At 40.0% G+C, this 110,959-nt stretch overlaps 3 protein-coding genes across 10 annotated transcripts; all 3 read left to right on the forward strand.

The window, feature by feature from the left end:
* The first annotated feature begins 1,026 nt into the window (after positions 1-1,026).
* On the forward strand, positions 1,027-87,564 carry EXOC6 (exocyst complex component 6). Of its 6 annotated transcripts, none has more exons than XM_032115595.1 (24): positions 1,029-1,224; positions 21,434-21,605; positions 22,882-22,929; positions 23,043-23,133; positions 24,045-24,090; positions 31,249-31,453; positions 32,541-32,696; positions 33,360-33,428; positions 35,418-35,501; positions 35,595-35,641; positions 36,024-36,144; positions 38,032-38,103; positions 38,695-38,792; positions 39,732-39,837; positions 41,712-41,818; positions 42,850-42,961; positions 43,709-43,843; positions 47,028-47,207; positions 50,249-50,278; positions 55,855-55,996; positions 63,228-63,301; positions 85,427-85,539; positions 85,962-85,973; positions 86,426-87,564. In XM_032115595.1, the coding sequence occupies exons 1-24, from the start codon at positions 1,103-1,105 to the stop codon at positions 86,556-86,558; spliced, it is 2,475 nt and encodes an 824-aa protein (XP_031971486.1). In that variant the 5' UTR covers positions 1,029-1,102; the 3' UTR covers positions 86,559-87,564. The 6 variants fall into 6 exon arrangements, with proteins under 6 accessions (XP_031971490.1, XP_031971486.1, XP_031971485.1 ...); XM_032115594.1 differs by having other exon boundaries at positions 1,030-1,224; positions 41,709-41,818; XM_032115597.1 differs by lacking the exon at positions 1,029-1,224 and adding an exon at positions 3,303-3,421 and having other exon boundaries at positions 41,709-41,818.
* A 733-nt stretch (positions 87,565-88,297) lies between these two features.
* Positions 88,298-97,859, forward strand: LOC116447620 (cytochrome P450 26C1). 2 transcript variants are annotated; one of them, XM_032116992.1, is made up of 7 exons: positions 88,298-88,491; positions 88,567-88,791; positions 88,921-88,980; positions 89,072-89,196; positions 90,823-90,997; positions 94,574-95,080; positions 95,357-97,859. In XM_032116992.1, the coding sequence occupies exons 1-7, from the start codon at positions 88,300-88,302 to the stop codon at positions 95,717-95,719; spliced, it is 1,647 nt and encodes a 548-aa protein (XP_031972883.1). In that variant the 5' UTR covers positions 88,298-88,299; the 3' UTR covers positions 95,720-97,859. The 2 variants fall into 2 exon arrangements, with proteins under 2 accessions (XP_031972883.1, XP_031972882.1); XM_032116991.1 differs by having other exon boundaries at positions 88,921-89,196; positions 90,842-90,997.
* A 1,386-nt stretch (positions 97,860-99,245) lies between these two features.
* LOC116447618 (cytochrome P450 26A1) lies at positions 99,246-102,611 on the forward strand. 2 transcript variants are annotated; one of them, XM_032116989.1, is made up of 7 exons: positions 99,249-99,720; positions 99,908-100,132; positions 100,224-100,511; positions 100,633-100,782; positions 101,114-101,248; positions 101,462-101,614; positions 101,805-102,611. In XM_032116989.1, the coding sequence occupies exons 1-7, from the start codon at positions 99,532-99,534 to the stop codon at positions 102,144-102,146; spliced, it is 1,482 nt and encodes a 493-aa protein (XP_031972880.1). In that variant the 5' UTR covers positions 99,249-99,531; the 3' UTR covers positions 102,147-102,611. The 2 variants fall into 2 exon arrangements, with proteins under 2 accessions (XP_031972881.1, XP_031972880.1); XM_032116990.1 differs by lacking the exon at positions 101,114-101,248 and having other exon boundaries at positions 99,246-99,720.
* Positions 102,612-110,959: the final 8,348 nt, after the last annotated feature.

The raw sequence follows: 110,959 nt of genomic DNA on the forward strand, positions 1-110,959 counted from the left end.
GTGTTCTTTCCCACTGCTACTGACGTGGACTCATCTCCTCAGTGTTCCCACTGGGCACAGAAAAGTGAATAAACTATATATCACCCTGCTCAAAAATGAGTAATCTCTGTTTCCCTGCATTTAACTGTTGAGTGCACAGCGAGTGTCTGGACTCATCAATTTTGTCAGGAGCAGTACTGAGATTCAGAGCCAAATTTTGATTAAAACTTGTGAAATATTTAAAAACCCAAAATATATTAGGTTTGATTATCCAAATAATATTGAATTAGGCTTCTAAAAAGTTGTTTAAACTGAAAGATCTAAAGTCCAATCTCATGTTTGAAATAACTGTCTGAAATTAAAGTAATTCATGGCAGTTGTGTAAAGTGTTTTCTTTGCCATCGTCATGACAATGATGTGACAGCAGCACTGCTCTCAACATTTGTTTATCCATTTTCTTCCATGCAGATAATAAATTAGTAACATCTTTTTTATTGCTCACACACATAAAACCCACAGTTATCATAGAGAATTTTTTGCAATTTGTTATAACTAGCAACTACTAATGCTGAAAACGACAAGAACATGTTTCTGTTTTTCTAATCTGCTTTACAAGATCCATAAACCTTTCATAAATCCAGCTAAGTCCTTGTGTGCAAGCTTTTTATATAGCAAAAGGAAAATAGAATTTTTTTAAAGAATAGTTTTAATCTCATAAAACTTAACAGAGAAATTAAGCATTGATGTCTAGCGTCTGAAATTCCTTTAAAGTTATGTTTTCAAAATTACTAAATTTCAGGTTTACTATTTATTAATGACAAGCTATTTCAAGGATGTAAAAATATTATTTTGGCAGTAAATTTGTTGTTAGATAAATATATTGGACACACACACAAAAAAGACTGTGCAGGCCTGGGTACTGCATACGAGGCACATGTTACCAGTAGACAGGAAAACAGCAGCTGTGCACCATTCTTGGACACAAAGTCCTCAGGAGTCACGAGGTTAGCACAGGATCTTTTTTTTTTTATGCCTGGTTTTGCTGACTACAGAGTCACTTAGTCAACTATAATAATCAGAATAAAAGTCCTCTCCTAATGTTAGATTAGTTTTATGCTACTCTATGGAAAGGAAAAGCAAGTCAAATCTGTCAGAATTGTATCTAGAAGAAAATAAAGATCAAATATACGAAAATGCCCTTGCTGAGATCCAGTCCTTTGAGCTGCCTCTTGGAACCACCCTAAGGTATGCTTCTTTTTGATAATACTATACTCTTCATGATGGATGTGTTCCATTCTATAGCTGTTCTTTCAGCTAGCACAATATATTAGAAACTTTGTTTTCCTGACCCTGAAGCCTACAGGAAAGTTGAGTTTAATTTCAACGTGATTGGCCCTAAGTGAAAAAATACAAACCAAGGTCACCTACTCTGCTCTTTCTTTTCACCAGGACAAAGCGATCTGTTACTGATGGCTGGCTGTAGATTTATGAAAAAAGAAAGTGCTCTTAAAAGTGAAAACAAAGGGAAATTTTGTCTTTTTTGTAGCAGTGTTTTTAGTTTGAAGTTTACAGCTATAATTTTAAAGAATTAACTGCTTATTATTCTTAAATTTTTAATAAAGGTAACTTTTATTTTAATCACCAAAGACACAACTACTTAAGGTTTTACCGTTGATATTCGAAAATATCTGAACATTTAATTTTTTTTTAATTTGCAGCTTATGGAAACTATCTAATGGTAAAAGTGTAACTGAGAAAGTTCCTCTGCATATTCATCCTTAAAAAAAGTAATACATAAAAGATTATTTTGTAATCTGTCTAGGTATATTGTCAGTATTTGCAGAAGAGTTTTAAAAATAGCCTGCCTGGCACTGTAGGCGTCAGGTTGCAGTAACGATCAGGCTAAAAAAAGAAAATTAAATTTACCCTGAAAAATGTGTCAATCTATAACTTCAGTATTTTGGTGGTGGGAAAAAAAGGAATGTGGGAAGATCGTTACTGCATTTGAGTGATTTCTTGAAGGAAATACAAGTGGTAGGATTTTTACTTTTTTTTTTTTTGCATCATGCACTTTGTAAGCACTCATCTACATTTAGAGTAGTCCTTGTTGATTTAGTAGGCATCATTAATAAATTTATCTGAATCAGTGCTGAATATAATAAAGGCACAAGCACAGACAAGATGTGCACCGTCTTCGGTGCCATTTATTAACTCGTGTACAGGTGTAGTTGCACCAGAGCAGGAGAGATGATGAGCTTGATAACAGTAACTGGAAGGGTGTCAGATGCAATTGTAGACCTTGATGCATTCACACTTGTCAAATGCTGTCAGTTCCTTATGGAAAAAAGTAGCTACACATCACCCTGAAGTTTTACATATCTAGCCTATTTCTTTACACGAGCTTCCCACTTGTGTGCAGAGAACTTTGCCCAGAAAGCAGGTGCATCCTGTCTCCTGAGCATGCAAAACCCAAGGATTAGTTAATCCCTGGCCACAGGCCACAAAGTGTAAAATTTAAATAGAAAATAGGTTATTCCTCCTTCATTGACACATGAAGCTTTGCTGTACAAAGCACTAGGAAACAGTATGTCAGTTTCTACTGAAACACAGCAAGCCACTGCACGTAAAGGTGCACTTTTTTTTTGTTTTGGCTTGGTTTTGTTCGTTTTTTAATCCGATCCCCAAGTTTCTATCACGTAAAGAATGGAAGGACCGAAGTCAGTGACATAACCTGAATTCAGAAACCCCCGCGGCGCCGCCGCCTCAGGGGTCGGTGCCTTCCTGCCTGGACGGGCACGGGCCGCGTGTGCGGGAGTGGTCAAATCAAAACAAACCAAATAAATTATAATAATAATGATAAAGCAAAAGCACGCCATGAAACAAACCAGAACTAGCTCAGTGGAAAAGGCCGTGTTGAAGCCTATAAACCTTCAAGGCGTCTGTGTAGCGCGTCTGTGCACTGGGGAGGGCAGCCGGTCCGTCCGGGAGCGGGGCCGCATTTTGCGCGCCCCTCGTTTGTCACAGTGCGCTGAGCGGGTCGCAGCGGCTGGCGCCGGGCAGACGCAGCTGCCCGCGGTCTCTATCAGACACCAGTGCCCGGAGATGCCATGGGGACGGAGGGGCTTTGCTGGGCGCCCCTGGCGTCCCCGGCGCAGCCCTTCCCCTGACAAGGGCCGCGGGGCACTGGCGAACTGGTGCGAACCTGCGCCCCTTCACCTGCCCCGCTCCCTCCTCCCCGCCGCCCCGCGCGCACGGGAAGCCCTCCCCGGCCGCTCCCGCCGGCCCCCGCCCGGCTCCGTGGCCGCTCCTCCCTCGGCGCCTCCCGCAGCGCCGCGGCCGCGGGATCCCTCCCATCCAAGATGGCGGAGAGTCTCCCCGAGCATGATCGCATCCTGCAGGAGATCGAGAGCACCGACACGGCCTGCGTGGGACCCACCCTGAGGTGCGGGGCGTGGGGGCCGCTGCGCCGACAGCGGGCGAAGCTCCCGCGCCCTGCCCGCCCGCCGGCCCGGGGAGCCGCGGCCCAGCCCGGCCGCGCTTTCTGACAGCTGCTCCCCAGGGACGGCGCGGGGCCGCCCGCAGCGCCGCCGGCGGGAGCGGCCGCGCCGGGCGCGGAGGGGACGAGCAGCCCCCGGTGCCGCTCCGCGGGGGCCCGACCGCCGCCCCCCGCCCCGGGCGCTGCGGGGCGGAGGGAAGGGGCCGGTGCGGCGCGGGCAGGGAGCGGGGCTGTCACGCCGTGCCGGGGCGCTGACAGGCAATGGGGGCCGAGCGGAGACGGCGGCCGTGCCCCGGCTCCAGGCTGGCCGCTCCCTGGTGTTGTCTACCGGGGAAGCAGCCGGGCACGGCCCGGCTCCGGCGGGCTGGAGTGCGGCCTCGGGACGTGCCCGGCCCTGGGCCCGATGCGGGTGGCCGGGCTTGGGGCACCCGCCGTAACCCAGTGCCGGCCTTTGCTGCCCCGCACTTGGACAAGAGTCAGCTCCCTGGGTGTGCCGGTAGCCCCGGTTCTGTGCTGAGAACGGGGCCGAAACCGTATCATGGGTGGGTGTTGCAGCGCTCCACTATGCAACCCCTAATGATGAGGTCTGAAATCTACTACCCTGGTCAGTTTCCTTGGAAATGTGGCTGTGTATAGAGCATTTCTGCTGTGCCATGACTTCAGTGGTTTGGTTTTCTGTCTTTTTCCTCCAATTCCACATACTGCCAAATGGCCTAGCCTGCTTGTTGAAGAAAAGGTTTTGCATAACCTCTCCTGTTAGAGGCGAACGTCGAAGTGCCTTTCACTTAGAGCTGGGGAGATAAGGGCAGGGCCTGTGGTGAGTGAACTGGGTTATAGAGGAAACAGGGGGAAAGGGGGCCTTCATCATGGAGCTTTGCTGATGCTTCCCTGATTAAAGATGCTTCCCTGATTAAAGATGTCTGAAAGGAATAAAAAAGCATAGGCACTAGCCAAACAGGGGAGAGACAACTGTGAATTTGAATGTTATCTCTTTGAGAGGATACAGTGAGCCTGTGTGCAGAAAACTGGGAAAGGCAGTTTGTGTGGCAGCATGCTGCAAAGCAGTGAGCATGGTGCTGCTGGCTTTTCCTGGAGTGGGAATGATGCCTCCTAGAGAGTGTGGACAGGGCTGGGAAAGGGTGAACGTGGGGTACATGGGTGAGGAACCCAGTGCTGAGAACTGGTAGAAGAGAAGTTTCTGTTGCATGCCAAATGGGCCATTCTGCACATCATAGCAACTGATTTTGAGGTTGGCTATGTGTGGATCCTCCAAAGCTGTGTGGGAGGTGGCAGTCTGGACATTTGTGTGAGGCTGGGGCTAATCAATCCTCTGAGAACCCCCATGGGGAGTGTGGTGGGGTCGTCCAGACATCACACAGGGACTGCTTGCTGCGTCAGTCTGGTCTTGGAGGTCAGCTTGGAGCAAACTGCACTCTGATCTCCCCTCATGTTCCTTAAACACAGCTGCTGTTGGGAATACAGTGTGGAGATGCTGAAGTTTAGCATCACAAGGAGCCTCGCATGTGACAAGTCTGTGGGCTTAGGCTGAGAGAAAGTAGCTGGGATGCTTTCAGACTTGAGTTGTCCCTGGAGGCAGTTTAACAGTGTTTCACTTTACAAGCCCAGGCAGGTTGAAGCTGATGCCTGCAAAAAACCACACCAAAATATTAGATATAATTGCAGTTTCGCTGCCATTTCCTGTACAGAGCTTATATCAGAGTATTCTGTGGAAAGGACAGAGAATTAGGCTACACAGCAGAAGGTGGCAGGTTTGGGAACCACAGGCGTGGATGGGGAAGGGACTATATGAATCTCTCATTCATATTAAGCATTTAAAATTTGCTAATGTTTTTATAAATACTAAAACTTAATTTCTTATTTTTTTTGCGTGTTCCTGTCCTATCACTGACTTTCCAGTAAGGGAATTTTGCATTGCTGACTTTCAGGATTTTTAGGAAAAAAGTGCATGTTGGTCTGATTTAACCTCTGGTGTTCAATTACAAATAAAAAAAATTGAGGTTAAAGAGTGGTTACTCTTTAGTGTTTTGAAAGAAGTCCAGCAAACACCGCAGAAATATGCTTCTACTCCCTAAGAACACCAGTGTTTAAAACCAAAACTTGAGCTGTCTGCTCAGCTCTGTCTGTTGCAATTTGTGAATTGCTGTGTGAAACTGAAAAGTCTAAAGTCCCACATCTAATTACAAGATCTATTTCAATGAACAGAAGCATGAATGTAAAATGGAGCATTATTTTCTGCCTGAGATCTAGGTTTTACTTGCTAAACAATATAAATCAAAGAAATGAGTTGAGTAATTCTATGTGCAATTGCATAAGGCTACAACATGAAGTGATCCATTGATTTCCAGTCACAGAAGCTATTGAAGCCAGTTGTCTCACCTAATGACTGAAATTATGTTAATTTCATTATGTGAAATGGAATATTTTTGTAATCTCTGGTTTGTAATGCTGGGAGAATATTTATAGCATTGCCACATGAAATAAAGTACCAACATACCTACCTAAATAGCAGAACAAAAGAAGGGACTTGAGGTGAGTAGTTCGGATAAGTAGCGTGAGGTAATATTAAATGCTGAAGATTGTAGGATATGCAGGATCTGACTTATCCTTAATTGTTAATATCAAGACATAAATGTCTTCCTAGTGCATCCATGCTTCACGAAGGATGTGTACTTTTTTCTTGTGGGCCGTATGTAGATTCCATGGAAACACATTTTTGCTCCTGTTTTTCTTCAGTGTTTTGCTTGCTGGTTTGGTATAGCTGTCCCTGCCAGGTGCTGCTTCTTACCTTGCTACAAGAGTGGCAGCACTTGTTCTTATTATAGAAAAAATAATAGCATTTATTGATATATAATGGTTTTGTGTATAATTTACAGGTAAGGAACAACATACAGACTGATCTTGCAGGTGATTTTCTAGTGCTGAGATCTACCCATAAGGAGGAATGTGAAATGCAGGTCCTTTATAGGAGGAATCAACATACAGCTAGTGCAGTTGGGATTATTTACTGTTCAGGAGAGTTAGCTCCTAAAGATGGCTCTGCATCTCAAGAGATGAAGAGATTGTATTGGATGAAATTAATTTTCTTTTTAGATTTTAACTGGGTGAATTTAGTGATTTAAATTTGCTGCTATTTTACTTTCATCTCTAAATTCAGTAACACATGCTGAATCACTATAAATGAGACTTAAGCCAGCATGCCTTTCATTAAATAGGCACACTGTGTATATAGCAAGGCAGGATTAATTTTTTTTTCATCAGACTCTATGAAACTTCTATCAACATCTTTTTGGTTTTAATGGCTAACAAAATGAAATTAATGACAAAACTTGTTAAAGGCTCATCACTCTCACCTTTTTATATAACATGTTAATATAGTATAATTCATGTTTCATACATACTTCTGCACTTCTCTCAGGGAGAGCTATCTCATTTCTAATCTTTAGAAAGGAAATGGAAGACGACAGAAAGAAAGACAATTCCCATAATCCTCCCAACAACAACAAAAAAACCCAAAAGTTATTAACAAAAAACTTAAGACCCTCACTGAAGCCTGTATCTTAACACTTCTTGAATAGTCAGTTGGACATGCTGTGGTAGCTAGTAAGATAAATTCTCTTCAGAAGAAAGTAATTGACCTTATCTGATGGTTAGTTTATGGTTGGTTGAAATAGGTCAAAGTGGAACTCAACAGAGTAGGAGTTGTTCTGCCAGCGCTCTGTATACTATAGATAAGAGGTTTTTTGAGTCTGTAGTAATGTGTAGTATTTCAAAGCTTTTTTAAAAAATAAATGAATTAACTCTTAAACTCTAGCTTGGCAATATATTTCATAAGCATATGGTAGACTTTCTCTAAACACTTCATCTTGTGAGCTTTGCATAACTAAGTTTGCAGTGTTCTGTGATTCCCATGCACAGCCGTCAGTGGAGTACCTCCGTGCCCACAATTCATTGACTGAACAAAAATACAGAAGTAAAATTAAATATAAAAACTGTGGGGGATTTGGTAATGGAAATTTTGTAGCTAAGGTGAAGTTGATAAGGAGGTGCTATGTCTATTGATGTATCTATAAGTGGAATGTACTCTGTAGCTTTAACCCACAGTCACAGCTTGGAAAGTGCTCCTCAAAAGTCAGTGTAAAAATGCTTTTAATCAAATTCCCTCTTCCTGAAATCTGTCATCACCAAGTTGTTGCCTGGTAGATGTTAGAGCATCTTCCAGGTTGCTCTAAGTTGTGCTGGCTGTGAAACTTCCTTGCAGAGTTCTTAGAGAGCCTCCTGTGAAGACATTTCACTAGCCTGTTGTCTCTGGCTGCAGCAATCACACCCACAAGCACTGTTCAGTCGATGCATTTCTGTCTGATGCTGCAGTATGCTGCAGTCACCTCCACTGATCTAGGACTGCATTGCACTGGTAAAAGCAGCACTGAGCTGAGACTGCAAAGCAAAATCATTTCTGTATGGTGCTGGGTTTTTCTCATTTAGGTTAAACAGAGTTTGGAGGTTGGATGTCATAAATGAGTTTGGCTGAAGTGTTAGAACCAATTGGTAGCTGTTCATCCTGTACTTCTGTCCTTGAGTTACAGAGAAGCCAAAGGTAAATGCTACACTTTAGTAAGGCATCATTTGAAAAATAAGCAAGACTATTTTGTCCTTTACTGATCAACGTCTCTAAGAAAATTCAGAGTTAGAAATATGGAATGAGAGTCTAATTCTGCTGCTTTTACTGTATTGCGGTACACTTTGCAACTGCAGGTGCTTTGCCCGGACTGGGGTCTGTAATTTGTATTTTGGAGATATTCTTGTATGCATTGAGGGGGGCTGTCCAAAGCAAAATGAGCAAAGTGCCTAAATGTTATGTAGCTTCAGTTTTACTGAAAGTCTACATTACAGTTACTAGCAGGCATGATTTAGCTATGTGATTCTGTGTTTTCAGCACAACAGTTAGTGAGCAGTAACATAGGCAGTATGAATGAAATCTCAAAACGTGGGAAGATGGTACAGCATTAACACAATTGTAGGCAGGGAAATACTTTTTCTGAGTACTTGCCTATGGTCTATTGGAATTTGTGATGTGGTTATCCAATAACAAAATGTGGTTGCCCTCATTTTTGCCCTGTGGTCCTACTTGTCTGGTAGGATTGTCTAAAGTAATTTTTCTGTGTCTTCATTATTTTGGAGTATGACCCAGCAATTCGCATTTTTGTCTATAGCTTAGTCTTGTTTTAAATATAGAGTAAGAGTACTCTGAGATCATCAGCCAGTGCTATAAATCAGAATTTTAGTGGTTTGATCACATATTTTGATTTCAAATTGTATTTTTTTCTTTTACAGAATTGTAAGTTACTGCTTTGAAAATTTGTAGTCTCTATTAATGGTCTGTCTTCAAGCCCTTCTCAATTTTCAAGTTAACATGTTTCATTCCTGGTTCCCTTTCAAGAAACGTTACAAAGTAGCCCAAAAGAAGTGGAAATTCCGTGTGTGATAGCTGTGGTCTCTTTTGGATCAGGTGACAGACAGTACTTTCATGTATATTGTTGTGGTTTAACCCCAGCCAGCAGCCAGACCCACCCAGCTGCTCATTCACTCCCCCACCTGCAGCATGGGGGAGAGAATCAGAAGGGTAAAAGCTGGGAAACTTGTCGGTTGAGATAAAGACAGTTTAATAGGGGAAGCAAAGGCTGCGCACACAAGCAAAGCAAGGAATGAATTCACTGCATCCCATGGGCAGACAGGTGATCAGCCATGTCCAGGACAGCAGGACCTCATCACAAGTAGTGGTTACTTTGGAAGACAAATGGCATCAATCCAAATGTCTCCTCCCTTCCTCCTTGTTCCCCCACTTTATGTACTGAGCATGATGCCATCTGCTCTGGAATATCCCTTTGGTCAGTTGGGATCACCTGTCCTGGCTGTGTCTCCCCCCAGCCTCCTGACCAGTGTGGCAGGACTAAAAGGCCTTGGCTCTGTGTAAGCCCTGCTCAGCAATGACAACACATCTCTGTATTATCAGCCCTGTGTGCAACACAAGTCCAAAACACAGCCCCATACCAGCCACTGTGAAGAAAATTAACTCCAACCCAGCCCAAACCAGCACATATATTTATATATCAGTTTACCTGTATTATAATAGCTAACTTCTGTTTTATATCTGGGTTGTTATGGAGTAAGGGGAATGGCCTGCTCACTGTGAGCCAGTGTAGCCTAAAAAAACAGAGGCTTGCTTGTAGTGTCAGTTGCAGATTTTGTTACTTGGTGCAGGATTTGATGGTATTCCAAGTATTTAAGTTGAAAGACAACAGTCAGATAACGCTACTGTCTATGTGATGTATATTGCTATGAAGGAGCAATTTTTTTTTTATTGCTAGTCCATTATATAGAGACAAAAGGTCATAAGAAGAGTCTGTGCTGTAGACTGATTAATCTGGCATTCAGCAGCAGAACTGCAGTTCTGATTTTTCTGTAGCCTGATCACTCAGATTTGCCATTGGTAGCAAAAGTATTTTAGAAAGATTCACTTGCATTGCTGCAAGTTTCAACATATTCTCAAGTTTTTATAAAGCCTGAAACTGCTTGTGGGTAATCATACCTGTACTGCATTTTTTTGTTGTGAAAAAATTTTTAGGTTACATGCTGATTAAGTTTGTCATGAAATACGTGTCTGGAAATCAGGTTATCTTGATCTTTTAAGTGTTCATGCATCAGCTTCTGACTCAATTCTTGCAGTGATTTCCAAATGGGCAACTGCCAAGTGAATCTTTAACCTACCTAGTAACCTGTGTGAATTGTTCTGAAACAGCTCTCTCCAATTTCCCAAGCATTACCAAAGAGCTTGAAATTGTCCCAGTGTTTAGGAAACAAGTTTCAAAATACATTAAAGCTTTTAAAATAGGGAAATCATCTGCTGCATCATCATCAGAATAGTGTACTTAATAGATGTTTAATGCAGTTTGTGACATTGTTTCTCATTTAAATTTAGCCTTCTCTTCATATGAACAGCTTATCCTTGTGCACTCTTACATCAGTTAAATTCAGAAAAGCCAGTTCTTATTCCTGTCATCTCTTCATTGCCTTATTCCTCAAGCTGATTTTATTCAGTGTCTGGTGACCCAGATTTTGGACCTGCCCATGTGCATAGGAAGTGCATAATTTTACATCCTTCACGGGTCACACGGGTGCTTACTTCCTTGCAGATTTTTTTGGAAAGCCAACAGCATAGCCTGTGCTCCAGCTTGCTTTGTGTCTGGCTGAACTATTGGTCCGAGACTTTGCAATTTCCTCAATACAGATATCTACCTGAGGAACCTTAGAAAAATTCAGTTAAATATAGATCTGGTTTTGATCAGTAAGTGCTGGTGTGTTTTTAAGTTTTGTCATGTTGCATTTTATGTATTGTACTACTAATATGAGCTCATTCAACTTGATGAGGGAGGATTAATATGTCTTAAATAATTCTTTTAAGATAATGCCAGAAAAGGATTTGAAAATAAGAAGCTATTTTTATGGGTTGTAGTAAGCTATTAAGTACTAACTCATTCAAAAATATAGACATAGCTTTGCATCAGCATCAAGTCATCACATGAGATTTTGTCTTGCTGAAGGGCTTTCTATGGCTAGTTATAAAATCTAGCTGGCTATTTTTAGATATTATATATCTTTCTGGCTATTTTCTGATGATGGTTGAAATGACCAAACCTAATCCCTGTCACCACAGACCTTGGTATAACAATGACAGAATGTTCAATTTGGTGTTCAGCTTGATGAAGTATTTTCAACAGTGCATCTCTTCCTCATCTTGTACATGTCTACTATGGAACTATCTGTACTCCTGACAGACTGGGTCCTGTGCAGGAAGGAGTTAATGATCTCTCCTGGAGCCTGGCTGAAACCCTTCCTTTACCTCAACCTTTGCCAGTAATAGCAAACTAGTAGGGAACTTAATCACTGACGGAGGTATTCAAAAGGAAGGAAACAGATTTTAGAGTGCATCAGCCTTGATGGAAAGACGTGGGATTGGATAGAGAGGACCTAAAAGATGCTGGGGATTTTTTTTTTTATATATACAGCATGAGAAAAATGTTCAGTTCTAATACCGTCAGTGGGATTTTCACTGTTTCTCAGGGAAAGTAATTTGCTTGCAAAATTGCAGTGAGTGTAACTTGCAATTCTCCTGTGAATCAGAGTAATACAAAATTAATAATGCATATACTGTCGTATATGTACCTGGGGGATACTTTTGAGACATTTCAGCTTCAAAGGGAAGTGTTTAAACTTTCAAGTTTTGGGACTTTCACAGTTTGCACACTTCCTTAGGCATAGAGTGACTTTGAAGGATTTTTACCCCATTTTGTTCATGGAAAGAATGTTTCCTTAGAAGCTTTGTTTTGAGTTAATTTTAGCAGAAAAGTAACGTAGTAGATACTGTTTTATACTGTATATTTGTTCTGGTTTGTTTCATACACGAAGGAAGCTGTAAGCAGTTAGCCAGTGTGTGCTACCTTCTCTTGAAATGTGGAGCTCCTGTGCTGTGCTGGAGTGTCACCTTTCCCTAAGAAATGAACAGATTTTCTTGGTTTGTTTATCGAGCAGGACGAGAACTGGAGTAAGTCAGTTGCTTCAACACTTAATTGCTTCCTAACTGAGAGAAACACTGTGAGTTTCAGTTCAACTTCTAAATTGAAAACAGACTTTTTTTTAGAAGTCATGTTTTATTTTCTTCAGTGATCCTGGGAGATATGCAAAGAATATATAGCACAGACTGTTGTTTTACATGAATTAAATACATTATGATTTTTTATGTGTAGGCTGTGTGAGCTCATAGAGTTAACAAAAATGAATTATATAAAATCACTGTAAAATGCATGATTTGGTTATAGGTTTGCAGAGGCATGTGATGCACCAAAGAATTAAATGGTTTGATCTGTATTGAATAGAATACATTCTTAATCCAATTGGTTTTGAAACTTTTAAATTACTGGATATTTTATTTAATCTGGAGCTTCTTAAATTTGTGAAATAATATATTTACATCTGTGTAGCACTGATATTCAAAGCCTATTGAAATAACTTAAACATTTCTGACATAAAATATTCTGTTTTATTTCATATGTCTTGTGAAGAGACATATGAGATTGTTGAAATATGAAATTTATTTTGTCTACCAAAACAACTGGTCTGTTTTTATCTCAAAGATTATGTCTCAAGTGCTCTAGATAAAGTTGACAGATTAGCTAGAGGTTGTAATAGATGCCTAATTATTTCTGGTACATGTGTAATAGAAATCTGATCAAATTTTTTAAAAAAACTTAGAAGCTCACAATTTGGTTTACGGATGAATCCATTTCTCCTAAAATATAACAATTTATGTAACAAACAGTCTATGGAAATATTAAGGGAAGATAAAAATACTGTTACATGGACTTCAATTTTCTACTTTATATTCTATGAAATAACATAGGTTCCAGCTACATCCACTTGTATCCATGTGGGTATATGAAACAGATGGCCAAACTTGGCACTTCATTCTGTGGCAATAGCCAGTACCAAAGCGAGCGAAGCTGCCATTTCCTTTGCTGCCTTTTTATCTACTATTACAACACAAAATTGGGAAAAAAAGTGGTAGTGCAGCACTTGTTTTTCAGTTTCTTGCTTCATACATCAGTAAGTCGCACAAAGGCTTAGCAGGAAGAGGCATCTCCTTGGTCAGCAGTGTAAAAACAGGAAGGAGGAAGTCTATTGCAAATCTGGGTATACTGATTATCAGTTCGTGTTTTGCTGCAGAGGATGTCCATTAACAGCCATCAGTGTGATCCATTGCTTATCCAGCATGAACAATGACTGCTCTAGTGCTGCTACTACAGAATAAGGACCCTGCTTATAGGAAGTAATGTTAACTAACAAACTGTACTCGGCCCTTTCCTGCTCATAGAAACAGGATACTATTAGTGAGAACAATTCACAGAAATTGCACATCCAGGAAAACCAGGCAAGCAAAGCATAATAGCTAAACTAAGATTAATAAAATCTTTTCTCTGAATAGGCCATAGCTGAGTTTTATGTTGTTCTGGCATGTAATGTGAGCTTTTAAATAGAGTGGTGAGATGTAATTATGAGTAAGAATGGCAGAACTGGAATGTAGGTAGTGTCTGGCATTGAAAGGCTGCTTAGGTTTTAAGAAATGTGCTTATTACCATAACTGCAATTGAATGACCGGAAACACCTGGACATTATTTTATAAAGCTTTTTAGGGTGTATGCAGCCACCTATATGAAATTACTCTGTGGAAAAATCCCTACAAAGTTTGTAGCTTGTGTAAACAGAAAATATCTTTGTGTATTGTAGGACAAAGGAAGTTTCTGCAGTGTTTCCTGTGAAATTGCAGCTCAGATGGAGTGTGTGATACAGTATCGTGGTTAGGGATGCCATGGTTATAGTCACAGTGACAGGTCTGTTTTAAGGGCAGAATCTTAATTTGCATTGTCAGTGTTTTGTGCTTGCACTGTTCCCACTGAACTCATCATGCAAATTTGAATTGTGAATATTACTTAATTTTATAATTTTATTTAGTATATCTCTGTGTTGCTGTTTCATTTGGGATGTTTTTTCAATGAAAGGAGAAATAGGAAGAGCATCTAGTGGGCCACTTCTTGCAATGTGTGTGTGGGAGCTAGTTGAGGGCATCTCCAGCATCAGGACAAAATTGGCATTGGTAGCAAGATATTAGTAGTAAAAACATTATTTTCCATAAGCACAGTCTCTTCATTTGGGAGTTGGTTTATTTGTGTGTGTGTTTTGTTTTAAATATTACTTTGAAACATTAAATAAAAAGTGTATGGTTGGAAGGGGTTTCTTTTGTGCCTGCATTTAATTGATCAAAGTAATTAGTAGTTTTTCTCCCCTGCACAGTGCTTAATTTGAAGCTCTACAAATGAATCTTTTTCTCTTGCTTCCATTGCAGATCAGAAGTTGCATGGTCAGACTTACATTCCATGTCAAACTTGTACAACTGTTGTACAGACACATGTAATTCCTGTCATTGTCACAGCATTCATGGAGTTGTAACTGATCGGCACTTACTGAGTGGTTATCAGTATCCCTAAAGGAATGTGTACATACAGTTCTTAATTGCTTCATATGTCTTGTGTAATCAGGAGATGAAAGACTCTATGGCAATATAGGCACGGCTGGGGAAACCTGCAATTCATCCTAGAAATGGGACAGAACAGGATGGGTTGGCGGAGGTGTGAAAATGGTGAAAGGTGGCAAGTCATTAATAAGGAGTTTCTTTGTCCTGTAAAAAGATTGCTGTTTTTTTCTCTATTTTCTGACATGTTTTTTTGGCTATTTTAAAATACATGATCTGTTTTAAAAGTTTCTGCTGCTGCTAGAGCCTATTATTATAAATGATTACTAGGAGAATTGTTCTCTCAAAAAATTTACAGTAATGCTTCATGAGCTCGGATTTGTCTTTCCTGAATATGGATTGCAATTAAAAAGAGAGTCATTGCCTATTTAAAAGAACACACAAAACAATCCCCAAAACCTTCAAGAAACAATATTTTTTTAAAAACTCCAATGGGATTTGTTAAATATTTTTTTTTTCTTTATTTAATAGACTGTCCTAGTAATGATTTTTAAGTGACAGAGTTATCACCAACCAGGAATTCATATTATCTTCCGAATCATTATTGTTGTATGAAAGTATGGAGATTTTATTTTTAATAAAATAAACTCTTCAAGTTCATTTTTTTTGCCTGAAGTGTGAGTTCCTGAGCAGTTCTGCTTTTCTCCTTTGAAAAGTTACAACTATTGCTATATATATGAGATCAAATTACTTTAGTTCCCATTCTGATTATTCTTGCAATTATTTTTCCATGCTAAACCAAGAAGATTACAGTAAAAGTTGTATTTAGGTGTCTGGTTATTGTCATTTTCTAGTCTAGAGGCCATAGATGCAGAGATAAACTGGAGATGAGGAGGGGAAAAAGCAAATTTGGGATATTTGTTGAACTTACAAAAAATAGTTTTGGGCTCCTCTCCTTTTACACTTAATAGTCTGTATGCACGTCAATTGTCTGCCCTTCCAGTAGTCCAGTCAATGTATTAAATTAATTTTTGGGCTTATACAATTTTTTTTTTTTTTTTTTTTTTTGCTTCTAACTTTTTATTTCCCTCCTCCTTAGTGAAAGGCTCATCCTCTTTCAATCCCGCCTACACTCAGGCATTTAAGGACATCTATCCTTAATTGCATGCACAGAAATATTTGTATGAAATGATAGCAGAAATGTATTTTTGAAGTGAGACTGTAACCATTTGTGAAGACATTTATGATGCTTGCTTGGAGTGATAATGTATATGTGCGGACTTATCATTATGGAATAGATCAGATGATTTCAGGATAATTGATTTTTAGTATTATTTTTGAAGGGTCGTGTGGAATTCTTGGCATGTTAAGTTTTACAATTTTTGACTGAATTTTAGTTCTCTGGAGATGAGCCTTTTTGCTTACTTAACAGTTGGTGGTTTTGTGCATAGGATGGTGCCCTCTGGTGCTTCAATATATTTTTACATTTAAACACAAAAAGTCATCAATAAGAGCTATTAAATACACGTTTTTCATATTGTGGTTTAGTTTTGAAAGTAAAAGTTTTAGGGAAGTTTTTTTACGGTATAAAGTAAACTTATTTTATTGTTTTAAATTGGAAAATGGTTGCGTATCTGAAAATTCTATTTCATTTTTTCTTGAGACCTGAATTCAAATCTGTTTATGCTTGTCTTTCTCCCTTCAGCTTACCTGGTTAAAAAGATCAAGGTAAAAATATCCCTATTGCAATAAAATGTATCCAGTGAACTGAGACATCTTTTTTCTTTAGGTTAGTCTCTGACTACTCCTAGTTTATTTTTTTTTCCTTTTTCAATTACTTTCTACACTATCTTCTTTTTACCTAGACTGACTTTAATATGACTCATCCAATTGTTGGGATGAGTAAAAAAGAAATGTGTCTCAGTTTATATACAGAGTTCTGGGAATATAGACAAAGAACCTGCTACACATTACCAGGAAAGTTGTTCAGCTCTGCTTGTGCTCTTCATGGGTTCCCTGCTTGCCCTGTCGATTAGGGAGGAACATTCAAGTTAATGTTCTCTCATTCCAGATTGAAAATTAAGGTGATAACGTTGTGCAGTTTTGGGGTTTTTTGGGAGCCAAAATCAAATATAAGCTTCAGTCTCCAACAACAGTGATTTTCTCCTGTTTTGATCCAGTTTGAAGACTCCTACCAAGGAAAAAACTTTGTCAAAGTTTCATGGTATGAATCAAGCACTAGTAGTCTATAGGTTCCTATAGCTGTGCAGATCAGAGGTTGAAAGCAGTTGTAATAAAAACTGATCATGTCTTTCAGTTTGACACAGTTCAAATTTGTGCTATGTTTCAGACCGTCAGCATCTACTTCAGGGGTCCATAAAGCTGAGGAAGATCCTTGGGGCTCTTCATTCAGAGGTGTATAAATGTAAACAGAACCTGAAAGAACTATATTACACATGTAAAACTTCTTTTGGTATCCTAGGCATATTTTCCCCTTTTTATGACACTTCCTCCTGCTGAATGTGAAGCAATTTACAGTGAGAGAGAGATTTTTAGGGTAGACATAATTGCATGTAATTGTCATCTCCTGAAGAAATGGAGCTAGAAGGGTTGCTACTTCCTCACTTGCTTTCCAACAGAAAACACTCTGTGTTGTAAATTCAGTTAATTTTGTCTCGTAATTAAAAAAATTATCTCAAGGATGCTTTTAGGATTCCATGTCTCTTCAAGGTACTGCAATATTGGTCTCTTGCCTGCCTGATAATTTAGTTCTCAAAAGTGGAGAATTGTTATCCGCATCTCTTGCAGTGTCATTATCTGTTGAAATGTACACTTTCAGATAATTATTCAGAGGTAGCAATTACTTTATTTAGATAGGTGTAGATAATCTTTGAAATAAATATATGTATGGAAAATAAACTTCAGTATCAGAAATAAACTATGATGTTCCGTAATGGGTAAATCAGATGTGTATTGTCTCAGTTGTGTTTGCAGATTTGAGAAAAAGCCTGATTTCTGTCCATGGCCAGAGATGGCCTGGCTCTCCAGTGTACACTTACTTTTTCACAAAGGCCAGTGCTTTAGGCCAGACTTTGTTCTGAAGCCCCTGAAACAGCATGTGTAAAGTGTCTTCAGAGGACAGTGTCCTAAGGGAGTCAGTAAACCCGTTTAATTCATCTTCTTCTCACCTAGATGGGAAAGTTGTGATACAAAGTGTGAATTTCTTCTAAATACTCTGATTTATTTCTGTAAAGGCAAGCAGTTCTTTCTCAGGGTTTTATTCACTTGTGTGCTGGCGAGCGTTGATTTGTTGTTCCCACAAGATGGAGCTGTCTACATATGTAATTAACATGGAATTTATACTACTGGTGCATCTTGGGGAGCTCTGTCAAAATACTGGTTTAAATCATAGGTCACAATTTTATTAGTATCTTTGCAGAAAAGGGTACAATGTATGACACAAAACAGTAACTATTATTTTAAGGAGGTAGGGTAATCTTGTGATTAAGGCATTGGGAGGTACACAGTATTTCTTTCTTCCCCCCCCCCATTTCGAACATTTATTCCCTGTATTATTTTCAATTAAATATTGTGATAATACCCCTGAGATTAAAAACCAGTACTTTCTTATCATTAAATTTAGGCATAAGCAGCCTTAATATTGAGGAAAACCTAATCAATGCTGATTTTTATAACAGTGAAAACTGTATTACCTATGCTATGTTGTATGTACTTCCAGAACTTCTGGCTGTGTTTTCTGGAATTTTTTGATATCATTTTAAGGAGCAATCTTCTGATTGCAAAGGATTCCCTTTTTTCAGTATTTTAACAGCATGTGTGAAAGCGTTGGCACGGATGTGAAATGGATAAAAAGTTATCAAGGCAGCTATTGGATACCTTCAAATCATCAGGCAATAACTAAGTCCAAAAAGACAGTGCATTGCTACTGTCAAAGAAAGTTTAGTGTTACAAACTCAAGTATGCAGTTCCTCTTGCACCATCTTTTTGCAGTCTCATTCTCCTTTTAGATATATTTTCTTTACTGAGTTTTACTGCTGTTTTCATTTATACTTACATTACACAATTTACAGTTTGAGCACATGGTGATAGAAGTCTCCTGTCTTTGTGATAATGCCTCCTTTCTCACTTCTCTTTGAGAACACTGGAAGGAGACCTAAACTTGAAGGCTTCTTCCACCCTTAAACAGAAAGGCTAAAGAAAGCAGTAATAAAATGAACTTTCGTTTTTGTGTATGGTGTTTTTGTTGGTTTGGTTTTGTTGGGTTTTTTTGGGGGGGTTTTTTTTTGTTTGTTTGTGTGGGTTGGGTTTTTTTGGGTTGGTTGGTTGGTTGGTTTGTTTTTGGGGTTTTGTTGTTGTTTTGGTTTGGTTTTTGGTTTTTTTTCTGTCTTTTTGCTTTAGCATGCAGTGCAGTATAGGTGGTGAGTCCAGCGCGTTTAGAGGAGGCTCATGCTTTCCAGTTATCTGTGAAGGCACTTTGATACATCTGGTCCTCCTAATCTTTTTTTCTTCTCCAAGGACTCTGAAGACAGTTGGATGTCCCTCTGTGTCCACCCTCTAGTTTCCAGCCTCTCTGACCCTTTTCTTAATGGCGCAATATTCATGTAACCAACCTTTGTATTTTGGAGTGCTGCAACATCAGTCATTGAACCTTTTTCTCATCTTTTCCCCATTTCTTTACAGGTGGCAGTGCTAGGCTCCACATGCTTGCCCCTGTGTCTTCTCACACAGAACATTAGGTTGCCTAATGAGGCCTCACTCAGTGCCCACTGTGTCTTGTGCCTTTCCTTCCTCCCAGGCCAGGATGCTGCTTCTCCCGCCAGCCCGCACTGGGTTCTGGGTGTGGGTATTTCCCCCTGGCAGATGCAGGTCACTTGTGACCATTCACCACAGCCCTTTAAAGCTCAGTCATCCTGGGCAGCCTTGAGGGAGCCCTTTCAGGTAGTCTGACAGGAACCTCAAGAGGAGAGACTTACGGGCACACTTTTGCTTCTTCCAGCTGTCATTTCAAACTGTGGCAGTGGAAATGGTGAGGGGTGAACCACTTTATGGGTAAACAACCTTATTTTTCCCCTGGTGCACTTTGGAGGAAAGAACCTGCTTTCAGTACCATAGCCTTATTTTTCTGTCCCCAACAACAAAAGGGGTTGTTCTTGGAATATTTTGTTCAATAGTTTTGCCCTGAGAAAATACCTATAACAAGCAGAACGTAAGGAATTGGCTTTCTTCCTTCAGAATGTAGGAGAGCATATTGCCTTTCTTATGTCTCTTAAGTTCAGTTGCTTCTCTGAATATATTGTATGAGGTTAAAAGAAACTCAAAAAGCATAAGGAATCTTGTTACAAGTCTTTTCAATCTCTTCTGCATCCTTTTCTTCACTGAAAGGTCACGTTCCTGTCAGACACTCAGCTATAGGTTTGTTGTGCTGATGATGAGCCCAGATCTCATCAAAGCCCAGGGGTCTGGTTAGAAAAGGGAATCTTGAAGAATACAGGAAATGACACTTCTCCAAGAAGATTGGGAGGGAAGTACTTTCTGTCTACTCAAGAGTTTTAGAGGCTTTGACTCATGGTTACCTGGTTCTTGAACTTAAGACTGTACTTCTGCAAGTAACACTGAAACCCTTGGAACTTCAGCCTTTTCTTTTCCTCATCTTAACTTTTTAAAATTTTTATTTTTTTACAAACCAGCTTCTCCTTATAAATGTCCGGAGAAAACTTTGTAATTGTGAAAGGAAATTAGAGGCTAAAAAAGCAATTTAAAGATTTTTGATCACTTCTATTTTCTAACACTTGTAGTTTGCAGTGCAAACATGTTTGTATGTGTATGACTAAATCATCCTCGTATTGCTGCTCTCATTCTGTGTGAGAAGCTACTTTAAAACTGCCTGTCTTTGCTGTTGTTGATGTATGAAATTATTAATCAACTTTTTGAACTGTCTGTGCCTTGTCTTTGTTGGGGGACTCCATACCTTTGGTTTTGGTACTGTTCTATGTAAAACCTCCTGCTTCCTCTGACAAAGTCTAAAGGTTTAAATTGCCCTCTGCCTCTTTCACTCATTCTTATGCTGGAGCCTTTTTGCACACAGATTTCTGTTTCTGATGCTGCTTAGCAAACGGCGTCAGTAATTTCTCCCAAGTCATGTTTCCTCCTGGAGGTTTCAAAGTGAGCTATTAAAGAATTAGTAAAATAAGCCAAAAGACCTGATTCTAGCCCTTCCTGACAGTTAGATCCCATGGAGGAAGCAGCCTTAGGCGTGTGCATGCCACGGTTTTGCCCTGGGAGCCAGTGGGCGTGGGCAGGTGGGGACGGAGCTTTGGGGATTGCCAGGGGTCCGGCTGCTGCCGCACAATGCTCCGGTCATTCCGGCTGGAGTCATCCGACTCTGATTTAGTTGGATAACTCTGCTGGTAGGAATACCGGGAAAGCAAATGTGTATGTTTGCACTTCTTTATATTTAGCAAGGAGTGGAATTTGATGGAAAAGCGATCCATGCTATTTGAGGTGGTTGGAGAAACTGATTCTTTTGTACCCATATTTGAGCATTAGGGCATAAATAACAGACCAGTGAGGCTCAGGTCAACCATGATGTAACTGGTTAAGCACCTGGATTAATGCCATAAGGGCTGGGTTTTGTGCCATCAGTTCTCGGTTTTGTGCCATCTTTTTTTTAATGCTGATTTTGGTGGAGTGGTCCACCAAAGGATACCACTGACATCAAGTTTGCTCACTTTTATTTTCTTTTTAAGAGAGATAGGTTTCAATAAAGATCGTTGCATACATACTATTTTCAACTGGGGATAAAAGTAAACTCTGATTTTCTTATTTGTATTTAATAGGTCTGTATATGATGACCAACCAAATGCACATCAGAAGTTTATGGAAAAACTTGATGCCTGCATACGTAACCATGACAGGGAGATAGAAAAAATGTGCAATTTTCACCATCAGGGCTTTGTGGATGCTATTACAGAACTTCTTAAAGTTAGGGCTGATGCAGAAAAACTAAAGGTAAGGAACAAGTTTTTCAGAGTTTCATATATCATCTTTGAATCTAAAAGAAGGAACTGGACTCTTCTACTGAAGATTAATTTAGTATTTATCACATGCATTCTGATGTTTGCAGCAATTTTTAGAAGTGAATTGGATTTATGATTAAAGCTGTGTTACCTGATACAGTAATTTACATTTACAAAGCTGAATATTTGATTAGATCTCATTCTGATTTTTTTTAATGTATGTTTTCAGAAAATGCTACCAAATTATTTTGCCTTTTTTAAAGACTTTCTCAGAAGGTAAAGGACAACAAATGATAAACACAGTATTTCTGAAATAGGTCTTTTCCTAATCATGCATTTATATGTCAGACCTTAGAAGAATTTAAAGTCCTTATTAGAAAACTAAAAATACCACAATTATACATGAAAAAAATTGTTCTTTACTTTGTAATGAGCAGAAGAGTAGGTGATGTTAGTAGTTTTCATGAGATATGAGAACCAAGATTTACTCACAGATCAGAATGCAGAATAGTGAATTATGAGATCCGTCCCTTTTAGCTCTCCTTACACTTTTGAGAGCAAAATATGCACACCAGACGGAATGAACATAGTTCATCAGAGGTTATGATTAGAGGACCATTATATAAAGGATATTCAGATAACAAGAGACCAAATACAGCATCAATGAGGTCATTGAGCATCTTTGTTCAGAAATTAATGAGATTTTTAATAAACTAGAATGTGCTTCCTTATTATGATGACCTAATGAGTCACTTACTATGTGGGAAAATCTGAGGTTGAGCTTTGCCTGCACCTGCAGCATTAAAATGTTGCTGTGGTTTGGAGATTTCCACGTTTGATGTTAATCAACCACCCAGTGTTTGCATTCAGCAAAGTATGAATGTTTAATTACCATAAAATGCAATCACCATTTCTTACAGACAATGAATGGCCCATAGAGCTCATTGAGGTTATCAAAAAGGGACCAGTGGTCAATTGGGTCAATGATTTGAATTGTTTGACAGACCTACAGAAACAAGGAAAGTTCAAAAATCCCAAGTAGATTTGAGAAGTTTGCCACAGAATCTGTTAGAAAGAACTGTCATAAGTAATTGAAGTTAACAAAAGCCCTTTGCGATCAAAAGTTCAAGTTCAAGCTGTAGAGTTAATTTGAATTTGCATTTCTTTGTTCTAAGCTTCTCAGGAAGCATGATCTGATTACAAGGGTGAGCAGTCACATCAGGGCAATATATGCATATTTGTCTAACAAAGGTGAAATTATTTTTAAGGTCCAAGTTACTGATACCAACCGAAGGCTTCAGGATGCTGGGAAAGAGGTGAGAGAATGGTGCTTCCTATATGGGCATTATGAATTTTTGTAGCAAAATAAATTTATTTGCATAATTTAAGTGTGATTTTCTTTCCTTTTTTAAAAAAATAAACCTTTAAGGTGATAGCTCAAACAGAGGAAATCATCCGATGTAGAGTTCAACAGCGGAATATTACAACAGTTGTGGAAAAACTACAGTTGTGTCTTCCAGGTGAGTGACCTATAGCTAAGTAAGATGGCAAATTAAATAAAGTAAGTCACAATAGCCAAAAGGAAAAGACTTTTATTTTTTCTAAGTTGTGGTCTTGTAACATCCAGTTTAACGAAAAATTAATAGGTTTTTAAAAAATGTCAAAACGTAGGTTCCATGTCTTTTGTAGTATTTGACATAGAGCAATTGCGACACTGTCAGAAGACAGTGAGACATTTAAATGATCCAAACAATGTGGCCACATACAGCTTTGAATGAACTAATATTTTTGATATGTTAAACAATTCATTTTTTTGCTTGAGAGGGTGGGTTTTAGTGTTTGAATACTGGGGAAAATACTAATGATACTCTTTCAACGTTGTACTTTTAGCTCTGTGTCACTACAGGTGTTTTAAAATAAAACGTAAGGACTCTAAATGTTGTTTCAGGAAGGTAATATTGTAGGATTGCACATAAGCTCCCTAAGGGTTTTATCCTGTTTGTCATATTGGTGTAAAGTAGATTTGAGAATTTTTCTTTGTGAAGTCTTCTTGTTGACATGTTCTAAGTACAGTAGGTGGTACTGTTGCCTTTTTATGGAGACAGACCATGGACTGGTAATGCAGATAAGGTTGTGGCATGTAGTAAGTGAATGAATATGCTTGATATGTATAGTGCTGACTGTTTTGTTAATATTAATTATTTTTAATTTAAAAGCTGTTAAGAGTTCAGTTATTTTTTTCTTTTTTAGCTGCATTCTAGAATCTTTTTTTGCTAGGTTTATCACATTTATGCTATAGTAGTAATTAAATAAGGTAAATATAGCACATCCTTTTCTGTTTCTAATTTTGTCCTTTACAGTACATATTTTCCTTTTTTATTAACTAAAGCCATAATAAGACTAACAAATTAATCTGCTTGTTTTTATGCAGCGCTGGAAATGTACAGCAAACTAAAAGAACAGATGAGTGTAAAAAGGTGAGTAAACTTATTTCTATGAGAAAAAATGTAACATTTGTAAGTAAGTCGATAGAATAGCACTTACATAGACAAGTAAGTGTTCTAAGTCTGTAGCTTGGCATATGTGTAGTCTTTGTTTCCTACTGGCCTGTATTTCAAGAATATTTGAAAATGTTGTATTAAAGAGCTTCTAGGACATTAGTGATTGCCATGAAAAATAATGCTTACTTAAATGGGCATGACATGTAATGACGTTATGATTATAAAATATGAAATAAAATTTGCTCTTCTTTATTACTTAAAGCAGTTTAAGAAGCAAGAAAAGTAAGATCCTTAGGGACTAAAGATCTTTCAGAGTACATTAATAGCTGATTAATATATCATCATATATTTAAATCAAACTCATAATGCAAGAAAAAAGGACATTTTACTCCTTGTACCTTTCTTTAGACCTATCTGGTTTCTCTATACTTTTGTGTAAATGCGAATATGGGAACGAAGTGCAGATAATGTATTGTGGTTTGGGGTTTTTCCCTCTGTGACAAGTTGACTTGTTAAAAAGAATAAAAAATATAATTAAAAATTAATTTCTAGAATAACAGTTTATAACTAGTACATGACTAGCTGCTCCTTCCTATTGTGTCTCCACTTTTCATCCTCTCAGGGAGCCACTCACTGCTGCTGTAGTCCCAGTATCCCCAGTTCTACCTCCCTCCATGGCAGCTTGACTGCCCCTGCCCCATGCTTTAGCTGCATCCTGCCCCACTGGGGCTACTGCCTGCACCTCGCACACCCACCCCAGCAATACCACTGCAGCTATTTTCTTCTTCATGATTTCCATATCATCACTGCCACTGTGATCCCTGCCTGGTTTGCTCAGTCACTGGTGCTCTGTGCCTGCCCTTTCGGGATTCCTGGCTGCTGACGGTGCCTCTTTGTGCACTTGGCACCACCGCAGGGAGCTCCTGCTGACAAGTCTGTCTGGACAGGACTGGTTCCATTTGGAACTAGCTGTGCATGGTCAGTTGTCTGCAGGGCTGCTATGTAATCCAGATTTTGTCTGGATTTCAGTTTCTGAGTAGCCAGCACCTCCTACCATACTGTTGGACATCTGAAAAACCTCAACAGCAGCCACTGTGTATGAACAATCAGCTCTGAAGCCTGTGTGCAGACATGTCCAAAATGCTTCAGATTAACTGTACACATCAGCTCTATGAACATTGCAGCAAATCTGATGCATCTTTGACAGTGATATACGTGCTACACGATGCCTAGGTATGTTTGCTCTCTGGGAGGTCTTTGCAGAAATACAAAAGCTTTAAGAATGACCTTACAGCTATGGTACTGGGGTGTTTCTTATTACAATTAAAACATGCTGTATGTGAAGCAGTGTGGTAGATCTCATCAGCTTGGCTACTATGCAATATTAGCTTTGAACAGGGCACTAGTTGGGCATCTGCTTAGAGCAGCTGGCATGTAGTAGTGGTAGTAGCATGTTATTGCAGCGTTCTTGGAGCGGCTCTGCATAAAGATGTAAATAGTCCCCTTGCTACTTCAGTCAGAGATCAGACTGAAGAGTGTGCTGTCTGAATCACACCACTTCCCTCTGCAAGGTCTTTTGTGGACTATGCTATGTTTAGTGTGCTGAAAATACTGGAAACACTGGGTTCAAGTGTGTATTCTGCCATACTTTTGCTCTGTCAGGCAAGGCAAGCAGTGTTCTAGTTTTTGAATTGCAGGGGAAGTTATAGTTCCTAATGTCATCGTGTAAAGAGCATTTAGGCGAGATAAAATTGCTGATGGTTTTTAGCATTTTGACTCCATATTTGCTAGTGGTTTTGTAGAGTCCACTGATGGTTGATGCGCTTTCTGAGAAACCATCAGCACTCTTCAAATCTTAAACTTATATCTGATAATTTTCCTGTGGAAGTTGTTGCCAGACAGGAAGTCTTGAAAGTCAAAGGACTCCTGAATTGAGGGGTTTGGACATGTTATTGTCATACCATAAAAAGATCTAAAGGAAAGGGGAGATGCTTTGATGTACCATGCCTTGAAATCACATGGAGTGCAGAAGGCTTAGACTCTGCTGCAGGCTACTGCTTCAGCTCAGATAACTCTTTCATTAGCTACGCTACAGTTACTATTTTGCCTGTGACTTACAATTCCCTATAATACAGCCTACAGGTGGCTATCCTATGGAACTTGCAGGTAATTCAAGTGGTAATTTCCTTGTGGCTCAGCAGAGTGCATTTATTCTGGCCTTTATCACTACTAAAAGATTGAGCAACAGCAAGGACATCCATAGTGTCAGTGCAAAGACTTGACAGCTGATGTGTACACATACAAGGGATTTCAAAATTGGTCTTCCTAAGTTTTGCTGTGAAGCTTTTTCCTGGAAGAGTCAGAGAGAGTAGCAGTCACAATCCCAGACATAACAAAGCAATGAGGAATGTTTGATTTAGGCAAAGATAATTTCTCATAAACCTTCATTGAGATTTGTTAATGCAGCAAAGCTTTCACTGCTCTTTTTTAATAAAAAGACACCTTGACTTTCCCTGCTAGTGGCCTTTTAGAATGTATTTTTGTTATTCCATTGTCTTACAGTCTTGCACCATCAATAAAACTCTCAATTCTAATGTTTAAAGGAAGGGAAAACAAAAATATGGATACTCTACATGTTTGGGGGATAGTTGTTACAGAGAAAGATTGGAATTTCATTTCCTTTTTTCCCTGGTAGATCTCTTTTGAGATAATGCAGGATTTTGGGTCCAGAATACATACTGGTTTGTGCAGATGGAATAGAGGTTTATGGAGAAGTCCAAAAAGCCATCTGTTGATAGCAACTTTTGGTCCTTACCAACATGGGTAACATTTGAACTGATGACCTATAGGTGAAAGGCTCTGTATCCTATTTATCTGTCTCCTGAGCCATGGATAACACAAGTTGACAAGAACTGTAGTAGTGAGAGGAAGTAACTGCAGAATCTGCTCTAAACAGACACAGTTGGCTGGAAAGAGTTACAGAGGGTTTAAAGTCTTAACTGGGGAAGCACAAAGGAGAAGTGTGGTTTTCTTGCTGCTCTCCCAACTGCCTAGTGGGGGCTATGCACTTAGACAATTCGAGCTTCAATTTTAAGTCTGAGATAAGGTCATCACACATTTCATACAGCTCTGTTACCATGGCCTTAGTGTTTGGATTTTGATATGTGTCTTGGGAGAAAGGTCCCAGCTGCTTCAAGTGATTGTGGTCTAACTGGAAACAGAGCTGGTGTTCTTGCAAGTCTTTTTCCACAATAAATATTACAAAAAACCCAAACCCATCATAAAATGAAAATAATTAAATAAGTCAATCTGCTAAGGTTGTTGCTGAATCTTCTCAAATCTTCTGTGAGATGGACTGAAGAATGAGTATAGTGTTTCAGAGGTGAGCTTTTTGCCCTGAAAGACTTGGATTTGTTTTTTGACCTTGGTATAAGCTTTTTTCCAAACTGTGGGAAGGACAGAGTTGGTTAGATATTTAGGTTACTAAAACTCACTGAGACAGCCATGCAGCCTTTCTCTGTATAAACCTTCCAACCATCCAAATAAACCGTAAGACATAAGGGATGCAATTATGAAAAGTTCATAATTTGTATAATTTGGTTTTACCCACGTGTGTGTGGAAATAGAACAGATGAAACCATGGTGATTTGATTTTGTTTTTCTGCATTGTTTTGGAACCACATCAGAATGCAGCACTGGCTTTTACCAGCTGCAAATCAATGCTTCCCAGAGGTACCATGGATATGGCAAAAAAACCCATCAAAATTTATATTTGATACTGAACTGTCAGCTGCTTTCTTTATCACCATTCTCAAGTCTTACTATTTCAATGATTTCACTTTTAAAAAAAATTTCCTACCACATCATTATTGACAAAAAAGGTATTCCACAGATCTTGTTTTTTTCCACACAGCAGCTCTTTAATCTGAATTTTGGAAATACTGAGCTTTTGATTGAGTTTATACAAGTTATAGAGTTATTAGTGCCTCTGTCTCAGTTCATGGTCCTTTGGGCAACTGAAAAAATTGGTATACTGGGGAAGTTTAAAAATTAGGTTTAAAGTTGGTAAGGCAACTAGATTAGAAAACAAAGACTTGTGGTAAAAGGATTTCAGTTGCAATTTCAACATGTCACCTTCAGGATCTCTCTGAATATGACTTTTCTGGAGCATTATTGAAAAATTCCAAGGAACTCCCTTTAATATGTTTGGTAGCAAAGTTTTATGTATTTATTCAGTGGAAATGTAGTAAGCAGGAATATACAGTATTTCCTTTAAGGGAAGCACTAAAGTTGGGGAATACTACTATTTTTTCTTTGTAAACTAAGTTTATTTCCTTAATTAAAATAAAAATGAGGATTCTGTCTCTCTTTTTTTTCAGCAGGAAATTTTGGGCTATAACTACATGTTTTTTTACTTAGTAAGCTTGTGTGCAAATAACTTATTCTCAGTAAAATTCAGTCTTTGTGTTCATCTTGCTCCTGATCTGTGTAATTTCTTTACTGCTGTAGTTTAACTTGGTGCGGCTTTTTTTAGTAAGTTATGGTATTTCTCTTTACTGACTCCAAACAACACTCTGCTGATGAAAATCTTAAAAGCTCTCTTTGACATTTAAAGCATAAATGCATACTTCATGTACACTAAATTAATGGTCATTTTCTTTTAGTTTTGGGTTTTTTGTGTGTTGATGTTTCATATTCTCTACAGACCTGACTCTCCTGTGCCCGGGGCATTTGGCAAAGAATAAGATGATGCAAAACACTAATACTAATCTTTGAAAGGGGGGGGGGGTTGGCTGTTTGTTGTGAGGGGGTTTTTTGTTTACTTTTGTGTTGTATTTTGGTTTCTTCTGTCCTGGTTCTTGATAGTATTAGAAGGTTCCATTTTTATAGTTTGGGTATGTTGGTAAAATCCATCATGCAATTTTCTTGTTCTGGTGTTGAAATGGATCATTTCTGCACAGTTATATCATATGACCCATGTTGGTGTTTCAAACTTGTGTCTTTAGTTTCAAAAAATTACGAATTTTGCATTGAGGAGCATATTCTCAGAAGATTAGCTCAGAAGAATAGACAGAAGAATACTGTATGTATATGAAAAAATAACTTTGAAGATACTTCTTTAACTCATTTGTAGTCACATGGGCAATCTTCACCTTACGTGATTGATGATATATGATGGGAACGAATAATATTGTCAAAATCTTCAGCATTGAGTTAAATCTATGGAAAGTTTTAAAATCTGAATACATAAATACATCATTCTAACTAATGATATGCAAAACTTTTAGTTTAAATCCTGACCTGCAGATGACCTTCAAATTAATAAGACTTCAGTGCTTTATCAGAACAGATGTTAAAAGGGCAAGGTCCTGAGCTCCATATATGTATAATTAGTAAGGGACTCTAGAATGGATTTAAAATGGATTATGTTAATTCTGATCTTAGAGCCAGCAGTCAAAAACCTTCCAGATGAACTAACAGTGTTCTGATAAGCTGATCTGTATAATTTAAATAAAAACCTTTTATACCATTTTGATGCTATTATGGTTTTATTCCCCAGAAGTCTCACCATGTGGCGCACTCTTGGCCATTTTCTGTTTAGAAAAACAAAACCCACACACATAAACCCCCCAGACCTTTTCTTATGTGCAACATTCCCGTCACCTTATGTATATTTTATATAAACCAAGTGTATAATAAACAAAAGCTCCTAATTTACACTTGAAACCTCTTTATTTGCAGTCTTCTGAAAGCGGCTCTGTTCTGGAATAAAAGAGAAGATTTTTCCCATCCTCCAGCTATGCTGAGTTGTTAACTTAGAAATGTCTTGATTAAGAAGATTCAAAACACTGTCTTAATTTCAGAATTGAACAAGAAGTCATGACTGTAGTTGTTAGTAATTTGTTATTGCTTGTGTACTGAAGGAAGCCAGAAACTTGAATTACATTTTTTGAAAGTGTTTACTCACTATATTTACAAAGTAATGTCTGGAAACTAAAGAACCATTAAGGACAATTTTCCAGGTTTTCTCATTTGAAGGGATTTTCCTCATATTCAGCTTTTTCCTTCAAAATAATTTCGTAATTTTCCAAAACAGATTATTTGGGACTTTCAGGAGGAAAAAGGAACTAAGATTATGGAAGAAAAGCTGAAAATGGGTTAAGGATATTACTCCATATTTGTGGAAAGAAAGGGTTGGAACTAGCAGCAAATTAACTCCATCTGATCTGAGTGTTTTTGCTTTTCCCATTTAAGACCAAGCCAGAAGGCTTCGGTTTACCTTACTCTGTTCTAACAATCAGACAAACTAAATTCATTTTCCCAAATGCCTCCAGGGCTGAGTAGCTGGTAAGAGTACTACATAAAGGAAAATTATTGTCACATCTACAATTGACTGCTGTCCTGCTCATGTTTAACCTGGTTCCTATACCTCTCTTTAAAATGTGGTTGAGATCACAGGTTTGTTGATTATAGTACTTTGTTGATTCAATGTAGTTGTTTTCTGGGTGGGATAGACTGTATTTTATCAGAAGAGTTAATAGGTTTGTGGTTTACAGCAAAATATGATATACTGCTGGAAAAAAACATTGTTCAGGATAGGTGTATACATGTCTTTTCTGACTAAGGATGGTGGAAAGAAGGTGGGCGTAGATGTGTGTCTGTGTTCACATATACCTGAAGAAGGCAGATACCTGCAGGCATGCTTTTTCAAGATTTTTTTCACTGTTTGGTGCATATACTGCAGTGTTGGGTGATTGGCAGTTTGTGTTTCAGAAAAAAACTCCAACTTGTAAAAAGCCTAATCAGTTCAATATAGAAGGGAAGATAATGGTTATGACTTTAGTGTCTCCATTCTGCACAGTGCACCATGTGGTCCTGGGACTGTTGATCAGAACAGTTAATACTCTAGGAGCCTACTTAAAATTTTGACTTGGCTGAGCTACTCTGGCACTTCACAGGGGTTTTTTTTTCAAACTTTATATGGATGACCTTTTGATTGTTAATTTTTCTAAAAACAGAGCAAACTAATTAGATGTGTATTGGTTGCATGTGTGATATTGATGTCTATATTTGATAAATAAATTATTAAGTTTTTATGAGAAGATACATAATTTTATTTTAATATCTTTGTAGATACTATTCTGCTTTGAAAACAATGGAGCAGCTAGAAAATCTATATCTTCCTAGAGTTAGCCAATACCGCTTCTGCCAGATAATGATAGAAAATCTTCCAAAACTGCGTGAAGAAATAAAAGAAATATCCATGTCAGATCTGAAGGATTTCTTAGAGAGTATTCGAAAACATTCTGACAGAATTGGGGAAACTGCCATGAAGCAGGTAAGCCAGCCTAACAGGATGACTTTGGTCCTGTTGTTTACTGAAAATTTGTTTCATTAGTCTCAAATTATCCCAGAAGGTTTGTTCAAAGATTACAGTCATCCCACAGACCTCTGAGTAAAGAAGGAGAGCTGTGAAATGCTAACATGTTGTGTAGTTTTTATCAGTGTCCTAGACAAGAAGTAGTTTCCTCCCTGAGAAAGGAAGGAGAGATGCTGTGTATCTCAGGTTTCAAGAAATTACGAAATACTAGGAGTAGTCAACTCCTGAATAGTCTGTTTCTCAGCAGCTACTGCACCAAAACAAAGAGCAGCCTATCTGGCCAGCTGGCCAGGATGAATTAGACAAAAGAAGTGTTGAGATAACTGCCTAGTTCTCTCTAAAGTGCTACTCGTACAGAAGACAGAGGTAAGAGCCAGGAGGACACTGAGACAGCTGGGGTCCTTGCCTGCTCCATCACAAAATAATCTGCCACTTCAGAGCACAGGTACTGGGCAAGGTTTAAAGCAGTTAATGCTTTTAGAATTTATTCAGAGAGCAAATGAAGTTTTCTTTTGACTTCTTGTTGACAGAATTCAGGTTGGGTTGCCATTTTGTCATCTAAGGTTCTTGTAAAATGCAGCATCGATTATTATAAATAAAACTTAATTGCAAAGTTGTGGTGTGCTGCCCTCAATAGTAAGGACAATATAGTGCCCTTGACTTCTGCAGCTGACTGCTCACTTAGACGTAACTGAAGACAGCAAAAAAATAGCTGGGAACTCAGATACCTGTACTTCATTTAAATATTGATTCTCTGTTTGCGATTTATGGTCAGGAAAATTACGGATTTTTTTTTTATTTTTTTCTGCCTTTAAAATTTTATTCTGGTAATTAGGGAAAAATTATGCAGGATTCACTATTGGATTCATTTATCATCCCAAATTGATGTAAGGCAAAATCACTGGTGTAGACTGAGGGTGCACACATCTTGCAGTTATACTGATGCATATTCAATTGTACCACCTGTTTTTCATGTCATAGCATATACTCATCAGTGATGAAATTTGAATTACATGCCTCTTAATTGGTTCTACTCTTAAAACAGGCACAGCAGCAGAAAACCTTTAGTACTGCTCTTCAGAAGCAGAATAATGTAAACTATGGTCGGAATATGCATTTAGGTAGAAACAGAATTTTGGAATCCAAGAATGAAATCACATTGAAGCGAACATTTGAAGATGAGGATGAACATGAAGAAGAGGTAACTTTGTACTAAATCAGTTCAACTTATTTAAAGTGAACTTTGTAGGTTTATTGAACAAAGCTCACAGTACATGGTCTTTAGATGGTTAACGTTAATTAGTAAAACATACAGAACACCTCCAAGGGGTACCAGTCCAGATCAGCATTTTAGGGTGAAAAATTAATGCTAATATTTTAGTTGTATTAATGCTAGCTTTAGCATTATGTTTGAGGACATTCATTCAGACAGGACCTGAAGTTACTCTGGAATTCAGTTGCAACTTACATCATCCATTACCTGTCCACTGTTACATGGCCCGCTGGAATATTCTGGTGTTGCTAAATCCAGCACTTTGGTGTTGAGGACCTCAACTTGGGTTAGAACTCTTTCATCTGTCAAATACTCGGTATTCCTAAATTGAATAAAACAGCGAGTATTTAGACCTTTAAATCTGATGCTCAAAACACAGAGAAACGAGTGTGGTATTGTAACACAAATAAAATATATTACTGTAATACAAAGGGAGGAGAGATTGGAGCAGTTGTTTTATTGTTTTTGGATAGAAGCCATCCATTTTTGAGTCCTTATTATGTAGACAAGTTCTGTTGGTAATATATCCCATTTTGCAGATTATATGTTTATTATATTTTATCTACTCTTCTTTTTCCTTTACTTCTTCAGGTTTTAACTGCCCAAGATCTTGTAGACTTTTCTCCAGTCTACAGGTGTTTGCACATCTACTCAGTTTTGGTATGTATTAAGGTGACCTCAAGAAGAGATTTAAATTTTTGAAATTGCATGCTCATTTTCACATTGTTCATACTCTTAATAGTTCCCAAACAGGCAAGTGTGTTGCTTCTAGTGCTAGTAGTTCTGGATGAACCAGCTGAGATGGGTAGACTGTGGATACTCAGGGCATGAGCCCACCTGTTCTTTTGTATGCATAATAAAGGACACTCCACAAGGCATTAACTACCTAGGTGTTTTTAAGTATATATGTAAAATATGCATGTTTGCCTTAATACTGGTATTAGCACTTCTGCAGTTCCCACAAGTATTCCATGTTACCCAAATATTTGGATGAATATTACAAAACATAGGAATATTCAGACTGAATCTTGTGGAAGTCAGAGTAGTAGTGAAAAATAGGAAGCAAAACCTGGAGATTCTGACAGGGTGTGCCCAAGCAGATTAGGCTGGATTCAATGGCAGAGACACAGTAGCCCATTTTAGCTTCTGTGAAAGAGATTCAGTGCACAATCTTAAAAGGATGAACACTTTTTTTGGGAAACACGGTATCAAATTATTTGTTGTTTTCTGATTTTTCTTATGTCTCAGTTACTTTTGAAGTCAGGTTACTTATAGAATATAAGTATTAGTGACACTTTGATGATGTAGATGTAAGTATTGCTAATCCTACAGTCTCAGCTGGACCTGGCTTCAAGCATTCAGGCTGGGTTATCATCTTTTTATGGAATCCTTGCAGCAGTGTTACATGAAAGTTTGCATATTGAAATACTGTTTAAAATGTTATTTCACTGTCAGGACTGGGTAGAGATTTGATGCTGGGCGTAGAAGTCAACAATCTGAAAACTGCACTGAATATTTGGGCTGGAGGTGAATGGTTGATATCTGATCAGTATGTGTTTGTATGAATTGGAGCATACTGTGTATAGTTCTTCTGCAACTTGGTTTCAAGGGGATTTTTTTTTGTTTTTAAGCAAAGTCTCTTTTACTTTTAGGCTTTCTTAGGTTAGCAGTATTTCTAAATATGACTAAGTATTCGTTATGAACTAAATATTCATTGTGAACTAAATACTCATTATGAACTAAATTTATATCTTATAAAGGAATTAGGTAAGTAGTGCTGTCTTAGTAGTATAAAATGTCTGTAATAATTTGATTTGGAGATTTTTTGGAAGACCAAGTAATGGAATTCTAAATAGCACTGGCCTAATCATGGGCTCATAAAGTGAAAACAAACCTTAAAAATGCTAAGATGCTTTATTATTCTTGCATACAAGTTACATGTGGTTTAGCAGATAGATGAGTCAATGCAGCACTGATTTCAAATGGACAGATGGTATCTACTGAATGGTCATTTTAATGAGATGAGTAGGATGTCACTTGAATTCCTCGTAATATAACCTTTAGGCACAGAAGGTATTGTGTCTTTGAGGATCATGATAGGAAAAAAATCCAAATCCAGACTCATTATAAATCTGAAGAGAATAAGCAAATATTCAATAAATCTCATGTGTGTCTTTCCTGAGGCAAAGGTAATGCAGGAAGTGTTCAGATGTGTCATATATTCACAGAAGCTTTTTTGTAACAACTTTATAATGCAGTTACTTTCTTGATTAACCTAGACAAATGTTTTAGGAGACAGTGAGTTTCAATTATACAGTAATAGGCAATATGCCTTGTCTATGAATATTAATACACTCTGAAAGTTGTAGTTTAAAAATGGACATACTGTTTAAAATGAATAATATTACTTGACAAAATGTACGCACACGAGCAAAATTTTTGTTTACAGTACAGGCTGCAAGCTTCTCTACAGAAAGAGGTAATTTCTGCGTATTTCACGCAAAATTTTGCGGGTGTCAGTTGGAGGTTTACATGTGGAATAAATGCAAAATATGTGCTTAGTTTAAGAGAATTCTACCCTTAAATTAAGAAGAGCCTTTTTCATACGGAGACAATATTCTTTTTTTGACTACTTACATCTTTTTTTAGGGTGACGGAGAAATATTTGAAAATTACTACAGAAAACAAAGGAGGAAACAAGCAAGATTAGTTTTGCAACCACAGTCAAGCATGGTAATCAGTACTTTTGGTTTTGCCTTGATTTGAGTTGAAGCTAATGCTTAGTGGTATTTTTGTTCCTAAACTTGTTTTCTTTTTCACTGAAAGCATGAAACAGTAGAAGGCTACAGAAGATACTTCAGTCAAATTGTAGGGTAAGTTTTCTTAATGAAAACTTATTTCAGTTTTACTGTGTTGATTCTTAATTCAACCTATCTCCCATTGTCCAAAAACTTTCTTCTGCAAGATTCAGTTTCTGCACAAATTGTGTGGGTGGTTATTGTTGGATCTGAGCAGGAAAGAGCATCCAGATCCTACCAGCACAGTGCCCTACAAGGACCCTCCAGCATCCTGGGCTCCAGATGGCATGAAACAAACTTTTCACATTTTTACTTCATTCTGGGTGAAGCACAACAGCAAACCTACTGAAGTGTCACTGCTCCCATGGGGAAGGTTTTGGCTATACTTGGGTGTGAAGGGTAGTATTTGCTCTAATATTAGAAACAACTTAATAATTTAAGTATTATTTTGTTTTAGTTTTTTTGTAGTAGAAGACCACATTTTACATGTAACGCAAGGATTGGTAACTAGAACATACACTGATGAACTCTGGAACATGGCCCTTTCCAAGATCATTGCTGTTCTTAGAACACATTCAGTAAGTGAGAAGTCTTACCAGTATTGCAGTTTAAATCCTTTTACTTCAGAGCTCTGTGTATTTAAAGCTGGGATAGCAACAAAGTGAAAAATTACACCTCTCTCATGTTTTCTTTTTCTCGTGATTAAAAATTGCTCAGATTTGGGAGGGAGCCTGCCAAGCTTTTGTTTTGCCCAACAGTGTCAGGCTGTGATCCACAGCCATGGGCTATTTGCATAATCCTCCACTGATTTACAACTCACAGGGTCTTCCAAACCTTCTCTTAGTCCAGCAGTTTAGAATATGCAGAGTTAATCTGCTGTTATTATTGCAATCCTTCCTCATTAGTCTCAACTGACCTCTTCATTAGATCAGATTGAATAGTTCAGTGCTGAAAGCACCACCAGGAAATAGTTCCTAATTATCATTCCAAATGCTGTGTTTCCAAAATAAACTCCACCAGCAAAACCCTTGGAGCTCTCTCTTCAATGCTATAGCAGTGTTATGTTTATGTTGAAATAAAGGTATTAGAAAAATTCTGTATCACTCGGGTATTTCGGTGTGTTCAAGTGTGTCTCCTAAAGTTATATTCCTCCCTTAGCTGCAGTGATGCTGCATGCTATTTCTTATTCCTCTATGAAAAACCAATGGAATACACATTGTTCACTCAGACTGACTGATAATAAATTGCTCCAGAGTTTACTATTGGTGTAACTTTTACTATCAGAAAAAATAGAAGAATTTTATCTTTCCCTTTTTAATGTTTGCTAGCAGCATTTCCTTTATGCAGTGTTAATTTTTATTTTTACTAAAATTGATCTTTAATTCAAGGAATATTTTCTATTGCATATATACTCAGCAAAAATGGGGAAAAAGTTGAGATTGCAACCATAGTTAGCATAGGACCTTTATTATCAGTGGTACATGAGATGTTCTCATACGTTTTTACTTCTTTTGAGAGGATTGTGATTAACTAAGAAATATCCATCCAGAATTCTTTAAAGCTAAATACTTTGCTAGTTAATTGTCTCCGTGTAGATATATACACCTATATAAGAATATGATAATTTAAGGGTTGAAGGTAATGTAATCTCTAAAGAACTTTTCCAAGTCTTGTTGTCTACTTGGTCACTATTTCTTCCCAATCTGCATAACTCACATCAAACCCAGTTCTTTCAGAATCTCTCTAACATCATCCTACTGTAGACTAATGTTTAGATAAATAAACCAAACCCTTACTTTTAATAAAATACGCTAAAACCAAAACTTCAAGAAAGGTGAAACAGGTGTATATGGTCTTCAATCAATACTGTATTCTTGTGAAGCTCTAAATTATTTTAATATTAATTTTTTTTTTTTACTTTATCTGGTATTGCAAATAGTGAAGCTGAGTTGTATGACTCTACACCTCTGAAAACCAAATTTCAGTCATCTAGTAAATAACTTAATGTCTTGACCTTTTTATCATCCAATTTAAATTTGAACTTTTTTAGAAAATATTTTATTAAGTTTTACCCGTACAGCTGGGAAAAACTGTCTGAGGTGGTACAGCATTAGTTAGACCCAGGCTTGGTGGTCAAAAGAATGTCCTGTGGAACCTCTCTGATACTGATTTAGCCAAGTGTGCTTATGTTCCACTAAAATAAATGTAATTTGCTGATTTTCAGTCTCAGTACACCATGCTGGTATTTATTGAATCTCTTTAGTTTACTTTTTCTGAACTTCTACACCACTGATAGTTGTATAAAAATTTAACAAATACTTTTGTGTAGCTGGACTAAGTAAAGACAATTGAGTTTAAGTTGTTTTTCACTAGGGCTGGAGAGTTTAACCTGTGATAGTATTCTTTGAAAATATATGTTCCATATTTTAAATCCTTTTAACAAAACCAGAATTTCTCACTTTCAGTCATATTGCAGTGATCCTGACCTTGTTCTGGAACTGAAGAATCTCATTGTAGTATTTGCTGATACTTTGCAGGTACATTCTGTATTATTAATTTAACTGAAATTCTTGTAGTCAGATTTTAACTTTAGATGAGTGCGATGTTTGTGTTTTCATGAATCATATATACAAATCAAACCCAAAATTACACAGTAATATTTTAAAAATGTATTTCTTGCCTTGGGTCTTCATTTTCATTATTATGAACTGAACATATGTGTTCTGGGCTATCCAGCAAGCCTTAGTTATTCATATCTGTGCCAAATTAGTTTTGTAATCTGTGTATGCTCTTGTTTTTTAAAAATGCTTCACTTCTCATCTTAAAAAAGAATAGCATTCCAGTTATCCTTAACTCTTTAGCTGAAAGACCAAGTGAACATCATTGGGAAATATTCTTGCAATTTTTAACAAACAAGGACAAATGGGGTAAATTTCTGAGTGCATAGGATAAATACTTTGGTAAAAATTTAATAAATCAACATGTAGTGGTGGGCTGAAAGTACTATGATCTGTGTTATAGAGGTGACAAGATTGAATAATAAATCTCACCTCAGATTTCTGAAGTGTTGTGATAGGAATTGAGTGTATTGGTTCTTGAACTATCCCCTTTTCATTTTTATCCTTTAGGGCTATGGTTTTCCTGTGAACCGACTCTTTGATCTTTTATTTGAGATAAGAGACCAATACAATGAAACACTTCTTAAAAAGTGGTCTGTATTGTTCAGGTACAGTACATCAAAATAGTTGTGCCTTTTATATTGCATCTATTGTTTTTGTCTGAGTTCAAGTTTTTATGATGTAATTCTGAAAGAATTTGTTAACTCAAGTGTTGTGTATGAATTTCAGGTTGGTTAGGACTAAGATATTCATCACATGTAACTACAATTAGAAGAGGAGACATCAAGTACTGCTTCTATAGTTAATGGAAAGAAGGAAGGTGTCCAAAGGAACATTAGCAGAGAAACATGTAGGAAAGAGACATCTGTTTCTCTTCTTTAGGAACCTAATAATTCTAGGTTATTGCAATAGGGCTTTAGGTTCCTAATTTAGGTTGTCTTAATGTTTACTGTTAGTTGATACACATATCTCATGACAAACTACTGACATTGCCAGTATGTCTTCATGGTTTTTTTAATGAAGGTTGGTTTCCACCAATTCCTTGGGATCATTTAATTGAATAAAATTTAAACCCAGGAATATGTCAGCCTGAGACTGTACTCCAAAGCCTATTTACAGATGGGGTGTGATGTCTCAATGTGCAGAAATCGTTTGCCATAAAATGTTTCATTACAGAAAAACTTAATATTACATTGACCACTTAAGGTTGTCCAGCTCTCTGGAAAAGTGTAGGTGTCCATAATCAGTAGGTATATTATGGTTTACTCTGGAGTGGATTAGTTGCTCTGAGGTTCCTTTGCTGTATTATGTACATATTAAAACGCTTCTGGGTTCTTGCTCTGTGATTCAACACACTGTAAAAAGTTAATATATATGAAGTATTTCCAAAGTAATTAAAAATACTTGGGATGTGTAAAATTCTTAAAACTTTTTGAAAGTGCACACCTAAGTGTGATAGTAAAATTTATATTTATTTACACATGTTAACACCAGAAAATACTGTAAGTTACATGTCTAAATTTTTTTTCACTTCACTTATTCACCAGGGATATTTTTGAAGCAGACAACTACAGCCCTATCCCTGTAGCAAATGAAGAGGAATACAGAATTGTTATAAGCAAATTTCCTTTTCAAGATGCAGAACTTGATAAGGTAAGGGAATCTTTTATGTTATGAAAGTTTGTGGAAATCCAGTTGAAGACACTAGGGACAGTAATGATTTTTATAATTAAAAAACAATTAAAATTTGAAAAGCTAGGTCGATTAAGAGGCTAAATCACCTTCTTTGTGTGTAATTATCTAGTCATAAGTAAATACGAAAATGAAAGGTTGACTCATTTGTCCAGATGTTGGAGTGAATAATGAAACCCATTGTTTTGTAAACAAATTAATAATAGAGTTTAATTGAAAAAGTCTTTATGTAATTATAATGCAATCTGTCTTCAGTTAATTTTTGTTGCAACTCACTGGGTTTAATTACTCAGTATATGCTGTTATATTGCAAAAATACATGTAAAATAGAGATTGGTTAGAGACGATGACTTTTGTATTTCACTTTTAAATTTTAATATTTGTGTTTGCATATGTGGGGCAAAATAAACATGAAGGGACTGTGAATAATTCTGCTATACTAGCACAGCAGTAGGATGTCCTTTTGTAGCTTCAGCCATTCTTTCACTACAGACTCTTTTCGCAGAAAGGTGATTAACCTGTTCTGCTATTCAAGTATGGTTTTAGAAATACCATGAAGAAGTAAGAGGCTCATGATGGAGTCTGTAGAGGGGCACTAAGTCTAAGAACCTCATGACAGTGGGAGTAACTGCTCTAGGGGGAAGCTGTTCTGTACACAATCCACCACTACAGATACCTGCCAAAGTGAAAAGCTATTTTAATTCTATGGTTCAGCAGGGATTTGCCAGGCAAATGTAACAGCTGCATGTCATTAATACAGTGTTGCAATGAAGATGAAAAATTAAAGTTTTTATGCTGATTTTTGAATGAGATTCCAGAGTGCTTTCTGGATGCTTTCTGCCATCAAATTAATTTACTTAGCCTTTATAATACTAAAATAAGTTGAACAGAATGGAAATTCCTTATAGTGTTGGAAGTATACCATACCCTGGATACTATTTAGCATGGCATATTTTGCTAATAAATGGCAAAAGTTTTCATTTTGTACTGAATAGTTTTATCTGCTATACATATATGTATGGTTACTACAAAGATTTGGCTGTTGTTGATGGATGCTTTTTTTTTTAAAGAGAAAATGAATTATTCATGGATGATACCAGTTGTTGATTATTTTTCTCATGCATTAGTCATAAAGAGAAAAAGATTTTTTTTGTAAACGTCAAAAATTATGTGTTCAATGCAGAAATACCTATTTGGTCTGTGTAGATTAAATTGAATTTATTCACTATTGTTCTCCCAAATACAGTATCAGCTTTAAAATCAAAGTGTAAGAAGCATCTTATTATTACAAACTTACTACTATTTCCCACATGTTAATCCAAATTCCTGAAAATAATTCAAACTGCTTTGGTTTTGTGAACCATTAAAAAAATAGTCTGAGCATTCTCTAGATACTTTGGGAATCCCAGAAGAGTTGAACTTCTCAAACTTTTTTTTTGGCACTGCTTTCTTTGGGAAAAAAAAGTTTGTGTTTTTGAACCTCTTATCCCAATTACTTCTATCTTGTTCATTCAGATTAAAAGCAGTTTGAGACCTGTTTTTTAATGTATGTTTGTAAATTGCATTCTGCAGGGGCATCGTGAATTACATAACATCTCCAAACTTTATTGTAATTTAAAGAAGTGATAAAATTCTATTTTGCTTATAAGCTATTTAAACAGACATGGAAGTCAGCTCAACACATACAGCTTTGTATTTGATGAAAACCAGAAAAGGTTAAGATAGATTAAAACATTGATAATGTTAAGTGGCTTTCTAATTGTTGTGTTTAGTACCAAGCTCTGTTGGAATCAGTTTCAAGTGTAAGACAGTATTATCTCTTATTTTCACAGCAATCCTTTCCAAAGAAGCTTCCAATGTCTCAGTCAGTGCCTCAAATTTATATGCAGGTGAAGGAATTTATTTATGCAAGCCTTAAGTTTTCAGAGTCACTTCACCGCAGGTAAGCTCGAACTATCAGGAATGTGGCTGTAAAGTAGCTTGTAACTTTCAGGTCACCTAAAAATATATACTAAAATGAAAATAAACTTTCTTGTGTACTTGCTTGCTATGCTTGTTTCATAATTTACATATGTAATTCTTTATATATGTTTAATCTATGATTCCCAGTGCTGTAGCATATATTTGTATGTATGTGGATATATATATACACTATACAATATGTGTATCGGTGAGTGTAGCTTGGTGTGGTAAGCAGTTTAAAACACTGCTGGGGTTTTTTAAACAGTATTGACTGGTTTGAATAATCTAGAGAACCTATTTAACAAGGCATGTAAAGATTGAAAAGTATACTTTGATACTGACCATTTCAGAAGTAATTGTTTAGCATCCCTGATTACTTCCTAGTCTTTCCCTACTCAGTGCTTTGAGTTTCCTTAGCAATGATTTCTCCTGCAAGAAAATGAGCTGTCTGCATGTTCACTCCCTCTCCTATCCCACGGTATACTGATGGAAAACATCACACTTCACCCATTTTCTTTCCTCTTCTGGCCTTCAAAAGCTTAGTATTAATTCCATAAAATAAAATTCAGAGATCTGAAATCTGGAAGGCATTTGTGGTCCTTGTCACCCACTTCTGCACTGTTAAAGATGTAAATTACTCCCTTTCACACATTCTTAATTGATACTGTTTATAATTTACACGTACTAATGAGCACATGTTGACCTCCTTAGTAACTCATTAAAACCCACAAATTACCCTTTACAAACTGCAGTGTCAATAAACATGTCTGAAATTTAAAAATAACAGATTTTGCTTCAGTGTTGAACTTCAGTTAATGGATAATTTGGTAAGTGAAAAAGGTGTTCTATCTGCTAGATCACAGAAAGCTTGGAGCAACTGGAATTTAAATGTACATAGAGAATTCTTAGCATCAAAGGTTCCCTTTGCAGGGAAGAAATTAAAATTATTAAATATCACTGTCAAAGTATTGTCATGTACAGCATAATTATAAAAATAAACTTTTTTTTCAGTTCAACAGAAATAGATGATATGCTCAGAAAATCTACAAATTTGCTGCTTACAAGAACTCTAAGTAGTTGTTTACAGAACCTAATTAAAAAACCTCATATAGGTTTAACAGAGGTAAGTTTTAAAACATATTCAAAACGATGGGTTTTAAAACAATCCATGCTAAAACTATTTTTCTAAATGTAGATACACAGATATTGACACCACAGTATGAGAAAATCAAGTAATGTTTACTTTAAAATGAAAAATTAAGAGAAGTATAAAAAAGCATCAATATCTGTTACATAAATAAGAGCAATACAGTGTTGGGTCTAGTTGGGCCCAGAGAGGCCTCATGAGAGAGACGTGACAATGAAAGAGTTTTGTGTTTTGTGTGATGAACAGAGAGTTGCAAGAAATAAGCCAAAGACTCTTACATTTTTGTTTATATGCAGAGTATGATTTGTGTGTTCTGTCTAGCAGTTAGTAGCACTAATGTTGAGTTTCTCTTTCTTCCTATAAAAAATAGAGTGGAGTAGGATATAATATATACTTGAATGCATCATTCTGTAGACAATGTTGTGGCTTTTTTAATAGCAGTAAATTAAAAAAATTCAAATGGCACAAATTAGTGATTTTATTTTAGCAATATATTTTCCTTTTTTTAATTCTAAACTATCCGTTGGATTTATTTCTCTGGGTAGGTGTCTGCAATCTTTATTTTTGAAAGCAAACTTGAAAATTAACAGGAAATAGGTGGTAACCTGAAATACTGAAATGAATTTCTAGTACCATTGTTCCTGGAAGAAGTAACCATTTACAAAATCAGATGGCAATGAGTGATATAAAAAGGTTTTTACAAGAATTTTTTGTCCCTTGTAGCTTGTTCAAATCATCATAAACACAACACACTTGGAGCAAGCCTGTAAATACCTTGAGGATTTTATATCTAACATTACAAATATTTCACAATTGACTGTTCACACTGCAAGACTTTATGGGCTTTCTACATTTAAGGTATCGTATATCTCATCCATTATATGACTTTGTCTGAAAAGTTATGTAAATGATGAAGCATTTTAAAACAAAAGGGGTGAGAGCAAAGCTGCATGTCTTCTCTTTTTTGTCTCTCAAATTATTCTGAACTCTAAAGCTTGTAAAGTTGTAACACTGAGCAGATAAGCAGTGGGTTTTTATTTTATTAGTATGACCTGGAATATGTCAGGATGTGAGAAGCCTCAGTATTGTCTTTCAAATGCATTTTTTAGTAAGTTGTGAAATGACAATCTAAGCTTAACTTCACCAGAAGCTTTTAATAGATTAAGCTCCAGTTTGTGTAACATCTCCCTTTTTTCTGAATGGAATCAAGCAAAACAGCTAGCTTAATCTAAAATGTTTGTATCTATTTGTTTTTATTCTACGGTAGAAATGTTTTGTGATGTATTTTCAAAGGGTGTAAGTATTAGTATAAAAGAAGTATTAACAACTAGTGCTTCAACTAAAAGTATTCTGTGATATTTTTAGAATTTAAAAAGTAAAACAAAAATAAAAGTCATCAAGGATTCTACAGCAGCTGCAACTTGAAGTTTAGGTGTTTGGTGTTTTTTTCCGTGCACACTGAAACAAAGGAGAGTGATTTCTTGTATTTATGGGATAAAGAGGATTAATCCTATTGAGAGAGTTCTGTTTTCTGCAATTCATTTTCTCTCTTGATGCAATATGTAGCCTACCCTACTGTAATATACCCTCTGGCATAGATGTTAAAAGGTGGGTGAGGTGGAATAAGATATCATCATTGCAGGACACTTCTTATTTCCAGTTGATTGCTAACAATTCTCCCATTAGCTGTTGCTTGTTTTGCTAAGGATTTAGTGCATGAGGCAAGACAGAAAGGTTGTGGCCTAGCAACTGAACTTGGTTACCACTGCGCTAGCAGCAGTTTTACTAATTTTGGTCTAGGCTGCCTAGTTTGCTTGTTGTGTACCAATAGTGCATGTGTGTCTTGCAATTTGTGTATCTATAGCTATTTTCATGTAAGGGCAGTTTATTATCTTTTTACCATTCAAACACGCATTCAAAAACACTTAATACAGCCATAGTCTTTGATTTTGTTAAGAGGTGAGATGTTCTTTATCCTTGAGTTTCATTTAATACGTGCATTTTCAAGTTGCATTACTTTTTTTGTAGATTGCTTATGCTGTAAGTTATGTTTAACACTCCTGCCAGCTAAGTTTTGTTGGAGGGATTCACACAATAGTTTGTCTGTGCTTAGTGAGTTTAGCGTGTATGCACTTCGGAAAAATATGGGCTAAACTCTGACAAACATAACGGGTTTTTTGTGTGTGTGGCTTCTCTCCTGTCTACTTGCCTGGAGAACTTGTTAGCACAACGTTCTCAAATTATAGTCGAAAATTCTTTTCTTGTTAATCCCTCTTTTTTTCCCCTCTCCATTGTAATGAAAAACTGCTCACAGTTCCCCAACTGGGCCCTCACAGAGTTTGGTATGTTCTACTGTTATTAAATTCATCTCCTGGTGGCAAATTGTGTCACCTCCATTCTTTCAGAGTGGTCAAAAATCTCCTTTTATTAACAGCATTGATCACGTTTACATTCCATTAGATGAGCTTTTAAGTACATCTACGCTGTAATTTTTTAATGCAAGACAAAACTAGAAGGACTAGTGCTGCCACTGCCACTAAATTATTTTAGCTGTTAAAGGTGATACAACCACTCCATGAATGACTTAGTGTTTAAAAAAAAAAAAATCCTAACACAAACAAAAAAAAAATTGAAGCAATTTTGCTAAACCTAGGTGGATATATTTGCAAGTCCCATCATTATGCATTGTTGCAACTGAGGTTTCATTGTTAATTAGAAACTTTAAATATAGACTAGACTTTAATTGAAACTTCCTTAGTCATGGCCATCTACAAAATTGTGGCTATCCGCATACCCCTTTGACGTCGTGAAAGGTTGCCAGATTCTTGCATGTTGGATTTGGAGAGCTGTTCAGTGGAGGCTTTCTCAAGTTGGTTTGGCAGTAAAAATGCTATTTTTAGGGAATCATACTTTGATACATATTTATGGCAGGGCCACATACTTTCTTGCTTACTCCTGAAGTACCTCTCAGCCTTGGGCCTCATTGAAGACTAAATTTGGCACACTCAATGTAAGGACGCCTTTAAGCTCAGATAAATGTGAATGTTTTTATTTTTTCTTTTTGCTTTTCTTATTTACGCTTTTGTCAAATGCCAAGTTTTTTGGATTGCTTTCTTTCAGAGGAAAGTAGTGATGGGAGTTTCATCTGCTTTTTTGTTGCTTCAGTATATCCAGGCTGTTTTTACCCTCTGAAATCCTTAAGCAACTGATCCCTTTGGTTTAAATCAAATGTCTTACTTGAATTATTTCTCAATATCAGGGAAGAAAATTTTATGTTGAGCCCAAATTAGAAAGATACCCAATATCTCTAAACTGCAGACTGGCAAAAGCACAACTTTCCAGCCACACACACAAGCATCTGCCCATGGATCCTGTTGCATCACTGAGATGTCCCCTGTACAAAGGAGACAGAGAGACAGCGTTGTAAACTCAGTTCACAGTAAATGCGGGACCTTGCTGTTCCAAAAAGTAGAATCCAGGGTGTGGGAGAACAAAAGTAGGAGGAAGGAGGGGAGTGCTCTGCATCGTGGTGTATGATGATCAGGATATTTAAAGGAGGATGAAAAATTATGAGTGTTCTTCAGATGTGCAGCTTTAAGACATTAATTATATAAAAATAATATGATTTCTTTACCTCTGTCCATAAAAGACAAAATTATTAGGTTCTTTTATTATTTTCTTTGTAAAAGAAAAATAAACTTTGTGTCAAGGTTGATACATTTGTAAGGCTGAATTAAAGGTGGTTGTTGTGAAGAAAGTAAACAAATTGCTTTGTTTCCAAATTAAAATTAACTTAATTTTTCTGAAAACTTTGATTATTCTGTAGGCATATCATGTTATAAACACTCATAGTATGTATTATGGGAGTATTTAAAAAACCACAGCCTCAGATGTAAGACACATTAAAATACCAATTTAAATAAAATATTTTTTAATCTAAGAAAAAACAAATGATTTCAGTTTTGTTGATGGATATAATCTTATCTGAATTCAGTAATATTTTAGAATACTGACAAGCATTGCACACAATTTTTTTTTTCAGGATGCAAGGCATGCTGCAGAAGGAGAAATATATACAAAACTTAACCAAAAAATAGATGAATTTATTCAGATTGCTGATTATGATTGGACAATGTCTGAATCAGATGGACGAGCCAGTGGATACTTAATGGACCTAATTAACTTTTTAAGAAGCACGTTTCAAGTTTTTACTCATTTACCTGTAAGTGTTCAAAATCAAGTTTAATTTCAAACTATTTGAACATCATTTTATTTTAAAACAGTAAGGTTTTAACAAAAGATGTGGTTTTTGAATTGTGCACATGCTGACAGATGTATTTTTAAGATTTTCTCAGCACAGAAATGCTGTCAAATATGTTTCAGGATGTTGATAAAGCTTACCCATCAGAATACTTAGAAAATACTTTCAAATACTTTAGTCTAAATATTATTACCAACAACTAATTTACAAATAGTGTAAGAACTTGTGCAGTTTTCTAAAGCCTTTTTGGTTAACCATCTTGGTTTTGTGTACACATGCATTGGTTCAAACAATGCAGAATTGGTGCAAGTCCTGCATTTGTGCATAAGGTTATGGAGGTCTTGTATTCTCCAAGGTTTTTAGCTAAGTATTTTTGATCAGTTATTTGATTCTAGTTAACAGAGCTTTATTGAAATGAATCCATGTTCATATTCAAATATATCCTGTGTCATTTTGTCCCAGGAAAAAGGGTACTGTTGACCTGTCTTACGTATGAATTGTTACATTCTGTTGTCTGATTTCCCCTTGCTTTCAGATGAAAAAGGCTATTTCTAGTTATGCTTATCATCATAATGGTTTATAGCTTTATAGGTCTGGAGTAACTTCAGTAAGTAATTCAAGCTACATCTGCTTTTTATCAGCTTGTCCTTGATTGTTACAGTCACACTGATGTCTCACCTGCAGTGCTTATAAAGAATAAGTCCTCAATGCATAGGACGTTTCAAGGCTTCAGACTGGAAGTAAAAGATAATTCTTTATGTGCACAGCAAGATGTTGAAGTTGCTGGCATAGCAGGCTTATCTCATCTTCCAGGTTTTGCACAAAGGGACTGTGATTCTTCAGTCTCCTGTACTTTTAACTGACTCAAAGACAAAGCCCTCTCAAAATGTATCATGTGATATTGATGTGAATGGGTCATGTGAGGCATATGCTTCTGTGCCAAATAAGTGGAGCATTTTTTGATAAAGATTAGCAAGTCTGTTAGATAGTGTAATTCACTGTAACTTAGTATACAAAGCAGTGTGAGCAAACGGCACTGCTCCTCATATGCATATGGCAGTTAAGGGACGTGAAATTTGTAGAGCAGGGTGTACAGAAGTCTGTCGTGAATGTATGTTGCTAAAAAGGTGCTCAGAAATGAGCCACAGACAAAACGAAGTAATCTGTTAAGAGGAATGCAAAGAAGCAGCTGTGGCATTAGGACTTAGGGAGTGTGGAAGGAATAGAATTACGTGCCTGGGGGTACAAGTCAGCCTTTGGAGAAAGCCAGTTTCTGTGGAGAGGTTATTCTGTAATTTCAAACTCTGGTCAGGTAACAGGCAGGATGTAGAATTGTGTGGACAAGCAGTCTGCTCTGGCAAGAGGTTTCTTGTAATTTTTACTTACCCTGCATCTTTCTCCCTATCCTGTCTTGGCCAATTGTAGAAACAGTTGTGTGAATGTTGTGTGTGAGCTGTGGAGTTTCTATGAAAATGTGTACACAGTTTCACTATGTTAGATTTGTACTAGTAAGTTACTTTCTTTAAGAGAGAATTTATAGTAAAAGTATTTTCTAAGATTAGCCCAGAACTAGGTTCTATAACTCACTAAAATAGTAAGTGCTTCAGAGTGATAAACTAAGCTAGATTTTCACATGCTATAATTAAGATTTGGAATAGTTTTAGAATTAGTTTTCATTAGTGAATTATTCCATTAATGTCACAGTGTCATTTCCATAATAATTTTTGCATGGCTGGCAGAAACATTTCACTGCTCAAAATAGTTCATCAGAACCTTTTCTGTAATTAGAAATCAAAGAACAACAGTCCTAGAACACTGGCCATAGTTGTAGTAAGAAAAAGAGTGGGACAAGTAGAGAGGTCTCTTCTCTTCTACCTTAGCATACTCAATTGTGTTAGAGGGCATTGGGCTAGGGCTGGGGACACTAGCTGGCCACACTAGTTCTTTGTTGTTACACTCCAGGATCACTGACTTTCTCTTTGGTATTGTTTCAAACTCTAGTCTGCCTGTAGAAGTGTTATAATATGTTCTTTAACAATTTTTTTTTGTTGCAGTCATTGGGTTCCTGTCATGAGAATCTTGTTTTATTTTTGCTGTATGTATAAGCTGTGTAAATGCACAGGGATGTGTCTCCCTTTGTGCTTTCATGTGAGGCTGTACTGATGTATTTCTGTACCAATGTAGACTAACTTTTCAAAAATGCATCTGATGTTGTATATCTGTTTCATGCAATTTGTATTACTTTTATTGGAGTATGAGAGCTCTAAATCAGGTAGACCATGATCTCAACTGTACAGAATCTGCACACAAAGTGATGCAAGTTAGTTGGGGTCTGATATCTCTGTTGAGTCATTGGAAATGTCTTGTGTCTCCAAAGCTTCTTTTCTCTCTCAAGTTCTGCATCTTAATTTTCCTCCCTGTTTGTTTACTGTACTTAAGAAGCAATTTTGGAGAAGAAAACAGCTTTCTTCCACCCTACAGTTATATTGCCATAAGTTTTATGTTAAAATTTATTAATGAGTCGTGTTATATTTAGATTCTTACTATCCTGAGTCATTCTAAGTCTTGCTTGAACAAAGTATGTTAATAACATACAGATAGCCTCTGTAAGCAGTAATGGTAAACATGGCATTTCTTTTTTAACCTAAGAGTTTTGGAGAATACTCTTTGTAATGAAAAGTTTTTGGAAAGGCATTTCAATAGACATTCTCTCATTTGAAGTTTGCTACTTTGATATTTTGGCATATGGTTCCTTATTACAGAAAAACGTATTATTGCCAGATTAGTATTATTTAAGTTATAATCTCTTTGTAACACCTCAACAAAATACTGTATAAGTTCAGAGGTTTTAAAAAAAATATTATGTAGCTATAATTGCTCTTTTTGTAAGCTTTTCCTTATCTTTTATTGCTACCAATTTTTTATTCTTTTTTTTTTTTTTTTGAAGTTGACAGTACATCTTAATTTTTTTGTTTTGATTGCCTTACTGGTTTCCTTCTCAGAATAACAACAATGACCATGCAGCTATGTCGGTAAGTAGATGCAAGATGAAGAAAAAGCATGTGAGCAGAAAAACTATGAACTGCCTGCAGGCTTATTGCTTCAATTTTTAATCATTTAATAAAAAGAGCCTTTCTGTTTTGCTGATAACTTGCTGTGTACCTTGTGTGGATGCATGCAGGGATCAGGTTAATGACTAACATTGGGCTTTCATACACTGGCACAGACAGCAGGAGTCCTAAAAACCTTGCAGAAGGTTGATGGGATGTGCCTTGCATCCCAAATGAGCTAATTTAGAGGAGACTGAGACCTCTTGAAAGAGAGGTCAGGTATCAAAATACATGAGACATGCATACAGAATGAGGATAGAGTGATATAGCTGAATAAGGAATCAGTGAAAGTTCCATCGTTCCTCTGCTCCATTTGTGTGGGGTCAAGGGAATGTGTGTGCTGGTGTTCTTTATTTGCTTTTCTAAAAAATTTTTTAAGAAGCTGATGAATTGCATTTAAGAATTCTCCCATCCCCTGATTATTTTCAGGTTGTAATTTTTTTTTGTATAAGGAGTTTATTTTGATTTGGCATAAGCGTTGCTGTGATAATGAAAGTGATGAGGTTAATATTACAAAATTATTAAAATCTGTAGAATGAATCTAGCAGTGGGCTCCCGAGTTGTTTGAAGCCTAGAGCACGAGTTACAAGTGGAGGTGTAGGGAGATGGAGTATTTAGTCTGTTGAAGAGAAAGCTGAGGAGAGATCTAGGGGCAGCCTACAACATCTTGAAGAACAAATAAACAGATGGAAACAAACTTCTTGGTAGGACTGACAAATTCAGACGTGTCTGTGGTCACAGGTAGAAGCTTGGGAGATGGAGTTTTGGTATTAGGTGAGAAGTGTGCTCGGAGACAGTAATGCAGTCTTGAAGGAGATTGCACAAAGAGGCTGCTGAATTCGCATCCTCAGTTATTTTGAAGGCTCTGCAGGAAAAAGGTCAATAGACCTGAAGTAGTGTTGGCAATAGTGCTCCAAGCAGAAGGCTGGACTAGATGACAACGGTGGTTCATTCCAATCAACACTTCCATCATTTGAATACTCAGCATTGTGGTGACCTGTCAAGCTAATAGGTGTCATGAGCTCTGTGTTTTGTGTAGAAATTCTTCCTGGTAATGTTATATAGGTCTCAGACTGCTGATTATGTCATAATCGAGGACTAGCAGAATTTCAGCAATGTAGAGCACAGAAGCTGTGTGGCTTTTGGAAGTCATGCAGTTTTTAATGGTTCTGTTTTCTGAATTCACAAGAATTTAATCTTTTGAGATTATGTTTACATCCCATTTTAAGTTCATCTTGCAGTTTGAAGTGCCACTAGATGCTTTGAATCAAACAGCGAATTAAAATTTCATTATACAGCCATTAATCTCATTAAATAAATTGGATGATCATTTTTTTTATTAAGCAACTACCTTTTTTAGTTTTATTTTGAAGAATTAAGGAAAAACATTACCTTGTATTTCCAGATCAGTTAACTTGAAATTGTAGTGGGACTATATGTAAGTGGCTTTAATCTAAGTTTAGAATTAGCTGAAATTTTATTCTAGATATGTGCCTTGTCAATACAAAGTTGGAAAAGAGTGGCCATTGAAAAGAGACAGTTGCAAATTAACTTTCAACTAGGTATTTTTAATTGTTTCAGTAGCATTTGGGGCAGAGACAGGAAGTAAAATTGATTCTTAAAAATTCCATTCATTTTTTTAGTATACTTGTATTCCATCAGTAGTTCAAAAGTTGGAGTTTTTAACCCTGAGTGATGAAATTTGTATGTTTAATTTATTTGCATTTTCAGAAATAATAACATTGTTATTTCATATTGTTAAATTAATTCTTCATCTTAACATCTTAGATTCAACGGATAAGTTTTGTTATTTTCTTTTTATGCTGAGGATAGCAGTTTGTGTTATTTTATTGTTTCCGTGATTGGCAGCAAAAGCCTAATTTCACAGCTTGCAGTGAGGGTGAAGGGGTGGTGGTTTTCTGCAGCTATATTCAAAAACTGTCAATCAACAGCCTCCACAGGCTACTTAGAGAATGGGTTTTCTTACTGACTTCTCCAACTGCTGCTTCATGCTGTCTTTGATTGGCACAGCCTGGCAGGGAGGATGGATGAATCTGTCACTGGCTGGTTAATTGTGTTGCTGGTCTCAGCCTGACATCAGGTCTTTGACTCCTAAGTGGCTCAATACAAAACAAATTAGCAGATTGTAGTCATATTTCTCATTCTGTATGCTTTGACTTTGTTGAATGCAGTCCATAAATCATATTGACTGACACCATAGTGAATGATGAAAGCTGCTTTTGAGACAGCTAGCATGGGTTTTAGAAAGCAGCACCGCGAAGGTGCCGTGGAAGGATGCATATGGCTAACCCTTTGGGAATTTCCTAGGAGCCAAATGTCTCTTTACTACAATTGTTCTTAGGAGAAAAGCTTTTGGGTCCTGTAAAAAAGGATTTAATATGTCAGCAGATTCTCTTTACAAGCTCCTTTGAAATATAAGAAGTTTGTCTAAGGGTTTTCTCTTTTTACAAACTTGTATTTCAGCAAAATGTGAAGGCTGGGTGAAAAAGTAGTTGCCTTTAACACTGTTAGCAGGTGTTTTTGCGTATAGAATAGGGTCCTTGTTTCCTAAACTTTACACTGATTGAGTAGAAGAATAGGTTTTGTAGATAGGAGCAATTAGCATAGGCACAGCAGAGACAATAGTAGTGTCTCCAAATGGGAGGCAACTGGGGCGGATGTGAGAAGCCTGCTGAATCTCTGCATGCTATTGAATATAGGTATTTAATTGCTAGATAACCATGGCCACCCCCACCCTCTTAAAAAATAATAATAGTAATTTAAAAAAGCAAAACAACTGACTGAGAAATAACAAACATCAAGACTGTTTTAAAATTAACTGACATTTGTTCAAGTCTGAAAAAGAAATGTTATTGCTATGTTCATGAACCCTTTATTTCCTCTTCAAAATGCTTTATGGAAAAATGGCAAGGAATTGATTATGTGGTACACGTTGGAAATTCGGAGATGAATTTTTAAATAGATCTTATTTTTCAAACACAAATGTTAATTTTATTCTTTTCTGGGTATGATACATTCAATGTATTTTGAAGTGGGAAGCACTGAATTTTGAAGAGGGATAACAGTATAGTTCATGTTTCTCTTAGTTAAAATTCAGCATATTGATAGATATGCGTAGCTTTATTTTTTCTCTAAATTTGAGACTATTGAGTGATTTTTATTAAGTATCAACTGTGTATAGTAAACTTGTAGTATTTGTTGATGTGTCATTTGAACAATAAGCCTGTAGTTCAAGTTACATAGTTGGAAATAGTTTATATGTTAGGATGCTTACATTTTAAATTTAAAATTTAAAATCAACGTTAAATGTACATGTATTGATACTTATTTAAAGTCCAAGTGGCTTTAGCCATGTCATTTCTGTATTGTAACCATTATCTTGTGCTCCAGTACTATTGATATTTGCCAGATTGTAACAATTAACTACACGTGCTTGTTAGAAATATAAAATTCTGTCATTTATTTAAGATAACAGATGAGTACACATTATTTCCATATGAAATAAACTGAATGTTAAAATTTTTCATGACAACCTATTAATCTGGTTGAACTTTTATTACATTATAGTGGCAGCATAAATAGGACATGGAGCTGATTTGATGGAGCAGTACATTAAACAGAGATGCACTAGTTGTTCCATTAAATCAAAACGACATTTCCATTAAGTATTTCAGACATACTACACTGTAATTACATGAACTGTGGCCCATTGAGTCCCTTTCTCACCTCTCTTTTCCTTCTTTTCTTGCCTATTCTTTTTTTCTTCTTTTTGCCCCATTCATATTGATATTGTTCTGCTTGGGGAATATAGCTGCATGTCTCCCAGTATAATTGCTGTTTGGTTTGGGAGACTTTTAAGCATGCTGTTCTTGCATTGTTTCTTACATTCTTTGTTGTCAGTTCATCTATTTTACTCAAAAATGTTATTTGCTCTTCTGAGATTTTCAATTAAGAAGCTGACATGTCATTTTAGATATAAAGCTCCTAACAGTTCAAGGTGTCCTAATGCTAAAAAAGAATTAGCAACAGCCATTTAATGTTTCAGTGTGAACATGAGGAGAGTTGAAGGCTTTCCATTGTATTCTCTGCATTTTAATTACCTTTTAACAAATAACACATTTTTAAAGCACAAAATATTTGGGGCAAGATTTGCTTTCTGTTAGGAAAATTTTCTGTACATGGAAATTCAGTAATGTTAGTAAGTTGACTTTTTAAGGACAAGATCTGGCTCTTCAGGTGCTGGAGCAGAACTTTCCAAACTTTTTGGGACAGCGAACTGTTGTCCATTGTAATTGCTCATTACTTCTGTGTGTTTCTGGAAGTCAGCAATGAATCGATCAACCTGGCTTTGCAGAAAACAGCTGGGGAACCATTGCTTCAGAGAAACAGGTGACATCACTGTACTGATGGATAGGAGTAAAACAATACTGGTGTGTGCTCCAATAGCTCTGTTATTATGATTTATTTTGTGTAAACGTGTTGTTACATTTGTTTCAATATCATTCAACATACACATCAGTTGAAAAGAGTGGTTTCAGTACATTAAACTGCAGAGGTTATCATGTAGTTGCATTTGACACCCAAGATCACTCTGTTCTAAAAGATGGCAGTGCTGTGAATAGAATGGTGCCATCTGGTTTGGTGTCTGGTCTCAAGTGGTTTTCTTAACTATAAGTAGGAATTTGGTTTTTTCAATTTTTCCGTACTAAATTTTAAGTAATTTATTCAGGTTAATGTCTGAGTTTGTGTTTTGTTTTTTGATCTCATGTTGGAAAAAGTGTCTCATTTATGTGTAGATGATAAAGAACAATATTGCTAGCTAGACTGTGATTGGGAAATTATTTCTATTTTGTACAGCAGAGGGCTACATTTCATTTTGTAAGTAGTTGATCACTGACAGCACTGATTTATTAAGCACCTGAAAAGATGATGGATAATCATGAATTTTTAAAATAATTTAGCAACAAGCTTTGAGATGGAATCTGAGCAATTAAACTACCAGTAATTAGCACAAGCTCTTACGAGAAATGCCCCAACCAATTGCAATCATTTTGGTTTAAATAAATTTGGGGGTTTTGTAATTTACTGTTGTTAAAATTATGCTGCATGTTGATTTTCATTACATTCTTGCTTTCATTCTGTTTGGGTTAAAAATATTTAAATACATCCACAAAGCTGTTCATATGCTTCAGCAACTTTAATTGTCATTGTTTTGGGAATGGCCTTGTATTCATGAAGACTGCTGGATATCTGGAAGAAATATCAATAATTGCTTTAAAATATATTTAACGTAGTTCTCTGATCTAATAGAAACAAATATAATAGCTCAAATAAATAGCAGAAGTGTGATCTCTCTCCTTCTAATCTAAGTTTTGTATCATTAAGACTTAGAGTGTGTATTAAAATCAAATCAGATGAGCAGTTCTTTAGTGATGTATCATTGTTTCTATCGTAAAACTTGTTGTTTTTTCTACTAGGGAAAAGTGGCCCAGACAGCTTGCATGTCAGCCTGCCAGCATCTTTCAATGTCCCTAATGCAGATGCTACTGGACAGTGAATTAAAACAAATAAGCATGGGAGCAATTCAGCAGTTTAATTTAGATGTGATACAGTGTGAATGTAAGTATATATTCCTATCTGTATTGGTCTTAACATTGAAGAAAGTTATTTAATGTAAGCTGTACAGTGATCTTTTTCCATAATCTACTAAAACTTTGTCTTTTATTAAAAATATAATATTACAGTACATCTTCTTGTAAAAATTATTTATGAGTAAGTATATTGGCATTCCTCGGAAATTTTTTTTGAAACTTTTCTTTTAACTAAAGTACCTGAATTGAAACATACATTGTTGTTACTCCTAATGGGATCATAATCACTGTATCCAGTAAAGACTTAGTTTAGTACAAAATTGCCCCAAACTACTGCATAAATATTATGTTTTGATGGTTAAGAGCAAAGGTCAAATGTCTGTGAAATTTTAGTGTTCCCTCTTGAGTTCATCTATTATGATACAAATTTTAAATGTGCTGTTACATAGGGTTTCCTCACTCCTAGAACAGCTACTGCCTTACTATGCAGAATAATAGTACACATTTACTAAACATCAGATGTTGTTTTACTGTCACTGTTTAAAATATGGCATCAGAATTATTTTATAAACTGGTTAAATCCAGCACTGAAGGCAGGATTAATTACCTCATACAAAAAAGATTAAAAAGTTGTAAAAACAGAAATTATGTGGTATTCATAATACTGACACCATAATCATTCATCTTAACAAGCTGAATGAATGCAACCACTAAACCATCATCTGCCTTCTGAACAAATAGTGTAACAGTGAAGAAAGCTTCCATTACAGTATTATTCTAATATTTAAAATACCAGCTGTGAACAACACACTACTTCACTACTCTCTGTAGATGAACCAATGCCCTGTTTCACCCTGGGATTTCTAGCAGTACAGGGAATAAAATGCATGTCTTGCAGGTGACTTTCACATTATGAACAGTATGTTCACAGCAAAGAAGGGAGAAGTTCCAATGTGTCCAGCTGTCATCTGATCTTTGGGTTTTTTCAGACCATTTTCTTCTCAGGCAAAGGCTGATATGTGCCCTGATTAGTGCTATCCTAATTTCTTACTGCCATTCTGTCTGCCATCTTTGGTTGATGCACAGCAGAAACTTTAATCAGTGAAGAAATCTTAGCAGAGTTTTATTTGATCTAAAATGATAACATTTCATTATTTTAGAGTTAAAATATAACTGTAAGACAACATGGTTTTTATATGTAACTGTTATTCTGAGCATATGGTGTGGACAGGACATATCAAAACTTGGGCCAAAAAAAAGAAAGTTTCAGAAAGCTAGTAACTTAAAAACTGAAAAATGCATCTTTTCCACCACTCTGTAATTTCTAGCATGGGCCTTACAAGTGCTAATAGAATGAACTTTACTTCTTCCTTTCTGCAAGGCTTTTAAAGCATGTTAGAAAAAAAGAATTGGTTTTTCACAGAAACCCTTTGAATAGTTTAAATGCAATTATGGAAGCTTGTCAGAATAGTGTGTTGCAACAAATGACATTTTGCAGTCTGTGGAATAAAGGAGTGACACAAGATTTTGCTCGGACTGCTTTGATGATGTGGTTTCATTCATAAGGTCCATCACAGGCACATTCCAGGCCTCACTGTGATGCCCATGATTTATGTTCTTGCTCATCACCCTCCCCCAGCTTTATTCTTTGATTCTTTGGGATTAATGGACACGACAGTGACATTTCAATTAGTGCTTAGAGTGTGCGAATAATTCACAACTGTTGCGAGTTTTCTACTGTATTGTATTAATGGGTTTGACATTTTACTTACAATGGAGTATACTCAGATGAATTTTGAACTAAGAATTTAGATGAGATGTAGAAAGTTATTAATATCTGAAGGTAAACTTTTAAAAATTCTTGCCAGTATCCTAGAATTTTTTTTCTGATCTTTAATTTTATTCTTTCTGATGTGTACTGGAGAGATCTAAATAAAATCAGGAAAATGTGATAACTTATTAGCTTTTTTCTTTTCTGTTAAAAAGCAATCAACAGTCCAAAGAACAATCCAGCAATCTGTTAGTCTGTAAGTGCTCTTCTTAGTGGCAAAGGATAGGTAGAGTGATAAGTGGACTTCCAAGAAAGGAAGGTGGAAGGGAAGGAAGTGATCTGGTGGTGAATTGTGATTTTCATTATCCTGCACTAAATTTTCATGCAGTGTAGTACCTATAGTAGCTAACTTCAAAAAGCAGCGCAGAAAATCTGGAAATATCTGATATTTTTGCTCAACAATAATAATAATAGCATCAGATGGTCTTGTCTCATGATTTGTAAGGAAAAAAAGATCATCATCATCTTGTTCTTCTTCTAGCAAGTTTTTTGTTTCCTTCCAAAGGTTCCAAACTCTTTCAGTATGATTTCAGTTTGTCCTGTTCTAATGAAAGTACTTCTCCACTTCCTCTTCAAATTCTATAACCTAGAGCAGTGTTTTACCCCTGTATTTTGTACCATTCTTTCTCAGTGGTTATTTTCCACTAGGTTGACTGAGATTCTTTCAGCACTGTTCAAAAAATAGAATGTACTAAGTCCCATTGAATAAAATCCAAAGATTAGTCTTTTGCTTGCACATTACATTTTGGTTCCCCCAGAAAGGAAACGGGTTGCGAAGGGGAGGTATTTTCTTGAAGTGAAATTCAAATGTGGGTTATTGTATCTCACTTTACAAGAAGAAAGGTGTACATAATAAAAATGAGCTTTTCAGAGACACCATCCAGATCTATTTAGCTTACATCAGCTTCTTATTAAAGAGTTAGAAGTTGTCAGAAGTTGTAATTGTTGGAAGAGCAAAATGTTTTAATGTATGTGTTTTAACACAGATGAATGGTGAGGCAGGATTAGTTAGCAGAATGAAATATGGGTGAATGGGCATCCTTCTTCACCCAGATGTGAAAGGGTGAAAAAGTTTTGGGTCTTGCCTATAATCGAGCAAGGGTTAGTAGAGAGTTAGTGCAAAGTAGGGTGCTCTGTATTTTCCTGAACAGCCCTATGTATGGCTTCCTGACAGTCCCTCCTTCCACCCACTGTGTGGAGAGCTGCAGTATCCAAGAGCAAGTGACATCTTGAGCAAAGTGTTCTCTGCTGAGCACACACAAAAGTAATCTCCAGGTGGGCATGCCAGAGGCTGAGGAACTCAGATCCTGTTTTTCCTTGGAAAGACACGATATTCTTCTCTGGAGCCCCCTCAGTTTACCTGCCTTCTCTCCCATCTGGGCAGTCAGGTTAACTTCGCTGGCTGGCGGCCATCCTTCATGTGCCGGTCACGTATGGCAGCACGGGCGGGAGAGGAAGCAGCGAGGTCTTGCTGGCACTGGGGGCTGCTGCCTGGCCAGCTGGCAGCTCCCTCAGCAAGGCTCCCTCCAGGCGTGTTTGAACAGCTGGAGCATCCAACAGGGCTGCAAAGTGGCTGAGGCAGCTGAGATAGTCACCTGATTCTCTGCTCTTCCTTTAAAAATACTTCTAAAGCTTTGCTGTCCTGCCTATGAATCAGTGCTATGAGACTGGAGTAAAACTGTCCTAGTTTAGCTTTTGATTCAAAGTCTGGACTCTGGTTTTTAATTTCTTCCACTGAACAGCAAAACTGTTTGTCAAGAATTAGGTACTGAATTCCCAGACCAACAGAGAGGCACAACCAGATGATGTCTAAAAGATGGGATTTTGAGAAAATAAAAGGAAGAGACCTGTTAATAAATCTAGAATTGCAGAGAAAATCAGTGCAATTTGCAGTTAAAGATGTCTTAAATTCCATTTAGCAGATACGGCCTTTATCTTATGATCTCCATTAATACTTATGTATATATATGTCGATTCTCATATATCCTGTATACAAAATGTAATTACAAGATCAAAGCAAAATATTCAAAAGAAAATGGACTGAAGTAATCTTTGCAACATTTCTATTCACCATTATAATGTGTGTGTTACCTCCCAGCCTGTTTTTGTATTACTACATATTTGTTTCGTTCGATCCTACCTTCTTTATATTCCTAAACTGCCTCTTACAGGAAGTATGTTGAGATTCTACATATTGAGGATGCATGCTGTGCCAAAGTTATTGTTCTATATGCACAGTAGCAGCAAAGCAGAGGAAGAGATGATGTTAACAAAAACCTTGTGAATACCAGATCACATAGTGTGTATTTTCAACGAATTTTTCCTGAACATTTAAGATTCTGATTCAAGCTGCCAAACAGCCACTTGTGTGTCCCTAAAAGTGACAGTTTAATGGTGATCTTTGCACTTCGTTCTCCTGTGTTATAAAGTTCTGGAATGCTTTTATGCACATTATGCCAAACAACCAACCATCCCCCTACCCCTCCAAATCCTCTCTAAGTCTAGAATGATTGTAGGGGGTGAATATTTTAGAAGATGTATATATGACAGTGTCTCATTACTATCTGGAAAAGGGCCCTTAGGACAAAGACATTAAGAATGTTAATCCTGTTCTTGTAATATCTTCCTAATACGCTGTGCAGTAGAAAATATTTAATTAGCTTTGTAAAATTGTTAGCAAAACTTAAAAGCCCTGCACTGAGGGTAGAGGGGGAGCTGTCTGACTGTTATCATAAGTAGATTATCTTTTTGCCCTTTGAACTCATGAAATTAAAATAATGAAACAAATTCTATTGTAGTCACCTGTCAGAGTGATCCAAATGTGAGAATAAATGCTTGTGCTATAATGAGTGTCCCTAATGTTGTACATGCGTTCATAATATAAAATTGTAGTTTAAGAGAACAAAGCTGATAAAACAACTAAGTTTGGTACATTGTGTGCTTCTTGTTCCATAGCTGCAATGCTAGTAGGTATTACGTAGAGAAACAATTTTTTTCTGCATTATTTAATGCATTAGGATAAATTCCAAACTATCTTACCCTGATGAGCACAGAAAAGAGGCAAATATTTGCCCCATGGCATGGAAGAGTATTCTGGTGTAGGCATATATCTCCCAAAGTATGCAGTGCCAAAAGCTGAAAAGACTTTCTTAAGGTCACACTTTTCAGTTATATTTACTTTTCAGTTCTGTAGCCCTTTTTTTGTCATTGATCTTCTTTCTCCCAGTGCTAACTACAGTTGTGGAGTGGCTGGAGGAGTTGAGATTCTGGTGGGGGAAGCTGGTCTCAGTGTACTGTGTATGAGCAGAAAGTTAGGATCAGATCAGGTGATCTGATGGGCCTTACTTTCCTGGTTTAAGGGGTGTAGAAAAGACCCCTTCTGACCATCATGCATATCCTCCTTATTAATGTGCTGCCAGAGCTCACAACTCATGTATCTCTTCTTACCTGTTTACTGTGGAGCTTTGCTTAGAATTCCATGCTGGAGTGTGGTGTTCCGTTTTAAACGCTGTGTTTGGCTGACCACAGAGCCCAGCTTCACTGTCTGTAAGAAAGGTGTTCTTAGTGGCCATGAAATGCCTGCAGAAGACAGCAATGTAGACACATAAGCCTTTAGCCTGGGTTGTTCAGAGGGGTGCCCAGAGTTCCTAGGCTTAGGCATGTTTGTACGGTGATTGTACAGGCTGTTTTCTCTTTGCTGCTTTTAAAGAGTTTAATTTTAGAAAACTCTGCCTATAAAATACTGAGTGTAAGGTATGTTTTTTCTACTGTTTTTTAGCTTTTTTTTTTTTAAAGGCATGTTTGTGGTCAATTAGAATTCCCTGAAAATACCTCTAGAAAGTTGGTGTTACTTATACAGTAGGAAGACCAGACAATTTAAAATTCACACTTGAATACAGTAATCAGTGAGCATTTGCCAATGTTACCAATACTTGTCTGTGACATTATAGTGGTCTCTCTAAGGCATTTGATTGCTATTTTTTATTTCTGTAGTTGATAAAGAATGAAGTTGTATTGCAGTTCAATTCATTCTCGTGTTACATGACTTTTGCACTAGTGTAATACAAGTAATAAATTCTGCTTCTACTGGTAAAGCTGCTACTCTAATACTATATCCATCTATTACTAAGCTATTCTTAAATATTCTGAGATGGTCTTAGTAGTTCCTTGTACCATTTAAGTGAGAGTCTTTTTTTTAAATTGTGTTTCGTATAGTCATTTTTAGACTTGTGGAATAGTCAATCTGAATTCATTAGTCTGCTTTAAGTTGAAACCATACATTCAGAACTAAATGTTTGAGGCCATTTTTCTACCATTGTGTTAGCTCAGACACCAGTGGTTTTCTGGATTTTACCTCCATATAATCTACATTTTCTAACTAGCCATTTTAAAAAATATATTAAGGATTTCATATTACTTCTAAATGTTAGTATTAGGAACAGTGGAGTTTAGCACTGGATGCATATGTTCTGTTTCCTCTGCCATTGAATGACTTGTTTCTCAAACTTGGAAAAAAATATTACCTTTCATTGCCTCAGATGATGCTTCTCTAAAACTATTGCAGTAGTATCTACTTTGTTTTGTTAAGAGCTCTACCTGAAGGGCATAAGAAAAATACTCTTAATTTCTTTTGAAATAAATATCTAACTTAATTTCTTTTGAAATATCTAACCTGAGTGGGGATGTGAGGCAGTGGGTATTTGTTATTAACTTGTGACTGGGATAATAACAACAAAAAGTGTATTTATTTTTAAGTTGAACAACTATTGATTGCTTCCTGATTTAGATAAATAGCTGACTTTCTTTCACTAGCGTGTTACCATTTTTTGTATTATGATTATATTTTTGCCTGCCAATTCTGACAGCCAATTTTGGGTTCAAAATGAGCAGAAGGTCATTACTGATAAGCAGGCTAAAAAGCATAAGCAGGAATTTCAGCTCTGCTCTGACAATGGCACATGGGGCTTTCTGCCTGTTGTCTGCACATGAAACTAACTCCCACCTTAGTGTTTGTCCTTTAATGCTATTTGGCTGGAGGTTGAGGTTTTTATAGCATGGATGCTGTAACAAAGGCAGATGTTTGAAAATACATTGACAGCCATGAAATTGGTATTATTTTGAAATTCTTCAGTAATCATGCACCTCAGGCTAAAAAATATCTTGTTTTCTGTGGTCATAATGTTACTACTGGGTTAGAATTTTAAGCAAAATTTCTCGTAATACTCCTAAAAGTATTATTCTTTAGGGTTATTGGAAGAACTGTCAAAAGGTTGTTTGTTGGTTTGTTTGGTTTAAATCACTGTGAGTTATTAGTTCAAACTATTCCTATGAAACTATGCTACCTAGCATTTACATTGCATAGAGCTTCATTTTTCTGTTAGATTAAAAAAAAAATCTACATCCGTAATATTTAACCTTTTTTTTGCAGTGTTTGCTAGTTCTGAGCCTGTGCCAGGATTCCAGGGAGACACCCTGCAGTTAGCTTTCATCGACCTCAGACAAGTAAGACACTAGTTGGTGTTTTTTATCCTACTAATTTCCCCTTCTGACCAATGCTGAAGTTATTAAATTCAAGAACCTTTCATGTTTTTGCATTCCCATGTAATTGGTTGTGAAAAGCAGTTATTTGAAGTGTTATTAGTGGCACTATTCCCTGTAATTTAGCATAAAACTGTTTCTCCAGTGCGTGGTTAGGGGGCACTGTGCTACTGGTAGTACTCTTACAGGAATATTAGATTGAATTTTGGTCCTGACAATTCTGTGAAGATCCTGTGGGAAGATCCTTTTTGCAAGAGTGTATGTGTTATCCTGGTGTGTGCTGGTCTGATTCCATTCTGAGCATTTGCTCCTGTCTGCAAAACTACTCCCTGGGTAGCAGAATCAGGCATCGCATTATTTAACATTTCCTTTCCTGAATTTGTTACATAGAATTCTTTTAAACTGTTGGAAAGCAGATTTATTCCAACTGGATGATCTTTATTCTACATAAAATCTAATTTAATTTAATTTAATTTTAAATGCTGTAATGTTGGGAACACTTTCCCACAGATCTTGCCAAAAGGAAGGTTTTTCCAGACTAAAATTTACTAAAATCTTTGTAAATTCAGACACTATAACCACCCATAACAAATGATTTTCAAAGCCTTTTCATGATTGAAGTTAGCTTTTACAAATGATTTATTATTTCACAAAATTGTAAGTGTGCGTACCATTTAAATAGTGAAATGAATCATTAACTGCACAGGGAGGATCTTTAGCCTGCAGATGTTGATGGTATTTTTCAGCACCATTATGAGCCTATCAAAGTCATTAGAAAATAAGAGAAAGTAGAAAGAATTCCATACCAAATTATCTATATAGTAAGAATATTCTTGCTTTTAATAGTTTAGTAGGTTTTTCACAGCAAGATTATTAAAGGGTATTTCAGAAGGGAAAGTTCTTGAGGCAAAAGTATTCACATTTCTCCTGATAGTTAGAAAGGACTTCATTCAACTGTCTTTTTAAATGAAAAAGTTAAAAGGAGGGTTCTCTGTTACATTCTCGCAGTAACATAACAATGAACACTATCAACAGTGGGATAAGTGTGTACTGTGTGAGAAGGATACAGGATTATGGCTACAAGACTTGTTCGTGCCACAAGTCTTGCCTTGACTAGCAGCCTTCCTCTTTTGGATTCTTTTTTACTCTCTTTTTATTGTCAGTGTTAAAAGGACTAAACATCTTTCAATTTGTACTTAGATCATTTCAGTTTAAGGGAAAGGATGTTGAGATTTTGGTACCATTTCTGTCCTCCACCTAAGTGGTATAAATCCTTGCAGAACCTATGTTTGTTTCAAGGGAAAACAATTTTTCCAGCTATGCGGGAGGGCATACTTACTACAGGAAATAAGGATTCTTGTATATTTTAAGCACTAGCTGGGGAATATGTCACTTCAATAGGTATTATGTTGTTTATGATAGCTCAGTTTATGTTAGCAACTTATATTTAGAATTCTCTCAAGCACTATATAGAGGAGAGAATTTAGTTGATTTAAGATACTTTATAAACAGGAGAAGTTTGGGCAACTCTCTACTGGGTTGCAACTGGAGCTTGCAGATGTAGAAGAGTTCTAGTACATGTGATTTGGTTTGATTTTTACTATATTTTTGTGTGCATCACCAAAAGGTATTGCAGGCACACATCAAAAAGTCCTACCATTTAGTAAGGCTTTTCAGTGCTTTCTCTCTTCTCCTTATTTGTGATCCATTTCTGTCTTAATAGGGTAGATGACAGTTCTTTTCAAGAATACTTAGAAAGGCAACAGAGCCTTTTTCAAAAAGTTCTTATAAAAGGTCATGCTTCTGTTTTTTAGTTTGAATTTGATACTTCTTCATGAATTGCAGGATATGAAAGATAAGGAAGTAGGTCCAGTGGTCAGGTTTTACCTGCCCACCCGGACTGTGCCCTGAGGTCAAACTCCTGATATTGGCTGTTTGGTACAGAGGAGCTGATGACAGGTAGGGGCTGATACAAGGGGGAAAGCTTGAACCGTATCAAAGCTAAAAGGCAGGAGATTTGGGACTCAGTGAGAGACTGTAGCTAAAAGATGGATCAGCAGGATTGCCCTCTTCTTAAAAAGCAGCTGACCTGCAAGGGAAAAGACTTTATCGTCCTGCCAATCACATGGTTGCTAATGGAAGCCAGTTATCTCAACAACAGCTTACTCACTCTGTGCTGTACTAGTGCAGTGTGTAAGATTAATGAGGATTGGGCAGTAGGATATTATAGCACATTTTATTAATGAAGTAAAGTCACAGGGAGCCAACGTGGAAGACAGAGAGAAGAGCTACACTTGGATAATTACCATGTAGGGAGGAGCAGCTTTGAAAAGAATTGCCATAGGTATTTTCAACCTAACAGTTCTTGATCCTCTGTCTTTCCCTGAAGACAATGTGTAGGGAGCCTGTTGTCCCCAGCAAGCCCACTTTCCTTCTTCCTTCCACAGACATGGAAGAGCAAACAGAAACAGAAACAGCTGGCATGAGAAAGAGTTGTGTCTAAGAAGACAATAGTAATTAGTAGCAGGAAGCTCTAAGAGGACAGAAATCACAAAAGGGCAAGCACTTACCAGTGTGCCCTTTGAGCCACCTCTTTCTCTTTATACTGTTCTCCACTTAGGCTTTTTTCATACTTAATATGCTCCTTACAGATCTTTGTAATCTGAAGAAACCCTAGTCAATAAAGATTTTTGTGCTGTTTCCATAACCACAGCATCTCAGCATCTTACACAGGTGACTTGGTGTGGTTGGCTAATCACACATGGTCAATCACATGGATCATCTAGAAACTTGCAGCTCCAGCTATTTTAGCAGGTAGAAAATTTGGGGCAGATTCATGGTTCTGTGCAGCTGCAGTAATTGTGTCATGCCTTATGCCACTTTTCTTAGCGTATGACCTGAGGTCACACCTATGTGCACCCTTTGACCCCACTTAAAGCCACTGAGGGGCCATCTCAGCCAGGCAGTTATCAAAGTGGCATGTGCTGCGTTACAGAGATGTCTCTGGCATCTTGTGAAGATGACCCAGCTCTCCTGCAATTTGCATTGCTCTCTGACAATCATTTCTTGCTACTGTCTGTACAGGGAGCCTGGGTTAATAGTGCAGTGGCCCAAAGTGAGGGGGAATAAACTTTGGGGATTTTGCTACCAATTCAGATCTTAGGTCAATCGGAATTAACCTTCAAAAGTGAACAGGTCTTAGTTTGTTCTACTTGAATCGCCTCTGAAGAGGAAGCACAGCCTCTGATATGAATTAGTTTTTCCTGGTTATGATCTGTTCATTAGTGCCTAAAGACTAGGGTTACAGTTCTGGAATGTGAGGCAGTTTCTTGGATGTTCTGTACACCTAAGTACTGTGAGGAAAAGACATTAGTATTATAATTTGTGTGTTATTCTTTGGAGAGCCAGTGTAGTATGTAGTGGACAAAAAAAATAACCTTGTGTTAGGCTCAGTAGTTGCTGTCCTAGGCCAAATGTCCTGATTCTTAACCAAGTGGGTGCCAACAAATACCTACTCTTGAAATCAAATTATTTCCTGCAGAGATATAACCTAAGCTGCCAACATAGCTTGACTTTGTTTCACTTTGGACTTCAAAGGTTATTCCTGATGTTTCTCTCCACCGTCAGCACTGCTTATGGGCTTCTTCCTCTACTGTCTCGTCTCAAACAAGCTAGCTTGATGATTGTGGAATTTCCTTGTTTTGCTGGGGTGAGGAGAACTGTGTCTCATCTGTGTTCTTTTGGCACTTAAGTACATGTGGTTAACACCCTCCAGCTGCTGTTAGTGTTGGTCCTGCAATGGGCAGCAGTCTCAAGTGGAAATAATCTATTGGTAACTCCAGAGTTAAGCAACCATAGTAGCAGTATCTTCACCCATGTGACAAACACAGAGTTTACAGTCTGATAGTGGTGTCCCTCAGATGGTAGACCAGGGGCTGTGATCAACAATGTCCATAAGCTCTGCTTAAGCATGGGGGGAAATTTTAGATGATTTTCAGCAGTTTCTGTTTGCATTTTCTCAATGTTAGAGATAAATTGGACGTAAAGTCATAACACAATCAATATGATTAATATACAGAGTAATATATCATAGAAATCTTAGAAGATACATTTTTGTCAGATTTTTTTTATGATGTGTGTAGATGAGCATGTGTCATTTCTATGAACTCAAATTATTGATAGTCCACAACATGTATTCCATCTGCAAATTGATACCTGATATTTAAAAGTATAATACATTATCTTCTAATTTGGAATCATTGATAGTTTATTGGGTTGCTTGTCCATTTATTTTGTGATGTGTTTTCTGGTGAGAAGTATTGCTAACCTTCTGACCTGCAGTGTTCCATGCAACAAATGTAAATTTATTTGAAAGAGGAAATTGTTACTACTACTTAATATAGCCCTCCTCTGTCTTCCCATTCATTAATGAGACATAGCATTGTCCTTCTGATAAACTCGAAACTCATAGTAGGTAGGAGCTGTGTAACAGACCACTGGGCTTCAGTCCCAGGCGCAGGATTTTCTGCCACTAAAGGCAGGGTGACAGTTCAGTCTTCCTCACTGTTATGTTCTCAGTGTTTAATTTGAATTAATTTCCTGTGGTAGTAACTGCGTTTCAGCTCTGGCTTGTCTCCGATTCCCAAAGGTGCAGCCTGCCAAAGCTCTTGTCATCTGTATTCCCTGTGGAAAATGCTTTCGAGCTCTTCAGTAAACCTCAGGGAAGTTGCAGCCTATTGCCAGACCGGTTCACCATAACTCTTGGAGGTTGAGAGCTCTGAAGGTGTGCTCTGGCTTCCTTTACAGGCTGCCAGCCCACAGAGTGCCTAGGCTTTTAAATTAGTGGGGTACACTCACCCCAACCTCTGTGCCAAAAGAGTTTTGAACTGAAAAAACATCAGGATTTTTCAAGAGGGAGAAATCTTCAACAGTATGTTTAGGAATAAGTTTTAAAAGCTTCAGAGTTTGAAGATAAAAAGTAAGACTTCTTTTCATAAGGCAACAGTTTGAATTTTTAATTAGAAAGTAGTATAGAACATTTCATCTTTTGCTTCCTGAGGGAAATGGTTGCTGAGACTTTCATCTTCACAGAGGCTCTTTCACAATGCTTACCGATCCCTTTCCCCCTGTTTTGCACTCCCCAGCTTCTCTGAAGAAGCAGAGGAGCATGTTACATCTGTAACATGAAGCCCAGCCTCAGGGTGCTATGTAATGGGATTTGTGCTTCTCTAGTTTTCAGTGCAATGCTGCTTATTTAGCTAAAGAAAGGAGCTCAGGTTTCAGACAGCAACAAAACAGGAGTTGCATCTCCCTGGATTTCAGATCCTCACTTTGCTGGAGGAGGAAGGCAATTCTTCCTGGACTTTCCCTTCTCCATAAATTAACTTGGCAGTAAGGCAGGAGGGCTTGAGACGCACTGTGATCAGAACAGGCACATGTCAAGTTTCAATATCTCATGTACTTGCACCATACAATGGTAGCATGCATATGCATCTCTGGGTTTAAAATGACACAGTTATTTGAGTATGACTGCAAGCAAAATACATGTTACCTGGCTTGCTGGGAAGACACAATATTTCTTCAGAGTACTATATTCTTCCAAGTAGACAGGAATTCTTCACATAAATGTGGCAACTTGTTTGTAAGCACTTATATTCCCTAATGGAATCTCTTACTTTTGATTTCTCCTTCTCAGCTAGGTTCTGCAAAGCCTTTAGTAAATCACGGTAGGCTCAGATCACAAGCTGTGTGTATAGATATTTGTGAGGAAGATCTCAATCAGTGCTCTGTACACAGAAGCAAACCGGCTCATTACTGGGATGGGGTTTATACCTGCCAGCTGGTAAGAATTAGGAAGCTTTGGTAACAAATGCACAGAAATTAACAGCAGGGGGTCAAAACCAATCGTGGCTTTGGATTCACCATCTTGATAAGGATTTGCAGAATCAAAGCAGAATGACAAGTCAGTCATTTCCTGGTAGTAAGTATTCCTACCCTGTTACTGCCAGAAACTAAAAGCACACATGCCGGGTATTAGGTGTCTGTATATTCTTTGGGACATTAAATCATTCATCAAATTCAGTGCAAAACAGATTGTATCCAGTTCATCTAAATGTCCCTTTTTCGGCAGAGAAGTGTAAATACCATGCTGATCATGTACCAGCTTTTTCTGTAGATCCTGGTGTACTAACAGTGAGGGGGAATACCTGAAAACAGGTTTGAAAACCTCGGTGTACAGATGCTGTTACTTCACTTCAATAGCTCTATCAATACCTCACTTAACTAAAATGATATACATATGGCCATTTAACTAAAAGATACTCTATTCCATCTGTGGCAAAAACCTTACCAATTTCTCCAGAGGAAAGTATAGTATATTTTGAACAAAAGGTTGTGAGGTGTAACAGTGTAATGCTTAAGCAGAATGCCATCTCTTAATCGACTGTAAAGAATGCCATAGGTACCTGAACCATGGAAGTTATAAAAAAATAATAAAATTTTCTTATTGTTTCTTTAAGCTAGTTAATTTAAGGGATGCAATTCTCTCAGTTGTCCTCTTACCTAACAAGATACACACGAGAACTAAATGAGCTGACAAGAAATCTGTACTGTGTATTTAGGAAATGACAGAACTTGTGAAGCATTGACTCAGCTTGACTTAGAGACCTGCAGATAACAATCTTTGAATAAGAACATAAGAACAAGAACATTAGGGCATTTTTTGTTGTTGTTAGCCGAATTTATAATTTTGGGAACTAAGGCAGGAAATCGCATTTATTGGTCTCATTTGCCATGTGCAGGTGAAACGCTTGACTTAGAACTGTGCAGGGGAGTTTTATCTTCTAAATGCTACAATCATAGAAATCACTAAAAGTTTCACTGGAGAGGTTGATCAAAGCAGATATTAAGGAAAAAAAAAAAAGTTGGCAAATGCTGCTGTCAAGACTATTTAGGTGGACATGTCTGAATCCCTATCTGACTACTAACTGTCACATTTAATCAGCTTTAAGCTCTTCTTGGTCATCATTACTTTTGCAAGACACAGTTAAGAAATAGTTAATCATTTAATTCAAAACCTACAGAGCTGTTGTTATGATGAAAACTTCATATCTCTGGAAAACCTTCCCATTCAAGAAAATTCATCCCATAGTTACAGAGGAAATTCCTATAAGACTGGGACCTAAATGGAACTAAATTGTGTCCTTGGTAGTTGAAGTGAAATCCCAAGAATACTCTGCACATAATGTTAGAACCCAATTCCATTTGCTTGGGCATGACACTAAATTTCTTTTATAACTGGCATGCTGTGGAACACTTATGAAGCAGCCATTTCCAAAGACATTATGAGAGAAGGCACAAAATAAACTTTATCTGGAAGTTTTATTCTTTTGCAGAAGGACCTGTTGGTAGGAAAGTGTGAGAAGGTTCACTTCTAGATAATTTCTCAATTAACAAATACCTTCCTTGAATTAGAAGTTGATCTATGCATGCTACATTTGTAAAATCCTACTTACCTTTTGAGTCACTGATATGCATTCCATTTGGTGGAAGTTACTCAATGAAACGAAGATTCTCTCTAGTTATTTTTCTGCTGGCAGTTTTGCTCCCATCCAGTCCTTGCCTTTGTCATGTAAGAAATTATGTACATGCAAAGAAGAAAGATTTGGGTGCAGAACTTCACAAGGTTTGTGAATACATTATATCAAGCTGTTGTCTTCCTGCTGACATCCAGTTGCTGCAGGATCTCCACCATTGTGTCTGGGCTCTTCTGTAGCCCTGAGCTGATGGATTGAATTCAGTTTTGGAGCCCCCATCTCCCCAGTACTTCCTCTGAATTCTGTGAGCAATATGTGGTTCCTATGAGTAATGAATAAGGATTGTTAGTTGAGCAACACAAGAGAAGAAAATTATTGGTTTCCTTCAAGTTCCATGTTGTTTGTATTCTGTTAACATTTCTAAGTCCTAGTCTCCTGTCAGGGAGCCATGGAACTGGTAGCTGCACTAGTGTATTAAGTAATTTCTGCACCAAAATCACTTACATTCTCCAGCCTTAGATAAACAGGTAGTGTCGCTGGTATGTAGTATGTACTGAGCAACACTACTAACCCTTTAATCCTACAGATTTGCCTGCACTATTTTTTCAGTTGCATCAATCAACATATTTAGGTTCCATTCCTTTTCTAAATTATCTGTCAATCACATGCAGCAGACAGAATACCCCATTTTTTCCCCTTTTGCTAGTTTCTTCTGTGAAAAGGAAAGTCCATCTTATCTTTAAAAGTCACTGTAGGGCAAATGTAAAATCCAGCTTATCATACATGTTAACATTTATGGCTCTCATAACCTGGATGTGTCAGGTTTGGAGCAATTTATCCTCCTACAAATTGTGCTATTTTAAAGAATATTGAAATAACAAAGTTTGCATGGATGATTCACATATACATTGTGTCCTCCCTGCAGAGGACTTTCTCTAGAGCATTAGTAGCAAAGGAACAGTGCAACTTAAAAGACCCCACAATTACGAAAGGTGTGAATAATAATAATAAAGAATAATAAAGAGTGAATAATAGCAGAAATGAAAAAAAGAGAAAAAAGTCAAAATATGAGTAAATGGAAGCACTTGATGATGGGGAGAAAAGAAGAACATAAAAATACAGGATGAGGGGGAAAAAATATTAAAAGTCAGTTTGTGTCTGTAAATATACTTTATTGTTCTTACCCTTTTCTTTTTGTGTTTATCATTTTCCATGGTTTATGGTGAGACCATTAAGAGCATTTCTTTTTTAAACAGTAGAAATTTGAAGAGATGTTTTTATCCAAAGAAAAGAAAGGACTTTCAGTACACAGTTAATGGTATATAAAATCCATGAAACCATCAGGTTGCCTCATTCCCAAGGAGAACTCAAGCTTTCCTGGTTTCAGTAGTGTGCCTCCAGGAAATCGTCCAGGAGGACACATAATTAGCCCACACTCTTCCAGAGTGCACAGTGTAACATGATGCAGTTAAACCAGAAGACAGTTTGCATCTTTTGACCCTGTGTCAAATGTGTCAGTTGAGTAGCTTACCTGAGATCTGTAAGACAACGTAGGCCATCAGATGTTTTCCCATAGAAAGGAACATGCAGTAGGACACACACACACATAAACACAATTTTAAAACCTGACTTATTTTCAAAGTAACAGAAAAAGTGGCCTTTGTAAGTGGCACAACTCAGTGCTTTCAGATTCTTTCGTTTTGCCAGTCTGAAGTTTAAATAAAAATGTTTGCCCTTGCTTAGGATGTATGAGAAGGACATTGAAAGTGGCTCTTTCACTTTAGGCACTATCAAGATATTGGGTCCTCCGGAAGGGTGAATTTGATACTATCATTCCAATGCATGTCCAGATGATAGTTCTGGGAATGGTAAAATGTTTAGTATAGTGTCTACTTCTTGCATTTATTGCCATGCAGAATAGTCCAAAAAGTTTACAGTGAAACAGAATAATGTTGAATAACTCCTAGACAGAAATGCCATGGTAAGTGTGTGCGGTGGGGTGGTGGTGGTTTGTGTGTGTCAGGGTGTGGTGTGTGTAGGGGGGACTTGTGTAAGTGGTAGAAAAGGCACAAGCTGAAAACTCAAATGACAGTGTAAAACGGCCCTCATAGCTTAATTAAATAAAACAAATAATGTGATTTAAACTTCTTTGAGTTAAAATTACTTTAATAAGGGTGTTAATTACTAGAGGATTAACACTGCTTACATGTGATAATAGATCTGGTCAGTCAATAAAGGGTGAGAATAATGTTCATTTAAGAAGCAAAAGAATCTAGCACAGGATTACTCACTAGAAAGGGATAACATTTCAAAGTGGCAAGTAAAATCAGGGGAAGATGTTTTCACATTGCAGGAGGCATTAGAGGCTGAATCTTGCCATCATTAGTCAGCAAAAGTTCCATGTGTACTGGGATCTGTTGGAGCTAAAATATGAAGAGTAATTATTGCAAATGACATATAACAGAATTTGGAATTACTCAGTCTTCCAGGGAAATCATAAGAAGTAATTTTTCAGATAAAACATTTAAAGAAAATACTGTCTATAGAAGTGAGGAGAAAAGGTGTAATCTAAAGGAAAAAGACCAACTTCCAAGGAGAGTAATTTCTTGAAGATGTATTTCTTAGAAAAGAAATTGTATTGGATTATTGCCTTTAAGCAAAAAGGAGTTTTTCCTAATATGTTTGCAAACAAGAGCCAGAGGAGAAAGATCTTTTGCAAAAACCGTATAAAAAAGGGAAATTCTGAGGTATCCAGGTTACAACTTGCTGGGCTTGGAAGCCTTTGTTAAACCAAGTTATCTAGACAACAGGTTAACAAAACAAAGCCAGGATTTTATATGAGCTGTAGTATTTGCTAAAATATTTTTAGAGTCATTTGATAGATACAGATTGATACAGATTAGATATATATATATATAGATATTAGATATAAATATGGAAGTAAATGTCTTCTTGTAGCTGAAGAGGAAGGTGAAGGTTGTCCATGAAAGAATATGAAAGTTTTTTCCTAGTGATTTTGGCTTTCCTTTTAACTTGTCTCCATTTACATTCCTGAGCTACTGATTGTGGAATTCCTTGTCCAGTGGTTCTCAGGTCTAGAATAGCTTTCCCTAAGGGATGTAACTTCATCTGCTATAAAGGGTGGTTATGCAGCCGTTCTCTGAGTGCACTACTTTGGAAGAAATAACTATCTGTTTACAGTAAACTTACAATGGCCACATCTGTAAGTGTTTGTGCTTTATGGATTGCACTGGATTTTTGTTTCTGGATGCGAACAAACTTATGCTGGTCTGTGGCCTGTTATGTCTTGAATTTCAGTGGCTTTTCACATATTCTAACTCAGCACCCAAGATCAGCTGAGATACTTTATTGAGCACTTGCTGTATTTGAGCACTTGCTGTATCTGGTTCCTGCAGAAGCTTTTCAGAGAGACACCTTGTATATGAAATTCTAAGTGTTTTGATGGCCACCTAAGAGAAGAATCTGGTGCACTGTGGCCGTAATTTTTTTATTTTAGATGTGCAGCTTTTGACAAATGCACAGATCCTAAAAGAAACAAAGCCAAAAAAAAGTTTTAAATTTAAAAATAATTACTCTGTTGTGTTGAAACAAACTATTTCCCCTTACCTGCTGTAGAACCTCAGTTTATCTCAGTGGAAATGATGTGATTCATAGTACACACTACAGATCATGGACTTCTGTGGAGACCAATTGCTGCAGATTCAAGAGGTGGTCATAAACCTTACAGACCTGATGTATATCCTCCTGTTGAGTCAATCTGTGTAGCAATCTAATTTCAGCACATTTCATAGATGTAATTTTCTCAGGTGTTTTTGTTCAAGTCAGAATATGACAAGAAAAGATTGGAAAGTTAGGAGAGGGAAATGCTCCATTCACTGAATCCTTAGTTCTCAGCAGTGCCTGGGCTGGCAGCATCCTGGGTCTGTTCTTGAGCTGCAACTTCACACAAAGAGCTGAAGTCTTTGCCTCCTCTGTAAGCACGAAGCTGATGCCATGGAGCTGTGCCATGCTCACTTGTCTTCCCATAGGCATCAGTTTGCATTTGTGTGCCAGGGCTGTGTATCTAAAACTCCTTCCTTCAATCCTAGAAGTAACCGGACTGAAATTTAAACTTGGAGTTGTAATTATACTTGGACAGACCACTGCAGGTGATTAGTTCTAGGGTACAGCAACCTGACTGTCTAGATTAGATGTGTGTGTATACAAGGACAGTTTGGGGTAGTTAAAACCAGCATTTGTCAGATAATGACTTCTTGTGATATGGTATGTATATATAAACTTGTAAGACTGCAGGCATCTGGAGTTACTCTTACGGGTAGTGCTAAATATTAAGTGTGACAGATGGGACAAGAGTGTTCAATTTCAGAACACAGTATGGAAGTTGAAGTGAATATGTTTTGTGTTTGAATTTTATTCTAGTTACACCAAATGAGATTATTTTAAATTAGACCCACCTCTAAACCAGAGAAAGTGGTTAAAATTTAACTTCAGATTTTGAACTTCTTGAAGATGTTTTTATAGTGAATCATCTCGGATGGATTTTTACAGGAAGGATTGAGACAAATGATACCGTTTTAATCCCTGAGAAACGTATTTTAGGATGCTGTGCCTCATCATGTGCTATTTATGGCATTATTTCATAGATGAGTGAATAGTTTAAAGCAAACCTGTGTAAGTTTAGTGCAAGTAAAAAAGAAGTGCCTATAGAAAATAAAAAACTAAATAAACTAAACTGTAAAATTCCTTTTTGGTAGATGTCAATATTAAGTACTACTGGCAAACCTGTGTTTAAAAAAACAATCACAAGCTGAGTGAAAATGCCAGCTGAGATTTAACTGTGCTATATTAAATGTTTCATAATTTTAACAGTTGAAATTGTGTTTTCAAAGTGTCTCATTCAGGTGAGAGGCAGATGGGCCATTTTGAGGGGCTGCACTTGTCACCCCTGCATGCTGTTTGAGCGAGTACACCTCTGCGTCAGGAGCTCAAAACCAGAAAAAATGGTGAATGACCTGACCATTGCATAATCCACAGTTTTTAATCCACACGAATTTTGCCATCGACATAGTTTTATGCTTTGTCTAAAGGGACTTTGTGTACGGACTAACACGCTTGACAGGAGCAATTTGGCCCGAGCCCGTGCCCTCTGGAGCCTGACTGTCTGCCAGGCTCCTGCTTTTCAAACTCTTCCCTGTTTCTAGACTCAAAAGACGGTTCTTTTGCTACTAGTCCAGTTTATTCTTTAATGATGAAGAACAACACACTTCATAATAAACATTTTCACTGTAATTAAACAAATCTTCTTTGAAGAGGTATTACTTGTTGCTATACTGTGTATTTCATAGGACCTAGCTATTTATATTTGTCTCAGAAACTACTTTTCTGTGTCTTCAGATGTTACATCTTGGGCTGCTTGAAGTTTTAATGGGATTTGTAAAAATTATACATTGTGAGTGTTTTTCTGGTTATGGTAACAGCAAAAAGCTTGTTCATGTGACTTCAACAGCAAGTGTTTTATTTTTTAGGCAGGCCTAAGTTCATTTGAAGTGCCAAAGGAAAAAAAAAATTATTTTGACATGTTCATGAATGTAACAAGACCAGACATCTCTCGAAGTATACCACAAGGTCCAGATTTTAGGAAAGAATTCTGCCCTTTGCAAGGATTTTTTTTCTTAAAAAAGATATATGAATACAAGTAACTTCTGTTTTTTTCTTAGCATAGCAACAAATCCCAATGGTTCACCTGTCATAACATTATACATTGTACATATATGAATGTATTGAAGATTGTATCCCAACATTCAAGATAGTGACAGATACAATTTCACTTATAAATTCGAAACAGATGGTAACATTTAAATACAAAATTGTTTCATTCTTGTGAACATTTCAATGTCCTAAATTTAGAAACAATTTCTAAATGCATGGTTCTTAAAAGAAGAAGGTGCGTTTTAATGCAGTGGCTTAAAAACTGAAAGACACTGCCTTTCTAACACAGACTATCCTTCCTTTGAAAATCCAGGGCTCAGTTTTCAAAGCATTGTCTAGGAATTTAGCCTGCGACCCCCATTGACACTAATGGGAATTGCATAGCTAAGTCCCCATAACATCACTTTGAACATCCATTTGTCGTACCAATTCAGAAAAAGGGTAGCATAAACTACAGGCAGACATTCACAGATCAAGAGATCGATGTACACTTTGAAATACAAGACCAATGTGCGTTATTCCAGTTATGTGATCAATAGGGGGGATTTTAAAATTCACAAAATTAATCACCAGGTCTAAATAAAATATTTTGGCAAGTGGCAGGCAGACTTTCTAACCAGACTAACAAGATGTTTATCAGCAGTAATGAACACCTACTGATTAAGGGATAATTGTGTTTGGTTGGTAGGGTGTTATTCTACACTTAGCAAGCTCGGTCTTTTTTTCTTTCAAGCTGGACTTAGGTATCTATATTTTAAGTAGTTCTGTTGTTCCTTTGCAACCAAGAAATGTTCAGAGTAAACAAGGCTTGTCCTTGTCCAGTCCTGATTCTTATCCTGGTCCTTTATGTTGTTTTTTTTCCAATTTAGTAAGTGCTTTCATGGTGTGCATGCTTTAATTAACAGGAGCATAACTTGGTGAATAATGATGGTGTTATCTTCATGGTCATGCATACAGTTTTTGTTGGAAATAAGTGTATACTTGTGTAACATATATTCATGTATACTTTTGCATGAAACCTAAGCAAAGATTTAAAAAGTGGTGTTGTTGTTGTGTAGCTGTGTAGCTGTGTTACTGCAGTGCCTATGAGTCCCGGTCATGGACCACGGCCCCATTATGCTGGGCAGAATATAAATAAGTGTTTTAACAAAAGAAAGACAGTGCTGCCTCAGAGTTCCCAAAGCAATGAGATTATAGCTCCACTGAAAGGTTAACGTTATGTCAGAGATTATGAAACAGCAACGATTCTGGTTGACAGGCTTCCTTTTGGGTTGTGAAACCCATTTGTCCTTCTGAATACAAGGTGGGGTGGATTGGTACAGTGTGAGCTCCTAGGAGTAGGAAATGTTGAGGACTGGAACATTTGTGAGTGGCTTTTGTGAGTTTACTGTGTTTAAAATAAAAAAGTCCCCTTCATGTTTGGTGCTTTTTAGCTCCAAACCCCAATAAAAGTAGTAATAATTGAAATATCAATGTGTTTGCTATTTCTTTATCTTAGTGACTTAAATGATACATAGCTAGCAACAGTCTTTTATTTTGTCGGTCAAAAGCCACGCATCCTCAAGGAAAAAATTGTAATGTTACTTGTATATTCTTTCCTAAGAAAAGGTCGGGTGTAGCTTGCAGTTGTATATGCTTGGCACTGTTCATTTCCCAGAAGAGTTCACCGTATTCTAGGCTTTGGGGTTTTTTTAATTAAAGAGGTCAAAATCCATTATATCAAAATTTCAAAGAATTTACCAATTAGCTGTAGTCTGTGATGCCCAGCAGGTGGCTTTTATACTATTAAAGGGAGATTGTTTCCATCTCTGATCAAAGCAAAAGCAAAACAAAAGAAAATATAGAATATTTTGCTGTACACAGTGCAAACCACATGCCGTGTAAATTATGTGAAAACTGTACGTGAGAGACTGTTCAGTCATCCCACTTCAAGAAAAAGTTCTATGTATTTTCACGCTGGTCCTCACGAGGATTTTAATGGTAATGTCTAAGTCTGTTTAGATTACTGATTAGCTGCGAAGGTTAGACAGCTTGCTATTTCCTAAAATGAGGACTTTAGCATTTTTCTTATTTAAAAGTAAAAGTGAAAACGGACAATTAAGTAGATAATGAATTTAGTACGAGTGAAATTAGAAAAAGCTGAGTGTGCTGGAATGTTTCAAGATGCAAAAAAATTCCAATTTGCACTTTTCAATGAATCTAAACTTCCCCGATTTTTGCCTACTTAAAAGAATGTTTGTGACCTTTTGACCCTTTTGTTATCCCTTACTCAGAAAGGCCTTTATTCTGTAAGACTTAGGTATAAAAAAATAAAAAGAGTGTTAATGGCATAACAGTCGTTTCTGATCACCCTGTGCAAGATGTTTATGCAAAGTGTCAATAGAAGCAATTGGCCTAACAGTGTGACAACCTGCTTTGCTTGGAAATGGGCTAATCTCCTGTTTGGGTTATCCAGAGGTCAGGTAAGGATTTCTTTTTTCACACTCCCCGTAGCGCATGGGTACATAACCTGCAAACACTACAGGGCAGAAATCAGAAGCAATTGAGCCCAAGGATGCCACAAAGCATTTTTATTTAATCCTGACCCGTTTGCTTTTCCTGATTTTTTTTCCCCTCTGCTTTCTTTTAGTTTTTCCCTTCCTGGTCCCATCCCAGAGAGTCTGCTTGAGCGTATAACACATAATGAAGACAGGGACTCTACCAATTTCATTATCTGCTGCTTCACTGTGTTGGTTTTTTTCTTTCTTTTTTTTTTTTTTTTTTTTTTCCAAACAGGCATCATCCCACTCTTTTTTGAAGTTCACGTGGAAACCTACTTTAAATCTCAGTTTTTGAGAGCTGCCCCTGTTGCCCTGTCACAGCAGGCTGGAACTCAATAAGAGCTCAGGCAAGCGTATCGGGCCGGGCAGTGGGCCTTGGCGGGCTGCACGCTGTGAACTCCTGCCTCACTGAATCAGCTTCTGTGTGTTTTTATAACTGCCTTTTTTTTCCCTGTTAATTATGCCCCAAGGCTGTGGAAAGACAGCATTTATCTGTTTCAACAGACTAAGCAGCAAGTGTTCTGACATGTTTATCAGGCAAATTGTACCTGACAAAAGGTAATTACACATGCAATCAAGTCCAGAAGTAACTGGGTGATTAGGGGTTAATAAACTATTTAGCATAAGAAATATTCAGCTTGTGAGCAAGGGGAGTGGGCCAGAACTGACATAACTGACAGTGATATGTTAAAGAATTACTTTTCTTTGGATGGAATATTTGACTTTACTGAAAGGTAAGAAGGATATTAAGCGTACAACTCCTCAGTTTTATCTCCAGCTCCTGAATCACTGGTGCCTTTTGTACAACCAAAGGTCTTTGCTGGTGCTCATGCTACTTTAGAAGAGATAATTGCACCATTCCAACTTGCACTAAGCTACCTTGATAATTTACAATTAGGATTTTTGTAGTATAACCAGCACAGTTGCTCTTGTCTAATGGACACTGCCCCCATTTCCATCTGCAAAGCTCGTGTCTCCTCCTTCTGTTGCTGTGTTCACTCTGTGCATAGCAAGTTCCCAAAGTTGCGTTCTCTTCCAAGATTATTCCTGACAGTTGCCCAAAAGTAAAAAGGCAAAGGCATCTGTATGATATCTGAGGATGTGACAAGAGGCTCAAATGGCATTGAAAGGGCCGGATGGTCGATTCCAGCAGTTCCCAGTGCACAAAATTCTCACGTAATTACAAGATGGCCTAAATACAGGACTATGGCTGAGCTGCTCTGAACTTTAGGTAATACAATGCAAAGCTCTAGTGAGCAATGATGAACAGTAATTTCTAACCAAACACAGCCATGTCACCTAGATACTGGGAAAACACTTTAACTTTGAGGAATGGGTACAAGTACCCTATTTGAAATCAGAATTCTGTCTCTAAAATTTTAAGATCTTTCCCCTCATAGCATCAATATTGTAATGTTTTGTGTTAACTGATCCTGTTAGCTAGCAAGGTCTTACAGTAGGAGCTCTTTTAACCAAAACATAATTTGGTATCTTTTAAAATAAAAGTCTTCCAATTAAAAATAGCAGTGTTATCTGTATAATGTCAGAATGTCCTATAAACTCTTACATAAGTACATATAAACACCTTTTCTTTTCCAAGTGGTGTTTATTTTTATAGAGAGACCTGATGTTAGACATAAAAGGCATTTAGAAAATACCTGCACATGAAGGGAAAATTACGAAATCATAGCTCTGTAGGGCATAATTCAAAATAAAAGTGCAGAACAGCAACCAGGGGCTTTAGTTACCTATAACGTTAGAAGTATATATGTGACTAATAATGTAATGGTTTGGGAAAGCAACGCTGTTGCACATACAATAAAAGAAACATGCTGCTCTCTGGTCATCAGCCCTGATGGTTCCAAGATGTTGGATAAAGGTTCCCCTTCTATCACACCTTTAGAAGAGGCAAAATCATTTAAATAAGGTGGAAGTGTATACTGTATCTTGTAAATGCAAGTAAGTGGACAATATATAGGATGTTCTATGTGGTGTACTGGAAAGGCTAAAGCTTGTTTGTTTTTTTTTTGTTTCCTTGTTCTTTTTTTGTTGTTGTTTTTTTTTGTAATGACTCAGACACTTCTCTGCAAATTGTTCCTACTCAGAAAGGAATAATTGCTCTTTGCTCCTAGGGAAGCATATTCTGCTTCATTATAAAATACTCAGGTATAGTATTGTCTGTCTGAGCTTATTCTTATTTTTCATGCTTGTTATGGGATAAAGAGGACAGCAGTACCATTGTTCTTGAGTAGCAGAGTATGTATATTTAGTTTATTTGGTGCTTCACAGTGTTTTGGCTGCATAAGCTGGTTCTGACTGAACACCCCTGGGTGGCTCCTTAGGTAGGGCTGAGGAGCTTTCTAACAGCCCAAATGGGCTGCACTGCCTCCAGACTCCAAGTAGAGGGTGACTGCCTTTCTGTCTGAAGTTTTTTCCATACATGTTAACTTTGGAAAGATGCATGTGCAGAATAAACATTTTTCCTATTGTAATTTCAAGGCAAGAAATCACATTCTAACCTCGAAGGAGTTGCAGCCGGTAGCACCAGTATGATGTTATACACTCTGTGGCCTTTGATTTTTGAGCCTGGGAAATACTTATTGCTAGGACCTACTCTTTGCCTGTATTTATCTTTTGACAGTGTATGCCAGTGTGGACCATTCCTTGCTAGAAAATACACCTCATTTTCAGTTATTGTCTCAGTAATAGTTAAAGCTTTAATAGATGAAGTACTAGTAGGGAAATGTTGCTTTAACTTAGCCTTTAATAATTTTGATCTTAGGTGCTGCAGTAAAAACTACTGTCACAGAACCAGGAAATTGTCCTGTGCTTCATGTACATCATGTGCCTGTGGCCAAGACAGTCCTACTTTTTCTATATCAGGGAGAGGAATTAAAATGCTTAATTTAAATAGGGCACACATTTGTGTAGCAAAAGATGGCATAAATCAGAAAGGAACAGGGCAGCAGAAATTGAAACAGATTGGTGAGTCAACACCTCTGCATTGTTGCTGCAGGAGTGAAGGTGAATTTGGCGTTGTGTTGTGCTCAAGTGAAGCTTTGCATGAGTGGATTGAAGTTATTTCCCACCACCCATGTGGTGGTCCTGGGGCCAGTGAGTCATTTCTGCTAGACCGTCCTCCCTGCCACTGACTGCTCACCAACATGCTCCCCTCACAGAGTGCCTGCATGGGCTGTACATCCGCCAAGCCTGGGTGCCAGGGCAGATGCAGGTGATAGGAATGGCCAGGAAACAGATCCCAAGAGCTGCACACCAGGCAGCTCCTGCCCACCCACAGCATGCAGTATGTGCTGTCAAAGCCCACTGCACACAGCAATATGCCACAGTGCAGAACTGCAGCTGTGATGGGGTCAAAATGCACAATGCATAATTGTTCACAGCAGCAGTCTGGTCTCCAGCAGTGTCTGCAGCTCCCTGCCACATTTAATCCAGAGCCTAGGACATGATTGTCACACTGCAGCCCCTGAATAGATGCATAGAAGGAGGGAAGGGGGCTGTGACTGAGTGGCATGTGTCATTTGATTGCATGTCTGAGCCTTTGAGCTACCTGCCACATGTCATGACAGCTGCTTGAACTTAAGAGATTTATTAGCGTGAGGTTGGTTGCGTGCAGCCCTTTGACCAAGCATGGAGCAGGGAAGAAGCTCTGGGTACATCCCCCTTGCAAATAGTGTCTCTTGAGGTGTTCATTCTTTAGAGCCAGGACTGTCTTGGAGTACACAGAATATGCTTCATGTTTTGTGTGACTTTTTTTTACCTCATGTTGAAAAACAACAGACTTCATGGTCTGTTTAGAGCCCTACATGCTTACCTGTGTTTGGCCAGGTGACAAATGAGGTGTAATCTTCCAGCCATCACTGTGACTGAGATTTCCCAGAGCCATGGCACCATCAGACAGTTGAGTCAACCACTGAAAGCATAGTATGGAACTCACTCATGCAGTATTGTCAGGGAAGTTTCTCTGAACTTGTCAGCACTGTAATTGTGTCAGTCATCAATGGCTTTGGGCCACATGTTGCTTACAGGATACCTTTCGATACCTTTTGCCCATATGAGCTTCAGGGTTGTTTAGGATTTACCCAGAATCCTTAATTTCAATGTTACAGTAGGGATAAGAAATGAAATCTTTCACCTCTGACTCACTGCATGCAACTGCAGGAGCATTGGTCCATCATTAGGGACCATGTCCCATGTGGAGCACATGACAAGTAGCACTGTAAGTAGCAGAAAGTTATCAATGATCAGATTATATAGTTTGGGTTCCTGTCAGCTTTATCCTCACAGCTTGTCTTGTGCATCTGCCTGTCCTATCTTTCTACTCTTTTAGTTGGGCTTTAAAATGCCTCTATGAGGACTGGGCACTACTAACTGTGTAACACAGGTAATAACAAGTGATAAATAACATGCAGCAGCAACTGAGGCTGTGGGTTTTACAAATTATACTAATTTCTGAGTTACCAAGCCTTCCCAAGTCTGTTTGCTTAGTGACTAAAGGCATGTTCTCTGCAGCTCAGTAAAATTGGTGGTGTCCATCTTGAGAAAGGGCTTTGTGGGAAAGAACTGTTTGAATTTGACCCTTGTAGTTATCACGGATATCTGGTCAGCAAAGAATGAAATAACCTCCTTGGGTTTTAGATCCTTTCACCCCTGTGAGATAGGGAAATGTAAAATGTAGGTGTCATTGAGGTTTGTAAGGGTCCCTGGAACTCTTTGGGATGACAGAGCAGTAGGTGTGTCAGAGGTCCATTATAATGCCAGGAAATGTTGCTACCTAGTCCTAAAAGACTACACTACAAATAAGGAAGGAGTAATTAATTAGAAAATTATATATTTAAATTAGACACTTTATTTGAAAGTAACATAAGAAAGTGATTTGGAACTGGAAAAATTTGCAAAAAAGAGGCATGGAAATTTGAAGCTGGGAAGACTGGGTGTATGCTTTTATTCTGTAAATAAATTGGTGTTATGATTTTGGGCATGAGCATTACTGGACAGCTCTGACAGTTTATCAGGCTGAAAAATTTGAGTAAGGCAAGGTTCTCTGAGGTGCAGTCCCTTCTCTTAGTGTAGCCTGAGAAGTCAGAGGAGTGGGCACCTTCTGCAGCTCTGCCTGCAGGAGCAGGGGCTGCTACTGTTGTGCCCCAGCTGTAACAGCTCTGGTCTGGCTTAGCAGAAGTGAACAGAAGTTTTAAATGAACAGGGTTCTTCCTTGAATTAGCAAAATGGTGCGACTTGCAGTAGTCTGTTACATTTTTTTCAGTGGTTTTGTTGTACAAAATCCTGTTCCAGCCCATGTTTCCAGCATTACTGATTCAGCAGGTCTCCAGGCAAGCAGGGCTCTAGGTTACACTGAGGACCCAGCTCAGCGGAGCAGCCACAGGCACTGTGCGCTGGGGCAAAGTGTTGTTAATGGTTCCCAATGCTTATTTTAACAGTAGGTTTGGCTAACACAGGACAGCCTGAGAACAAGCCCTTGTTAGCCCTCAGCAGCAGGACAAGGCCAGGCACCAGACGCAGGGAGAAGCTGGGGCGCCCCGCCATTGACGTCAATGGCACTGGGGCCCGCCGGCCCGCAGGTAGCCGTGGGAAAGGCATCCCCGAGCGGGACTGCCTGTGCCCTGGCCCCTGGCAGCCTGGGCAGGGTGCCCAGCGGTGGCTGGCCTGCACCCCGTGATGGTGGAGGGGGAATTAGGCTTTGAGGGCTGTGAGGGTGCTGGCTGCTGAAGGTTCGGCATTGCGTCTGATTGTAAAAGCAGGCTGGTTTTTTGTTGAACAGCAGCTCTGAGATCATGAGTCAAAGGCCTGATTTGAAACTGCAGCCAGGCATGGGACTGTGCTTGGAGACTTTCTGTTCCTCCGTTGAAGTGTTTGGGTTTGTTTGGGCCAGAAGTGTGCCCGGGGCTTGGTGCTGAGTTTCAGAGATCAGTCACAATGGAGAGTGCGGCAGGAGGTGTTTAATTCACTTAGTTGAGACTACCTGAGCCTCTGGTTTTAATTACTGTGAGGAGCAGCAGACTCGAGCATCCCTGTCTTGCTCCCCACGGTAAAGCAAGTTCCCGAACACCAAAGCGTGAATCCATTAGCATCCCCTCCTGGGGCCGAACCTGCACAGCCGCCTCCCTGCACACGGAGGGAAGTGAGAGTGGTTAAAGAAAGAAATGGGCAGGTGAATGGGGGCTGTTAGCTGGGCTCGGCGAGGGGCTGCGCCCGGCCTCTCTCTGCAGAGCCGCCCCGCGCTCCCTCACCCGCCTCTTCCTCCGCAGCTCCTGGACCTCTTCATGGTGTGGGACTGGTCCACCTACCTGGCTGACTACGGGCAGGCCACCTCCAAGTACCTGCGGGTCAACCCCAGCACGGCCCTCACGCTCCTGGAGAAGTAAGTGCCGGGGCCGGAGCTGCAGGCGCGGGGATGCAAAGCAGCGCCGGAGCCGGAGCTGGAGCCGGAGCCGGAGCCGCCCTGCCAGGAGCGGCGGCGGCCGGAGCCCGCAGCGGGTCGGTGTCCCGGGGCCGAGAGCCGCGCGGGATGGCGGCGGGGCCGGGGCCGCGGGAGCAGCCAGCGGCTGCCCGAATCGCCGCTCTGGGGAAAGGGAACGCTGAGATTTGGCCGTGGTGAAGCCGGGGCGAGCATTTCGGCCGGCCTGACGGGCGGGCTGGGAGGGCAGGGTGAGCAGGGCGCGTTACCGGCAGTCCGGTACCAACCTGCTTGTAAAAGCCGCATCGAAACACGTTGCGGTTTAAAGACGCTTTCTAACAGTGTTTTCTCTCCTCTCCTGCCTGCGATGAAAATGTCTTTTGCAGAGTTCACAGAGGGTACGTATCGCCTATATTGTTACAAAATATTGTTTCTGCAACTTACTTAATTTCCCGAATTTCGTTTTTAAATCCTTTGGTACGGGAAATCGGAGATATAGATGCCCGTTATTGATGGTGAACAAAACTCACCCATTTGCCGAGTCTGAATTTGCCATGGAAGCAGATGATACTAACGGGTTTTCTGACTTGCTTCTCTCCTAAGGCAATTGGTAGGATCAGGGGTCCTGCTGAAGGGGTATTTGCTTAATACTTACAGGTTATTTGTGAAGTAATACTTGTTAAAATGAGTTCTGCACGGCAGAAGTTTAATTTAAGAACACATAGTGAACAGGTTCTTATTAGCAGAAAGATCAAAAGAGGAACAGTAGTAAACCGATTTAAATAGTCGGATTTTTCCTTTTCAAATTATGTTTCTAATATGTTTGTCATTTGCTTTTTTATTTCTCTAGAATGAAAGACTCCAGCAAAAAGAACAACATTTTTGCTCAGTTCAGGAAGAATGACCGTGACAAGCAGAAGCTAATAGAGACTGTAGTAAAGCAACTTAGGAGTTTAGTGAATGGTATGTCCCAGCATACATAGGCCTCTTAAATTGACAGTATCTCATCACACCAAGAGGTGTTTCTTAGCCACTATTTCTAGTAAGCAAATAGTGATACCAGTTATGACTTTTGTTTGACTGAGAAAAGCAAAAATGCAGTAGATGGATTGTACATGGAGTCTTCAACAAAAAATTCTTTGTACGTATTTTTAATGGATCAACTACTATTTTGTATATTGTAAACAAATGGTGAAAAATGAGATTGTACAATAAAAACCAGCGCAATCATATTGTACATGGAACAGCTGAACTGTAAATATGTTATTTAAATATCTGCAGATATGGTGTCCAAAATTTTGCTCTGAGTAGGAATTATTTGAGAAATGATCCCTTAGTTGCTGTTTTCTGGTTGAATCCTAATTTAATGTTTTTAAGCATTGAGATACTTGTGTTTCAGATGCCACCTCTTGTTTTCCTGCATTAAATGTATATTAGCCTTAAAGTGATTGGACATAATTTTGTATTCCAGGTTTTGTAGTCTGGAGGTATGAAAAAGTCTTCTGATTTTTAGTACCTTTGAAAACTACCTGAGAACTAGACTTGATACCTATTTAGCATTAGGACTTATAGGCTTTGTTCTCCAAAAGGATATAATCTTGAGGTTGTGAATGTAAAGAACCATTTGAGTTCTTTATAATGTGACGTTTTGTTTTGTTTTGTTTTGGTTTTGTTCCTCAGGGTTACTATTTCTGACTGTACTTTTGTAAGATCTTGGGTTCTTTATCCCAGGTTGCAGTAAGGAATAGGTTTGCCGCTGTTGGTTTTGTGCCGCATCTGTTTGTTAGTTTGCGCTTTCTCGCGCCAGCCCCATCCCAGCGATTAGCATTTTGTCCCACTACCAGTCTCTTTGCACTGTCCCCTCCTGGCTATTTTAGGCACTAAGAGAATGTTTAACAAATACAAACCAAATGGAACGTGTGAAAATAATGTACATTTTCGCTGTATTTTTAAGTTATTGACGGTCTAAATACAGTAATATAAACCTCACCCGTATTCCTGTTTAATTTCACACACCGAAACACACCACGGAGCCGGTTTCGCGGGACCTGTGCAGGTCCCGACTCATTGGTGATTTACCCCCGGGGAAGGCGGCCGGGGCTCCGCGGGGCCCCGACGGCGGGGTGCGGGCCAGGAGCACTGCAGGATCGCCTCGCCTGCCGCTGCAGGCCGGAAAGCCGGGGGCGGTGGGGCCTGCGGAGCGGGGCTGAGGCGCTCCCTGGTCGGGGGAGCCCGGCACGGAACTCGCTACCTGGGCAGGCTGGCCCGAGGGTGCGCCGGGAACTCCCGGCGGGGCGGAGAGGGTACCGCGCTCCCAAAGGCGGCCGTCCCGCCTACGGCTGGTCGCCCCGAGGGGCTGGGCGGGGGCGGGAGCGGGGCCCGGGCCCCCAGCCCCGGGGGCTGCCCCACCGCGGCCCTGAGCCCCTCGGCTGGTGGCCCCGGCCCTCCCGCGCCAATTACCGCACTTGGCCGCGCTGCTTAAATATGCAGCGGATACGTCATCTCCGAAGGTGGATCGGGCGTAAGTGGCCAATATCTATATAAATGTGGCCGAGGGGCGAACCGGCAGCAGGAGGCGAGCGGGGCCGGGCGGGCAGCAGCCGGCAGGGCCCGTCGCGCAGCGCCCGGCAGGGCCCGTCGCGCAGCGCCCGGAGCCGAGTCGCGGGGCGCCGGTCCCCCGCGCCTGACAGCCGCCGCCCGCCCCGTCCCCGCCGCCGGAGGAGGATGCCGGCCGGGCTCTCCTGGCCAGAGGCGGCGGCGCTGGCGCTGCTGGCCCCGGCTCTGCTGGTCGCCCTGTGCCGGCACCTGTGGGCGCTGCGCTGGAGCCTCAGCCGGGACCGCTCCAGCGCCCTGCCCCTGCCCAAGGGCTCCATGGGCTGGCCCTTCTTCGGGGAGACTCTGCACTGGCTGCTCCAGGTAAGGCGCCGGGGGACGGGGCGGGGTGGGAAGGGGCTGGCGGGAGCCACGGGCTGACCCGCAACTCGTCCCCAGGGCTCCCGCTTCCACAGCTCCCGGCGGGAGATGTACGGAAACGTTTTCAAGACCCACCTCCTGGGCCGGCCGGTGGTGCGGGTGACAGGCGCTGAGAACATCCGCAAGATCCTGCTGGGCGAGCACACGATGGTCAGCACACAGTGGCCCCAAAGCACCCAGATCATCCTGGGCTCCCATACTCTGCTCAGCTCCATTGGTGACCTGCACCGCCAGCGCCGCAAGGTGAGCTTCGTGGCCACCCCAACAGGGCACACAGCCCAGGTGGCACCTCGGGCCCAGGCCTGGGCCTCGGTGGCATGTGTGCTCCCACTGCTTTAACTACCTGCCTCTCTTCCCCCCTTCTCCTCTTAGATCCTGGCCAGAGTCTTCAGCCGTGCCGCCCTGGAGAGCTACCTGCCACGGATCCAGAAGGTTGTGAGCTGGGAGCTGCGGGGCTGGTGCATGGAGCCAGGCTCTATTGCAGTTTATTCCTCCACTAAAACCTTAACTTTCCGCATTGCAGCTCGGATTCTGCTGGGGCTCCACCTGGAGGAAAAGCAGTTCAAGGATCTGGCCAAAACTTTTGAACAGCTGGTGGAGAACCTCTTCTCCCTGCCCCTCAACATACCCTTCAGTGGGCTGCGCAAGGTACTGCCACCTGCACTGCTCCCTCTGCCCGGGGGCAGGGCCTGGGCCCTGGCAGCACAGACCCCCTGTCCCTAGGCCCACCAAGGGGCACTTCTGATGGACCAGGACATCTGCAATGTCGCATTCTAGGTCTCAGAGCTTGGTGTCTTACCTACCCCAGCTGTTTCCCCTTCTCTCTGCACTTCTCAGCTGCTCCCAGTTGGCTTTCAGCACCTCTGGGCGCTGGCTCCAGCTCATTGTACAGCATGGGGCTCCTCTTCTCCCTCATCCCGTATGTTGCCTCTGGTGAGTCCATCATGTCTGGGCCTGTCCCATCTCATCCCACCTGGACTCATGTCAGCCCATGGCAGAGGGGTCTGTGGGCATAAGCACAAAGACAGATGGGCACAAAACACCTCAGGTTAGCATTCCTGTGCAAGTCAGGCAGGCTGAGGACTTAAGACCCTCTTATAGGTTCTCAGTCCCTTGTAGTCCAGCAGTACAGAGACGACCCAGGGAGAGGGACAGTCTTCTCTGCCTCTTCCAACCTGCAGTTTCTTCCCTGCTGCTCTGCCCTTCTTTGTCTGCCTCTCCACACTCCTGCTCCAGTTGTAGGTCCTGTGTACCATTCTTCCTCTCACATTCTTTCCTCCTCTGGCTTTGTGTTGTCCACCCTTACCACAGCTTAAGTCTCCTGTTCATTTTAGCCAGGTCTTCCCTCATCTCTTTTCCACTGTGAGCTCTGCCCCATTGGATCACCTTACCCAGCCAGTCCCAGCTCTCCCCCAGCCTCCCTGCTACTCTTCATCAAAGCTCTTGTTTCCCCTGTCCAGTTTCCCTTTGCAGGTTGTTACCAGTGTGAGCTGTCACCCCTCCTTCCCTATCCCTCTCTACTCTCTCTCAGGTCAGACAAAGCCTGTCTGGCCCCAGACCAACATCTTCAACTTGCCTTTAGGTCTCCTTGTCTTTCTCCTCGCTCCCTGCTGTGTTAACTTTGTCCAATCCTTCCCACCTCAAATCTAAGCCTCTGTTATCTTCTTCCCAACATCTGGTCATGGCCATTTTTAATTTCAAACTTGTGGTCCTTCTGACTTTTGCAAGAGACATTTTTATAGAGAGTCGTACACTCTGTGACTCCATCCATCCCACTTTGCAAAGAGATTGCTGATCGCTTGACTTGCTGAGATCTTAAGTGAATGTTTTGCTGCACTGGAGTGCAGCACACCTGAAGATGAGCTGGCTGTGATTAATGTGTCTTTATCCACTATAACCTTGTAAAACCATTTGTGCCTTGCTGTCTGAAGTCAGTTTTATTAAGTTACTTTTTCTTGTCCCTTGGGATAAGCTTCTTTTGGACCTGACACAACTGTGGGTTTGCTCAGTGCAGATGACTCTGAACATGGTAGCGTGGATTTACTGCTGTCTTTTCCTCCCAGAGAGTTTCTTGGGAGTCTTTGCATTTGATTCACAACAGCAAGGCAACAGAATGTGCAACATTTCCCCCCAAACTGCTGCCTCTTACAAGGCTCTGGGGCTGGGCAACAGATTAAACAGTTCTTGCTGTTACAGGTCCTGGGATTAAGGATTGCTACACTTGGGTTTCCCTGGTCTCTCTAGAGAGGGGGCAGGTCCTAAGGTTCTCCTCAGCTGTGTCTGCCTCTCGCAGGGAATCAAAGCACGGGACACACTACATAAGTTTATGGAGAAAGCTATACAGGAGAAACTGCAGAGAAACAACCCACAAGACCACAGCGATGCTCTGGATTTCATAATGAACAGTGCCAAGGAGCATGGCAAAGAACTCACCATGCAGGAGCTAAAGGTAAGGAGAACCTCTGCCTTGCAGTGCCCCTCCTGACTTGATGGCTGTTTGAGAGGCATGGGCTGAGGGCCAGGAGGAGGCTTGTATGGGGACCCACCACCACCTGCTGGCTCCTGCCCTTCTCTTACTCACATGAGGACACCAGCTCCTGCACAGGCGAGGGAGCCTGCACTTGGCACACTCTTGTAGTCATGTGTCTCTTAAAGGGACCCCTTTAAAAGGGAATAAATGCCCCTTCTACCTTTCCTCTTCATGGGCACCAGCCTTCAGCCTGATGTAGGATACTGGTAGGGTTATGTGGCTGCATTAAGGCTCTGCACGTCTATGCAGTCAGTAACCTCCAGGACACTCTCTTGGAAATACTTAGAGCTACTTGTGTGCTCCTCAAACACAGCCCAGCACCCAGCCTAGGGCAGGGTGTAGATCATGTCACTGGAGTGCTCAGGGCTGTGAGCCCAGAAATCTCTGAGATCATAAATCAGAATGGGTCCAGGGATGGAACGATGGATTCCAGGTCATTCCCTATCACCTCCTCATTAATCAGATCATGTAGCTTGTGGATTGCCATGGTGGAATATGATGTATGACGGTGACTTAGGGATGAACCCAGTAGTCCTTACTGAACCAAAACCACCAAGGGAATGTGAAGAGTATTTTGCCAAAGATCTTGGGAAAAAATTGTCATTAGTACTGCATCATTCATAGTTCCAGCTCACTTGGTATCAGTGAATGATAGATGACATTGCATTTATATAACAAGTTTTGAAGCAGTTTTGGATGGATACAGCAGCTGGATATGGTTTTAAAGTATCTTAACATAGTTTAAAGGTAGTTTTACTGTTCATTTAAGCATTTCAGGAAAACTATCCAAAGACTAATGTTTTATAAATATTTTGTAAAAATGCAATCTCTAAATCTAAAATATTTGAAAAACTTTGAGCAACTAGTAGATATAATTAGAATCAATATATATTCCTAAACAAATTTTATTATAATTATTTATTATTTATTTTAACAGTGTGTTACTATAATGTAATTTTTACAAATAATTGACAGATTCAAAATGTGATTAAGATTAATTAATCTGTTAGTATTCACATGAATATTGCTCAAGAATAATTTCACAATCTCTCACCATGTCCCTAGCTCTGACCACAAATAGAATAAGGGGATATTAAATGTAACATGGACTGTGTGACATCACAGCAACCTTGGGCCAGCTGATTCAAATTATAATATACTCATATGCTGTACCTTTCTGTACCTTCATGGTTAGAAAATCTCTGTATTTAACAAAATTACTTGAAAACTGAACTGCCTATGCTTGCAATTATGGGAATATTCTCCACTCTAATAAAACCATAGCAGAGCTCTCTTTTAATGAAATGGTGTAATTGGATAAAAAGTCCAAATCTGTCTCAGAATTTTGGATATATCTGTCTTTGAGAGACCTTCCAGACACTGTCACACACTAGTTACTAATCTGCTTTTTGTTCAAATGGTCTGGAAAGACAGTTTTCCCAGAAATTTTCCTAAATACACTGTGATTTGTACTGCTGCCATGAACTTACCAGGACCCTTGAAATGTAAAGGTCATTAAAAAGATACTGCTTTGCCAAAAATACTGTTTTAAAATATTTAAAACCTTGAAAAGAGTAAAAAAACCCATCCTGCATAATGCTGTATAATATATGTGTATATATGTATATTATATACATATATTATAAATACGCATATATATGTATATTATATATGTATAATATATAATAACACTGGCTGGATGTAATGCTGCCTGTTCTGCCTCCCAGGACAGGGAGCTGGGCTGTAGCACAGGGACAGTGCTGGTGAAGCTTGGGAATATCCTGTGTTCCAGTCACTGTTTCTGTTGGCCTTGTAGAAACAGGGAGGGAAAGTTGTGACAGCAGCTGTGACACAACTTCTGCAGCAGCACTGTCAGAGGTTGATGCAAAGAGCATAAGGGCTGTTATTTCAAACCTAAGAGCTTGCCCTAAATTCCTTGCATGCTATTGAAATGTCTTGGGGTTTAATTGCATGTGGTGGAATGGAGAGGTTTCTTTTCATCTGGATCTGCTACCTTGTGAATGTAAAAATTCCTGCTAATGCCTGCAGGAGGTGTGATAGGGGTTGACAGGAATCTGTTGTTCCAGGGGTCTTATTTCAGCTGAAAGATGCCCTTGAGAGCTGCACTTTGGGAAAAGCATCTAGTCCAGTCGATATATGGCACTAGGGATGGTAGCAAAGAGTCATCTTTGTTACAGTATCCTTAAATTTATCAGACTTGAATTCAAGACTTCTATTCAAGACCTTCAGTCTTCAAGTGTTTTTCTTGGTGTTTGTGGCTTCACCTCTCTAGAATCGATTGTATCAGAACAATTTAAAGTCCAGACCCAGTCACGTGAAAGGACTCTGTGTCCCTGGGGGATTTTGGTCCTCTTTGCCCCTGGGCTGGGGCAATTAGTGCTCTGTAGTACCAGTCAGGTCCCAACCCTCCCAGGGGTGCAGCTCCTGGTACTCCTCCCTTCGACTTCTCCCTGGCTTTTGTCTCTCAGCCTCTGGCCTCAGCACTCCCAGCCTTGTGCTGTGGAGCCACTGGCACCTTCAGATGGTGCTGTAGGTTTGAGCATTACATTTGCTGTCAGAGATGTGACAGGCCATGAACCAGCTCTGGGCAACCCTTAACTTTTGGAAAACCATTTGGAAAAGTTGATCAGAGGGTACTGTAAACAGCCCACAGAAACCTGGCACGTGCTGTGCCGTATAGACCCTGCAGACAGTTCCACAGAGGCTGGGAGGCTGCAAAGGGACCCCTGAACTTGGATAAGGCACATACTACAGATTTGAGTGTGCTGTGGTCCATGTATCTGGGCTGGTTAACTTCCTAACTGGTTGTGGATACATCTGCTTGTGGGAACACTGCTGTGCTTCAGATTGTACAGCTTGAAAAGCGAGCAAGTCCTTTGCCTGGTGTGTGCTCCCTGCTGGCTACAGCACTTCCCAGGCTGACCTGCTCTAGCAGAGAGGCCTTCATGCTTGAATCCCCTCCCAGATAAGATAAATCATAACTGGAGATGGATCAAATGCAACCCATTTTAGCTGCCAGCACATTTTTTGTGCATAAATTTGTGCCTAAGATTTTTGTGCATAAACACAGCCATATCCACTGCCTGGGCAGAAAAGTAAAAGCTGGAAGCAAAGGGGAATTGGCAGATGAAGATAAAAAGCATAATGCTTGAAATGGACTTCACTCAACATGCTATAATTCACGTTAAAATGCTGCTCTAAAACAGGTAAATATTTTGAGGAAAGCTCGGAAGAGCTGGATTGGAGGTGATGTGTACTCATCCCAGCTGTGGTTCTGCATCAGTCACTTGGCAAGTGGTTGTCCAGTTCATACAGAAATGCTTTAGTCCCTGCCAACCCAGGATGGGTGCGGGTTTGGGGAGAGCAGAGTGGGGGCCCTCTGCACCGTAGCAAAACCTGCAAAAGGTGAGAACAGTCTGAAACACAATCACTTTAAAATGTTATTCAAACTTGTCATTTTCATTCCTCTCCCAGGAATCAGCAATTGAGCTCATATTTGCTGCTTTTTTCACCACGGCTAGTGCTAGCACGTCTCTGATCCTCCTGCTACTGAAGCACCCCTCAGTGATTGAAAAAATAAGGCAGGAGCTGATGTCCCATGAGTTGTACCATCAATGTGAGTGCTGCCCTGCAGGATCCTGCCTGGACACCCTGACTGTCCAGAGCAGGGACAGAGAGAAACCACTTTTCCACTCCATGGCCAAAGATGTTCACAAGGACCAGAGCCAGCCCCCAGCCCCATTGGAGGAAGATTCCCTCCAGTCCAGTGCCCTGATGGAGCCCACTGTCCCCCAGAGCAACCCCTGCACTGGCCCCCAGCTCCCGGTGCCAAAAGGGCAAAGCTGTCACTGCACCTCAGACATCAGCCTGGAGAAGCTGAGCCGCCTGCGCTACCTGGACTGTGTGATTAAGGAGGTGCTGCGGGTGCTGCCCCCAGTCTCCGGAGGCTACAGGACGGCACTGCAGACTTTTGAGCTCGATGTAAGTAAGTGCCTTGCACTCTGGCAGGCTGCTAGAGAGCTGCTGCCTGCAGTTGTGTGCAAGCACCCTGTGTCCAGCACAGTGGTGGGACTTGGCAGTGTACCTTAAGGGGAAGTGTCACCCAGCAACCTCTGTGGGTCCCAGCTGGGCTGGGGAGAAAAGGAACTGCAGAGCAGGTGGGCAGTGCAGTGGGGCTGTCCCCAGGTACCCTCTGCTCACCCTCCAGCAGCACAGGTATGTAACAGTCCTCTCCTCCCTCTTCTCTCCCCTCCCCAGGGCTACCAGATCCCCAAAGGCTGGAGCGTCATGTACAGCATCCGTGACACGCATGAGACAGCTGCTGTCTACCAGACCCCCCCCAGCAGCTTTGACCCAGACCGCTTCGGTGCCAGCCGGCCAGAGGCTGCAGGCCGCTTCCACTACATTCCCTTTGGCGGCGGGGCACGGAGCTGCATCGGGAAGGAGCTGGCACAGGCCATCCTCAAGCTGCTGGCCATTGAGCTGGTCAGCACGGCCCGCTGGGAGCTGGCCACCCCTGGCTACCCCACCATGCAGACCGTGCCCATCGTGCACCCTGTCGATGATGGGCTGCAGCTCTACTTCCACCCCTTGGAGCCCCTCCATGGCCATGAGGCCTGAGCCAGGGGTATGCTGCTCCCCTCAGCCCTGGAGCCGATGCCCCTCCACAGCTGCTGGGAGCAGGTCTCTGCTGCCCCAGGCTGAGTGTGCTACTGGGTCACTGCGGAACAAACCCCAGAGGTCTTTCTATTTTTCCCCTCCTGGTGTACAGGCTGGTAGGGTGTGCAGCATCCTGGAGTAGGGTGTCCTGCAGAGTCCCACTCCTGAGCGCTGGGGTGAACCTCAGCCCCAGGCTGGGGGCAAAACCCACTGAAGCTGCTGGCAGGGTGCATATACCATGGGGGCTCAGTCAGGCCCTGCCCCATACAGGCCCCCAGCTACCAGGGATGGGGAGCAAAACTTCCAGACCCACAGCTAGGGCTCCCAGGGTTGTCTCCTGTAGGTGTGTTATAGGAGAGGCAGGACAAACCTCCTGCACACTGTAGCTTTTTAGATGCAAAAAGAGGGAAGGTGGGGGGGCTCTGCAGGAAAATACAACCCAGAGCTGCCCAATCTACGGCATCAACTCTAGCTAGAATAATAGGGTGTAAAGTGGTTTTTATTGTAAATATTTAATCTCATTCATGCACTTCCCATTAGAGCTGGCACAAACGTAACTCTCATTCACTCACTAGTAGTAGCTGTGCATGTTGTGCTTGAGCACTGTGCTGCTGCTTGGGGTCTGCCATGAAGCCCCCTCTGGGGTTCCCCCAGGATATGCTCCCCAGCCACCGCCTGCTCATGGGATTGGACAGAAGCAGGGGAGGGGGCTTTGGGGAGCAAATGTCTAGAAAGCAGACGTTTATGAATATGTCTGATTTGTGGTAGAAAGTCACTTGTTCCTGATGATGCTGTTCACATTGTGGAGGGGATATTTGCAAGGTGACACAGGCCCTGTGTTAACTGGCTGGCTGGCCAGACTGACTGTGTCACCTCTGTCAGCCCAGCTCTGCCAGGCAAAGTGTCAGGACAGCAACTCCATGGGTCCATCCAGGGGGTGGTACCTGAGGCTAAATTTGGATGCTGAGGGCACCCTTTTAGGTGGCTTTTGAGTACTCCCATGGGGTATTTCTCTCCCACGAAAATAAAATGAAGTGAGTCCTGTTGTTTGTGTACTGAGAACAGAGCGGGGCCCAGGTCCTTGATCCACAACAATGTGTTTTCTTTCAGCTTTATTTCTACTCCCCACTGTCATGCATCCTGTGTGAATGCAGTGGGAAAATAATCCTCCTTGTCCCTACAGAGCATGCGATGCCTGGTGGTTTCGTGTGCCCTGTGTGAAGAACCAGCTTGACCTGTAAGGGCCAAAACATGGCAAAAAGACGGTGTCCCTTTGGAAAGGCTCTGGGGAGCTCTCCAGTCTCCTGAAACTCTGTCATCATCCTGCTTCAGTGTTACAGATGACCTTGCCCTGGCCAATCCCCCTTGCCTGTCCGTGTTGGGGCACTGCAGCGGGGCGTGTGCTGGCGTTAGCTGTCAGAGGGCTGTGCAGTGACCACCACGCTACCTCGGGCAGAAACCTAGCTCCCAAATGTGACAGGTCAAATCTGGAAGAGGTTGAACTGCAGGGCTGAGATTAAGTGCTATTGGCAAGTCGACTCTGTAGTGAACCAGAGCCTCTGGCCCTCCTGACCTTGTCCTGAAAGGTGAGTCTTTTTGCCTATCAGAGGTGAAATCAGTAGATGGTGGCTGCAAGTGGCAATGACTAACTTTAATTAGCAGGAGCTACTGGCTGGCTGAGACCGCAGGCGATTCAGGGTCTCACTGCGAGCAGGGCTTGGGCAGGGCTGGGTCTACAGCGTCCAGCACCCGGTGCAGGAAGGTCGGGGCTCCTCCAGCAGTGCACTTAAAAATTGCCCTGACTGCTAACGAGCCCGCTGAAAAATGTAACATGAATCTAGTTAAAAAAAAAAAAATTAAAAAAAAAAGAAAAAAAGAAACGGATAAACTGATTTTGTTTTCAGATAAACACGAGCATTTACAAATGAAGTGTAATAATTGTTGCTTGTAATCAAAGTTTGTTCATATTAGGCTGTTAATTTCTTGACCCCCTTCCAAGATGTTTTTAATTATCCCTTTCACTCTTTACCATTTGATTTCTTTTCAAGCCGATGGCTGGGGAATACACAGCTGGGGAGATAATAAAGCCTTCCTGTGGCAATTATCGGTGCTCAGGCCACCGTATCTCGTTATTTTGATAGACAGTGAACTTGGCGCGGTTGCCGGCCGGGTTCACGCAGATGTCACGGTCCGTGCTGTAGGTCACAAGCAGGTCAGCGCCCGGCAAGAGGAGAGCGCCGGGTCAGGGCGCGGCCGCCGCTCCCGGCCAGCACCGGCCGGGCCCGCCGCGAACCCCGAGGGGCTACCGCCTCCGGGGCCTGGGGAGTACCCTCCGGGGGGGGGTTCCCTCCTGGGCAAGGGGCTGCGGAGGCGGGCAGCCCCGCTTCGGCAAGGCATCGTAAGAGGAGGGCGGGTCTCGTGTGATGCGTTGATTGTTAGAAAAATAATAATTAAAAGTGACATCTCTCTCCCCTACACAGACACGCACACACAAAACTTCCAGCGTTTATTGAGCTTGTCTGGGAACAAGAAAGCAAAAGTAACAGGGAGGGAAGAGATAAAAACCGTAAAGAAAAAAAAGTGTATTGGCAGCAGCTGTGGCTGGCGGAGAGCTCCACGGCCCCGCAGCCGCCGTCCGCGCCGGGCGCCCCTTCCCCAGCGGCCGGCGGCTCCTCCGCCGGTACCCAGCAGCAGCCCCATCCAGCGCAGCCCTCCCGCAGCCCCGCTCCCACCGCGCTCCTCCTGCCCGGAGCCGCCGCTGACGCCCGGAGCGCAGCGCCGGTGCCCGCCCGCCGGTGCCAGCACGGAGCCCCTCTGCGCCGCGGCTGCAGGCGAGGTGCCCCGCCGTGCCAAGCGCCTCTTCCCGACCGCGGCAGCCCCGACGGGATGCCGAAGAGCCTCAGGAGAGGGCGGGCAGTGGATCCCGGGGAGAGAAGCTGGGCACGGCGGGTCTGGTGTTTCCTTTCCGCGCTCACCTCCTTTTCCCTCGGTGACCTGCGCTTGAACCTGCATCGGGAGGCTAAGACGGACTGCTGCCGGGGGCTCCTTCCTCCGTGCCCGGCAGAAATACAAGCCGTGCCTTCCGAGGTGAACCAGGGGACAGCGGAGGCTCCTCCGCCAACACGCCAGCACAGCTGCAGCTCTGCTCAGGGGGTCTCCGGGCAGCCCCAGCACGGGGGACCGTCCGCTCTGGCCGCCTCACTGTTCCGGCCCGGCGTCTCCCGGGTCCGGCCGCTACCTCGCCGTTCCCAGCCGACGACGGCGGCGGGCGGGCGAAGGAACTCCGCAGAGCGCATCGGCGCCGGACGGTAGCGCCCCGGGGTAGGTGTCGCCGGGCCGCCGGGTGCCGGCGCGGGAATTTCTCGGGGCGACCGCTGGTCTCTAACGAGCATCGGCGATAAATCCGAGGAGGAGGAGGCGGTGGCGGCCGACCACCGGCTGTCAGCTGTCGGCGGCGTCCCGCAGCCCACTCGCCGAGCGCGGTGCAGGGTCAGCGAGCCCGGGGCTTCTGCCGCCGCCCCTGACAGCACCTTTGCTTCCCCGGCAGCGGTCTGTGGTGGACAGGATGCACTACGCAAAGCAAATAGTTAAAGATTTCGGGGGGAGGAGTCAGGCCGCAATCCGCAATTAAGGATGAACTTTGGGTGAACTAATTTATCGGACCAAGGTAGGGGTGGGCAGCAACCTGGGAAGGGTATAAAAGGCGGCCCGCGGCGAGCCCGGCCCGCGTACTCAGAGCTCCCGGGGGGCCGGGCGGGAGTCGCTCCCCAGTCATGGGCTTCTCCGCCCTAGTCGCCAGCGCCCTGTGCACCTTCCTACTGCCCCTGCTACTCTTTCTGGCTGCCGTCAAGCTCTGGGACCTGTACTGCGTGAGCAGCCGCGACCCCAGCTGCCCGCTCCCGCTGCCCCCGGGCACCATGGGGCTCCCCTTCTTCGGGGAGACGCTGCAGCTGGTGCTGCAGGTAAGGCGAGGCGATGGCGCGGGGAGCGGAGAGGCGCGCCCCGGCTGCTCCTCTGGCTGCAGGGGAGGGAGATGAGCGGCAACTTTGACAGGCTCCCGTGCCCAGGTGGGAAAGGCTCTCCCTGCCTCTTCCTCTTATCCTTTCTAAAATTTCCTTTATCATTTCCCCCCTCTCATCCCCTGTCCAGAGGCGGAAATTCCTGCAGATGAAGCGCAGAAAATATGGCTTCATCTACAAGACTCACCTCTTCGGGCGGCCCACGGTACGAGTGATGGGTGCCGAGAACGTGCGGCACATCCTGCTGGGCGAGCACCGGCTCGTCTCCGTGCAGTGGCCCGCCTCGGTGCGGACCATCCTGGGCTCGGGTTGCCTCTCCAACCTCCACAACGGGCAGCACAAGCACCGCAAAAAGGTACGGCCCGACGGTGGGCGGGGAGCGGGCGCGGTCGCCCCGGGCTCGGCGGCTGAGCCTCTGTCCCATTCCTCCTCGTCCCCCTGAGCAGGTGATCATGCGTGCCTTCTCCCGGGACGCCCTGCAGCACTACGTGCCCGTCATCCAGGAGGAGGTGAGCGCCTGCCTGGAGCGGTGGCTGGGCGCCGCCGGGCCCTGCCTGCTCGTGTACCCCGAGGTGAAGCGCCTCATGTTTCGCATTGCCATGAGAATCCTGCTGGGCTTCCAGCCCCGCCAGGCCAGCCCCGACGGCGAGCAGCAGCTGGTGGAGGCCTTCGAGGAGATGATCCGCAACCTCTTCTCCCTGCCCATCGATGTGCCGTTCAGTGGGCTCTACCGGGTAAGGCTCACGGCGGGCCGGGAGGAGAGAGGTGCCCCTGCGGCCAGGGCAGGGGGGAATCGGGGGGAAGGGATGGCAGTACAGCCTGAGACTCACACTGCTCTCCCTGCTGCTTGGTCAGGGCTTGCGGGCACGCAACATCATCCACGCCAAGATCGAGGAGAACATCCGTGCCAAGATGGCCCGCAAGGAGCCTGAGGGCGGCTACAAGGATGCACTGCAGCTGCTGATGGAACACACACAGGGTAATGGGGAGCAGCTCAACATGCAGGTAAGGCTCACCAGGACTGGATTCATCCCTTTCCCCCAGCCCCTCTGAGAGCATTACACTTGTGGGGACAAATGGAGAGAGCAGGAGGTGCTCCCTCTCCCCACAAAATAAACCAGCTTGTTCTGAGTACTAGGGTACAGAGGCTGCATTCAGGCTGTTGGTTGGGGAGACATGTCCATAGGGAACATAAGCACCTCCAACCACCCCCATTCTGCCCCCTGGGTGTCTGCTCCAGTTTGGGAACAATGTACAGCATTGCAGTGGTAGAGTGGGCCTGGTAGAGATACTGCGTTCAAGGCCTGGTTTATTCCTCTTCTATCCTTTGTGTAAGGAGCTGAAGGAGTCTGCCACAGAGCTGCTGTTTGGGGGCCATGAGACCACTGCTAGTGCTGCCACATCGCTGATTGCCTTCCTAGGGCTCCACCATGAAGTCCTGCAGAAAGTGAGGAAAGAACTGCAGGTGAAGGTGTGTCTTCCTCAGAGCCATTTCACAGGAGGGGGTAGTGGGAGGAAGGTACCTCCAGGACAGGTATCCCAGACAGGGCTCCCTTTGACCCAGGTGGTGCCCTCCTTTTAGGGGTGACAGGAAAATACCACTTGGTGAGGGGCAGCTGCTTTGCAGTGCCAGGAGCTCTGGCTGGCTGCTTCATGAATGTCATGGCAGCATTTTCCTTTCTAGGGGTTACTGTGCAGTTCCAGCCATGAGAAGCAGCTGGACATGGAGGTCTTGGAGCAGCTGAAGTACACGGGCTGTGTCATCAAAGAGACTCTCAGGCTGAGCCCGCCTGTTCCTGGAGGATTTCGAATTGCACTCAAGACCCTTGAGCTAAATGTAAGCAAGGTTTGGGCACAATTCCTCAGAGCAGCTGTGAAGTATTTTGTGGCCATGTAGCCTGTCTGCCTTAGAGTGACGTGCAGGAAGCCAGGAGGGGAGGTGGGGTGCACTGATGTGTCCTGTGCTGTCACTTCACGTTATTTAACACAGCAAGGTGTTCCACATCTCCTTTCTCTTCTTCTTATAGGGTTACCAGATCCCTAAAGGTTGGAATGTTATTTACAGTATCTGTGATACACATGATGTGGCAGATCTCTTTACCAACAAGGAGGAATTTAACCCAGATCGCTTCATGTCTCCATCTCCAGAGGATTCCTCTAGGTTCAGTTTCATTCCTTTTGGTGGGGGCTTGAGGAGCTGCGTGGGCAAAGAGTTTGCAAAAGTCCTCCTAAAAATATTTACAGTGGAGTTGGCTCGGAGCTGTGACTGGCAGCTGCTGAATGGACCTCCTACAATGAAAACGGGCCCCATAGTGTACCCTGTGGACAATCTGCCTACCAAATTCATAGGTTTCAGTGGCCAAATCTGAGAGCTCAACACTCGCCTCTGACTGAATTTCTATATAGCATTGAATATGTACATAGTAACTTTTTATAGTAACAAAGGCCTTTAAATATTTAAAACTTGTAAATGTACAATAGTAATTTATGTCTTCTAAATATTTCAAGAGGCTATGATATTTTTTTCCCCCAAGCACTACAATTATGGGTCTCTGATTCATAATTAGATAATGTTATTTCTATAGAAATAAGTTTTCCCCTATTTAAAAATATCATTGAAAGGTGGCTAGCTAAGCATTTGAAGACATTTCGGGATGGTGTGTGTATTAAGAAATATTCAAAAAGCATTCAAAACAATGGTAACTAGCTACTTATCCAAATTACCTGAAATGGTTATTGTTTGAGAATGTTTTCAGTATTATTTGTGTCTAGATCGTGTGCTTCATGTGTGAATTTTAAGTTTGATAATAAAGTTTATTTTTGATGATCCTCTGTATGAAAATCTGAGTGTATGCTAAAGAGTAACAATGAATGTGGCTCTAGGGTTTGCATGTAAGGTCAGATCTGCTTTTGTAAATGAGGTATTTACTATTTCTGTTTTCCTAACTCTCCCCTCCTTCACAGGTGGTTGCTTGTGACTAGTTAGTTATAAGTTTTGGCTTGTAAGTGCAAGAACAGTGCAAAACCACATGCTCTCTGAAAACTGCATGGAGTCATGGCAAATGCTACAGGTCTCCTTATCAAGCACATCATTTTGAGCCACAGTAGAAAAGAAGGAAAAGGAAAGAAAAATAATGTCACATAAGTCTTTCTCTGGAGCTGGTTGAGGAAAAAATTCCGTAAATGTCCTCTCCTCCCATATTACTGCTGACCTGTGTGAACAGACCACTGAATCTTGTTCTGTGTTGAGCCTGCTGGCTATGAATCTTTACTTATGAAGGTGTCTCTTATCAGCTGGTAGAGCAAATAAAATCTGCTTATTTCTTCTTGAAATGCAACAGTTCCGACTAGGTCAGAGATAGAGCATGCATTTGGTTTAAGAACTTCTTTCCTGGAATTCAGCAAAGTGAAAACTAAAAGGCAGGCACTAATGTGAATTGATTAACAGAGAATCAACTGTTGAGATGCAATTCCCCAGGCGTGTGTAAGCAAGGCAGATAAAATGCCCTAGGCATGACCCCTATTTTGGCTTAACCATAAGGAGTTTTGTGCCCACCCCCACTAACTACACCTATTAGTCTTCCCTCAAAAGTCAAACAACATGGGCTGGCTCTATAAACATCTACAAAGTAAACCAATGTAATTCAGTGTCACAAACACTTATAGCACCATATAGAATAATTAAATTTTTTGTTTTCTTCTGGAAAACAGTCACTTTTTCATTATGTTCTCCCAAGATCAAAATTAAGGACAGAGTGAAGTTGCCCAAAATAGCTGCAGGTCCTTAATAGCATCTGTGATGTTTGGATTTTCTTTTTTTTAAGAGGTGTTTCTGTAACACATTTGATGTGTTTTCAGCTAGCATTTTAAACACGGAAGCTTCTAACACATGGCCTTAGCTGCAACCTACATATGAGCATAACTATCAAGAATTTTTCATATTCAATTTTTTGTAGCCTTAAAATACAAAATATATTCTTTCTAGATTGCACCTGAGTCTTCTTGGCAATGTTTAAAATCTTAAATATTTTTTACTGTGCAAACCTGTTGTACCATTATGTTCCTCAGGGACTTGATGAATAACCTCAGTTTAAAACCCCTTTATTACCAATATAGTAGTGGAAAATTGCAAACCTTGATCCTGATTTGGAGGTGATCTAGAGCCTGGAGAACTGCAAGGCTCGTGTCTTGGTATCCTTTACTAACATGTTCTTCTGTAACATTACAACATTGTCCAAATCCAAATAGATGCTGATATTCTTTAAATGTTTTGTTTGGTTTTAATTAAAGTCTTTTATATGTGGGAACTTTCTGAATGGTCTTCACATTATTTTAGTTTATATTTTAATTTTGTAAAGAATGGGAACCTAAGTGCTGTCTGGAGAATACAAACACTTTCACAGTGTAAGTCTAAGGTCATACATGCAAGTCTTTAATTTTTGGTTTTGAGTCAAGTTTGCACGGCTTTTATGTTTGAAGAAGAAGAAAAAAAATCATATACTTGATTTTGTCTGGACATCTTGGGGGCACATCCTCAGCTGTTGTAAATCATGACAACATAACCTATGTTAGGTACTGCCCCTGTAATAATTTATCTCTGTAGTTAAGTGGTCTGTCACTGCTGTGCAATTTAGGCATCCTGGCACTTGCTCTAAACAAGCTATCTCGAGAAAAGGTAGCAGCGTAGCTACAGTAAAACAGAGCTCAGTGTGGGTTAATTGCTAGAATATTTGCCCAACTTCTTGAGCAGGTTTTACAACCCCTGCTAATCTCCTGTATGCAGCTGTATTTTGACAGCTTAGATGCTGGCTGCAGACCAGTTTCAGGTGAGCTCTGGTATGAGTGTAGCTTTGCCTGCTCAGCAGAGGCTGGGGTGGGCACATGCTGAGACAGTAGTTGCTGTTTAGGTGCTGCCTCTCTGCTGCACCCTGAGCTCCCATCCCTCTTGTTATGCTGGGTCCAGGAACTGATTTTGTTGAAAAATTACCCATCAAAAAACTAATTGCTTTTTGGGCAGACCAGGTCCTCATTCCAGCTCCCCACATGAGCATAGTTTGTGCTGGGGTGCTGCACCGAGACAGGAGGCAGGGTATTTCATATTCCTTCTCTTGGTTAACCTGTTATTTAGAAGAAAAATATTTGACCAGGTCTCCCTTGGAAAAATCACACACAATTTAGAAGTTGCTCTGCTTTGGTCCTGGAGTAGAAAGCTATGACTTATATGTAGCATGCTGGTTCTTCCCTGAGGGTAAGGTGAGTTAATAGAACCCACACTCCTCCTAAAACCATGTGAGTAATAGCTCCTGCCAGCCAGTAGCATCTCTGGAGCTTAGACTTTCTGAACTATCTATTCAGTGCTATTCTTAAAAACACACAGTTATATCTATTCTTGAATTAAAAGGACATTAAAGAATTACATCGGTGTAAATTGACATTGAGGAATGCTGCTTGATAAATCAATACCTGATTGAAAGGTATGAGTATTTCCAGATAAGGTCAGAACAGGTAAAAGTGAATTTTGGTAATGGTTATATTAATAAAAAAAAAGTGCTGAAGACTCATTGGAAATGTTTAAAAATAACGTGATCAGGTTTATTTCTTTTGTTCTCGTGAAACAAAGACGTTACTTGCATGTTGCTTTCAGCAGTTGAGCTGGGAAAGATTTTCTTTTGTTTTGGTTCACAGAAGCAGCTATTCAAGGGACAGTATAATTTGAAGTCTTGTATGCTTAAGGCTTTGAACTTACTTTTCTGATATTTTATTTTATTTTATTACTTTTATTACAGCAGTCTTTTCCTGGACCTTGCAAGATGAGAGGCTGACAAAAAAGGTTTTCCTTCTTTCTGCCCCATTTCAATCCATGGTATGTTTTCTTATTTTATTCTGTTCAGTGATTTAGAATAACCTTTGAAGAGGTAGCAAGAAAAATACTTAATAATATGTAAAATACTTTATCTTTGACTTTCAAGTGGTACTTTCCTGAGTGTAATAGGAAGTTTTTAAAAGTGCTTTTACAAACCTGCATCTAGCCATCTTTGAGAAAAGAACACTGCTGTGTCTTGTTAATTCTACAGCTCTGCAGAGGTTTTCAGGATGGATGCTGATAAAATAATATGCCCCAGTCTTTTAAGAACTAGTGTGCATAAAATTAGAACTCTGGATCCAGCTCTCTTTTTTTTTTTTTTTTTTTAAATCATTGGAATTGATTGTATGAGGTATAAATTCTGAAAATTTGCTATCTATCTCAAAGGGAGCTGCACTGCTTAGACTGCCTGAAAATCCAACTACTTTTGATATAGTCTTAAACACAGATTAAATAGCCCATGTGTAAGCAACCCATTGCTGAATTTCTTGACCTTAAAATTATTGCATGTCATCTTTCCTAGAACAGTCTAACAGGACCCTATGCAAAACTACTGGATCTTTTACAAGGCCACGCAGGAGATTTGCATAAACCAAACTTCAATCTACTACCTTTGGCAAAGTTTTAAAAATTATAAAATGCAGACACAAATCTTGTGTTTGAGATACACTGCTGGTATGTTTCAGGCCCAAATTAGTGAATTTATTTATGGCTTAAAGGTACTATGTTACATGGAGTTGTCCTCTATTATAACAAAAAAAGAGTGGGGTGGGTTTGGATAGCATTTGTTAATTGAGATAGTTTTGTTTGCCAGGTGGTTTGTATTGTAAATTCTCTGTCAAGTTATACATCCAGCATGCAATGCAAAACATATACAGATTAGCAGCAAAAATTCAAAAAGTTTATTAGTTGCAACCATTAGAGTGATAGATTAGGAGAAAGGAAATGTAACTGGCAGCAAGTTTAGAGAAGACTCATTATTAGACTGTCTTGCTTCACTTGTTTAATAATGTCTTACGAAAAATGTTATATGAGAAGTTCAATGAATAATGCAGCCTTCATTAAGTTATGTAAATGAATGTAGCTTCGTGGGTGGGTTGGAAATAAAATATTTAACAAATCTGTTTACATCCAAAGAGTAAAAGCCCCAGAAACAGCTTTTAAAGAATCTGAGATTTAAATATTTAAGAGGTGACAGACAAGAGAACTTTCGTAGTAGGACATAATAGTGCTGTTTTGATAGGTGTTTACAGCTTGCCTCTCAGTTGCAACATAGGCAGGGTAATATATTAAGTATTCTCAGTTAATTAAAGTGGTATTTGTTCCTTTATCAGCAGTCCCAACGTTGCAATTTCACTTGTATCTGTTAGTGCCCCGGAGACATGCAGAACTTTTGTGATTTGCAAGGCTGGAAGGATCATTTTAGCAAAAGTGACTTATGATGTACTTGTTTGCCAGGTCATTTTGTTCACAAATACACAATCATTCATATGTTGGTAGATGTCAATGCTTTTCTTTCCCCCAGTTTATGACCATTTAGGAAAGCCTGTAAGTCCATGGGTTAAGATTACACTGCTGTACATGATAACTGTCACAACATGAGAAAATTATAAACCCAGGACTAAATCAGGCATAGACAACATGTTCTCCTACCACACCCACAAATGCCAACCTTTTTTATTCTTCTCCCAAAGCAAATCCTTGGACTTGGGCCTCACAGCTTATGCAGAAGGTCAAAGATTGTTGGAGGCTGTTTTCCAGCAAAGGGGGGAATAAATTCCAGAGCTGAGGGCCCCTCACAGGACCTGTCTAGAGATAAAAGTAACCAAAATGCAGTCAGTACCATTCACACTCTTGAGTAGGAGGCAGGCCAGTAACTTTCTGAGGCGGTGGGAAACTGAAAAGATCGGTGTCAATACAGAGATGTGGGTCCTGAGCAGTGCTCTAGGTACAGCTTAAGGAGGAGATGCACAAAGGCACACATCTACCAAGACTTGTTAAGTCATCTTTGTTAATGCTGCTTTAAATGAAATAGCTTCCTCCAGCAATTGCTATTTTGAGGGGAAAAGGAACAACGTAGGTTTGGGATTTTTTTTCTGCTTGAGCTGTATGGGATGAATATTAGTCTAGTGTATCTGTATCTCAGAAATATATTGCTTTTGAAAAATATCAGCAGGACAAAGATATTTTCAAGATTGAATCTGAATTTTCAGTAGAATGATAGGAGATCTTGGTTTCCTTGGCTTGCTGGCTTAATTGACTTAAAGAAGCAAGAGGCTGTGTGTGCTTCACCGAATAGCCTTTATTTTATGCCTGAGTGAACTAACTGCCTGTATGCTATGGGAAAGAGAGGAAGGGACTGCATATTGCCCTGATAGCAGTAGCAGTGCCTGTCTACATCAATAAAATTGGGTTTTTTTCCTCTCTTACTTGCAATCTACACGATATACCTACTCATCAAACACGCTGCTTCTCTCCAAAGCTTCCCTCGGAAGCCTAGGAGCCACAGAACAATCGGAAACTGCTCCCTAACCTGGCAGTAGCCTCCTCTTTGGTGAATTGTCCTTAACTTTGACAAGAATGGAAGGAGATAGGGTGGGAACAAAGGGGAACCAGCAGTGAGACAAACAGCCCCACTGCTCCAGCACCACACTGCAGCCCTGGCTGCCTAACACACAGGTGATTTTCACTCTGGTGTCATCCTCCTTGTCCCGCTGTCTCTGGCTCTTGGCGTCATTATATTAAATATATATTATTGATGTTAATGATGCTGCCTACAGCACTGCAGCAAGCTAGCATATGCATTATAAATCTAGCAGTTAAAGAGAAAAATTCATTAATCGTGCTTGAAGTGATAGCATGTCGTAACCTTTCTGCTCATTGTATGAAATGAAATGGCTCAGATTTGTGACATTTCTGAGGGGACTTTTCCTCTAACTGGGACTAAGAGCATGTTGGTGCCTGAAATTCACTAATTGTCAGTCAGCGTTTCTAGAAAAAAATCACAAATTTCAACCACAAGGACATGCACAGCAAAGTACATTTTACAGAGACCAGTTACTTGCCTGCAAAGTAGAACCATCCACTTTTTTTGGAATTGTCTTATTGTTCTCCACTTTTGCATACTGCTAGTAATTTTTTTTGTAATCAACTCTTTGCAGATGTACTTATTATCAAAGTATTTAGGAGGAGAGAAGGGAGACAGGCTGAGCACGCTAATGTGGAAAACCAAGAATCCTTAAGCAGTCAAAGGTACTTGTTTATTTTGGTGGCTCCTTGGTGATTGTCCTTTTCACCTTTTATTAACCTGCAAATGGATCAGTCCTTGTAAACCAAAGAGAAGAGACCAGTGCACAACCCACTGCCCCAGAGATAAGGTCACAAAGAGGGGACGTGTCCTGAGTACAACCTCAGAGAAGAAATAGAAGCCTGAAGGCATTTACACTAGGCTGCCATTGCGCTTTACTAGCCCTACTGTGATTTACCGTATCAGTTCAACTGCTGACACCTTTATGTCCCTCCCTCCTATCCCAGCAGGCCACAGAGACACAGTCCATGATAGATGCTGGTGAACTTTTCCTCTGATCACCTTCTGAAGAACTTTCCCATAATCTATTGTTTTCTATCACAGTGGAAAACAAAACAAGGGGTTTTTTTGACTTTCAGTTACCAGCTATTTTGCCCTAACTTTAAAGCAATGTACTGAATTTATTACATCAGTGTGAAAGAAGTTTTAAACTCTTGTCTCTTTATCCTACTCCCTGAACTTAACATGGTCCAGAGTAAATCAACGTAATTGCTGTTAGACCTACATTGTTGCAGGAATGTTTTATATTCCATGTTGTCAGTTATTTAGAACAGTTAATTGAAATTGCAAACATAAAGAGAGGAAAGCTACAGTTAAGAAATTAACTTTTTTTTTTGTGCCTGTGGCTACTTATATGAATTATATTAAGAACGAACACTAACTTTAATGTACATCCAAAAGTGTCTGGGATATCTGAAAGGAAAAATACATTTGTGGATTCAATGCAAGTATTTCCTTTAATTGACAGGTAAAAATATAAGAACCCATTCTGGATTGAGAGAAGCAATTGACCTTTCATTCTCCTTTGCAGCTCCAAAATATTTACCGAAATGTTGCATTTTCTTCTAAATAAATGCATGCCACAGGCTACACCTGGTTTTGTCTCATCAAAATTCAGCACCAGTATTACAGCTTGAGGGGGAAAAGAAAGTCACAGCGGTATTACCAAGGGGTATATTGAGGAGGGTGCACTTGGAAGAGAGGGAAACTGTGCCACAAACTCTCCTGAGAGCATTCTTCCTCTGAGTGTGCCCTCAGGTGACTTCCTTGCTCCTGCAGCCTGTAGAAAGGCTGAGCACAAGCACATACAGAAGCATCAGTACCTGTGTAACAGGGAGTTAAGGAGTGGCTGGATTGAGAAGGAGATACCAGGGAAGGCTAAGTCAGAGCTTGTCAATAATGTTCTGATTGCAGCACCAATCAGCTTCATCCTTTTAGCAGAGAATTATGTTTGAGGATGTCTACCATAAAATGCTCCCGAATATGTTTTTCCAATCTTGTGCAAGGCTCTCTGTTCTCTGTGGATTATGAGTGTTGCAGACTCAAAGTTGGGTTTTTTGAATTATTTTGATAATTGCTTCTTATAATTAACATTGTTGTAGAGGGAGATTTGACCCAAGGTCTTTTAACAAATTAAGTATTTGTCTTGCTACTTTTTTCTTCATATACTGAACTTTGTGCTCAATAAACCTAACTTCTGGGCTCTGTTCTATCAGCATGGCTGGCTGTGGTTTTGGAGCAGTTGTTTTCAGCACAAGTGACACAAATACAATTGAGATGTTATAAACCAATCTTGTATTCCTGAATTCCTTAAAACTGATTGCTTTATCTGGCAGCATGAAGTCTGGAGTCAGGTTAGACATAGAAATATTTACTCACACTATACGTGGGCAAATGTTTATAGCTATACATTTAGCTATATAAAGTCAGGCAGAAATATGAAAAATGATTTTTAACTTCATATTACCTACACTAGGCAAAGAAACACAGATGCACTGTGGACTTGAAGCTTAACCTGTCACCTCTAAAGCACAGTGTGCGTCCCATCTGGCTTCTGCTCCTTGTTTGCTTGCTTCTTCTGAAGGTTGGAGGAAGGATGAGAATTTTAGCAGCAGCTTCTTGATCAGACACACTGTCCTTGCAGCCACAGCAGAAAAGGAGCAGGAGTGTAGTCAGGCCACCAGCTTGTGACAAGGACAGTATAGGTGCCTTCGTGCCTGCTCAGCTTGTTC

The sequence above is a fragment of the Corvus moneduloides genome, chromosome 8, assembly GCF_009650955.1.
Source record: "Corvus moneduloides isolate bCorMon1 chromosome 8, bCorMon1.pri, whole genome shotgun sequence".
In the NCBI taxonomy this organism is placed as follows: domain Eukaryota; kingdom Metazoa; phylum Chordata; class Aves; order Passeriformes; family Corvidae; genus Corvus; species Corvus moneduloides.

Bases quoted from the DNA above. Each gene is read 5' to 3' on its own strand.
- EXOC6 (XM_032115594.1), top strand. From the start codon at position 1,103: ATGGAAAGGAAAAGCAAGTCAAATCTGTCAGAATTGTATCTAGAAGAA. The intron at 36,145-38,031 runs GTAAGTGAGAAG...TCTCACTTTCAG, and splicing joins CTGTTCTTAGAACACATTCA to TCATATTGCAGTGATCCTGA. The intron at 39,838-41,708 runs GTAAGGGAATCT...TTATTTTCACAG, and splicing joins AAGATGCAGAACTTGATAAG to CAATCCTTTCCAAAGAAGCT.
- LOC116447620 (XM_032116991.1), top strand. From the start codon at position 88,300: ATGCCGGCCGGGCTCTCCTGGCCAGAGGCGGCGGCGCTGGCGCTGCTG. The intron at 88,792-88,920 runs GTGAGCTTCGTG...TTCTCCTCTTAG, and splicing joins TGCACCGCCAGCGCCGCAAG to ATCCTGGCCAGAGTCTTCAG. The intron at 95,081-95,356 runs GTAAGTAAGTGC...TCCCCTCCCCAG, and splicing joins TGCAGACTTTTGAGCTCGAT to GGCTACCAGATCCCCAAAGG.
- LOC116447618 (XM_032116989.1), top strand. From the start codon at position 99,532: ATGGGCTTCTCCGCCCTAGTCGCCAGCGCCCTGTGCACCTTCCTACTG. The intron at 100,133-100,223 runs GTACGGCCCGAC...CCCCCTGAGCAG, and splicing joins AGCACAAGCACCGCAAAAAG to GTGATCATGCGTGCCTTCTC. The intron at 101,249-101,461 runs GTGTGTCTTCCT...TTTCCTTTCTAG, and splicing joins GGAAAGAACTGCAGGTGAAG to GGGTTACTGTGCAGTTCCAG.